The sequence below is a fragment of the Lynx canadensis genome, chromosome F1, assembly GCF_007474595.2.
Source record: "Lynx canadensis isolate LIC74 chromosome F1, mLynCan4.pri.v2, whole genome shotgun sequence".
NCBI lineage: Eukaryota > Metazoa > Chordata > Mammalia > Carnivora > Felidae > Lynx > Lynx canadensis.
In genome coordinates, this window is record NC_044319.2 from 49,322,191 (window position 1) to 49,466,369 (window position 144,179).

Sequence of the window (144,179 nt, forward strand, 5' to 3'; positions counted from 1 at the left end):
GTCCGTAAGTCTTTGCTCAAGTAAGCTGTCACTCCCTGTATTCGCCTGTCTAGCTAATCTTACAGGCTGCTATTTACCTTGGGTCCTTACTTGTTTTACAGCTGCAAGAAGAGTTTTTAATTTATCAGACTGCTCAGTTTTTTGTTTGTTTGTTTGTTTGTTTGTTTTTACTTATTGTTAGGAAGAGTGGTAACTTCCAAAGCTCCTTACATGTAAAACAAGAAACTGCCCTTCAAATATTTTCAAACTTTATTTTATGGTGTGTGTGTGTGTGTGTGTGTGTGTGTGTGTGTGTGTATTTGTCTTACTAAGCATAGATTTTGTTTTCTTTCTATGTCTGATGTCTGATTATTCCAGTTTGTGAATATTCATAGGTTTATTTCTATACTCTGTAGATGATGGCATGTACTATGTTGTTGCCTTGTAATTTTTTTTTCTCTGAGCTGTTTACTCTCTTGGGAAATTATTTCGGAGAATTTTTAAGTTCTAGTTTTAAGATGATTTCCTCTAAAGGATAACCCTTTGCAGTGTTAGGCACCAGGGAGCCTTACCTGTCAGGTATTTTATACTTAATTCTGGATTTTATTTTTAACACCTAGATAACATATATTTGGTCTGCAAATGCAGGTAAAGATGAGCTTTTTGCTTTAACTTCTCTGATATTAATTTTACCCTCCAGCTTTGCTTATTGCCATGGTAACTTTTATATCAGTTCTCTTGGGGTAGCAGCTCAAGAAAATATATTTCAGTTTCAGAATGCATGGAGGGTGTTTCCTTTTGATGTTTCTGCCTTATTTAGAAGGGTCATCCACATTGTAGTGGTACTGGAATTTGTCTATGTCTCCCATTTTAGACAAAGCCAGGGAAACTGAAGTTCAATTTTTATAAGACTTGGCAAATACCATCAAAACAAAATCTGCTTCTGAGTTCCCATTTCACCGAGATTTTAACTTGATATTTTCCTAATGTCTTTCAAGAACTTTGATATTTTTATGGATATTTTTGGCATCTCATTCTGTATTTTTTTTATTTATTTTTGGTTAGAGTGTCAGAGAGGATACCTGAACAACTATGTTGCTAGAAATAGACTCCTTTCCAAAGATTTTAATTCTTCTTTAGCTTGTACACTAAGAGTCACATGCATTCACTATGTCACTAATGTTTTCCAGATTCATAAATACTGTTTCTTAAAGTGTTTTAAGACATTTTTCCTCTAATTTTTCAGATTTACTATGCTGTAATATCCTGAAATTTCTTATTATGACATTCTGTGTATCTCAGTTTCTTAAATCCCATTTTTGTCTTTCATGCAGTCCTTTATGTGAAATCAAAGTGTTAGTTTCTTCACCAATATATTTTTTTTTCTTTAGAAAGGGCAGAAGTGACATACACATTTTGAGTTCTTAACTTTCTTAGATATATTTAGTATGTTCTCAAATTTGAGAATATTACTCCATATAAATTCTAGAATAATATTTTCTCATTTTGATGGATTAGCCCATCATAAATTTGTGAATATACTTTCCGATATTGCTGATAGGAATCTGATGCCAATTTGTTACTTAGACCTTTGCCAGTAGCTTTTATTCTTCAAGGAGGAGAATTCTGTTGTTTTCAGCATTAGGACTCATTTTCTATACATGATGCAGCTATATGTGAACATTTTTCATTTATTTTACCTATTAACCTGTAAAATCAGTTTTTACAGATCAGATAATAAAAATACTGTATTAAGTGCCCATATTCATTACCCTTCTCCTATCCTGTATTTTTCATTTTGTTTTCTAGAAACTTATCTCGCAATTGGCAAGGGGGACAAGCAGTTATTTGCCATTACTTTTCTAACTTCCAGAGTTAGAAGTTTGGATTAATGACTTTTACTTATCTTCTTTTTTAATATACTCATTAAAAGCTATTAAGCTCTATTTTAGCTGCATCACAAAATTTGATATAGTACATCTCCATTTTCATATCATTTATTTTCGTTTCAAAATGTTTTCTGAGTTATTTTCTCATCTATGGGTCATCTAGAGGTATTGTCACTTAATTTCCCTTTTTTTCTGGCAAATTTTCTGTCCTATTTACTATATTCTGTATCATTATTAAAACATGTTATGACTTATTTTATCATTCAGTTTATGATATCTTTTTGAAAAAATTCCGTGTGCATTCGAGCATAATATATTCAGTATCTGTTGCAAAATGTCAAATAGGTAAGTCATATTGTTCAGATCACATTTCCCTTGTGGAAGATGTACAGAATAACTGAATCGACTGAATTTTCTGAAAGGTTGTGTTGTGACTTTCCTTTATTTCAGTTTTGCCCTTCCACCTAGGGATAGTTCTTACTCCTGGTGTGTGTGCCCTGATGCCTGAAGGATGTGCTTCAATCTCATCTTTTATGGATTTCGAAATGAAATGGATAGATCAAAGTGATTGTAGCTTGGCTGGATTTTGAACTCAAATTTTATCGTCTTTACTCCCAAAGAGCTGCTCATATTTCTACTATTGCCACACAGCTACTGTTTTCTTTGGGGGTTCTGGAAATTTACACCATGAGCGTGTGCAATTTAGGATTAAGTCAATGATATGAAGATTTTTGTGATGATTTTTGTGTCCACTTTTTGTGGTTCTCTCATTTCCAGCCCTGGACTCTGACTTTTGTCATCATAGTCCTGTAAGCCTATAGCTTTCTGCCAATACTCTGTTTTCTATTTATTGGTATTAGAAATTTTCCCTTGGGCAAAAATTAAAATCAGGTTGAAAGTAATAATCATCTCATGATTTTCCTTATTCTAGAGGATAATGGAACCTCAAGTGCTGGCTGAGCTGATAGCACTTCAAGCCTTTCTAGTGAAAGGTTTAATCTTCTAGAAGTGACATCTATCATGGGTAGCATTAGGAGTCCCTGGCATCCTTTTAATATTTTATTTTTCTTTTATAGTTCTATTTTGAGTATCTTCCCCTTTCTATATAATAATACTAGCTGATACTTATGGAAAGTTTTTTTTTTTCTTACTATAGGTTAAGCCCTCTTATAAGCCCTTTAAGGATGAACTTATTTTACCTTTGTAAAGACCTTATAAATTTAATACTATGATTATACCTTATTGTAAGAATATGGAAACTGAAGTACAAACAGAGTAAGTAATCTGTTCAACATCCGAGAGCTAGAACTCAAGGGGTCTGAATTTGAACCTATAAGTATGTCTCCAGAGGGCTCATTTTTAACCACAGCATTTATATGTCTACCATATACCCTTGATAAGTATTAATAAATGAAGGTATGCATGGATAGATAAAGTGTCAAAAATAATCTCCCCTGCATTTAAAATAAGTAAAATGGAGACTCTGACAAACACACGGAAAATACCCTGTGATGATGAATACAGAGATTGGAGGTATGCAGTCGCGATTCAAGGAACGCCAAAAATTGCCATCAGATGCCCAGAATCTGCTAAGACGTACAAAGGATATCTTTGCAAGGTCTAATGGTTTGTCTACAGCTTTGTTTTGGAGTTTCAGCTTCTAAGACTGTGGGAAAATGAACTTCTGCTGTTTTAAGCTAGCCAATTTATGGTATTTTGGTAGGTCAGTCCCAAGAAGCTAATACACTAATAACGAATTTATTAAATCTTACTACAAAAATGCATACCTGAACACTTACAACTATACTTTGAATCTACTACTTCATGAATCATTGTAATATTTAGAAAGATATATTAGAAATAGGAAGAAGTCCTAAATAATTGCGGGAGTCTTTGTAATTGAAACTATGTATTTATGGGGCGCCTGGGTGGCTCAGTCGGTTAAGCGTCCGACTTTGGCTCAGGTCATGATCTCACCATTAGTGAGTTTTAGCCCCTCATCAGGCTCTGTGCTGACAGCTCAGAGACCGGAGCCTGCTTCAGATTCTGTGTCTCCCTCTGTCTCTCTGCTCCTCCCCTGTTCACATTCTGTCTCTCTCTCTTAAAAATAAATAAATATTAAAAAAGAAGAAACTATGTATTTAACCACAGCTACTACACTGAGATGCATCATTCCCAGAGTATATATATTTTAATGGATACTTTTATTTCTAAATATATATGTATATATACACATTGTTTTCTATAGAAAAAGAAACAGAATTTTTCTATTTCTAATAAGTAACATTATTTTCCTCAGAATTCGTAATTTGGATAAATCATGATTAGAAAACCAAAACAAGGTAATCTCATTTTTTTGTACAAAATAATGTGTTCATCACAGAATTTAACATCTTCTAAGAATTTGTAAGAGAAGGAAATACAAAATGAGAGATTTAGAGCTACCATACAGAGATCAGATACAGTATTTGACTTATATCTGGCTTGTGAAATTATTTTTGAGTAATAATTTACTAACCTTCACACACACACACACACACACACACACACACAATAGCATCATTGTCTTTCATGGGAAAAGTAAGCAGTGCTAAATTTATTTGAACATTGGCAGTACTAAATTTGTTTATTTGAACTTGGGGCACATTCAGACCTGGTAAGGATGCTTTTCTTATTTAAAAAAAATCATGTGGGGCGCCTGGGTGGCTTAATCGGTTAAGCATCCAAGTTTGGCTCAGGTGTGGTTCATAAGTTCATCCCCATGTCCGGCTCTGTTCTGACAGCTCAGAGCCTGGAGTCTGCTTCAGATTCTGTGTCTCCCTCTCTCTCTGCCTCTCTCTCTCTCTCTCTCTCTCTCTCTCTCTCTCTCTCTCTCTCTCTCACACACACACACACACACACACACAAATAAATAAACATTAAATTTTTTAAAAAAAGGAAAAAAATCTTGTTTCAACTTATGATACTGAAGAAGCCATTGTTCATCTGAAATCCAAATATAATATGCCAACCTGTATTTCTACTTGCTCAATCTGACAACTATAGGTTGAAGCAGAATGAAATCCATGCATTTGAGGTCAGCACGGTGAGATTGAGACTGAATGAGAAGGGTAAGAAAAGGGAATAGACAAAACTGGAGAAAGTTACAGTGATTGGAACAGAGTTCTGAGGGCAATTTTAAGGCATTTAACTCTAGTCTAAACATGAAGAAATCATTGAAAAATTGTGAGAGTGGCATAATCCCATTAATGTTTAAAAAATAATTATAGCTGCTAGATTAAATGAATAATTGTGATTATTTGAAATGATAAATTTAAGAGAAGTGTATTAGGAAAAAAATATCCTAAAGGAGTAGACAATTGAAGTGGAGTTTTGAGAAAAAGTTACATGCAAGTAAATGATGTGCTAAATATTAATTGTGTCCTAATAAGTTGTAAGGAAGACAACTTTGTAGTAGAGGTCAGAGAACGTTATTTATACCCAAATATTACAGAGATAAGGTAAACAAAAAAAGTTAAGAAATTAATCACAATAGTAAATTAAATTGGCAGAGGATGGATTAGAAAACTTTAGCAATTTGTAGAGATTTCAAATAAGACAACTCAACACTACAGAAGACCAGGAACTGGCAATAGACGTTGTTTTAGTTTGCTAAGGCTGTCATAACAAAGTACCACCAACTGGGTACGGAAATTTATTGTCTCTCAGCTCTGGAGGCAAGATTTCTAAGATCAACCAGTCATTTTGAGGTTAATTAGCAAGCTTAGTTCATTGTGAGGACTCTGAGAGAACCTCTTCTTCTTTGAGTTATTTTAACACACGGTAAATTTTAATCTACTTGTCTCTCTTTTTTTAAGTTTTTTATTTAAATTCCAGTTAGTTAACATACAGTGTAATTAGTTTCAAGTGTACAGGATTCAGCACTTCCATACATCACCCAGTGCTAATCAGGACAAGTGCCCTCCTTGATCCTCATCACCTATTTAATCCATCCCCCACCCTCTCCCCTCTGGTAGCCATCAGTTTGTTCTCTACAGTGAAGAGACAGTTTGCCTCCATCTCTCTTTTTTTTCCTTTTGTTCATTTGTTTTGTTTTTTTTTTTTAAATTCCACATAGGAGTGAGGTCATACGGTATTTGTCTTTTCTGATTGACCTAATTTGCTTAGCATTATATTCTCTAGCTCTATCCATGTCATTGTAAATGGCAAGATTTCATTCTTTAATGCCTTTTTCCTAGGTTCTGGTGGTTTGACAGCAATTGTTGACATTCCTTTTAAAACCTCACCCAGATCTTTGCCCTTCACCTTCACATAGTGTTCTCCCTGACTGTGTTTCTGTGCCCAATTTCATTATATAAGGACACCAGTCATATTGGAGTAGAATAGATGAAACCTCAACTAAATGTTGCTACAGCAACCCTATTCCCAAATGAGGTCACATTCTGAGGTACTGGGGGTAGAACTTAACATATGAATCTTGGGAGGACACACTTTAACCCATAAAAGGCACTTACACAAAATAACAGGCAAGACATTTTATAACTGGCTATTTTTAAAACAATCTTATATGAAAATTGTGTAGTACTAATTCTATCATATTCTTTTTTTTCTAACTCTATAATTTTAATATTTTAAACATTTTCGTGTAAAATACCATGTAATCTGCCCATCACTTCTATATGGGAAGTGTCATTTCCTAATTTTACACATAAAATTGAGGGGGTATCTGGGTGGCTCAGTTGGTTAAGTGTCTGACTCTTCTTTTCAGCTCAGGTCATGATCTCACGGTTCAAGAATTCGAGCCCCACATCAGGCTCTGTGCTGACAGCGTGGAGCCTGTTTGGGATTCTCCCTCTGTCTCTCTTTCTCCCACCTCTCTCTGCTCCTCATGCTTCTCATGCACGCTCTCTCTCTCTCTCTCTCAAAATAAATCAGTAAACTTAAAAAATACACGTAAAACTGAGACTTTGAACGGGGAAATAACTTCGTTAAGCTTTTTCAGCTAGTGAGTGACAGAATCCTCATTTCAACCCTAAATTGTTAGTGTCCAAAATCTGTTTGGATCATTAAGTGAACGTTTTATGGAGAGTGAAGGGAATTTCAGGAAGCTTAAGGCACATGACGGTTTTCATTGTGAAAATATAAAAACTACAACAATTTGTAACGTCAAAAATAGTCTTTAAAAATAATATTTCTATAATCTCAGTAATTCACTTTAATAGTATTATATTTATGTAAAACTTCACATGCCTGGCTCTTTTCCTTGTCTAGTTGTCATAACTTTTATTCAGAATATTTAAGTAGTATTTTCCTTTTACTTCAGTTTTCAGTTTTCACTAGTGATGGTTATCAATGAACTCATTTCTTCCCCATTTTAAGACCAATTACCAGTTTCCTTCAGTGCTGTCTTGAAATTGTGTACTTTATTTTCTATTCCAGCAGCTCTGAAATTTAAGGGGACTGAAGGAATCTGTCAGATACTCACACCTAGTGACAGACAATGAACTGGTTATCATCAATTCTTCCTGGTTTTTCAAGAAGACATAAAAAGGGGAGAAAAGAAGATTTATTTTCTGTTACCCTTTCCTGATGAGAATGGATCCTCTCCGTATTAATTCTATACTTAGAATCTAAGTTCAATTGGATGTCACTGAAAAATACCGTCAGTTTAATTGACTATAGAACATTTCCTTAAATCTGGCAAGTAATAGAGACTCAGATGTGACAGACAGGCTTCCTTTACAGAGCTGTTCCCAATGCAGCAAGAAAGCCTCAATGAGACAGGTTTTTGTTTGTTTATTTGTTTGTTTGATTTACTTTTTTTTTCACTGCATCAGAACTCAGGAAAATAAGAAACATTACATTATTGACTGGGAGAAAGGTGGTGAATGTTTAGGACATTTAATTAAAGAGATAAAATGGATTTTAAGAAAAATGATTAATCTAGACTGGACTGTTATGTATCTTTTAAGGTAATGATTTAATGTAATTTTCTGTGTGGATTTAAAAATTATCTTAACACTGTTTAATCTGTTTTATATGCAGATATAGGTATTCTTCATAAAATACTGTTTGATAATTACTGTTTTCAAACTTTAAATATGATTCTAGAATATTTTTTTTTAATTTTTTTTTCAACGTTTATTTATTTTTGGGACAGAGAGAGACAGAGCATGAACGGGGGAGGGGCAGAGAGAGAGGGAGACACAGAATCGGAAACAGGCTCCAGGCTCTGAGCCATCAGCCCAGAGCCTGACACGGGGCTCGAACTCACGGACCGCGAGATAGTGACCTGGCTGAAATCGGAGGCTTAACCGACTGCGCCACCCAGGCGCCCCATTTCTAGAATATTTTTAAATGGAAAGAAACTCTAATGCACTTCAATAAAAATAAATATACTTACAAATAAAAACATACTTACAAATAAAAGGGATTCTACTACCATAGCATAGATGAAATATAATACTATTTTATTAAAATATAATAAAATTCTAGAAAAAAGAATTCAGGGATAAAAGTAAAATTCATAATAAAAGAAGACATATATATATATATATATATATATATATATATATATATATAGGATGGCAATACATTTGTTTTTCCAGAATTGTGATTTATTTTTTTTTAAATTTTTTTTTTCAACGTTTATTTATTTTTGGGACAGAGAGAGACAGAGCATGAACGGGGGAGGGGCAGAGAGAGAGGGAGACACAGAATCGGAAACAGGTTCCAGGCTCTGAGCCATCAGCCTGATGCGGGGCTCGAACTCACGGACCGCGAGATCGTGACCTGGCTGAAGTCGGACGCTTAACCGACTGCGCCACCCAGGCGCCCCTCCAGAATTGTGATTTATATCAGTTCTTCCATCATGCCTTCTGCTTTTATAATTGTCCGGGTTATTGTATTCTTAGTGCAGTATTATGTATATTATAATGAATTATTGTAGTAAAATAAACTGTGATAGTATGGAGAGACTGCCATTCTGTACATTTTCCTTCTGTTGTCTGCTCTAATTGCATACGAAACACATTTGCAGTGAGTAGTATATACTCAGAATAATAGTCGACTACCTCTTATAGAGAACTCCAGGCTCAATGTTACTACACCTACCTTTCAAGCATAATATGCAGGGCATTTGCAAAAATATCAAAGTGTTCTTGGGTTTGGAGTGGCCAGGGAGAGACAATTAATTTTGGTTTCAGAGGGTGGTGGAGATGTATTTGATACTGTCATATCTGCCAGCCTTGTGGTGAAACAGCCGGTTGTGCCAACTTGACTAGATATCTGGGAAATGACATTGTGTTGTAAATATAATATATATTTGAAATAAAGGATGAGCAATCTTGCTGCAGAGTTTGTTGAGCATAATATGAACTCCTTTACGGCAATAGTTATACCATTTATTGTAAGCTGTATATTTAAATGTATTTCCTTATGTTATTTGGTATTTTTTTTTTACCTTCCACAATTATCCACTTACGCGGCACAATTATAACAACAACAACAACAAAATAGAACTGTGTATTTAATAAACAAATCAGGTGCTGAAATTTTATTTTATAAGAATGTTGATGGGGTGCTTGGGTGGTTCATTCAGTTAAGCACCTGACCTCGACTCAGGTCGTGATCTCACAGTTCATGAACTCTGTGCATCCAGCTCTGTGCTGACAGCTCAGAGCCTGGAGCCTATTTCAGATTCTGTGTCTCCCTCTCTTTCTGCCCCTTCCCCACTCCGACTGTCTGTCTGTCTGTCTCTCTCTCTCTCTCAAAAGTAAACAAACATTAAAAACGTTAAAAAAAAAGAGTGTTTGTAAACTGGAAATTGTGGAAATTGTGGATATTTCTGCACCATTAAAATAGGGGGAGGATTGTAGTGATATCACTGATTACACTAAACTCAGATGATTCAAACCTACTAAGGCACCTAAATCTAATCTTAGTAATTTTAAGAAGGATTTCCAGAAGAGGGTGATTTAGTCATATATGGCTTTGAAGGAACAGCTACATGAATTATCTGGAATTCTGCACAGGAGATTTGTCTTTATTCATTTATTTAATAATTTATTTGCATCAGTGTGGAAACCTGGGTATGCATTTTATGATTTGGCTATAATCCAATACTACTTTATTTTGTTGCTCAGATTGCGCCAAGTTTGGTCACTGGGATCTCTTTTACTTGGCTTCTGTGTCCCTTTGACATACCCCATTATTACAGTTTCTTTTGTTATTTGTTTGTTTTGTTTGTTTATATTTTTAGACTCCCTAATTTCTATCACTACAAAATATTCCAGGCTCATCTTACTTGTTTCTTGCCTCAGTTCTAGAATCAGCTACTTCTCCAAGATGCACCCTGATTTGTTTTATTGGAGAATGCTTTAAAAACAAATATCTTGGGGCAGCCCATAAACTGTTGCTATCACAGTGTTGTTTCTTTTAGGACTCTAAACTGATAGGGCAAGGAAATGTATGAATGTATACTGACCTGTATATACACACATCTATAAATATTTCTTGATGTTAACATCTGGGTCTATATTGAGCTAAAAATAAGTTTACACTGATCTCTCCAACTCTAATCCATAATCATATTATTATTATTATTATCATAATATGATTATTATTATTAACTCATACCTCATGGGATACAACTTTATCTAGTAGAGTGCAATCTTTATGTGCATTTGATTTTGTTCTACTTCTGGAAGGCTCCTCTAATATCTAAAATTACTCAGGTGAACCCCTTTACTGAAGTTGTTTTATTTGTAATACTGGTGGATTCCTTTCTAACAGTCCACCTTTCTTCCTGGGATTCCGTGACCTCCTAATTAAAAATGTTTATAATTGTATACATTAAAGCTATCTGACACTGTAAAGTTCTATGAGTTTTAATATATTTATAGTACCATGTATCCACCATTACTGTATTGTACTGAGTAGTCTAACCACCTTAAAAATCTCCTGTACTTGGACAGCTTGGTGGTTCAGTTGGTTCAGTATCTGACTCTTGATTTTGGCTCAGGTCATGATCCCAGGGTCATGGGATAGAGCCTTGCATTGTGCTTCCTGCTGAGCATGGACCCTGCTTAAGATTTTCTCTCTCTCTTTCTCTCTGTCTGTCTCTCTGTCTCTCTCCCTTTATCTCTTCCTGTTCCCCTCTCCCACTCATGCTCTCTCTCTCTCTAAAATAAGATAAATAAAATAAAATAAAATAAAATAAAATAAAATAAAATAAAATAAATCCCCCATACTTCACCTATTCAGTCCTTGCACCTCACACCAAACCCACGGCAACCACAATTTTTTGCCAGCCTATTACCTTCTGCCCTCCAAAATTTCTGATGAGAAAGCTACTAATAATATTTGAGAGAGGATCTCTTTTATTTGTGAATTGTTTATCTGTTGTTGCTTTCAAGATTCTCTTTGTCTTTGGCTACTGGCAAATTTATCATAATGTCCCTCAGTGTACGTCTCTGAGACGTACACATACATGTGTATGTATTCACATACATCCTGCTGGGAGGTTCTTGAGTTTCTTTGATGTTCATGTTCTTGTCTTTCATCCAGTTTGGGAAGGTTTCAACTTTCATTTCTTCAAATAAACTCTTGGCCCCTTTCTCTCTCTTTTCTTCTCTCTTCTTGGGACTCCAAGAGTACATAAGTTGGTCCACTTGTTGCTGTTCTAAGGTTCCTTATGTTATGTTCATTCTTCTTTTATTGCTTTTTGTTTCTCACTACCATGTTTGTAATTGTTTCCTATTTGTTGCACTCATTCTTTTTTTTTCTTGTTTTTTCTGCTTTCTCTAGTATTAGTTGACTTCATATGATTCCATACTGTCCTGTTCTAGCTTATCAATCACATTTTTTTATTTTTTAATTAGCACTTACTCTAGAGTTTGCTGTATACATTTACAGCTAATCTACATGCACTTTCAAATAACATTGTATCACTTTACTGAGAGTAGAGGTACCTTAAAACTTAGTAGTCACAATTTCTTTCTTCATCAACCCTTACAAAATTTCTCTCATTTTATTTATCCATTTATTTCACTATAATCATCTAGTGTATTATTGCTATTAATGCTTTATATTTTTAATTTTTTAATTTTATTTTTTTATGAAATTTATTGTCAGATCGGTTTCCATACAACACCCAGTGCTCATCCCAAAAGGTGGCCTCATCAATCCCCATCAACCCTCAGTTTGTTCTCAGTTTTTAAGAGTCTCTCATGCTTTGGCTCTCTCCCACTCTAACCTCTTTTTTTTCTCCTTCCCCTCCCGCATGGGTTTCTGTTAAGTTTCTCAGGATCCACATAAGAGTGAAAGCATATGGTATCTGTCTTTCTCTGTATGGCTTATTTCACTTAGCATCACACTCTCCAGTTCCATCCATGTTGCTACAAAGGGCCATATTTCATTCTTTCTCATTGCCACGTAGTATTCCATTGTGTATATAAACCACAATTTCTTCATCCATTCATCAGTTGATGGACATTTAGGCTCTTTCCATAATTTGGCTATTGTTGAGAATGCTGCTATAAACATTGGGGTACAAGTGCCCCTATGCATCAGTACTCCTGTATCCCTTGGGTAAATTCCTAGCAGTGCTATTGCTGTGTCATAGGGTAGTTCTATTTTTAATTTTCTGAGGAACCTCCACACTGTTTTCCAGAGTGGCTGCACCAGTTGGCATTCCCACCAACAGTGCAATAGGGTTCCCGTTTCTCCACATCCTCGCCAGCATCTATAGTCTCCTGAATTGTTCATTTGGGCCACTCTGACTGGCGTGAGGTGATATCTGAGTGTGGTTTTGATTTGTATTTCCCTGATGAGGAGTGATGTTGAGCATCTTTTCATATGCCTGTTGGCCATCGGGATGTCTTCTTTAGAGAAGTGTCTATTCATGTTTTCTGCCCATTTCTTCACTGGGTTATTTGCTTTTTGGGTGTGGAGTTTGGTGAGCTCTTTATAGATTTTGGAACTAGCCCTTTATCCGATATGTCATTTGCAAATATCTTTTCCCATTCCTTTGATTGCTTTTTAGATTTGTTTCTTGTTTCCTTTGCTGTGCAGAAGCTTTTTATCTTCATGAGGTCCCAGTAGTTCATTTTTGCTTTTAATTCCCTTGCCTTTGGGGATGTGTCAAGTAAGAAATTGCTACGGCTGAGGTCAGAGAGGTCTTTTCCTGCTTTCTCCTCTAGGGTTTTGATGGTTTCCTGTCTCACATTCAGGTCCTTTATCCATTTTGAGTTTATTTTTGTGAATGGTGTGAGAAAGTGGTCTAGTTTCAATCTTCTGCATGTTGCTATCCAGTTCTCCCAGCACCATTTGTTAAAGAGACTTTTTTCCATCGGATGTTCTTTCCTGCTTTGTCAAAGATTAGTTGGCCATACATTTGTGGGTCTAGTTCTGGGGTTTCTATTCTATTCCATTGGTCTATGTGTATGTTTTTGTGCCAATACCATGCTGTCTTGATGATTACAGCTTTGTAGTAGAGGCTAAAGTCTGGGATTGTGATGCCTCCTGCTTTGGTCTGCTTCTTCAAAATTACTTTGGCTATTCGGGGCCTTTTGTGGTTCCATATGAATTTTAGGATTGCTTCTTTTAGCTTCGAGAAGAATGCTGGTGCAATTTTGATTGGGATTGCATTGAATGTGTAGATAGCTTTGGGTAGTATTGACATTTTGACAATATTTATTCTTCCAATCCATGAGCATGGAATGTTTTTCCATTTCTTTATATCTTCTTCAATTTCCTTCATAAGCTTTCTATAGTTTTCAGCATACAGATCTTTTACATCTTTGGTTAGATTTATTCCTAAGTATTTTATGCTTCTTGGTGCAATTGTGTATGGGATCAGTTTCTTGATTTGTCTTTCTGTTGCTTCATTATTAGTGTGTAAGAATGCAACTGATTTCTGTACATTGATTTTGTATCCTGCGACTTTGCTAAATTCATGTATCAGTTTTAGCAGACTTCTGGTGGAGTCTATCGGATTTTCCATGTATAATATCATGTCATCTGCAAAAAGCGAAAGCATGACTTCATCTTTGCCAATTTTTATGCCTTTGATTTCTTTTTGTTGTCTGATTGCCGATGCTAGCACTTCCAACACTATGTTAAACAACAGCGGTGAGAGTGGACATCCCTGTCGTGTTCCTGATCTCAGGGAAAAGCTCTCAGTTTTTCCCCATTGAGGATGATGTTAGCTGTGGGCGTTTCATAAATGGCTTTTATGATCTTTAAGTATGTTCCTTCTATCCCGACTTTCTCAAGGGTTTTTATTAAGAAATGATGCTGGATTTTGTCAAATGCCTTTTCTGCATCGATTGACAGGATCATATGGTTCTTATCTTTTCTTTTATTAATGTGATGTATCACGTTGACTTGCGAATGTTGAACCAGCCCTGCATCCCAGGAATGAATCCCAGTTGATCATGGTGAGTAATTCTTTTTATATGCTGTTGAATTCAATTTGCTAGTATTTTATTGAGAATTTTTGCACCCATATTCATCAGGGATATTGGCCTGTAGTTCTCTTTTTTTTAATGGGTCTCTGTCTGGTTTAGGAATCAAAGTAATACTGGCTTCATAGAATGAGTCTGGAAGTTTTCCTTCCCTTTCTATTTCTTGGAATAGCTTGAGAAGGATAGGTATTATCTCTGCTTTAAATGTCTGGTAGAACTCCCCTGGGAAGCCATCTGGTCCTGGACTCTTATTTGTTGGGAAATTTTTGATGACTGATTCAATTTCTTCACTGGTTATGGGTCTGTTCAAGCTTTCTATTTCCTCCTGATTGAGTTTTGGAAGCGTGTGGGTGTTTAGGATTTTGTCCATTTCTTCCAGGTTGTCCAGTTTGTTGGCATATAATTTTTCATAGTATTCCCTGATAATTGCTTGTATCTCTGAGGGTTTAGTTGTAACAATTCCATTTTCATTCATGATTTTATCTATTTGGGTCATCTCCCTTTTCTTTTTGAGAAGCCTGGCTAGAGGTTTATCAATTTTGTTTATTTTTTCAAAAAGCCAACTCTTGGTTTCGTTGATCTGCTCTACAGTTTTTTTTTAGATTCTATATTGTTTATTTCTGCTCTGATCTTTATTATGTCTCTTCTTCTGCTGGGTTTGGGGTGTCTTTGCTGCTCTGCTTCTATTTCCTTTAGGTGTGCTGTTAGAGTTTGTATTTGGGATTTTTCTTGTTTCTGGAGATAGGCCTGGATTGCAATGTATTTTCCTCTCAGGACTGCCTTCATTGCATCTCAAAGTGTTTGGATTGTTGTATTTTCATTTTCATGTGTTTCCATATATTTTTAAATTTCTTCTCTAATTGCCTGGTTGACCCACTCATTCTTTAGTAGGGTGTTTTTTAACCTCCATGCTTTTGGAGGTTTTCCAGACTTTTTCCAGTGGTTGATTTCAAGCTTCATAGCATTGTGGTCTGAAAGTATGCATGGTATGATTTCAATTCTTGTATATTATGAAGGGCTGTTTTGTGACCCGGTATGTGATCTATCTTGGAGAATGTTCCATGTGCACTCGAGAAGAAAGTATATTCTGTTGCTTTGGGATCCAGAGTTCTAAATATATCTGTCAAGTCCATCAGATCCAATGTATCATTCAGGGCCCTTGTTTCTTTATTGACCGTGTGTCTAGATGATCTATCCGTTTCTGTGAGTGGAGTGTTAAAGTCCCCTGCAATTACCACATTCTTATGAATAAGGTTGCTTATGTTTGTGAGTAATTGTTTTATATATTTGGGGGCTCCTGTATTCGGTGCATAGACATTTATAATTGTTAGCTTTTTCTGATGAATAGACCCTGTGATTACTATATAATGCCCTTTTTCATCTCTTGTTACAGCCTTTAATTTAAAGTCTAGTTTGTCTGATATAAGTATGGCTACTCCAGCTTTCATTTGACTTTCACTGGCATGATAAATAGTTCTCCATCCCTTCACTCTCAATCTGAAGGTGTCCTCAGGTCTAAAATAAGTCTCTTGTAGACAGCAAATAGATGGGTCTTGTTTTTTTATCCATTCTGATACCTATGTCTTTTGGTGGTGCATTTAGTCCATTTACATTCAGTGTTATTATAGAAAGATAGGGGTTTAGAGTCATTGTGATGTCTGTAGGTTTCATGCTTGTAGCGATGCCTCTGGTACTTTGTCTCACAGGGTCCCCCTTAGGATCTCTTGTAGGGCTGGTTTAGTGGTGACGAATTCCTTCAGTTTTTGTTTGTTTGGGAAGACCTTTATCTCTCCTTCTATTCTAAATGACAGACTTGCTGGATAAAGGATTCTCGGCTGTGTATTTTTTCTGTTCATCACATTGAAGATCTCCTGCCATTCCTTTCTGGCCTGCCAAGTTTCAGTAGAGAGATCGGTCATGAGTCTTATAGGTCTCCCTTTATATTTTAGAGCATGTTTATCTCTAGCTGCTTTCAGATTTTTCTCTTTATCCTTGTATTTTGCCAGTTTCACTTTGATATGTCTTGCAGAAGATTGATTCAAGTTATGTCTGAAGGAGTTCTCTGTGCCTCTTGGATTTCAATGCCTTTTTCCTTCCCCAGATCAGGGAAGTTCTCAGCCATTATTTCTTCAAGTACACCTTCAGCACCTTTCACTCTCTCTTCCTCCTCTGGAATACCAATTATGCGTAGATTATTTCTCTTTAGTGCATGACTTAGTTCTCTAATTTTCTCCTCATACTCCTGGATTTTTTTATCTCTCTTTTTCTCAGCTTCTTCTTTTTCCATAATTTTATCTTCTAGTTCACCTATTCTCTCCTCTGCCTCTTCAACCCGAGCCGTGGTCATCTCCATTTTATTTTGCAGCTCATTAATTGCATTTTTTAGCTCCTCCTGGCTGTTCCTGAGTCCCTTGATCTCTGTAGCAAGAGATTCTCTGCTGTCCTTTATACTGTTTTCAAGCCCAGTGATTAATAAATTCACTTTCCGTTATATTGCTTAAATAGTAGTTGATCAGTTTGTTAGCTATCGTTACTTCCTGGAGTTTCTTTTGAGGAGAATTCTTCTGTTTCGTCATTTTGGATAGTCCCTGGAGTGGTGCGAGACTGCAGGGCACTTCACCTGTGCTGTCTTGAATAACTTGCGTTGGTGGGCAGGGCCGCAGTCAGACCTGATCTGCCCCTAGCCCACCGCTGGGTCCACAGTCAGACTGGTGTGTGCCTTCTCTTCCCCTCTCCTAGGGGCGGGATTCACTTTGGGGTGGCGTGGCCCATCTGGGCTACTTGCACACTGCCAGGCTTGTGGTGCTGGGGATCTGGCATATTAGCTGGGGTGCATTGGCAGGGTGCACAGGGGCGGGAGGGGCAGGCTCAGTTCACTTTTCCTTCAGTGATCTGCTTCTGGAGGGGCCCTGCGGCACCGGGAGGGAGTCAGACCCACTGGAGTGATGGATCCGCAGAAGCACAGCGTTGGGTGTTTGTGTGGTGCAAGCAAGTTCCCTGGCAGGAACTGGTTCCCTTTGGGATTTTGGCTGGGGGATGGGCAAGGGAGATGGCGCTGGCGAGCGCCTTTGTTCCCCGCCAAGTTAAGCTCTGTAGTCTGGGGCTCAACAACTCTCCCTCCCATTCTCTGAGCAGAGCTGTTAGCTTATAACCTTCCAGATGTTAAGTCCCGCTCGCTGTCAGAACACACTCCATCTGGCCCCTCCGCTTTTGCGAGCCAGACTCGGGGGCTCTGCTTGGCTGGCGGGCCACCCCTCTGCCCTGGCTCCCTCCTGCCAGTCCATGTAGCGTGCACCGCCTCTGCCCTTCCTACCCTCTTCTGTGGGCCTCTTGTCTGCACTTGGCTCTGGAGACTCCATTCTGCTAGTCTTCTGGTGGTTTTCTGGGTTATAAAGGCAGGTGTAGGTGTACTCTAAGTGATCAGCAGGACAAGGTGAGCCCAGCGTCCTCCTATGCCGCCATCTTCCCCAGGTCTCCCACTATTAATGCTTTAAACAGTTGTCTATTAGATCGGTCAATAGTAAGAATAACAAAATATTTTATTTTACCTATTCTTATTCTTTTCACAATGATTTTCCTTTGTTAATGTATTTCTGCATTTCTGAAATATATGTTTTTTCTTTTACCTCTAGAACTTCTTTTAACAGCGATTCTTCCAAGGCAGGTTTGAAAGCAATGAATACTCTATTTTTTTGTTTGTCTGATACGTTTTTATCTCTCCTTTACTTTTGAAGGATCGTTTTGCTGAATATATAATTCTATGATGGTAGTTTTGTCATTTCAAAACTTTAAATAGTTCACTTTCTTATATCTTGTATGGTTTCTGGAAGTCTGCTGTAATTAATGACTTAAAGCTCTTTACTTATTGTAGCTAAAACTGGAGGCCTGTAGGGGTGCCTGGGTGGCTTAGTCGGTTAAGCAGCCAACTTCGGCTCAGGTCGTGATCTCACAGTTCGTGGGTTTGAGCCCTGCATCGGGCTCTGTGCTGACAGCTCAGAGCCTGGAGCCTGTTTCAGATTCTGTGTCTCTGTCTCTTTCCACTCGTCCCCGGCTCACACTCTGCCTGTCTCTCAAAAATAAATAAACATTAAAAATAAATAAATAAATAAATAAATAAATAAATAAATAAATAAAATGGAAGCCTCTTAAGAATTTTATTTTTACTTAAAATTTTAATTTATACAGTCTGATTCTAGATAAAAGATAGAAAATAATGATTTAAAAGCAGAGTACTTCTATACTAAAATCTTGTTAAAGTAACAACAGTTAATAACGGTTGGTTAGCAAAAGACAGAATCAAAAAAATGTGATTCAAATCAAATTAAGCAAGGGGAATAACATTTTTTACTAACTTTGAGGTAATACCCTACAGTGGACAAATTGCATATTAATGACCAAGTCAAACTAGAACCTGTAATTTGAAGCAGAAATGACTACTTAACATCTTTCATATGATTTGTTCTAGCAGTATGACATTGACCATATTTTAGTATATGTATCAGTATTTAGGTCTGACAGAGTGCTTGAGGCCTTCAAATAATAGGGGACAAAGTCTTCAAATATTCACGGTCACTGTAGATCAGATATGACCCCCTGAAGTTTAGAGAAGTGGGGTATATACAAATTCACACATAAAGTCATTGCTTAATTTTTTTCTAAATAAAAATGTATAATGTAAATTATTTTAGTAAAATTTTAGCTAAGTAACATGTATTTATTATCCCTATTAAAAATATAATGTTTTCATTTAATATCATACATTAACCTCATCTATAGGAAAATATATTGTCTATCCAAAAACAAAAAGTTACTTTATATCTAATTAACATGTGTAATATATAAAGAGAAGAGTTTTAGATAATTATTTATTGTAAAAAATAAATTAAAAAATAAATAAAAATTTAATGTAAATTTAATAGTATTCACATTTGACCTTTCTGCAAATATAAGAGCAATCTGCCTATTTAGACCTGTTGTAAGGCTTCTATGTAACTTGTAATTCATTTTGTAAAATCAATGGATTTTGAGATTTCATAGCATAAAATTATTTAAACAATTAAATTAAAACTACATATGTGTTTAATATATTTATAACATATATACATATAAAGCATATATATTACATGATAATTTCTCATTTTTTGCATCATTCTCTTTTTTTCCCAATTGAATCATTTCTTTACCTATTATGATTTAGCTAAAATATAAACTTTTCAGGAAACCTTCTGAGTCCTTAGGACTGATTAGCTCATTCTTCTATGTGTTTTCTTAGTTTTTTAAATATACTCATGGTGTTCTACCACTGATTACATTATATCATGATTAATGTTGTAATCTCTCTCCACTGCTCTGCAACTTTCTTAAGAAAAGTGATTACTGGGGCGCCTGGGTGGCGCAGTCGGTTAAGCGTCCGACTTCAGCCAGGTCACGATCTCGCGGTCCGTGAGTTCGAGCCCCGCGTCGGGCTCTGGGCTGATGGCTCAGAGCCTGGAGCCTGTTTCCGATTCTGTGTCTCCCTCTCTCTCTGCCCCTCCCCCGTTCATGCTCTGTCTCTCTCTGTCCCAAAAATAAATAAACGTTGAAAAAAAAAATTAAAAAAAAAAAAAAAAAAAGAAAAGTGATTACTATATGTCAGTATATTCTTGGATTCTGGCATATGTTAAGTAAAAACTGTTGGTTGCAGAAATGATTGAATGAATGAATGGAAATAAAACAGAATATATTCTTTTTTTTTTTGTACTTTTTTTTGGAATAGAATTCTTACATGGATAACCAAAACATGGATACTTCTGGCTAAAGGACCATAGAATCAAAGGTTCTGTTTAATGTAATTATCCCCCCTCACCTCTCAAGAAGAGGGAGAGATAACCTGATAGTGAGTGTAGTTCTAAATTTAAATGTACCACCCAATTGGGGAATTTTTCTATTCCAAATACTGAAAAAATAGGTACAATTATTATTACCTAAATATTAGTCTGTCTTTATTAGGCATATGATCAGGTATTATTCCATTATTCACTGTTAAATGCCATCATTGTAATATTACAAGTACTTTTAGGATTAAAATTAGAAGCACAGGCTATTTAAATTTGTTTAGATTGAATAGGTGGACTATGGAATGAGGATCAGGTTCATGACTACACACCTTCAGTCGTGGTTTTGCTTAAAAGCAAGAGTTTGAAAAGGCATCTATCTAGCTTCTCTACACCTCCCATAAAACAGAAGCCTTGAATACGTGTACAAATACTGGAAGCATCCCTTTTCCAAAGAAGGCATGTTGTTGACTAGACTACTGCCTGTGTTGAATTGGAACAAGAATACATTTTAGAATGAGGCAAATATGGGACTAGCCTCCATCATATACTGGCAGGTATTTGCTACAATGCCTAACTCAGAGGTTTATTTTGAGGATTAAATAAAATGACATTTGGAAGGACCCAGCACATGATCTAAAATCTAGTAGTTGCTCATTCTGTTCATCACTTGACAATTAAGTATTAAATAATCATCATGCCTAAAGTGACTTAATGGTGGGTTGGGTGTATCAAAGATGTGAACAATGTTTGATTTTTTTTTCTCAAAAATAACTTGACTCAGAATATCCTAAAGAGTGCTTAAACACATTTCTGAGGGAACCACTGTAAAATCACTGGAAATGTGACAATATATATATTGGAGTATATATACTCCTTGGGTAATTCCGATAAACTTTAAATAAAAAATTTTAAAAAATTAGCTTTAAGGCTGATTTCATCTGTTTTCTTTTTTTTTTTTTTAATTTTTTTTCAACGTTTATTTATTTTTGGGATAGAGAGAGACAGAGCATGAACGGGGGAGGGGCAGAGAGAGGGAGACACAGAATCGGAAACAGGCTCCAGGCTCTGAGCCATCAGCCCAGAGCCTGACGCGGGGCTCGAACTCACGGACCGCGAGATCGTGACCTGGCTGAAGTCGGACGCTTAACTGACTGCGCCACCCAGGCGCCCCAAGGCTGATTTCATCTGTTTTCTAAGGGAAACATACTTATGGCTTACTGCATAATAAACATTCAGAAAATAACAAATACATATTGATTGAGTCCTGTGTACTATGAACAATGCTAATATTTTCTACATTTTTCTTATTTAATCTCACAGTTGCATTTAATGCCTACCATTATATTATATTAGAACTTTATATTGATTTTTCAGCATAATGCATATATTTTCAGACTTACTTCTTGACATAAGAGCATATGAATCTGGTTGAATCTCATTTTTCCCATCTATATATCAAGGTTGTGGTAAAATTGAATAGTCATGTATGTGAAATTATTTTAAAACCACTAAAACCCTCTATAAATGTTGATATTCTGATATTACCATTAATAAAAATAAGAAAAGCATGTTCTTTCAAGAATTACTACTATAAATGGTATATATGAGTGCTAATTTTAATTAAAGATTTATTTTTTAATTTAAGGATAATGTTACTTGATATTGGTCTTCTTTGGGAAATAATTCCTTTATTCTCTAAAACAGGCTCTATAACAATTAGTATATTTTGTAGAATATCATATTTCAGACAGAATAATTTTCTCTCATAAAAAGAATAAGCTGAAGATAAGTCTTCATTCTACCACTTTCTAACATCTTCTTATACTATAAGTATTTCTTTCTTAAGCTGTTTACTGAAAAAAATACCTAGATTGAAATAGTTTATTCAAGCACAATATGTCCATCTGTATTACCCTGTTCATTGCTGGGAGCCTATCTAAGTAATCTTCTCATCTCAGTTAGCCAATATATTTGCCTCTTCCTGGTCTCTGCCTTCACATTCTTATGTCAGAACACGCTACACAAAGAACTCTAAGTGATATTTAAAAATATGTAATTCAGAATATTGCACTCCTTTGCTTAACAAAATTCTAATTTCTCTAGGATGAAATTCAATTGTTTTTTAATAGGCAGAGGCTCTCGATGGTTTGATCTTTGGTTACCATGTTAGTATCTCTTATGTTCCAATCACACTATTTAGTTATGTTTTGTAGAATTCTTCCTGCTTTGAATATCTCTCTCCAAATGGCAATTTTTTTTTTTTACTTAATTTCATAAAGACATAACTCATATATGGTTTGTTTCTTTGGTAAACTTGGACAGTGATGTGGTTGACAAGTAAGAGCTTCTCAATAAATATCCCATAAGTGAATAAATAAATTAGTGAATAAAAATCAATGTATTAAATAGGAAATTGCAGTGCATCTATATGAAGATATTTAAATGTATTAGTTGATCCTTGAGGAATTATATTTTATTCTTTATTTTAGCAACTTGAAATATCTACTTATCTATTTCAAAGACAAAAAGTAAAATTATACCATTTGAGTTAAGTTGACCAAAGAGTTATATTTGCAAGGCAAGTTTTCTACAGTGTTTTATTGGAAATAGTATGTAGTTGATAATCATCCTCATCTACACTTTCTTTTCAAAAGATTTTATATAAATCCAGTTATTTATAAAATGAATTAAGTGACTTGCATTGGTATTTTAATGGAGAAGCTATGGGGTATCTATTAATTGGAATTCCAGTAATGTGTTAACTTTTCCATTGGCCACTTAAAGTATTAGCTATGCACAATATTCCTTCCTCTTGATCTATAACGTATATCAGATTGCAAAATATGCATTACTGGAATAACCTCAAAATATAACTTTTCTTATCCCATTCGGTGTCACAGTGAGGTAGGATAAAAAAGTAATGATCCCTTTAGATCTATTATATATTTAAATGTCATATTTTAAAAATAAATTTCAGCAAATGTGACTGCAAGAATCCATTTATGTTTTATGTACTATTCGTTCTACTTAGAGTCAAATCTTTAGGAAAAGAAAGGCAGTAAAAACAAATGCAAAATGTTTCATTAGGGTAACCCTTTAAAGAAAATGCCCTAACATTATAACCAAATTAAGTTAATCAGCACTGCTGGTCGCCTCTTTTCAAAAATCATTTTTATAGTTAACTGGGAAATCTTGTAACCCCATGCCAACTATGCATTAGCTAGCTCTATTTGTGTGTGTGTGTGTGTGTGTGTGTGTGTGTGTGTGTGTGTCTGTGTGTGTGTCTGCATTTGCGCACACATGTGCCCAAGCTATCCAGAGTCTTATTTAGATTCTTTATTTTTAACTGCAAATTCCAGGACTCTAAACAGCACTCTACCAGTTCCAACCAGTTTATTTCTGGAGAATCTACCCTTAGCTCCTACATGCTATTAAAGTATCTCTCTTTTGTTTAAGAGAGATAGAATGATGTTCTAAGAGAGACAGAAAAGAAATGAAGTAGATATTTCAACTGGTAATTGCAAAAGAAAGACTGACGAATTTTATATATTTTGGGTACCAGGAATCCCCTGAAGAATTATAGAATGACAAAGAAAGTGCCTTTCCTCTAATCCTCCCTTTATTTTATAGCTATCCAAAACTTGGTACCAACACCGCATGCAGGAGACACCCTAGAATATATTTACAAACATTTTTTTTATTTATATCAGGAATGTAAGACAGATCCAGAATGAATATAGCATTTCAATCTCAACTCTCATTTAATCTGACCCCATGGGACCTAATCAATTTTAAAATTCTCTGTTTCTTTATCATAGACACATATAAATTGAAATGTATTTCCTAGGTATTGAGGATAGTGCTAACTGTATGCCTTCTTTGGGAAAATTGAGAAGAAAGCCACACATATTTTCTTCTTTAGGGTTTAATTCTCTTGAATAAATCTGGGTGAAAAATTTGTAACTGTGCTATACAACATGCATTTGGGTTGAATCAGCAGCATTTCCATCATCCAAGGATAAGAGATTAGAATCTTAGGTCCCAGCCTGGATCCACTAAATCAGAATCTGAATTTTAGCAAGATAACAGGGAATTTATATGTGTATACAATTTTGAGAAGAACTGATATTTCCATTAAAGCATTAAAAGTTTTCATTCAATTTTTTAAATTAAAATTTCACTCCATAATTTAGATGCTATGGGGCAGAAATTACAAAAAGGTATAGCAAGAATGCCCCCCTCCTTTTTTTCCCCATTTCCATGACATCTGAGAACTCCTCTGGGAAGACTTGATACTCAGGGTAAAATCTTAAATTGTCTTTAATTACATGTCTGGCAGTTGACAATAGGTATCAGTTGAGAAACTAAGAAAAATAAAACTGAGAAAGTTTTATTTTAAACTTACCGTGTTCTCATTCCTTTATATTTAACAGTTCATTCTTCAGCTTTCTCTTCTCAGATTTATCATCAGATTTTATCTCTTTTCAGATTCTTCTCATTGAGAAGAGACAAATGGTCTTTTTCATGTTCTCTGTTAAAATATTTTTAGCTAGATCATTGAGTTAGTTCCTTAAATACATTTCCTATTTTCCACATTACTACAGGTAATAGCTTTACCAAAGTCTCTTCTTTTACATAACAAGAAAGATCATAAGAGACTTACCGTGGCCCTCTTGGGTATGAAGGTTGTACACAACATGGTAGGTGGGTGCTTCTCACCTACAGTAGTAATTTAGCAAGAGGAAAAACTTGGCTTAAGTTATAGTATAGACAGTTTATATTGTATCTAATGTACACTTCACAAAGCATAGGAAAATTTAAACATTAGGAAGAATTGTTTGAGTAGATGTCATCATGGCTATGATGGTTAATTTTATGTGTCAACTTGACTGAGCCATGGAACGTCCAGGTATCTGGCTAACCATTATTTCTGGGTGTGCCTCAGAGGATATTTCTGGAAGAGATTAGCATTTGAATCAGTGGATTGGACTGGGTGAAGCAGATAGTTTTCCTCAGTGTGAGTAGTCATCATTCAATCTTTTGACCTGACTAGAACAAAAAGGAATAAGAAGGGAGAATTTGCCCTCCTGACTTGACTATAGAGTTAGGACATTAGTCTTCTCATGTTGTAGGACTGGGAATTGTACTGTCAACTCCCCCCCCCCCCCCCCCCGCCAACCGATTCTCAGGCCTTTGGATTTGGACTGAACTACACCACTTGTTTTCTGGAAGATAGGAGTCAATGTCCTCATCATGTGGCATTATTTAAGTAGCATCAGTGCCACAGCATAAATGTTGTGTTTTGACAATTTGGGTGATATCACACAAAAGTTGGAAGATTAGAGAATATCAGGAATTAATTTATCTTTCTACTTTAAGGTAGAACTGAACCTGACTTAAAATCCACAGAAGAATTTACAAAATTCTTTATAATGTCCTTTGCAACATTTAAGATCTACTATCTAACTATATCCTGAGTATAATTGAAATTTATGCCTTTGACTTACTTTCTCTAGAAACTTAGTAGCTGTTCTTTTGTACTGTGCTTTTGTAGCCACTAGTTAGATGAAAATAAAATTCTTTTTTAAGAGAGAGGTTTATTCAGAATGCAACTTTCATGTTTTTTCTTCCAATTATGTGTAAAAGAATTTAGATTTTAATAATTTCGTAGATAACTAATATATATTTGTAACCATCCTCTGACAAGCTATTTAAATACCATTGTAGTATAAAATCATAATTGGGGTATTGCTTAATTTTCCCTGAGTAATAACATATTTATACATATAGTACAGTCTTTTAAACACAACACACCTCAACATTTATTGGGATTGGGTGCTTCTGATATATAATTTCATTTAAATTAAGGTCTAAGCAAATGCTGAGAAAAAAAGGACTAGTTAATTTTTTTTTGTTTTTATCAACAAATTTCCTTCTTTGCCACCAAATCTACTGAACAACACAAGAGAAAAAAAGCAAAACAAAACAAAAACAAACAAACAAATAACAAAACTGTGGATTGTGCTATAATAAATTCATTGCTTCCATCATCAATTGATCAGTCTTCAAAATACCTGTAGTTGGCACACTTTCATTTCATTCTCCACAAACTATTCTAAATCTTTATCAGCCTTCTCAGGCACTTCCATTTCTTTCTTTCTGTGGATGTACTTGTTTCTGGGAAATAGAGATAGATTCAGCTATAATGGATACTCTCTGTGTTCGATGTCCTTCTAAAGGGGGTTCGATGGATTTGGGGGACAACATTTTTTAAAAAGAGATGACCAAGAACTTACAGTAGCACACACAAACTTAGTTTGTGAGACTCTGACATGTGAGGATGTAAGGAAGTGTCTCACAGCCAGAGACTTTCCAAAGGCTATAGAGGCATGGGAGACACCATCCAGAAGGGGGTCAAGGGATCACAGAGGGAGTTACATGTCTAGGTAATGTTGAGTGACAGAATGACAGAGAGTTTCTGGGTCAGAGAGCTCAGAAAGACTTGAGATCTTTATATTTTCAGATTTTATATTACCTATAACTAGCAGATGGTGGGTGTAGGTTTGTGGATTAGGCAAAGCAGGCAGTATGGACATAGCTAAAGATCTTATTTGGGCTATATTTAAAACAATACAATGTATAAAAATTTCGATTTAGTACCAGCACACTTTTGAGCTAAAGGGTCTCAGCAAATGATCAATGTAGGGGCCAATATATAAAGACTATCCTTGTTGACTCATCAGGAAATAAGGTTTATCAGTAGGGCCTTTCTTCATCTGGAACATCATTTGTGAAGTATCCCAGGAACAAAAGCATCTGTTGCTCTTAAGAAATTAACACTTCATCAGAACATGGGATAACTCAGTATTTACCTTGAGTCTTTATTAACTATATTGCATTAATAAGGGGAAAAACTACCAAGTATATTAGAAATCTTTTCATGCTTCCATCCCTAAAACATAAGATTGTGATTACATGCCTTTAGGTTACCCAAGTATATACCTTAATGTAATGATGGAATACAGGGAACTGAAAGAATATTTTTGATTATCTCTTTGTGCTCTGTGCCCCATAGCAAAAGATAATCATTAAATCCTTTATTTTGCCCAAGAGTGAGCGTTAAACCTATTATTTGTCTTTGACATCTGTTTCAAAAACCTCTTTATCATCTATCTATCTATCTATCTATCTATCTATCTATCTATCCATCTATCTATTTATCTATCATCTATTTATCATCTATCTATTGGTCTATCTACCTCTCATGTATCATCTACTTTATTTATTTTTTCTTTTTAAGTTTTTACTTAAATTCCAGTTAGTCAACATACAGTATAATATTAGTTTCAGGTGTACAATTTAGTGATTCATCACTTACATACAATACCCAGGGATCATTACTACTACTGCCCTCTCTAATACCCATCACCCATTTAACCCATTACCCCCACCCACCTCCCTTCCAGTGACCCCCAGTTTGTTCTCTATAGTTAAGAGTCTGTTTTCTGGTTTGAGGCTTTTCTCCCCCTTTTATTCCCCTATGTTATGTTCATCTGTTTTGTTTCTTAAGTTCCACATATAAGTGAAGTTGTATGGTTTTGTCTTTCTCAGACTGACCTATTTAGCTTAGCATAATCCTCTCTAGATCCATCCATGTCCTTGCAAAGGGCAAGATTTCATTCTTTTTGATGGCTGAGTAATATAATATTCCATTGTATATATATGCCACATATTTCTCTATTCATCAGTTGATGGACATTTGGAGTCTTTCCATAATTTGTCAATTTATTATAATGACACTATAAACATTGGGGTACATACATTACTGCACACAGTATTTTTGTATCCTTTGGGATCCACTTGGTAGCGCATTTGCTGGGTTGTAGGGTAGTTCTATTTTTAACATTTTGAGGAATCTCCACATTGTTTTCCAGAGTGGCTGCACCAGTTTGCATTCCCACCAAGAGTGCAAAAGTGTTCCCTTTTCTCCTCATCCTTGACTACACCTATTGTTTCCTGTGTGGTTAATTTTAGCCTTTCTGACAGCTGTGATGTGATATTTCATTATGATTTTGATTTGTATTTCCCTGATGATCAGTGATGTTGAGCATCTTTTCATGTGTCTGTTAGTCATTTGTATGTCTTCTTCAGAGAAATATCTCTTCATGTCCTCTGAGCATTTCTTAACTGGATTATTTGTTTTGGGATATTGCTTTTATAAGTCCTTTATATATATTTGATAATAATTATTTATCAAATATGTCATTTGCAAATATCTCCTCCCATTCTGAAGGTTGCCTTGTAGTTTTTTGTCATGGTACAGAAGATTTTTATCTTGAAAAATCCCAGTAGTTCATTTTTGCTTTGATTCCCTTGCCTCAGGAGACATATTTACTAAGAAGTTGCTATGGCTCATGTCAAAGAGGTTACTACCCATGTTCTTCTCCAGGATATTCAGGATTTTCTATCTCACATTTGGGTCTTTCACCCATTTTGAATTTATTGTGTACGGTGTAAGAAAGTGGTCCAGGTTCATTCTTCTGCATGTTCCTGTCCAGTTTTCCCAACACTGTTTGTTGAAAAGAGACTGACCCCAGCCCCGCCCCCCATTGGATATTTTTTCCTGTTTTGTTGAAGATTAGTTGACCATATAGCTATAGTTGTTGGTCTATTTCTGAGTTTTCTAATCTATTCCATTGATCCATGAGTCTGTTTGTGTGCCAGTACCATACTGTCTTGATCATGACAGCTTTGTAACATTAACTTGAAGCCCAGAATTGTGATGCCTCCAGCTTTGCTTTTCTTTTTCAAGATTGATTTGAGGGGCGCCTGGGTGGCTCAGTCGGTTGAGCGTCCGACCTCGGCTCAGGTCACGATCTCGCGGTCCGTGAGTTCGAGCCCCGCGTCCGGCTCTGGGTTAATGGCTCAGAGCCTGGAGCCTGCTTCCCATTCTGTGTCTCCCTCTCTCTCTGCCCCTCCCCCGTTCATGCTCTGTCTCTCTCTGTCTCAAAAATAAATAAATGTTAAAAAAAAATTTTAGAAAAAAAAGATTGATTTGAATTTTCAGGGTCTTTTGTGGTTCCATACAAATTTTAGGATTGTTTGTTCTAGCTCTATGAAAAATGCTGCTGATATGTTGATAGGGATTGTATTATATGTGTCAATTGCTTTGAGTAGTATAGACATTTTAACAATCTTTGTCCTTCCAATCCATGAGCATGAAATGTTTTTCCATTTCTTTGTGTCATCTTCAATTTCTTTCATCAGTGTTCTAGAGTTTTCAGAGTACAGATTTTTTTAGCTCTTTGGTTAGTTTTATTTCTAGGTATCTTATGGTTTTTGATACAATTGTAAATGTGATTGATTCTTTGATTTCTCTTTCTGCTGCTTCTTTATTGGTGGATAGAAATGCAACAGATTTCTGGACATTGAATTTGTATCTTACCACTTTACTGAATTCCTGTACCAGTTCTAGAAATTTCTTGGTAGAGCTTTTTGAGTTTTCTATATAGAGTATCATGTCATCCTTAAATTTTGAAAGTTTGGCTTCTCCCTTGCCAATTTGGTTGCCTTTTATTTCCTTTTGTTTTCTGATTGCTGAGGCTAGGACTTCCAGTACCATGATAAGTAACAGTGGTGAAAGTGGACATCCCTATCTTGTTCCTGACTGTAGAGGAAAGGTTCTCAGTTTTTCCCCATTGAGGATATTAGCTGTGGGTTTTCATATATGGCCTTTATTATGATGAAATATGTTCCCTCTATCCCTACTTTGTTAAGGGTTTTTATCATGAATCAATGTTGTACTTTGTTAGATGCTTTTTCTGCATCTATTGAGAGGATCATATGGTTCTTATCCTTTATTTTATTAATGTGGTGTATAACAGTGATTGATTTGCGAATACTGAACCACCCTTGCAATCCGGTAATAAATCCTACTTAATTGTGGTGAATGATTCTTTAAATGTAATATTGGATCTGATTTACTAGTATTTTGTTGAGAATTTTTACATTCATGTTCATGAGGGATATTAGCCTGTAATTCTCTTCTTTAGTTGGGTGTTTTGGTTTGAGAATCATGGTAATGCTGGTCTCATGGAATGAATTTGGAAGTTTTCCTTCCATTTCTATTTTTTGGAAGAGTTTGAGAAGAATAGATATTAGCTCTTCTTTAAATGTTTGGTAGAATACCCCCATGAAGCCATCTGACCCTAGACTTTTGTTGTTGAGAGATTTTTGATTAGGATTCAATTTCTTTGCTGGTTACTGGTCTGTTCAAGTTTTCTATTTCTTTATGTTTCAGTTTTGGTAGTTTATATATTTCTAGGAATTTATCCATTTCTTCTAGCTTGTCTGATTTGTTGGCATATAACTTTTCATAATATTATAATTGTTTGTATTTCTATGATGTTGGTTATGATCTCTCCTCTTTCATTTGTGATTTTATGTATTTGGGTCCTTTCTCCTTTTGTTTGATAAGTATGGGTAGGGGCTTATCAATTTTATTAATTCCTTCAAAGAACCATTTCTTGGTTTCATTGATCCATTTTACTGTTTTTTTTGTTTTGTTTGTTTGATTGTTTCTATATCATTTATTTCTGCTCTGATCTTTATTAATATTTTTCTTCTGCTGCTGATTTTAGCCTTAGTTTGTTATGCTTTTTCTAGCTCCTTTAGGTGTAAGGTTAGGTTGTTTGTTTGAGATTGTTCTTGCTTCTTGAGGTAGGCCTGTATCGCTGTATATTTGCCTCTTATGTGTGCTTTTGCTGTACCCCAAAAGTTTTGGACTGTCGTGTTTTCATTTTCATTTGTTACCATATTGAGGCCTGATTTTTTACCTAGTATGTGATCTGTTCTGGAGAATATCCTATGTGCATTCAAGAATGCTTATTCTGCTGCTTTAGAATGAAATGTTCTGAATATATGTGTCAAGTCCATCTGGTCCAGTGTGTCTCAAAGCCATTGTTTCCCTGTTGATTTTCTGCTTTGATGATCTGTCCATTGTTGTAAGTGGGGTGTTAAAGTCCCCTATTATTATTGCATTATTAGCAATGAGTTCCTTTATGCTTTTATTAATTCTTTTATATTTTTGGGTGTTTCAGGTTGGGGGCATAAATATTTACAATTGTTAGATCTTTTTGTTGTATAGACCCCTTTATTATGATATAGTGTCCTTCTTCATCTCTTCTTACAGTCTTAGGTTTAAAATAGAGTTTGTGTGATATAAGTATGGCTACTCTGGCTTTCTTTTGAAGTCCATTAGCATAATATATGGTTTTCTATCCCCTCACTTTCAATCTGCAGGTGTCTCTAGGTCTAAAATGAGTGTCTTGTAGGTGGCATATAGATAGGTCTTGTATTTATTTTCCATTCTGACACCCTTTGTATTTTGATTAGAACATTTAGTCCATTTATATTCAGAGTAATTATTGGTAGATATGTATTTAGTGCCTTTTTTTTTACTTGTTTTGTTGTTGGGCATTTTCTATTTCTTTCTAGTCTTTGTTGCTTTTGATATTTCCTTCTCACTCAGAGTCCCCTTTAATATTTCTTGCAGGATTCATTTAGTAGTCAGGGACTCCTTTAGTTTTTGTTTGTCTGGAAAGCTCTTTATCTCTCCTTCTATTCTGAATGGTAGCCTTGCTGGATAGAGTATTCTTGACCATAAACTTTTCCCATTCAGCACGTTGAATATATCATGCCATTCCCTTTGGCTTGCCAAGTTTCTACGGAGAGATATGCTCCTAACCTCATTTGTCTTGTTTTGTAAGTTAGGGACTTCTTTTGTCTTGCTACTCTTAGTATTTTTCCTTTATCACTATATTTTGCAAATTTAATTACAGTATGTCTTGGTGTTGACCTGCTTTTGTTGATTTTGGTGGGAATTCTCTGTGCCTCCTGGGTTTGGATGTCTGTGTCCTTCTCCAGATTAGGAGAAGTGTTCAGCTATTATTTCCTCAAATAAACCTACTTCCCCCTTTTCCCTTTCTTCTTCTGGGACTCCTATGATACATTTGATGGAGTCACTGAATTTCTTAAGTCTAATTTTGTGATCTAAGATTTTACTTCCCCTCATTTGTTAAGCTTCATTATTTTCCATAATTCTCTCTTGCATATAATTTATTAATTTCTCTGCTTCTTCTTGTGGTCATTACATTCTGTCAGTTTTGAATCTCAGTTATCACATATTTCATTTTGGGCCGATTGGTCTTAAGCTCTTTTATCTCTGTGGTATGGGTATCCCTGATATCTTCTATGTTTTTCTCAAGGCCGGCAAATATCCTTAGATTGTTGCCTTAAATTCTGGATCAGATCTATTACTTTTATCTTTTGATTAGATCCCTGGCTATCACCTCTTCTTGTTCTCTTGAGACAGCTTCCTCCATCTTGGCATTTTGTCTAGGTTTTTGTCTTCTTTTCTATGATAGGAAAGCCTGTTGCATTTCCTGTTCCTGAGAAGAATGGCTTCATGAAGAAGAGGTCATATATTGTCCAGGGCTTGGAGCTTCAGGAAGTGTCTCTGGTGTGTGCTGCATGCAGTCTGCTGCTGTGTTTTGACTGCTCCTTCCCTCAGGTCAGTCCTTTGCAGAGTTTATCCTTGCCTGCAGTGGGGACTGTTTGGACCTATATTCAGGGCTATAGTAACTATATATTGCTATCAGAGGTATATGAACTTTTTCTTTACATTTTTTTGTCAAATTTTACTCTTCAGTAAATCAAATAATATAATTGCACTCTTAAATTTCATAAACACACTTAATTTATTTTAATGCAATATCTCAGTTATCTCAGTTATTTGCAACACTTTTTAAATAATCTCTGCTAATAATTTATATTACATTGAAAACGTGCATTGCAGACTAAATGATACCTGTTACCACCTCCAGGAAAAGCATCTACTGTGTGGAAAGACAGCAAAGAGCATACAGTGCCTACCACCAGGAGCAGCAGTCCCAGGATGTATCTCCCACTGTTTGGTTTATAGGGGATGGAGTCACTAAGGAAGTCAAGAGTCACACATGCTCTGATGGAATGCTTTATTCACCTAGGGAAGGCAGAGAAATAGTCAATTCCCCATGGCCTAATGATCTTCCTAGGAGCCAGTACAAGGAGGTAGTCTTCTTGTGCTGCAGAAAAAGGACCCAATTTTCTTCCCACTAGGAACATATATAGTTGTGGAGTGTGCCAAATGATGTACACACATTAAGCAGAACAAAGAAGTACATATCAATTCCAGAAAGGGAAAGATGTTTCCAAAGAAGTTGATATGCTCAGTGTGGGGTGTGAGGGCTCTTTATCTCCTTGAAGGGAACTGTCCCAGGCCCAAAGCACATACTTATGCAACCGTACCAGGGTGACTGTCTTTCCCAACATGTATCTAAAATTTATGTTAAAAATGGTTGTTTTACTTGAATTTTGTTGTGTATTAAAAAATTATAAATTTTAAAGATGCTAAATATTTCTTTCTCTAATTTTCTAACTAATTCTTAACATAGATAAATATCAAAAGACTGCATTGATAGTTTGACCTCAGTATTACCATCTTTGTATACTAAGAAGTTGAGTTTTCATAGTCTGGGGAAAAACAGGTTTATCTTAAATTAATAATCTCAGCTTTAGCATGTCCAAACATATATATATATATATATATATATATATATATATATATATATATAAAATACTGTTAGATTTATATAATGTACTCTGCTTATGTGACTCTATCCTTTCCTGATCTGAGATCAGAAGGAATGTTCTTTGGGGCTCAGTTCAATTCAGTTCACTTGTGTTAAAACAAGTATAATCAATTCTTGATTTACCATACAAAAGGGAACCAAGATTAGGAGAGAAAATTATTTAATATATAATATGGAAAATGTAATATTTCTCTTAGTATTTAATCTTATCTGTATCTAATACATAAAAGCATTTTTATAATTTTCCAGACATCATGCAAAAGTGTAAGGGCAATAGAAGTATAATGGAGTGATTCATTTGAAATATAACAAGAAATCTCCTGAGATTAAAAAGCAAGAGTGTGTTATTTTCTCCCCTCCCAAGAAGATATCCAGGCCATTGTGTCTGAGACATTTTATATGTCAGGCTTTCCTAATAGCCATAAGAAGTAAATAGATCTCCTCTTTTTGATCAGAGGGCTGGCTTGGTGCGTTATGAAGTACTTCCAAAGTTCTAGTTCCAAGTGAGTGGGTTTGAAATGAGTAAGAAGACTAAATCTGGGGTGGAAGGGGGTGGTATAGAAACTCAAAAGGAAGAACTTAGGAAACAGGACAAAGACATGAACCCACTAGAATGAAACCTTCAAACTCGGTGGAATCACAGAGGAGATATAGCTGTGGGAATATTGGTTCTAGTTGGTCACACAGCTTAAAGACTCTGTAGGCTGTTACCATACTCAGGCTTGTTCAAAGGCCTGCCACACTTCCTGGAAGCAGAGCAGGACAGGAACTATCCTAAAGAAAACAGTGCAAAATCACCTACTGGTGTTTTTCTTAGAATCCCATTAAATCTATAGGCCAGTTTAGGGATAATGGAAATCTCTATAATATTGATTCTTCCAATCACTGACATCTTACATCTTTCTTTTTACAAAGTTTTTCCTCATTTCTCTCATATTTTTGGAGACTTTAGAGATCTTACAAATATTTTATTCACTTTCTAAGTTGTTTTTAAGTTTTCTTTACTTTTTTTCTATTTTGATAAAATATATATAACATAAAATGTACCTTTTTAACCATTTCAAGTGTACCATTCAGTGGCACTCAATACATTCAGACAGACACTATAATGGCCTCTGACAGTGGTCACCAATGGTAAGTGTGGATATGATACGCGTCTCCAGTAGAAGAACTATAAAAAGAGCTCTGTGCAAATTATTGTGTGTTGTGTATAGTGATAAAAACATGGAAGCCCATTTACCAGTCCTCAAAGGCAAGCTCAACACACATAAGGACACTAATTTCCACTCATAAAGTAAATGTTCAGGCCTTGGGATATACGTTTGTTGTTTGTTTTGGTTTAGTTTGGCGACATTAGGTTAGTTTGGTTTGGTTTTATTTTCTCAAATGGATTTTCAGCCCTGTAACGTGGTTGCTGTTTGTGGGGTTAATTTTGTGACTGTGACTCCCTCTTGTCCTGCCAGTGCCTGCACTCCATTCCTAACAATAGCAGTTAACTTGAGATGCCTCCCACACGAGCAGACTTCTGGCACTTCAAGCCCACACTTCGGTGACTCTCCAGTCATGCCCACCTCTTCCCAGACACATGCAGCTCCGGATAAGAACAGGGTTGGCCTTTTGGACCAATTTAGAAGACCAAAAGTTTACTGCCCACAAGCATTTCAATGCCAAGACTACCTTTGGGTATTTTAAATACAAAAGTTAAAATTGCATAATAGGGGGTGCCTTGGCTCAGTCAGTTAAGCATCAGACCGGTTCAGGTCATGATTTTGCGATTTGTGAGTTTGTGAGTTTGAGCCCTACAGTCAGGCTTTTTGCTGACAGCTCCCTCCCCCTGCTTGCACTCTGTCTCTTTCTCTCGCTCAAAAATAAATAAACATTAAAAAAATTGCATAGTGGTATTTGGCATATCAAGACACACATCGGTAGCGATTTTTCACGTAGATGGCAATAATCTTTCAATATTTTAGAAAAATGTGGACAGATTTGCAATTGGAAGTTGCTAACCTCTTTTTATTAGCAAAGTGAAACTTTGAGATATGATGCCATGATTTATCATAAAATCCGTAAATTAAATCTTTGTTTTCAATTCATGGTATCACAAGAATAAAGTAGGATGATTCAGATATGTAAGCAAAAGACTCAGTATGCTTAAATGGAGAGAGAAGCATTGTTTCACATAATAAGCCACCCTGAAGATATAAAAACTACTCGCAAGATATTTTGGCTCTGGATCTGCTTCTCTGCAAAGTAGAACTGTCCTTTACACATGTCTTTATTTTCAGGGAGGTAGCAATAACATTTCCAGGGAGGATAGCCAAATGCTGTTATGTCCAGAATCATAAATTCAAACTTCCTAGTATTTTTTTTTAAAGCAAGGAGGACACATTTCAGAAATGGCCTTCAGCTGACTAAACTTCACATTTTATTGAGATACAAATGTGTGCCATTTGCTATAGTACCCAGACTCTCAATACCACATTTCTGACACCTGGATAATTTGATTTGCTTCACTTTGTCTCACCTCAAGGATTTCTGAAGTGAAGAAATAGAAGGTTATTTACAATAATGCCTTTTATGGGGCTGCCTGGGTGGCTCAGTGAGTTAAGCTTCCAACTCTTAATTTCACCTCAGGTCATAACCCCAGGTCAGATCGAGCCCCACGTTGAACTCTGCACTGACAGCACAGAGACTGCTTGCTGTTCTCTCTCTCCTTCTCTCTCTCCCTTTCAGAATAAATAAATAAGTTTTTAAAAGATTGAAAATAATGCCTTTTACATTATTATTAAAAGCATGTACACATTGGTATGATTTTGTTAATTGTTGGAGAGGAAGAGGGTAAAGATCAGAAGAGAAAGGAGAGATTCTAGGTGACTGGGAAAGAGACAAAGGTAATTTTGACTGATGACTAATAATGACCCATTCTGTTGTACCACAAAGAAGTAAAAATTGCAGAGGACATAACTGTATGATATAAGTAAGAAAGGCCATAAGCACAAGAATTTTCTGCTTTGACAAAGCTAAGCATGGTACATATGTGGCTTAAGTGCAGAGAACCACCCAATTTCAGAAAATAATCTTGAATTAGGCAATGAGTATTTCAATTTTCACCTTTGAATTGAGTTATGGATCAGCTCTATCATTGTAAGGCATCTGACATCATCAAAATTTCTTAATCTTATATAGCAATAGGTCACTTGTAAGGGAAGTGATTTATTTGAAGCGATATAGGCACAAATCCCAACTCTGATGCAATGTTTGCCTTCTCTAATATTATTTCTTGTTATGAAAAAATCCACACTACCTTTTGCATATTCAAGATGGAGTCAGTAATAAGGTGTTCATTTATTTATTTACCAATTATTATTTTTTAAATGTTTATTTTTGAGTGAGAGAGAGACAGAGAGAGAGAGAGCAGGGGAATAACAGAGAGGGAGGGAGAATGGAAGATGAGGCAGGCTGTAGGGTCTGAGCTGTCAGCACAGAGCCCGATGCGAGGCTCGAACTCACGAACCGCGAGATCATGACCTGAGCCAAAGTCGGTCGCTTAACCTACTGAGCCACCCAGGCGCCCTTATTTACCAATTATTATTGAAATATATCCTGTCACAGTAATGTTCTAATGCTGGTGAACAAAACAAGCCTTTGTTCTTGTGACTTTCATTCTAGTGTGTGTGCTGGTGATGAGGTTTGAGGAAATAAATAAATAAAAATTAAATATATATCAAATGGTGAATAGGAGAAGAAGAAATACTATGAAGAAAAAGAAAAGGTGTAAGAAGGCAGAGTGACAGGAGTAAGTGTTCTTTAGTGAAGTGTGATCTGAAAGTTCATTTAAAAAAATTTTTTTTAATGTTTATTTACTTATTTTTGAGAGAGAGACAGAGAGAGAGAGACAGAGAGAGAGGGAGACACGGACTCCAAACCAGGCCCCAGGCTCTAAGCTGTCAGCACGGAGACCAACGCAAGGCCTGAACTCACAAACTGTGTGATCATGACCTGAGCTGAAGTTGGATTCTTACCCAACTGAGCCACCCAGGTGCCCCTGAAGGATCACTTTAATAAGGTGACATTTATTAGGAGTTTTATGGAAGTTCAAGACAGACTATTAAAGGCAGAGTGTTTAAAACGAAGCAGCAACAAGTTCAAAGTTTCTGAGGAGAAGAATTAATGGAATATAGATTTCAATATGCCATTGACAGATACTTCTCAATACAAAAAACAGTAAAACTTTTGTATTACTCCATGTTGAAGGATAAAAGCAAAGTTTTTAAAAATATGTAAGCATTTGATACCATTTTTGGTGACATTTTCTATCTTTTTAAACCCAACATAAACAAGTGTGTGTGTGTGTGTGTGTGTGTGTGTGTGTGTGTGTGTGTTTGTATGTGTGTAATATCATTAAGGTACTTTATGTGAAGAATGTATGTTTTATGCCTATGAACTAACAAAAATTTTCTGGACATTGGAATATTATAATAATTACATTACATAAAGGAACACTTTATGAGTTGTATCATTAATGGTTTTTGTAAGTAACCAACAGAAATCTACACTAGCTAATTTAAGTAAAATAAACATCTATTAGAAGTAGTCAGAAAGACCCAAACAAAAAGACATCTGCCAACCCACAGTGTTTGATTAGAATTATCATGGATCATGCCCAAGTGTCCTTGTTTGGGAGAAAAAAGAGCACTAAGGAAAACCACAATGAGAAAAAGAAAGTTTTGCAAAAAGAAATGAATGAAAACCCTTTTCATAAGAAGGGAAAAGAAAACGCTATCCCAACATGAAAATGTTCATTATTTCATAATAATCATGTATCATAATATAATTTGGTATGATATTTATATTTTGCATATAGACAACTTTTCAGTAGAGATGAAATATATTAATACAAAAATACTCCTTCACACTCATTACAGGAACACTTGAGGTAAAGGGCATTGGTGAATAGGAATACAAGCTGGGAATATAACAAGCATTGTGGTTGGAATAGTATGGAACTACAATTTAATTTCAGATCAGCCAATTACTATATTTGTGACCTTGAACAATTTACTTAATCCCTTTTTGCCTCATTTTTCTCATCTAGAAAAGTAGGAGTGATATTGGCAGTGCTATAATGGCATAAGAGGTAAATTAAAGATAAGTGTGCATTACATGCTCAAATACTTAATTTTATTTACACAATAAAATGATATTAAAATATTTTACCATGACAGATAAGATATATAATAAGTATAAATAATGTAATTGTTCCTTTTAAATTGTGGATAGCCTGCTTAATGGGGCTCTCTGTCTGACTTTCTTCATATCTTTATTAATAATAACATGGTACTTTCATGGAACACAGTTTCAAAGAAACACAGTTTCAAAACCACAGACTTCATCCTTGTTAATTTACAAATAAGTTTCTGGGTTCAAAAGACTATATACCTTAGTCCTATTCAAACAGCTAGTTAGTTAAAGATAAAACTAAAATTGGCTTCTTATTACACAGATTCTGTCCTTTTCCTCCTATTTTCCATATTTTATCTTTTGTCGTTATGAGATGGAAATTTGAAAGTAGTATTGCATAGCATCATATTGCAAAGTCCAAAGTCCAAGGCTTTCATAAATCTTTTCCCTTAGAGAGTTATTTGTTCTATACAAAACCTAGTTTCTTGTATAATTTACTCACTGTTCAAATTTGATGATGGGAACAAAGAACATTTGTGGGGTCCTACGTACTTGAAGGAAATTTCTTACGTAGATTGTGTTTCAGTGATCATTCTATTCTCTGGATTTTGATCAAAAGCAAAATTGCACTTTTGAGCTTTGGAAAAGAAATTTGTTGAAATTTAAAATCTTTTTCTAAAGCAGAGAGAGAAAAGTTTGAGGTCCAAAGGATTTTTCAAAACTCCACAGTATTCAAAGCATTTAAAACAACATTTATGGAAATAAAATTTATATTATTCAACAAATATATAATATAATAATAATATAATATAATATAATACATAATAATATATATAATTCAGAAAATTATTGATGATAAACTATAATAGTCTTTTAAACTGTTTTATAATTGCATCTTCAATTTGGGACACTGAAAGAAATTCTTTGTGTGTGTGTGTGTGTGTGTGTGTGTGTGTGTGTGTGTGTAGGTGTAATATCACAAGATTTCATTTCACAATTAATACCTCCTAAAACTTCTTATTCTGCTATATCCAGAGAGTGACAACTTGCATCAGATATAAAATGCATACATAATCTGAAATAGTGGCTACTCTTTCATTAAATTCACTATTTTGATCAGGAGTGAAGTGCTAAAGTAGCCATATGTGTTGCCATTGTGGGTAAAATCTATCAGCTACAGTTTTCTTAACTGTAAAGTAGTAAAGTAATAATATCTGTCTTTTCTATTTTAAGGAGTTACTGTGAGGATAAAAATAATTAAGCAAAGAATTAAAACAATCCAGGAGCTATTTACTTTATGTATTTGAGGTGTTGTCTATCATATTAGATTTAGGTCCCATATTACTTTATTTTTGTATATGTTCTTCTTTTTTCTTACATTCGGAGCATTTCTCTCACCAACACTTATATTAACTTCTCTCATTTTAATCCATTTTATATTTAAATAATATATATTCAGCTCTCTGTTACATCTCCTATTATTATATTTTCTATTCTACTTTATTTAATGGCATTTTTTATTTGTCTATCATGAATCACCATATTTGTTATGGATTTTCATTTAACAATATCTTTAATCAAATTGCTTTATAAGCCATTTAAATTCACATGTCCTATGTTATACCTACTGATATCCAGAAATACAAAATAATTAATCAGTAATATAATCTAATTGAGATTATATCTAAAGCATATAGTGTCAGAAGATGAACACCAGTACCCCTAACAGGAGGTCCTTTACCATCTGGTAAACTATGACTCTTGAAATTTTTATCTAGTTTCCAACAATGTAATTTCTTTAACTCTCATTTTTCTTATTACAAGTGTTTCAATAATTTTTGATGTACATATTTCAGTATGTCCCTTTAAGTCATATTGGAACAAAAAATACATACCTGCCTAGGTACATAAGTTAGTAATAGGATTTTTTCTGGCTTCTAGCTTTATATTATTAGTCACACAAACATGTCAAAATAAGAACAGAATTTCCCAACTAGTCAGAGAAAATAAAGTTAAAGACAAAAATCTAGGTTGTTGACAGAACAATAAATACATCTAATTCATGGTGTGTAGCCAAGGATAACTAAAATGTCTAGATGATGTAAGATATTTTCTGCGATATAGTCTCATATTGATAACTTGAAATTGGAACATATTATTAATTTTTATGTCATAGCTATTCTGTTCTTGATACTTTTCTGAGATTTATTAATCAGTGTTTTTGATACATGATATCACAATCATGACATATTTGGAAGAATGATTTACTCTTTATCTCATTAAGGAATTTTACCAAGAAAAGTAATTTATTTTTGTTTGTTTATGAAACATAATGTATAGTACATGAGGTATCTATATTCTATATGAATCAGTTAATCTAATTTATTGTCAAAATTTGAAGCTCTTATTTCTAATAAACATTATTAGACTATTTTCTCAAGAAAATGGTACAACTTCTGTAATGTTATATAAAAACACATTGTAGAAAGTAAAAGTTTCTACTCAAGTGTGTTTTGTCTTCTAGAGGAGAAATTCATTTCATGATTTTGTAACTTAAAGAAATATTTGATTAAAATTACCAAGGCATAAAACTTTCTTTACACAATGCTGAAAATATGTAGCACTTGGCAATGGTTAATAGAGTTTAAATATATATATATATATATATATATATATATATATATATATACACACACACACATACACTATATATATAATTTTTAGCATTTAAATTTATGTATATATATATATATATATATATATATATATATATATATATATATTTGTTATCTGCAGAAATAGACTACATTTTGGTTGGGTTGGATTCACATACTGATGGCCAGCTATTCCCTATATTCAATTTTAAATATAAAATGCTAGGGCATGTGTGGAAGATGTTCATAATAGCAACTGATGGTATTTAAATGTCTTTTAATTTTAGGACTGGAAAACATTTCTGATTGCTTATATATTTTGCTTATTTCACTTTTTACTGGAAAAAAGAACCCAGAATATTATTGTTTGAACCTGACATTGAGAAGTTCTTCCGGCAGCTGGAAGTATAATTTCTTCATGTGACACCACCAACTAGTTAGATTTGAACGGATAGTTTAGGACTTTTAAAGAGCAATTAAAATTATGTGGCAGGTGATTATGTCTCAATGCTCCAGTTGCTTATATAAATGCATCAGTATAGTACTTCACAAGCAGAAAAACAATAGAAAATTTCTGCATATGCCCAATTACACTTGTAAACTATGTGTAGAAAATCAATGCCGTTTCATTTAATTTTACACAAACAGCAATTTGTAACTAACTTTGGAGTCTGAAAAATAATTTATTTCCATATGAATCTGTCTTGAAATTGTAACAATTAGGTTCACTGTTTTTCTTCAGGATTTCTGGCCTGCCAGTATTTGTATATGGAAAGAAATTATGCTGACCAATACATTTTATACCTCTACAAATTTTGAGAAAGAATAATAGACTAAGGAAATAATGCATATCCATTCAGTATAATTTCATAGACTTAATTGTGAAATTAACATTTTTGCTTCATTTTACATTTGTTACATTTTACACCCAGAAATCTACAATATAATATCCTCTACAGACTTCAGATTAACAGGCAGAACTTTTCCTGATGAAGCTGTTTGATTCCCTAGTTACTTTTTATAAACTGTTCAACTTTACTATTTTTGGTTGCCTCTTCCAAGAAAAGAGTACCTCTTTGAACGTAACATCATTGTAAATGATTCGGTTCTATGGTTTCAGTGTTTGGGAAACATATATTAAAAATATTACACTATGTAAATATAGGAAAAAAATGTACTTCTTTAGCATTGCTAGCCAAATAAATGACAACCAATTGAGTGGATTTATTTGACTTATATTTATATGGTGATTCTATGAATTGTTGTTCTTTTCCTTTTGTTCCTGCAATGGAACTTTTGGATTACCAGAAAAGTCAGGCACTTGCATGTCTGATGATGACAGTTACAATTGTATCTTTGTACTGTTTTCTCTCTTGGAAGATCATTTCTTTCTCATATGTTATAGTGTATGTTTCATTATTCTCATTTTTTAAGGAGATAAAGCATTTTTTTTTCTTTTTACATCCACAGAAAGTATTGTATTATCAATGCAGAATGACAGGGACACTATTTAATTTCCTGAATCTCACTCTGTTGAGAAACAAAGAGAATTTATTGACTTATTTTATTAGGAAGAGGTTCAAATGTGAACTTACCAGTAGATTTTGGAAAGATAGGAGACTTGTTTTTTGTCTTTTTCTCAGTAGTTTGTGGAAACAACATCCCCAGCTTCCAAACACACAATGATTACTCCTCTGCTCATGTTGTATTTGTGGATAAAGCATCCTACACAAGTAGTAATAATCACAGTTCACAGTTCACTGAGTAATAATCACATCCACTGAGGTGGGATTTGCACAAGCAGAAGTATAAGTAAATTAAACTAAGAGTTTGTTTCTTATTCTTATATATTTTACTCTTTTATCAATTAACTCTTGCATACTTTTTCTAAACTTCAGATGCACAATAGGAATGGTAATTTATGCATTCTCTTTTAGTGTTGTAACAGGGAAAAAATCTCTTACATAGGAAAGACATTCCTATTATTACTATTAATAGGACACATTGATTATTAAGTGTGTGAATAACTTCATGTAGAATGAAAAGTAAAATAACTCTATAAATGGACAAAATTATTCAGAAGCAATTTTATTTTAGGCATGTCTAACTTAGAAAACATTATTCTTTTTTTAAATTTATTTAATGTTTATTTATTTTTGAAAGAGAGAGAGAGAGAGAGAGAGTGAGCAAGCGCCCAAGTGGGGGAGGGGCAGAGAGGGAGACACAGAATCCAAAGCAGGCTCCAGGTTGCAAGCTGTAAGCTCAGAGCCCAACATGGGGCTTGAACCCATGAACTGTGAGATCATGACCTGAGTCTAAGTCAGACGCTTAACTGACTGAGCCATCCAGGTGCCCCGGTAAGCATTATTCTAATTCTTCCAAGGTTTGGCGTTGATATCTCAAATAAGGAGACACAAATGACTTAGTTACATATATACTTACATAAAGTCACCTAGATTAAGAATTCCATGGAACCAAAATAGTCTATATAGAAATGTTACTCTCCAGGATGTGGAGAAATGGGAACCCTCTTGCACTGTTGGTGGGAATGCAAACTGGTGCAGCCACTCTGGAAAACAGTGTGGAGGTTCCTCAGAAAATTGAAAATAGACCTACCCTATCACCCAGAAATAGTACTGCTAGGAATTTACCCAAGGGATACAGGAGTACTGATGCATAGGGGCACTTGTACCCCAATGTTTATAGCAGCACTCTCAACAATAGCCAAATTATGGAAAGAGCCTAAATGTCCATCAACTGATGAATGGATAAAGAAATTGTGGTTTATATACACAATGGAATACTACGTGGCAATGAGAAAAAATGAAATATGGCCTTTTGTAGCAATGTGGATGGAACTGGAGAGTGTAATGCTAAGTGAAATAAGCCATACAGAGAAAGACAGATACCATATGTTTTCACTCTTATGTGGATCCTGATAAACTTAACAGGAACCCATGGGGGAGGGGAAGGGAAAAAAAAAAGAGGTTAGAGTGGGAGAGAGCCAAAGCATAAGAGACTCTTAAACACTGAGAACAAACTGAGGGTTGATGGGGGGTGGGAGGGAGGGGAGGGTGGGTGATGGGCAGTGAGGAGGGCACCTTTTGGGATGAGCACTGGGTGTTGTATGGAAACCAATTTGACAATAAATTTCATATATTGAAAAAAAAAACAATTGCATAAAATAATTATAAACCTAAAAAAAAAAAAAGAAATGTTACTCTCCAACTCCTAAATATCTGTTTCACTATTTGTTCTATTTATGCATTCAAAACTATTTCCATATCAATACCCTATTTACCTTTTTTTTCAAGTTTATTTATTTATTTTTGAGCAAGAGAGAGGCAGAGAGACACACAGAGAAAGAGAGGGAGGGACAGAGAAAGAGGGAGAGAAAGAATCCCAAGCAGGCTCTGCACTGTCAGTGCAGAGCCCGCACAGGGCTTGATCCCATGAAGCATAAGATCATGAACGGAGCCAAAATCAAGAGTTGGACGCTTAAATGACTGAGCCACCCAAGTGCACCTCCCCTATTTACCTTTTGTGACATGACACATAGTATATTTGCCTTACTATAGGCTCTTGGAACACATAAAATGTTTTCTAGAGCCTACGTTAATGATGGGGTCATAACAGACAATGAAATGTGTATTTGGATTGGATTGCATAACATATATAGAAGATAACAGATGCAAAGACATACATCTGTATTTTATCTTGTAATCAATTCGTGTACAGAATTTATGTCTTTATTCTCATGACTATGTAGTATTGCTATATAGATAAAGTAGCTTTGAATTTCATTAAATTATTGAAATCTGCATCAGTTTGCTTTACACTATATTAGTTTTCGTGTTAGCTCGTAGCTTCAGATTTTGTCAATTCCACTGAAGCATTTTAATAGAAGAGTATTCAGTTCCTAAAGATGTTTAATAAATGTGCATTTAATGTGTTTGAACTGTGGAGGGCTTCTTGGGTTATAGGATTTTGGCAATGGCATTTATGTTTCCTTTCTTCTTCCTTATTTTCTTTCTGACTGATTCCTTCCAGATTTCCTCTATGAAGCCTTCTCTGATCATCTGAATTAGAAATATTCACGCTCTGGAAATTATATAGCAATTACTGATTATTCTATTCATGTGACAGATGCCACAGAATCCTTACTTTACTAATATTATCATTTATGCAAGCATAAAAATATCCATTAGGTTTCAAAGTTTAATTTACATCATAAGAAGGAAAGACTAGGTCATTTTTATTTAGCTCCCTGAGTAAATAATGCAAATGTGAAATTATTGCTGAAAATAATTTGAGAATCAAGAAAAAGTCCCTAATTTTATAGGTGAAATTAAAGACTCAGGAGGTTGAGGTCACTTGCCCAGCTTCACATAGCTAATTAGTCTTGAGTAAGTTTCTCAGTGTCCCAGGTACCAAGTAGTGATATTGTCATTATACTTCCAATCATGTAAATATCGGCAAAATTTTCCAAATTATAAATTGCAATAGTCTTTCCTTGGCCCTCTTCTTATAAATGTTTTTGTATGTGTCTGTGATTCGAATAGTGATGTCATTGGTGTACATAGTAGATTGAATAATAGCCACCCTCATATTTCTGCCCCTTAATCCCAGAACCTGTGAATATCATTGTATATAGTTAAAAAATGAGTACTACCTTACATTGCAAAATATATGATTTAAAGATTTGGAGAGGAGGCACTTATTCTGCATTATCCACATGAACCTCAAATTCAATAGCAAGTATCCTTATAAGAATGAGACAAAGGAAGATTTGACAAAATAAGAGAAAGCCATGTGGCTGCAGAGGTGTATATAGGAGTGATGAGGTCACAAGTCAAACAGTGCCTACAGCCACGCACAGCTGGAAAAGGCAAAGACGGAATTCTCCCCTAGAGCCTCCGGAGGGAGTCCAGCCATGCCAACATTTTGGTTTGAAAATTTTCTCCTCTAGAACTGTGAGAGAATAAATTCATACTCTTTTAGGCCACCTAGTTTGCACTAATGTGTTACAGTAGCCACAGGAAACTAATAGAGCGTGCAATCCCAAACTGTACGTTACAATGCTGACTTGGATAAGTAGAGCACTTCATGGCAGAAGTTTGCCCAATGGAAAAATTAAATAGATTCAAATTTTTTAAATTAATTTATTTATTTTGAGGAAGAGAGAGAGTGTGTGTGTGTGTGCGCGCGCGCGTGCGCGCGCGCAAGAGAGACAGAGAGAGAGAGAGAGAGAGAGAGAGGGTGGGGGGAGGGGCAGAGAGAGAGAGAGAGAGAGAGAGAGAGAGAACCCCAAGCAGGCTCTGAGCTATTAGCAGGGAGCTGATCTGGGACTCAAACCCATAAACCCTAAGATTATGAACTGAGCCCAAATCAAGAGTTGGTCACTTAACTGACTGAGCCACCTGGGTGCCCTAAATAGATATTTTAAAAAGCACATATTTTGGGGGGCGCTTGGGTGTCTCAGTTGATTAAGTGTCTGACTCTTAATTTCAACTCAGGTCATGATTTCATGGTTCATGGGTTTGAACCCCACATTGGGCTCCCTGCTGATAGCTGAGTGTTCTTGGGATTCTCTTGCTGTCTCTGCACCCCTCCTCTCTGCCCCACTCCCCCATTCTCTATCTCTATCTCTCTCAAACAAAAAACAAAAAACAAACAGAAACCATGTTTTTATACAACAGGAAATATCGCTTCTCGGCCTTTTGGCTAAGATCAAGTGTAGTATCTGTTCTTATCCATTTAATATACAGCAGGAAATATATATTGGATAATTAAAATATGTTAGGTAATATGGCAAGCACTGCAATATGGCATTTCTTTCATTCATGGACAAAAAAACAAATCTTGAAGTGTATAATCCTCAGTGCAAATGAACGAGTTGAGTCAGAGAAGTTTACCAACATCGTGTAACCAGTAAAAGAATGGAGACCCACGGTGATTAATAAATTTGTCCAAGGTCAGTCAATAATTAAAGACTAAAACTTGAACCTATTAAAATTAACCGTAACAGAAATAAACATGAAGCCACGATTTGTATTTAAATAGAGATAAGAAAGAAAGGTGAAATTAAGACATAAACTGAGCAATTTTTAATTATACCTTGTGGAGTTGCTTATTTATGAGGAGGGAAGGTTTTTTGTTGTTTTTTTTACATTAAAGTTGCCATACCAAGAAGTGGACCAGTGCAAGTATGATGCTCAAAATATGGTCAATAGTAATTTTTTTCATATATAATGAGGCATCATTTCTATTTCTGGGAATGGAAAATCTCTAATGATAATCTTCACAAAATTAATAATAAACAAAGTAACGAACAATATATAAAAATATTCTCTGAAGAAAGGGCATTTAACTGAAATGAGAAGAGCTCTATCCTTGTTTATGTTCAAATATGTGGTAGTACCTCAAATGAAAGAGGAAATATATTGTCAGTGGCACAGAATCTGGACTAAGGGTAGAAACTGTAAGAAGATGGATATTAGTCATTAGAAAATTGCTAAGCCATGCACGAAAACCTCTCAGAAACTGTTAAGACAGAATAATACATTAGAAAAGAGATCAAAACAACTGAGGGCAAGATGAAACTCTATTTTGATGAACTTGGACAGATAATATTAAATGAAGAGAACAATAATTGGAAAGGAGAGAAATTCCGTATGACTAAATCAAATATAAATTCCAGATGTGAACAATCAAAACAAATATGAAAATCATATTTTAAGAAATCTTTTAAGACTTTAAGCTCTACAGTGCATTTAGGTAGAATTTCATGTTTTTTCCTACTTACTACAGTTCATACAAACTTTATTTTGTAAGCATAAGAATACCAGGGGCGCCTGGGTGGCTCAGTCGGTTGAGCGTCCGACTTCGGCTCAGGTCACGATCTCGAGGTCCGCGAGTTCGAGCCCCGCGTCAGGTTCTGGGCTGACGGCTCGGAGCCTGGAGCCTGCTTCCGATTCTGTGTCTCCCTCTCTCTCTGCCCCTCCCCCGTTCATGCTGTGTCTCTCTCTGTCTCAAAAATAAATAAACGTTAAAAAAAAAAAAAAGGATACTGTATCTTACAACTAAAGAAACATGTCAAGGGCACATTTACTGGCATGAATGTAACTCTAAACTCTTGGCAGAGAGTGAGAAAGCAAAACCCTAAATAGGGAGGGCAATTTTGCTAACCATTTAGGATGAAAATGAAATGGAGGTTAAGATTCTGTTGCTCCATGAAGAAATCCGTTTTCAAGTGCCCTTCATAGTATGAACACTTCTCATGGCTATCATAATTCAACATAGGGATTTTTCCATTAATGTCCTCAAAAAAAATTTCATATGAAACCTAATCAAAACAACAGTGAGGACAATATATGGAGTCAGGTTTATTGAGTTAAGTTAAATTAATTTCCAATAGTTAATATTAATAATTAAGTTAATTAATATTAACTAATGTAAGGGTGGTTGTAATTTCAATTTTGCATTATCAGATACTCCTTATAATCATTCATAAGTCATAGGACAGGCTGTGGAAAGGAATTTGCTTATGTCTTATGAAATCTGTATTTAGCTGTGAAGCACTAAGTGTTGTTTTATTTTAATCAGCTTAGGTAACTGGGCAGTACATATACTTAACTGGAGGGCTAGACATCACCTTGGAAAGGAATGACCTATGTAGAGCTCCAGGACTTTCCTTAGCAGAAACTAAAGTCAAGGATCTACTTGAGCAACAATGGTCTAGTCAGGACACTTCCGTTTCTATTCTGAATGCCACGATCATCCTTACTGCTGTGATGTCAAGTCCTCCAAATGTCCCTGCTTCTTGTATCACATGCTCAAGTAAAAATGTCCCAGCTGGAGCATCAGATTGAACTAATTGTAGGTAACTTGCCTGCACACTGGCTGCCAGGGTTTGAATGGAGAGGGATTTTTTTCCTTCCCATAGTAGGAGAGAGCAAAAGGCAGCACAAGATCATATACACAATGGGAAATTCTATCCAAATAGGAAAGATTAATGCTATAGGATCACAAATAAAACCAATAAGTGAACTAACCAGTCAAGTATTAAAATGATACATTAATCTTTTATTGTAAAACAATTAATATAGGAAAAATCACATGGTATCCTGAGTCCAGATGTTGAGAGCTCTTGATAAACAATACTCTGATAATGTAATGGGGTACTCTGGATGAATGAGTGAACCACATAGGTGGGAATTCTAAATTAGTCAATTACTAGATTTCTTCTAACATTTTTCTAATTTTTTTTTAGATTTTTCTCCTATAATTGCAAAGGCATATTAGTATTTAAATTTACTTTCCTTGATCTCAGTACCACTTAATAAAATTACTGATGATTTCCTCTTTACTTTTACTCAGTATACTTGTTGACTTTACTGGGAAATAGCATAACACATAGAAAGGGAAATTGATTCAGCAGTCCCCCAAAATCCACGAAATGTCAACTGAATTTACAAACAGGAAGAGGATGAATTCCATAACCTCTAGTCCTTGGAACAGTCCTTGTAGGAAAGTGTTCAGAGAAGGTCAGGTAGTACAATATTCCTAATTGTATTTATTTAAAACAGCATTTGTTGAGTGTAATAAAAGTTAAGTATGGTGAAACTCTTAATCAGCTGGCTCTAATAACAAATTTATCCAGAATCTAAGCCTCTACCTCCTTTGCCTCTTTATACTTTCTTGGCTTCTGCGTAGGTCTAACAATGTATCTACTGATGGAAACTTTAAAGTGTGTATTTCCATTTTCTTCTCTTTTCCGTGGCAGGGGGGATGATAGTAGGAAAGATTTGGTGTCTTACTATAGGGACCTTTAACATTTTTAGTCATATACTCTTAAAATAATTTTGTAATTTATGTGCCTTTATCACTTTCTTAGTTTGGCATGCACAGTTGTTAAGCTAAATTTAAATATTCCCAAAGGATGTGATCTCCAATATATTGTAAATATATTTCTCCTAGAAACAAAAGCCTTAAGGCATTCAGTGAAGGGCAGAAAAACTTGTTGCCTTGGGCACAGGTAAAGGTAGACTCCAGCTGGTAGGGTAGGAGTGGGGTGAAGAAGGAGTGGAGAGATCTTCCTACTTACAGGAGAGTGGCAAAACAAACAAACAAACAAAACATTTTTGACCCACTGGAGGAAGGCAGAATCCCTAAATCTTCATTGGACATATAATCAGGGACACCTTGCCTGACTAAGAGGGTAAATGGGAACAACAGAGAACAATCCAACCCCTTCCATACCTTAAACCAGAAACCTAGTAAGTCTCAAGTAACAGGTAACTAGGGCAGCAGTCTACAGCTAGAGAAAGGTCAAGATGAGAGGAAAGATTTGAAGCCGATGGAGAAGTCACTGAGAAAACGCCTAAGAAAAAGGGAATGAAAACCTCCAGAAAGTCCAAGCCAGGCTAACCACAGAAGAATGTAGACAGCAGCAGAGGTAAATGCTGAGCGTGCTTTAGTAGGTCTGCGTCACAGTTCAGGAATCCAGAGCCTAGGAAACTTTAGACCTTAAAAGAGGGCTAATGGTAAGTTTGGCAAACTTTACTTCAGAAGTTTTGTTTTTGTTTGGTTGAGTTTTGTGTCGTTGTTGTTGTTTGTTTTTATGATCAGAAAACAAATCTATCTTCCGTCCTGATGGGAGACTCTAAAGCTATCTTTCAAGACTATTTGGTCTGTAGACATCCTTAAAAAATAGTTCAAAACAGAAGATGTTTCCTACTCACAAGTGCAGGAACACAAGAAACCCATGAAGAATCATCTCCCAACATCCTATTGCATTAGGTTATTTCTACCAGCAATTTGTCTGTTAAATCAATCTATGTGGATGAAGGAATCAGTAGTTACTTTTATTGTGGAGTGGTATTTCGTTGTATCAATATGCCTCAATTTGTTTATTCATTCACCTTCTGGTTAACCCTTGTGTTGTTTTGCTTTTGGATATGATTTTTTTGTAATAGCTGCTATGATCATTCACGTACATATCTTCCTATAAGCATATGTTTTCATTATACCTCAATAAATACAGGGAGCGGAATTGCTCAGTCATATTATAAGTGTATGGTTAACATTATAAGAAACTTCCAACTTCTTTTCCAAAGAGGTGGCACCATTCTAGGCAGCAGTGCGTGAAATTTCAAGTTGACCCGTATCTTCATTATCACTTGGAAATGCCAATGATGTGAATTCTAGCTATGGTAGTGATTGTAAAATGATATTCCATCACGGTTTTAATTGGCTGTTCATATTGGGCAATTTTTCATGTGCTTATTTGCCATTCAGATAACTTCTTTTTTAATGTCTTTTGAAATCTCTTGCCTATTTAATATTGACTTGTCTTACTATTCTTTTGTAAGAGTTCTTTTTTTTTTTCAACTTTTTTTTTTTTTTTTTTTTTATTTTTGGGACAGAGAGAGACAGAGCATGAACGGGGGGAGGGGCAGAGAGAGAGGGAGACACAGAATCGGAAACAGGCTCCAGGCTCCGAGCCATCAGCCCAGAGCCTGACGCGGGGCTCGAACTCACGGACCGCGAGATCGTGACCTGGCTGAAGTCGGACGCTTAACCGACTGCGCCACCCAGGCGCCCCTAAGAGTTCTTTATAAAATTAAGAATACAAGTCATTTGTATGTTGTAAATATTTTCTCATAGAATGTATTTTGCCTTCTTCTTTTCTTGAGATCTCCTTTTGAATAGTGGTATCAGTTTTGAAGAAGTCCAGTTTATCATCATTTAATATTTATTGCTTTCTGAGTCCTGTCTACAAAATTTTCTCTTCTCTAATTGTTTACTTCTAGAAGTTTTTAGTTTCACCTTTTACACTTAAATCTATAATATATTTTAAACTAATTGTCATTATAATGGGAGAATGCGTTCTCTTTCTCTATGTATGTATATGTGTCTATTTTTTTTTTCCCATTCAGATATCTAGCTGTCTTGGAATCAATTGCTGAAAGACAATCATTTCCATTTTGAATTACTTTGGTGAATCTTTTCGAAATCAATTGACCATCTATATACAAGTCGATTTTTGTACTTTCCATTCTGTCATATTGTTTTATGTCTAACTTTATGGCCAAACCAAACTGTACTATTTACTGTAGTTTAATATTACATTATAAAATGAAGTAGCATATGTTCGTGAACATTGTTTTTATTTTTAAATAAATTGTTTTGGTTATTTTGGGTCCTCTGTATTTCCATGTAAATTCTAGAATTAGTTTCATGATTTTTAAAAAAGTTAAACAATGAAAAATCACTTGCTGGTATTTTTATTAGAATCTCATTAACTCTACAGATCAGTTTAGGTATAATGGACATTGCTACACTATTGATTTTTCTAATCAATGACATATCTCTTTCTATGACATTTTTCCTCATTTTTTCCAGCAGTTTTGGAGACATTAGAGGTCTTAAAAATATTTCATTCAATTTCTTTCTTAGTTGTTTTTAATTTTTCTTCATTTTTGACTTAGGTAAGATATATGTAAAACATAAAATTTACCATTTTAACTATCTTCAAGTGTACAATTCTGTGGCACTAAGTACATTCACACTGTTGTGCAACCATCATCACCATCCATTTCCAGAATATTTTAAACATCCCAAGCTGAGACTCCATGCCCATTAACAATAATTCCCCATTTCCTCCTTTCCTCAGTCCATGCTAACCACGATTCTCCTTTGTGTTTCTCTTCTTTTCTATACTAAGTAATCCACATAAGTGGAATCATCCTCTAATCCATATAAGTGGAATCATCCACAATTTCAATGTTTGTTCTAAGTCTGTATTATTTCACTTAGCATAATGCTTTCAGAGTCCATCCATATTGTAGCATGTATTGGAATTTCCTTTTATTTAAGGCTGAATAATATCCCATTGTACACATATGCCACCTTTTCTTTATCCATTCATCTGGGCATTTGTGTGGTTTACATCTTTTGGCTATTGTGAATAATGCTATGAACATTGGTGTAAAAATGTATAACTAGTTCTTATTTACTTTTTTTTTCTTTTCCTTTCTTTCCTTTTCTGTTTCTTTTTATTTATTTTTTAAAATAATTTATTGTCAAGTTAGATAACATACAGTGTAGTCTTGGCTTCAGCAGTAGATTACCATGAATCATCACTTACACATGACACCCAGTGCTCATCCCAATAAGTGCCCTCTTCAATGCGCATCATTAATTTTACTCCATCAACCCTCAGTTTGTTCTTTGTATTTAAGAGTCTCTTATAGTTTGTCTCTCTCTCTGTTTGTAACTTACTTTTCCTTCCCTTCTCCTATTGTCTCCTATGTAAGTTTCTCAAATTCCTCATATGAGTGAAAATATATGATATCTGTCTTTCTCTGACTGACTTACTTCACTTAGCATAATACCCTCCAGTTCTATCCATGTTGTGGCAAATGGCAAGATTTCATCCTTTTAATCCCTGAGTAGTATTCCATTGTGTGTGTTTCTGTGTGTGTGTGTGTGTGTGTGTGTGTGTGTGTGTGTGTGTGTGTATACCTCTTCTTTATCCAGTCATCAGTTGATGGACACCTGAGGACCTAAATGTGAGACAGAAAACCATCAAAATCCGAGAGGAGAAAACAGGCAACAACCTTTTTGACTTTATTCTCAGCAACTTCTTACTTGACATGTCTCTGAAGGCAAGGGAAATAAAAGCAATAATGAACTATTGGGACCTCATCAAGATAAAAACTTCTACACAGCAAAAGAAGCAATCAACAAAACTAAATGGCAACCAACAAAATGGGAGAAAATGTTTGCAAATGACCTAGTGGATAAAGGGTTAGTATCAAAAATCTATAAAGAACTTACCAAACTCAACACCCAAAAAACAATAATCCAGTGAAGAAATGGGCAGAAGACATGAATAGACACTTTTCCAAAGAAGACATCCAGATGGTAAACAGACACATGAAAAGATGCTCAACATCACTCATCATCAGGGAAATATAAATCAAAACCACATTAAGCTGTCACCTCACAATTGTCAGAGTGGCTAAAATTAACAACTCAGGAAACAACAGATGTTGATGAGGATATGGAGAAAGGGGAACCCTCTTGCACTGTTGGTGAGAATGCAATCTGGTGCAGCCACTCTGGAAAACAGTGTGGAGGTTCTTCAAAAAATTAAAAATAGAATTACCTTATGACCCAGCAATAGTACTACTAGGAATTTGTCCAAAGAATACAGGAGTGCTGATTCATAGGAGTACATGTACCCCAATTTTTATAGCAGTGCTATCAACAATACCAAATTATGGACAGTTCTTGTTTTCATTTCTTCTGTGGAATTGCAGTATCATTTGGTAATTCTATGTGTAATATTTTGTGGAAATGTTACATTATTTTCCACAGCAGTGGTTCCATTTTACCTTCTCACTATCAATGCATATGGGTTTCAATTTCTCCACATCTTTGCCAACACTATATATTTATGTGTTTGTTTATTCATTTAGAGCCATTCTAATGGGTGTGGTGTGAAGCATTATCTCATTGTGTATTCTTTTTAAGTGTTTATTTATTTATTTTTGAGAGAGATCAATAAAGAGAGAGGGAGAGCCCTTGTGCATGCAAGCAGCAGTGGAGCAGAGAGAGAGGGAGTCATAGAATCCCAAGCAACCTCTTCCATTCTGTCAGTGCAGAGCTAGATGCAGGGCTGGCTGGAACTCATGAGCCCGTCAGATCATGACCTGAGTCTAAATCAAAATTGGATGCTTAACCAACTAAGTCACGCAGGTGCCCCTCATCGTGGTTTTGATTTGAATTTCCCTAATTACTATAATATCGCACGGTTATTTTTGCCTATTATCCATTTGTATATCTTCCTAAGAGAAACATCTTCTCGCATTCTTGTTCATTTTATAATTTGATTGTCTTTTTTTGTTATTGAATAGTATGAGTTTTCTTTTAATGTGTTCTGGATAATAATCCCTTTCAGGTATATAATTTGCAAATATCGTGTCTCTTTCTATAGATTTCCCTTTCACCCTTTGATATCATCCTTAATGTTTAAAATTTTTTTTTTAACGTTTATTTGTTTTTGAGACACAGAGAGACAGAGCATGAACGGGGGAGTGGCAGAGAGAGAGGGAGACACAGAATTGGAAGCAGGCTCCAGGCTCTGAGCCATCAGCCCAGAGCCTGACGCGGGGCTCGAACTCACGGGCTGTGAGATCGTGACCTGAGCCGAAGTCGGACGCTTAGCCAACTGAGCCACCCAGGCGCCCCAGTGTTTTTAAAACCCTATCATAAGTGACAGTTTTAATTTTCACAATGTCTATAGTCACAATCTTGTGCTGCCTTTTGCCCACTGCCTACCTAATGTGTTATTCAGATTTCTAGTCGCGTGGTTTTTTGTTTGTTTGTTTATTTGTTTGTTTGTTGTTTTTAGAGTGAGAAGACTCACTCTTTATTCCTGATGACCAGAGGTGGAAGTTCAGAACTATGATATGGTTTTTAATTTTTTTGTCCTTCTTTATAATATATCTGAATTTAGAACATGGGCCAAATTATCTGTTTATGTCTATATACTTTAATCTTAGCATAAACTTTTAAGGCAAGGAAAGAGTCACAGCAGTCTCATGGGCTTATGTTGACTTCATTGAGTACGGAAAGCTTTACTGCCATTCACATTTCGAATTTTGTCTTTGGAGGCCTGGAAGCAGAACAAGACAGCCTTGAAAATAATGAACTTCAAATTTCAGACCCTCTCCCTTGGACAGATTCCTGTTGTTGTTTGGAGTTACTGTTAGTTGTAGACTGTTCTAGGAGATAAAATGAAGACATATTATAAGCAAGAAGCATTTCTGTGTGAGAAGTCTGGTAAATTGCCTAAAGCAGTTTCACAAGAAATGGACCTTGAACTCCAATGGTCCAGTAATTATGTATGATCTCTTTTCTTATTCTAAATAAATAGTTACTTTCATACCTAATTTGTATTTGCCATTTTGTATTTTCTCTTATAGAAGTCTCCTTATCTTTTATAAGCTTCAATCTCAAAATCATGATTTGCCTGCATATAGAACATTTTAAAACCTGGAACAGTACCTGACTGTGAAATCTTGTATGATGAGAAGATGCGTTTCTTTTTTGAATGTGAGAGAAGAATAATTCACATAAGGAAAGCAAGCTAGAAGACTTGACATAGTCCCTCAACAGAAAGTACTCTCCCAGGCACTACACATTTAGTATTTACATAAAAGATAGTTCCCTTTGACAGCCTTGCTTATTTATCCTTGCAAAATCTTTGGATGGCTCCAATGTGTGTGCATCCCAGTATGAGAACTGCTTTTCTGGGCAACCTTGTTTGGTGCTGAGCCATTCTTTTAATATGATTATCCTAATGGCTTAATCATTTAATGGTACTATAATATACCTGTATATAATCTAGATATCAGTTTTCATTTTGTCATATAGAGTCAAATATGTATTCTTCACTTATAAATAATTTTCACTGACCTAAACATTTTGTTTTTGTGGGGAGAAGAGTCCAGACACTTCCTGTTCTGTCTTTATATTTATTTATATCTCCTTTATTTCTTGACAAATCCCTAACAGGATCTAGATGGCAAGTCACTCAACATAAAGTGAAGCTAACACGGGTTTGTTATTTAAATCTATCCACTACTGCATGACATTAGAATGAATAAATTTCCTGAGCCTCTATTTTTCACTAGAAAGTTATCAATATTATTTTGAGAAAGCCACTATTCACTCATTTGTATATGCATTGTTGTGCATTTACTGTATGCTGAACATTCTGTGAAGGGTAACGATACTACTTTGAACTAAGAAGACAAGCTGTCTTTTCTCGTGTGTGTTTATTTGACTTTCTTATATATTTTATATGTACTACATAAATATCATTTTACAGTGTAAATAATACCTCAAAGTTTATGCAGTTGCCTGTGCTGCCCATTCCCAGCCTCAAATGGTATTCTAGAGACCCAATTATTTTCAAATCTTGTATTTGTGTAGACTACTAGCTCTTGAATATTGAACTTTATGTTTTTGGGAGAGGGGTGGGGGGCAACTTTCAACATTTTCTAACACATTACTCTGGCAATAATTAACTTGCTTCTTACATTTGCCAACCCCCCCCCACCATTGCACACACATTGGTTTTAGCCACTCTGCTTAATCAGCTGCAACAAATTTATCCGCATTTATTCTTCCAAAAGTTTTTACTAATACTCATTTGTAGTTGTCCACTCTCTAATTTTGAATTTGTAGTTTTGTATGTTTCTGCCATTCTTTTTACTACCATTTGATTTGAGTTTCAGTAGAGAATTGATGTTTATGTTTAACACATTATTTTTAATGGGGACTTTTCAATTACACAGGGTCACTCAGTTCATTCTATTGCACTTCAATATAAAAACATTAAGTGCAAAAGCTGACATTAAAAGACATTTGACAAATGCAGGTTTCCCTTTTTCCTTTCTTCCTTGTAGAGATGTGAGTACTATATTAGGTTTTATGAAGCATCTACTAATGGATATTACATTTGTGCATAGTCTCCTTTCCTGACATGAGCAATGTAATGAGTTAACATAAAGCACAAACCATTCTCTCTGGATTTTAGGTGATTACTGGAAAAATATACACAGCTGATTTGTGCTTTGTTTGGTTTAGATCACCTGTAATAAAGCCCTTGCATCAGTTCAGATACAAAGTTTCAAATATAGTATCTCATTTTTGGACTGAAATCATAATATCTTATAAATTTTCTGACAAAATTGTTTCTTTGCATGACATAAATGTGTAACGTTTCCCTACTAGAATGATAACATGTCAACAAGAGCCTAACATTGACATTTGAAAATTTCTGGAAAGCCTCGTAAATATTATGGTTCAAAAGTACTCTTAAAGGCTCATAAAGCTTTCATAATTCTAAATACCAGTATTGAATGTTAATTTTTTCCTAATAACAAGGAGTGCATTTTTAAAAATGTGTAATATATAAAGGATTAAGATTCTATCCCCAAATCTCCACAAAGACATGAATTGCTGTACATTTTGTTTCTCCTTTTGTTCAAAAGAGCAACCCAATTAAAATTATTTATTACAGTACTTCAGAAATAATAAAACTAATGTGAGCCATCAAATAGCATTGTTTGAGGTTATTAAATGCTACACAATACTCATAGCTGAAACTGTGAGCTTGAAATTTACTTTATAATCCAATTTCTATGAATGGAATATAGAAACTAGAAAAAAATAGGCCTAGATGTGAAAATCTTATGAGGTAAAAGGAATGATTTTTATACAATGATGACCTCTAAGAAAGGATATAGTAGAGGACTATTGCCAATTTTTAGTGGTTTGAAGTTATTTATTGTGTTATGCATTTTTTTTTTGACTCAAGAATCATTTCTAGGCCATAGGTTTTAACAGATGTCCATGATTCAAAGAATTTCAGGAGGTGAGTAAATCCATTGACCTTGTATATGAAAAATATTATGCATGATAGAGTTTCTATGTTTTTTTAAAATTCCCAAGAAACTCTATAAAGTAGAATATTTGAGAATTACTGCAAGGAATACACTTAAAGTGATCACTTGATGCTTCTATATCATTGACTTATAGCATTATTAATAGTAGTCAATGAGGATATTACCCTACTTTCTATTTTTTTTTAAAAAGGACTGTCTTCCAAATCAAAAGTTAAGTATTTTTGCCTTTTGCAAAACTCCTACCTAGTTGAACATTGCAAACAGGTTTATGTCTATAACATTTAGATTTTAAAAAGTTAAAACAAGTATGTAAATAAAAGCAGACAAGCAATGTAACAGAATTTGAGCTGACCCTTTCACATTGTCACAAAGTACAGCTAAAGCCCTAAAAGAGGAAAATAGATGAAAAGAATCACATTATGAAAACGAACCCCAATGAGCCATTATGATTTCCCCAGGCCTTACTTGGAAATGACACCAGTTAACCAATTACTACCCATCCTCCACCACCAACCTGTACCTCTAGTTTATAAAAGAAAAAGACTTGAGTGAAACAGAAGGCATATTTATTTGACTTCCAAACTACGGTGCTCATGGGGAAAAGTGATTCCCTTGCCTCATGTGAGAACAAGGCAAGTGCACAAAGTGGCAAGGGCTCTACACCAATGGTATCAGTAGAAATTGAGAATGTTAATAGAAAGAAGAGACAGACATCTCCCTCCCTGAATAGTTCCTGAGCAGTGGAATCCCCAAGATCATCATTGTGAAGCCAGAAACATGGAGCAGAACATGATAGAATTCTTGGAAGAATTTGACATGGGTCCCTTAGAATTTGAGGGTGAATGATACGGGAAGATTGGTTTTGTTTTGGATATGACGACTTCTGAGGAGTCATTGGAGTATTCTGAGCCAGAAAGGATTAAAGAGACAATGGTACAGATGCCTGTGAAGAATAATGAACATTGTGTCAGTCATTCCAGTTCTCTAAAAATCATAGAACATGAAGTAGAGAGACCCATCAGATTCTGTTTTGAAAAACAAAATGGAATGTAGAAAATGGAAAGGAGCCAAGGTGCTGCCTTAGACGCCATATGACCAAAGTGATGGGGCACTGAATACAGGGAAGGTTTTTGGTGTACAAACTTCTGCTGATATCAAAAGGACTTATGGTTGTATGTCTCTAAGAGGGTCCTCCATGACAGAGACTGAGGAGAAGCTCAGCAAGACTTCAAGGCTAAAAATAAATGATGTCACATTGTTGCATCATCAGAGGTTACCATCAACAGGCAAGATTAGACCCAAACTTAGTGAGGTCAAGAACATTTTTGTTCCCCTCAGTAAAACTAATTATTTATTTCTTTTCCCTGACCTAACTTTAATCTTAAAGAGCCTTGAAAATGAAGTGTAAATGGGAAGGAACTATTTTAGATCCATGTCTACCCATACACCTTTATAAGTCCAACAGCTTACTTTGAACTGTGTCTGGTGGGATGGAAGTTAAGAGATTTGTGATTAAACTATTAAACCTTACTGCATGAAATCATTTAGAAATAAACTTTCTGAAGTATATTGAAATACATTGAAACGCATCTATTCTAAGTTTACCTGTAGATGAGTTGTGATGAATGTACACATTCCTGTCACTGCGATTACAATGAGGACTGCTGTTACGTGTCACACGCAACACAGGACATGTCAAAAATGCAAAAAGTTTCTATTGTCAGTGTTGCAGTCAATATCGCCTCATACACATCTCCACGTAAAGTTTCAGGCAACTAATGTTCATTCTGGGACCAGAGATAATTTGTGCTTTTTGTAGAACTACACAAAAATGAAATCATATGGTAGGTATTCTTTTATATCAGGTTATTTTCACTTAACTTAATTTGTGTTTCCTTTATTTTGTTTCATGTATCAGTAGCTGCCCCTCCCCTTCCATGGCTAAGTAGTATTCCTTGAACAGTTATACTATAATTGTTTATGCAGTCACTTGTTGATGTTGTTTCAGATAGGTTGTTTCCAGATTTGGGGTGAGGTTAATAAAGCTCTTGTATATAAATTATCATGGGGATTTATCTTTTAATTTCCCTTAAATGAGATTGGTGGGTCATGGGATAAATCGATAAGAAACCTTTTCAAAATGTTTTTGTCGTTCGATACTCTGACAAGCAGGACAAATGTATTCCAGAAGCAACGTGTCCTCACTAAGCCTGATATTGTTAGTCTTTTTAATTACACCATTTTAGTGTGTGTGTCTTAATATTGCAGTGCTAGTTTCTGGTTTCCTGATGAGTAACAATAAAGAGAAATTTCTTACATACTTACTGAACACTCATATATTTTCTCTTATGTAATGTATGCTCAAATCTTTTGTCTGGGTGGCTTGTATTCTTACTGATTTTTAAGAGTTCATTGTAGTTTCTGTTAAGAAACCTTTTATGTGGCATAGGTATAGTGAAAAGTTCTCTCAGTTTTTGGAATGTCTTTTTATTTTCTAAATGGTGGCTTCCAAAGGACAAAAAAATTAAGTTTGATGTAGTCTATTTGCTCATTTGTTTTATTTCTCTTTTTAAAGTTTTTATTTAAATTCCAGTTAGTTAACATACAGTGTAGTATTAATTTCAGATGTAGAATTTAGTGATTCAACAATTCCACACAACGCCTGGTGCTCATTACAAGAAGCACCGGGTGTTGTATGGAAATGTTGAATCAATATATTGCACACCAGAATCTAATAGTACCCTGTTTGCTAACTAACTGGAATTAAATGAAACCATTAAATAAAAAAACTTGGTGGGGTGGAGGTGCCTGAGTGACTCAGTTGGTTGAGCATCTGACTCTTGATTTTGGCTGAGGTCAGGATCTCACTGTTCATGGGTTAAAGCCCCATGTCAGGCTGTGTAAACTGACAGCATGGAGCCTGCATGAGATTCTCTGTCTTCCTCTCTCTCTGTTCCTCCTTTGCTCATGCTCTCTCTTTCTCAAAATAAATTAAATAAACATTAAAAAAAAGTTTGATGTGGTTCATTTTGTTATTTATTCTCCTTTATAATTGTGTGTTTTGGGTACTTACTCTTAAATTTTCTTTTTGCCTAATTTGAGGTCACAAAGATTTCTTCTCTGTTTTCTTCTAGAAATGTTATATGTTAAGGACTGTAATACAACTCTGGTTATTTGTGTGTGTGTGTGTGTGTGTGTGTGTGTGTGTGTGTGTGTGAATAGTAAGTGGTTATAATTGAGAATCATGTGCTTTTCCCTTTGGATATATAACAGTTCATCACCATTTATTGAAAAGATTATCTTGCACCATTGAATTATATTAATAAAGCTGTTGAAAAACAGTTGGACATATATACATGGTTCTACTTTTCTATTCTCTACTCTCTTCTGTTGATCCAATAAACATAGGTTTATCATTATACCAATCCCACCAGACCTCTTTATTGTAGCTTTACAGTAAATCTAGAAACTAAGCTTTTAAGTCTTCCAAATTTGTTTTTCTTCTTCCATATTATCTTGAATATATTAAATAATTTGAGTGCCATATGAATTTTTGAATAACTTTGTATTTTTAAAAATTATGTAATTAATATTGGGATTACATTAAACTATATATCAATTTTCAGAAAATTGGTATCTTAACAATATTGAATGTTCCAATTCATGAAATATATCTAATAATCTTTATGTTTTCTCTAACATTTCTTACAATATTTTTAGTTTTCAGTGGATCTTTTGTTAAGTTATATATATTGATGCAAAATAAATTGAATTATTTATTTAATTTTTGTATTGTTTACTCCTACTATATAAAATACCCTTGACAGTGTGTGTTAACCTTCTCTTGAATGTCCTTGATAAATTTGCTTACTAGTTCTCATAGTTAATTTTTAGATGTCCTCAGATTTTCTCAGCAAGGAGTAGCCTGCAGTAAAGTAAACTTTTCTTATTATTCTCAACTTTTTTTTCTATTTTGTTGTTGTTGTTGTTGTTGTTGTTGTTGTTTGCCTACTGAAATGTATGAGAAATCAATGACATTGCAATCCTGAATAGAAACGAGGAGAGTGGACATATTGCCTTGTGCTTCAATTTAGTCATTTCTCTATTAGCTAAAATCTGAAACCAATTTAGAAGGAAACAGTTTTAAAGAAAAGTCACATTATGTAAAAATTTTCTTTGACACACTGGATATAATTGTTTTTCTTTTACTGTATTCCTCTTTAGATTCAAGTTCAAAATCTACTGTGTGTTTAATGATTATACTTGCTTTGTGTCTGTTTTTGTGACTGAGAAACTGTTTTCCACCATGCCTATATGAGACTCTCAGTTCCTCCAAGTCATTGCAAATATATGGTAATATCAAACTGTTAAGTTTGAACCATTCTAATAGATGTTTATGTCATTGTTTATTAATTTCAGCACATTTGCATTCTGTATATCTTATTGGTGAAGTGTTTCTACAAATATTTTGGTGATATTTACTGATTTTTTTTATTGTTGAGTTTTAAGAGTTCTGTACATATTCTGGGTAAAATTCTTTATCAGATGTATGGTTTGCAAATATTTTCTTCTAGTTTGTGGTTTGTCTTTTTTTAATAGTTTTTTTAAGAACAGTTTTAATTTTACAGCGAAATTGAGCAGAAGGTAGAGCAATTTCCCATTTAACTCCCTACCCCCACATATGCCTACCTCATTATCAACAATTCCCACCAGAATAGTACTCATATTGCAACAGATGAAACTATAGTGACTCATAATTATCACCCAAAGTCTATAATTTACATCAGTGTCTACGCTTGGTGTTGCAAAGATCCATGTTGGCATGTATATCTATTATAGTTTCATACTACTCTATAGTAGTATACAGTATAGTAGGATAGTATCCCTGCCCTAATAATCATCTGTGCTCCAGCTATTCATCCCTCTTTCTTCCCCAGCCTGGCAACCACTGATCTTTTCATTGTCTCCATAGTTTCATCTTTTCACTGAATATATTAAACATATAGTTGGATCATATAGCATGTAGCCTTTTTAAATTGGCTTCTTTTACTTAGTAATTATATACATTTAACTCTCCGTGTCTTTTTATGGCTTGCTAGCTCATTTCTTTTTAGCACTGAATAATATTCTATTGTTTGGATTCATCACAGTTGATTTACTATTCACCTACTGAAGAACACTTTGGCTGATTTAAAGCTTTGACAATGATCAATAGAGCTGCAAATATCCATATGCAAGTTTTTGTGTGAACATAGGTTTTCAGTTGCTTTGGGTAAATATTAGGCTATGTGACTGTTTATCAAATGATAAGAACATATTTGGTTTCATAAGAAACTACAAAGCTATCTTCCAAAATAGCTGTCCCATTTTGCATTCCCACAAGCAATAGATGAGAGTTCCTGTTGCCTACTTCTTGGCCAGCATTTTGTGTGTCAGTGTTGTGGCTTTTGGTGATTCTAATAAGTGTGTCATGGTGTCCCATTCGTTGACTTTGCATTTTCCTGATAAATTATGATGAGGAAGATGTTTTCATATGCTAATTTCCATCTACATATCTTCTTTGGTGAAGTTCCATTAGGGTGGCCCATTTTAATTGCCTTTTTCTCAAGTTTTAAGAGTGCTTTACATATTTGATAACAGTTCTTGGTAATGTATGTATTCTGCAAATATTTTCTCCCTGTGTAACTTGCCTTTTCCCTTTGTTGACAATGTCTTTCATGTAGTGGAAATTTTTAACATTAGTGAAGTTAAGCATATCAATTTTTCTTTTATGGATTTTGTCTTTGGTATTGTATCTAAAAAGTCATCATAAAACCAAAGACCATGTAGAATTTCCCTTAAGTTATCTTCCAGGAATTTTATACTTTTGAGTTGTGCATTTAGGTCTTTAATCCATTTTGAGTTAATTATTGTAAATGGTATAAGGTCTGTGTTGTTTTGTCTTTTTAGTCCCTTAACAGGGTCTTTCAAAGGGCAGACATTCTTATTTTGATGGAGTCAAATTTGTGGTCTTTTTTCATATATATATATATATATATATATATATATATATATATATATGAAACTTTGGGGGGTTATAAGATCAGATAGATTTTCTTATAAGTTTCATCTTGGAATTTCTGTAGTCTGACGTATTATATTTAAGGCTATAGTCAATTTTTAGTAATTTTTAGTACATGGTGCCAGGTGTGGATTGAATCTTAAAATAATTTAAATTACCTTCAAAACTCAATTCCTTTGTACTATAAATGTCAAGAAATAAAAGACAAATAATCTATCCTAAATAATAATTGTTCTAAGTTTCATAAATTTCTGAATTATGGAATTTTGGAATATCTGTGATTAATAATAGATTTGTTATACAGTTATGTGCTGTATAACAATGATATTATTTTTTCAATCATCATTTTCTATTAAGAAATTGGCAACTGGATGTAAAGTGCTGCGGATCAACCGCACCAATTCTCTTGCCAAGCCTGACCCTTAACCTGACCTCTGACTTTGAAATAAGACAAATTTTTATTAACTATGACTTACTTTTCTATTATCCCTTTGCACGTCTTAATTTGGGATTTGGAAAATTATTGTTGCTTGATAGAAAAAGCAGTTGGAATCTGGAGTCACAAAATCTAATCTTGATATTACCCATCCTTAACTTCATTTATAACTTCAAACATTATCACCAACCTCTGCTCGTTTCAGTGCTTTCATATCTAAAATTACACACCTAGATAAGATTTAAGATCTTTTCAGAATAAAAGTTCCATGATCTATGTAAATGGGGTTATTTTTTTTCTCAGCAATAATTTCCCTTATAATTCCTAAGCATGGTACAATTAAGAGTAATATCAAAATAAGCATTACGTAAAAATAGTTTCAGGTGTTGTTAGAGACCCAAATGAATGTCAAAAAGTTTATCCACCATTTGATTGGAAGGTTATAACCAGTTTTCTGCATTAAAAATAAAATCTTACTCAAAACTATGAATCATTTTTTATTTTATAAAGAAAGGCGGTACTTTTATTATGATTTCTGTTCTTGTAAAATGGCCCTTCATTCCAAATCCAATTACCCTAGATATTATACATACATTGCAAAGTCCATTAAGATTACCATTCATTCAGCTTCCCTGTTCATTAATAATGAGCTATTCTTTATTTATGTCCTGATATGACAGGACAGTCTACAACAGTTATTGCTTTACAATTGTCACTTCTCAAGAGGATTGTGATAATTGCTTTGCTATGAACCCAGCTTCCACTTTGCAAAGACAGTGTGGTTGTACTGATAACTGCAGTTGAAAAACAAACTGGGTGGCTCAGTCAGTTGCATGTCGGACTCTTGATTTCAGCTCAGGTCATGATGCCAGGGTCAGTGAGATAGAGCCCTGTGTCCAGCTCTGTGCTGACAGCTCAGAGCCTGTTTAGGATTCTTGTTCTCCCTCTCTGTCTGCCCCTCCCCTGTTTGCACACGTGCTCGCTCGCTCTCTCTCTCTCTCTCTCTCTCTCTCTCAAAATAAACATTAAAAAAAGAAAATTACAGGGAAATAGACACATGTGTTATAGAATATTATGTGAATTCTTTCAATTTAGTTTTCTGATAATATTCAGATTTTTTAAAGTATCTTTTTCCAACCAATATATTCATACAAGTTAAGTTTTTTCAAAGAAATATTTTATAATGGAAATTTTATGAACTGTATTAAAGTGCAAATTGAAAATATTAAAGCTGATTGAACTTTGTGGCATCCTGAGAATATACACTGTGTCATCATCTCTTTCACAGAGCAGCCTCTGCTGAGACTTAACTCACAGGAGATTTTAACAGTTTAAAATCAAGGATTCAGAGACCTAGCAAAGTGAATGTTTCAGTGTATACCAATAAAGAGAATTTTGTCTCATCTCAGTTACAAAAGAGACCTGAAAATTCTTAGGCTGTCACATAAGAAATTTTATCATTTGACAGTTTTAAAAGGTATAAAAGTATAAAGTTTCCTCTTCAAATTTTGTCTTATAAAAAATTTTAATTTTTTTTTTTTTTTTGCATGACAGGTCTCTGTTCTGTCATGGGAGTTCTGCCAATTTTAATGTAACTATGGTAAAAACAGTAAAATTATTTTAAAAAATTTATAGCAAACATAAAAGTGAGAATGTAAATATGTTAAAGGCCTGAATTTAATCATAAACAACAGTAAAATTGAACATGAGATAATGTAGCTGTCTGTAAGAATTATTACATTTTAATGGAGTGAATGTTTACATGAAATTATAAAAAGTTAACTAAAAATCTATAACTAAGATATCCAAGATATTTGCTTTATTATCTATAAAACAAAAGCAAAGAAACTTTCTTGCTAAACAATTAAAATGAAGCTTTGTGAAAGTACTAAAGCTTTCATGTATACTTCTCAATGTCATTTACTTATGTAATAGTTATAATAGAAGTCAAATTCAAACTGCAAATTGAATTATTTGAATTCCATAATGCATAAAATATCAGTAATTGATTTTGCAACAGTGTGTTGTAATATTTAACTTACACACAAATTTTCTAAATTACCCAAGATATTTAAGGATGTGAAATCATATATACTGAAAGAGTTACCAAGTACAAAAATCAAAACACTCTTTGAACCATCTAAATTTTCCTAAATCTCAAAAACAGATACTTTTATTTCCTTAAATCTTGCCCAAATAGTGTAAGTATCAAGAAAAAGTATTAGGTTCCTGGGGTTCTCTTTTTGTGAAATTAAGCTTTTCTTTCTTATCACTAATAAATGCTTCACAGAATCTTTCCTGTGTTTTTTAACATAAAAAAGTGTTTAAAGATAACTTGGAATAAATTACTGCTCATATAGAAGATGAGTATTTAAAACCTCTGGCTGTTTTTAAAGATTTTGACACTCTTCTAAAAGGGAAGAGATGGTTTTTTATAATTACTGAGGTTAATAAATAATAAATATAAAATATATTCTTCCTGTCAATATATACTCATTTAAGCCTATAGATATTCTTAACAACTTAGTAGTTTGAAAGTAAAAATTATTTTTGAGAGTATTATTTTTATTTTAAATTTATGCTAATATTTTTTTTATTAAAAGGACAAAAATTTCAAGATGGCTTATTTTCAGTGCAGATTCATAAGTCAAAGTGCTACATAATTCCACTAAAACAACCAATGTCAGAAAATATACTTTTATATATTTTTTTCATTTGAAATTTAGAGTCACTATACTTTTGAGTAGTAAGTATTTATGATCTGTCATAAATTATTGAAATTCCTGTAACAAAGATTAGTTAAAAATGCACAACATACTACATACTATATATGTCTTATGCATAACAAGGGGATTTTTTAAAGTAAAGTCTAAAAAATCAATAACTAAATTTTGAAATAATAAATACATTTATTAATGAGAATGATAGTAGACACTTTTCACTTTACCTTTGTATTAAATTCTTCTTTAAAAATCAGATTTATTTGTAAGTTATTAAATTACATGGTGGTTGTTTTCTAAAGCAATCTTTGAACAGTTTTAATTGTTCCTTTTTAAAATACTTACAAGAGTGATTCTAAATTAGAAAGTCCAGGAAAGGTAGCTGAGTTCCTGTTTCACTTGTGATTTCAAGGTTCACTAATCATTCAAGCTTGGGCAAGTCTCTGCTTTAATGGGATTTTGAGGTACTTTATTGGTAGAAAATACATGTTCAAGTGGCCACATTATTCTGTATTGAACACTAAAAGCGACATCCAGAACTTTTTCTTATTATGTACTCTGAACTAGTACTAGTACTCTGAACTAGTGGTGTACATGTATCAGAGTTTCTCTTTAGTTTATAGCTAGAAGAGAAATCTCTACACTGTATGGAAGGAGTATATTCAATATTGTAAGAAAATGCCAAAGTGTTTTCTAAGGTATGTTTAACAGTTTTTACTCCCATTAGTAATGTTTAATAGACACTGTGGATCCACTTTCTGAGTAAAAGTTGTTGTTGTCAGACTTTAAATTTTTCCCATTGAATGAATACAAAATGGTATCTATTTTTAGTCTCAATTGCATTTTCCAGGTCACCAGTAGGGTTGTGATTTCATGTGATTGTAGGCCATATTAATATTATCACAACTAAATATTCCTGCTTAATAAACCTACCATGCTATTTTCTAAGAAAATGTAAAACAAGGGAAGAAAAAGGTACTCTGTGTGTCACTATGAAGTTGACTGTGAATGTTAAGTTTGACTAAAATGTTTCCAAATACGAGACACTTCAGTGCTTTGGCTGATAACAAAGTTAGTGAATATCTCATGGATGAGTCTATTTTCCCTGAATGATTTAGATTCTTTGGCTTTATCTATTCAATTATTTCTTCAATCTATCTAGAATTCTTTTTTTTTAAGTTTATTTATTTATTTTTGAGACAGAGAGAGGGAAGGGCAGACTGAGAGACAGTGAAAGAATCCCAAGCAAGCTCTGTGCTGTCAGCACAAAGCTCCACGTAGGACTTGAACTCATGTACCACGAGATCATTACATTAAATTGTTAGAGTCAGATACTTAACCGACTGAGCCACCCAGACACCCCTATCTAGAATTGTTTTTATATTTATTATTTACACAGTGCACTTATCTTTATCTGATTTTTATTCTGTGGAAAACATAATGCATCTCCTCAACCATAATTTGTAATGCAGTTCATCAGTTCTTATTTGTAAATATTATTTCTGTTTTAACTTGTTTTATTATTGAAATTACTTTCTTCCTGGCCCAATGTGCCAATATTTATGGACTCCTTAGCATTTGTCAAATCATAATAAAAATGATTGTCTGGACTGAATATTTTTATTTTATCATTCATCTTCACAAACTTACTAACGACTTTTTTATTCTGCACCACATCAATCTAAATGTCCTACATTTATATTTTATATGATACTTCCATAGAAAAAGTAACCTAGTGTGTGTTTGTTTGTTTTTAATCCATCAACCTTTTGTGGAATTTGAGCACCGGTGTGGTATTGAGAGTGTATCCTTTAAATGGAAGGAGATGTTGTCAATTTTTTAATTAAAATCTTGCTCTTCTTGTGTCACATGCCAGGGCGGTAACAATAGCACCAATGTCATAGGTGAATTCTCAAATGCATACATTAGCAAAACAAAAACAAAAACAAAAAACAAAACTATAATTCCATACAATATTATAATAATTCCTTTTTTTAACGCTCCTATACATTTTAAAGAAAAAATTAGGACAGAATAGTCTGTTATATTTATCTACATATTTGCTCTTTCTTTTCCTTTTCTTTCATTTCTAAGTTCCAATCCCTCTCTTTATCAGTCTCCCTTTTCCTAAAGAATTTCCTTTAGCATTTCTTTTAGAGCAGGACCACTGACAAAGAATTCTCAGTTTACCTTCACCTGAGAATGTTTTCATTTTACTTTCATTCCAATGCATATTTTTGGTGGATGTGGAATTTTGGGTTAAAAGATTTGTTTAGGACATTAGCACTGCTGTGCCACTGCCTTCAGCTCTCTGTGTTTTCTGAGGAGAAATCTGCATTTCTTCATCCCTGTATAGATAGGGTAGGTTTTTTGGTGGATTTCAAGTTTACTCTGTCTTTGATTTTCAAAAGTTGATTCTCTTATGATTTTAGGTGTGGAATTCTTAAAGTTAACCTTTTTAGAGTTCACAGAGGCTCTCAGATATGTAAGTTTATGTATTTTGCCAAATTTGGCAATGAAATGATGCAGACATCATTATTTCTTCTTCTTCTTCTTCTTCTTCTTCTTCTTCTTCTTCTTCTACACATTTTTTCCCACTACTTCTACGACGTTGATTACAAAAATCATCTCTTATTGCCCCAAGGGTCCAGAGGCCCTATTTCTTTGAATAATTTTATGACTTTTCTTCAGATTGAATAATTGATATTGAGCTATCTTTAAGTTCACTGACTCTTTTCTTTATCATCTCCCTTCTGTTACTGTGCTCATGAAAGAATTTCTAATTTTGGTATTTTTCAGTTCTAAATTTCCAACTTTATAACTTCTATGTCTCTTCCAAGACTTTCTGGCTTTCCTTTCATTTCACCAGAGAGGCACAAAAGGTAATTTCTGCCTTACCTCTTCACATTTCTACCTATGGAGAGGTGATATTTTTTATCTTGTCTCCACGCATATCCAGATACATATATAAACACCTAGTCACTTTAACTTACATACAGATACAAATATAAGCTCATTGCTTTTTAACCCACACCCCCCAAGTAATTTTTTAAAGTATTCTCTACCGCCAGCATCAGGCTCGAACTCACAACCCCCTGAGTAATTTTTTTTTAGAACCTTTATTTTAATTCATTTTTTCCTCAGTTCTCTTTTCATTTAAGTTAATTTGATTTTACTTGAAAAACCACAACATATATTACACCCAAACATTTTTATATGCCATAATCTGCCTGCTAAATATTTGATATTTGTATACACAACTTGCAGTGGGTTGAAAATTAGTAGACTTAAGTTAATCAAAGTTATTATGGGAATAAATGTGAAAGCTATAGTATCAGATGAACATATAATTCACTGTTTTATTACACTTTGCTTTTTATATGGCAGATTCATATATAATCAAACTTAATCTAAGGTGACTATTCTTATATTGGTGAGAAATAAACAGAGCACTCAAACACACACACAAATTTAAAATGGAAAATGCTTAGACTAACTAAAATAAACTATTTTCTATTCTTGGAAAAGTGGACAGATAAGACACTGAATGGCAATGTACAAGGCATTATTTCAAGGATGGTAGCAAATAAATAATAAATTAAACATTCTAAATATTTAATAAAATAAGTAATAGAATAAATAAAAGCATAATTGAAAAATAATAATTAAAATAAATCATAGCATAAAATATCACAAGTCTATCATGTTATTTTCAAATATTGTAGTAATTTTTTCCCCCTTTTGGTTAGCCTATCTCTTCTTCATAGTTAAGGAAATGGAAACAGTTTGACCTCACTCAAATAAAACATAAGAATGTAAATTTATTTAGTTTCAGACACACTTGACTTTTATACTTACATATGAATACAAAAAAATATGTACAAATTCCACAAGAATTGTGTCACAAATGTGTTGTCTAAGAATATCAAGTGAGTAGCTTCCTATATCTGTGTCATAACAATCCTTAATAATACCAATAGACAACTTCTCATGTCCCAAAAGGCTAAGAGCATCATCTAAAAGAATTCCTCATTTATTTAAAATGCCTACTTATTTTGGAAACAAATATTTATCTGACAAATTTTTCATGATTTATAATCCTAACTTTTTTTATTTGAGGGGGTTGGTGGTTAGGCTCAACCTCTAGTTTTCACTTCAATGTTGACATAATCAGAAAAAAAATTTTTGCTGACAATATATGTTAAATGCCATTCAAAACCAAAAGGATTTTTGCGCCAATTATTTTTGTCTCTCCTCTACTTCTAACTCTAACTCATCTAATTTGAGACAAGCAACTGCCAGATTTGGGCTTCAGAAAACAAGTTCATCCCCAGTTTCCAAGAAAAAGTGAGAAAATACAATTTGCGGTGAATGTTTTAAGTTCTTTTTTTTTTTTTAATTTTAATGTTTATTTCTGAGACAGAGAGAGACAAAGCATGAGTGGGGGAGGGGCAGAGAGAGAGGAAGACACAGAATCAGAAGCAGGCTCCAGGCTCTGAGTTGTCAGCACAGAGCCCGATGTGGGGCTCAAACTCACAAATCATGAGATCATGACCTGAGCCGAAGTCGGTCGCTCAACTGACTGAGCCACCAGGCGCCCCTGAATGTTTTATGTTCTTAATGAAAAGGAAATTCCAGACACAGATTCATGCACCCTCGAAAAAGCTTGGTTCTAAAGAGACACAAAGATCACTTGAAGAAGAAAGTACATATTGGCTATGTGAGAAAAACCATTTCCCTGACATCCATGGAGAGGACAATTAGACAAAGAGGTATCAGAGGCTCCTCCACTCCTGAGGCTCAGAGAAGCTTAGAAAACATGGGACCAGAGAATTTTCCTCCTTGTGCTTCAAGAGGGAATAGCAATATCATCAGGAATAAATCCCAGTCTAGCAAAATAATGAACATCACATCTAAGGGGCCCCAACAATCAGAGGTGCAAATATCAGATAAAATTCTAAAGATAAAAAGGACTCTTATGAAACATATATGTGAATAGATACATATGTCCCTGTGTCTTTATGTAGTTTTTACATATGCATATATTGGTGTGTGAAACACTTATGGAATTTCAGATACAAGATGCAAACAATGTTAAAAATTAACGCTTTTTTTTTTTTTACAAAAGCTTTTATTAAATTAATTGAAGGAGAAAACTACTGCTGTGTCTTGGAAAACACCCTATAGAAGAGATGTTTCAAAACACAAAAGCAAAAAAAAATTGAAGGTACATACCTCATTAAGAAAACCTAAAGAGATCTGTGGATTGATGCAGGGAATCTGACATGAAAATCAGAGGTATCTCAAAAGGCAAAAATAGAACAGATGGAGACAGGACCACTGTATTGTACAACAGCAGGAGACACAATCTGTGAGGCTCTGTTGGAGGATTCTGAATGGAGAGAAGGCAACATTACAGATATAGCACAACTTTTTAAAGCTAACATCTGATTTTTAAGGGTTAATCTACTGCTCATTAAATTCTTGTTAGGATTGACTATAAAACACACAAATATAGTCATAACTTAGTAAGATGACTAAATACTCAGGGGAAAAAAATAAATGCTATCTCAGACAAAAAAGAAATGGAATTTACAAAGAAAAAAGAGCCAGACTGATGTAGGACTGCTCATCTGCTAGAAATTGGTGGTAGCAGAACAAGGCTATTAAAAGAAAAGACCAGGAACCCCATAGTCCGATATACCCAGGTACAGTGAAAGGAAGAGATGTGTAAAGAGGAAAAAACAAATCATGCAGTATGTCACCATATACCTATTGAGGAATGCACTTAAAAAAAACCATCAGATTAGAGGCCATGAGATGAATGACAGAGAAGGCAGTAGTGAGTGATAGGCAACCTTGCTAAATAAATACTTGTCCATGTATACTTTATCTGAAATAAAAATGATAGAAGAGGAATTTGTAATAAAATGCAAATAAGTACTCATAAATTATAAGACTATTTTTATAATTCAGAAAGTAAAATAGTCTTCTTGGGTACCTTTTTGTCTAATTACCCTAGAATATTTATACCTCTTTTCAAACAAACAGACCGAGAGATCTTCAGAATACTGAGTCTAAAATTCCTATCCCTCAGACAACCAATGTGTTTATAATTTTAGCTTCTACAAAATGCTTCACCTAATTTTTCTACTTCCTACAAAAGTTTACCGTATCATTAAGAACACTTCTAATCCCAGTCATCCTCAACACAAATGCTAGGTTATTTGTTATGAGATGTAGAGTCTACAGATATTTGGCAAATATTTTATACCTTCCATGAATCGATGGGCAATTTGTTTCTATCTCCAGACAATCAGATTTTTCTTTCTATTTCTATGTGTTGGTGGGGGTGAGGAGAGGAGTTGTTTTAAATTGAAAGTAACTTGACAAATGTTGACTATATCAAAATAGAAAATTTTCACGGGCAAATTTATTTAAAATAACTTTATGAGAGTCATATGTCTCTTCAGCAAATGATGCTGGGAAAACTGGACAATAACATGCAGAAGAATGAAACTGACCACTTTCTTACCCCATACACAAAAATAAATTCAAAATGGATGAAAGACCTGAATGTGAGACAGGAAATCATCAAAATCCTAGAGGAGAAAACAGGCAAAAACCTCTTTGACCTCATCTGGAGGAACTTCTTGTAGACATGTCTCTGGAGGCAAGGGAAATTAAAACAAAACTGAACTATGGGGACCTCATTGAGATAAAAAGCTTTTGCACAGCAAAAGAAGCAATCAACAAAACTAAAAGGCAACCAACAGAATGGGAGAAGATATTTGCTAATGACATATCAGATAAAGGGTTAGTATCCAAAAATCTATAAAGAACTTATCAAACTCAAAACCGAAAAAACAAAACAAATAATCCAGTGAAGAAATGGGCAAAAGACATGAATAGACACTTTTCCAAAGAAGGCATTCAGATGGCTAACAGACACATGAAAAGATGCTCAGCATCACTCATCATCTGGGAAATACAAATCAAAACCACAATGAGATACCAACTCATCCCTGTCAGAGTGGCTAAAATGAAGAACTCAGACAAATGTTGGCGAGGATGTGGAGACAGGGGAACGCTTTGCACTGCTGGTGGGAATGCAAACTGGTGCAGCCACTCTGGAAAACAGTGTGGAAGTTCCACAAAAAATGTAAAATAGAACTACCCTAAGATTCATCATGCACTACTAGGTTTTTACCCAAAGGATACAAAAATGCTAATTCATAAGGGCACATGCACCCCAATGTTTATAACAGTGCTTTCAACAATAGCCAAATTATGGAAAGAGCCCAAATGTCCATTAACTGATGAATGGATAAAGAAGCATATATCAAATGACATATACATACACACATACTACATATACACACACACACACCACACATACACACTTCTTTATCCATTCATCGGTTATCCATTCATCAGTATTCCATGATATATGTATATATATATATATATATATATATATATATATATATATATATATCATGGAATACTCCTCAGCAATGGAAAAGAATGAAATCTTGCCATTTGCAACAATGTGGGTGGAACTTGAGTGCATTATGTTAAGTGAAATAGAGAAACATACCTTATGATTTCATTCATATGTGGAGTCTAAGAAACCACATAGATGAACATAAGGGAAGGGAAGGAAAAATAAGATAAAAACAGAGAGGGAGGCAAACCATAAGAGACTCAAATACAGAGAACAAACTGGTGGGTGGAGGAATAGGAGGGGATGGGCACTAAGGAGGGGCAATGAGCACTGGGTGTTACATGTAAGTGATGATGCACTGGGTTCTACTCCTAAAACCAATACTACACCGTGTGTTAACTAACTTGATTTTAAATAATTTTTTAAAAAGTTACATGGTAGGATATTTTCCTCTTATTTTTTGTATGATAATTGTTTCAATTTCCCATCTTTTACATTATAATCATGCTGAAAATGCTTTTAAGTAAAAAAACATGATCAGAGTGTCTGGGGGGTCAGTCAGTTAAGCACCTGACTTCCGCTCAGGTCATGATCTTGCTGTTCCTGAGTTCAAACCCTGCGTCAGGCTCTGGGCTAACAGCTTAGAGCCTGGAGCCTGTTTAGAATTCTGTGTCTCTGTCTCTCTCTCTCTGCCCCTCCTCACTCACACTCTATCTCTCTCTCTCTCTCTAAAATAAATAAACATTTAAACAAACAAACAAAAACCATAATCAAAATTTGTCAGTCTATTACATTATCGATGAATTAAAGCTTGTGGTAAAGTTTCAGAATATGAATTAGAAGCAAAAGTAACATTAAATTGCTTTCAGCTGGAACATTCCAAAATCATGTAAATTTCTACTAACAAGTACACTTTCTACCCTTTTTCTCTAAAGGAAAAATTATTTATATAGACAACCACCTCACAGTGGGGATTTTGGGAGATGAAAATGAATGATTCCAGTAATGGTTTTATATGCAGAAAAAATGTGCTTCCTAAGATAACTTAAGCAAAACAAAACTCACATAACCTCATGCCATGAAAAATAAATTATAGCTCATACAGTATCAAAGTTAACAATACATACTAAATCCAAATCCTTGTTTTGTAGAGGATTGTTATTCAATATTTAAAATTTTGGTAATCCAGAGAACAGTGTTTTGATTGGCAGTTTTAAAAAATCTGGCTAAATAATTTAGATTTCACGACTTTACAACTTTGCCTACCAAAATTTCAGGTATAAACTCTCATTTTCCTAGTTTGGCATAGCCAACTCTGATTTGGTTATTTTCCTATATCTAATATAGAAGACCTATATAGGGGGACAGGACAAAGAAGCCATAAGAAGTATGTACAGGCTGGATGTGGAGACTTGAACTGACACTGAAATAATTTTCATAATTTGATACATATATTTGTTGTAACTTATATTGACAAAAAGTTATATCTTTGGATTTTTTTTAGTTATAATTGAGTAAAAAAACAGTTTAAACTATAAATCTGGGTTTTTAAATGACTTTGTTTTTTTTTGCAGAGTGTACCTTATACTATAAAATTAAACTTTGTTATCTCCTTTAGTCCAAATAATTGTATTATTTGTGGAAATAACATTTGAATAATTTGTGCTAGAAATTTTTTTAAAAATTTTTTCATAGGCCTGCTAAAAGATAGTAGCTTATTAACTTTTTTTTAATGTTTATTTTTGAGAGAGAGAGAGAGCACATGCGCACAATCATGGGAGGGAAAGAAAGAGAGAGAGAGAGAGAGAGAGAGAGAGAGAGAGAGAGAGAGAGAGAGAAAATCCCAAGTAGGCTCCATGCTGCCAGTACAGAGCCCATTGCAGGGCTTGAACCCATGAACTGTGAGATAATGAGCTGAGCCCAAACCAAGAGTCAGTCACTTAGTCAACTGAGCCATCCAGGCACCCTGCCTCATTAACTTCTGATATACACATTTTTTAAGTGTGGGGTCAAGCTTTTATTATACTAGTATACAACGATATTATATAATTTATCTGAGAAAGGGTTCAAACTATCAAGGAATATCCATCAGATATCCATCAGATTTTTCAGCAAGAGTTAAGATGTCACACATATTACCAGCTCAAGGAGTGAGCTGAGCAGTGGGATGGCTCCTGATAAGAAGAGGAAGATAAGTGTAAACATCTCAACAATAATGAATACTAGTGTGAAATAACTGGTGCCAGGCTTTAGACCTAGGCTCGTGGGCCAAATGAGATAAACAAGTATGTTTTATAAGATCTGAACAATGTGCAACCATGCTGTTCAATATTGAATATAAATAAGAGATTTCACATCAAAATCAGCTTTTGTGACTCCTTGGAGAAACAAAGTTGTCACAGTATCCTTGCACTTAATAGGGCATCAATCAGCCGAGACATAGCATAGATTTTTTTTTTTCCCTAACACTAATCTAAGCACTGTTTAGCCCTGGCACTACATTTATGGGGCTGCTGTTACACTTCAAGACAATCATTTCACTTTCTAAACCTGTTATTATTTATTACATTTATTTTTTTATTGTCTGTTTTCCCCTGTGGAATGTAAGAAGTATGGGGTAAGGACCTTTATTTTGTTTAATGCTATATAATAAGAACTTAGAAGTGGGTTTTGCACATAGGAACTACTTAATTAATGTGTGATAAATAGAAAATTAGTTGTCTGGGAATGAATGAATGAATGATCAAACACACTTGGTCTGTTTCACCCATTTATTGTCACTGCTTGACATTTAAGTTTAAGTTCTCTGTTTAAACCTTATTGACCCTTTTGTGAAACAGAACTTGGGGCATGTAAAGGGAGAGAAAATGACAAGCAACAAAAAGTTAAAATATGTAATAATGAAACAAAAGACAATTTATATAGTCATGAAAGATATGGAAGTATTTAATCACTAAAGTGCTTAACTCTGTAAGCAATAAGGAAAACAGTTAAAACTGTCTTATTTCTGCATTTTTAAGACAACAGCATTAAAGATATGATTTATCAATTGTTAAAGAACATTTATTCATGAACAGTGAGCATAACAACTATCAAATGCAGAGTACTCGATTTTTTATACATTAGAATTAGAAATGAAGCATTTTAATTTTTAAATATATAATCAGAATTTGAAAAATAATATATTTGCATTTGGGATTTAAAAAACAATTGGGTCACCTGGGTGACTCAGTCGTTGAGTGTCCAACTCTTGAGTTTGGTTCAGGTCATGATCCCAGGGCTGTGGGATGGAGGACAGCATCAGACTCTGCACTGAGCATGGGGCCTGGTTAAGATTTTCTCTCTTGGAGCACCTGGGTGGCTCAGTCGGTTAAGCATAGGCTCTTGACTTCAGCTTAGGTCATGATCCCATGGTTCATGAGTTCAAGGCCCTCGTGAGAACCCACACTGACAATGTGGGGTCTGTTGGGATTCTCTCTCTCCCTCTCTCTCTTCCCCTCCCTGCTTGTGCCCTTTTTTTTTGTCTCAAAATAAATAAATAAATAAACTTAAAGAAAACCTTTTTTTAAAAAAAAAGTTTCTCTCTCTCTCCCTCTGCCCCTCTCCTCTGCTCACTCTCTCTCTAAAAAATAAAATAAAATTTAAAAATGAAAATTTTATACTCAATTCATTTCCTATTCTTTAAAAAATGAGCAATGGAGCCAAGTCTACCTATATCCTATGGGCTGAATGTTTGTGTCCCCCCAAAATTCATATGTTGAAATTAGGGACATTAAACCTAATTTATGCTTGTTTTGTCAAATATTTCAAAACTTCACTTGATCTTAGCCAAAAGGCCAAGAAGCGATCAAATATTTCAAAATTTAATAAGCTCTAAATAATGTATTTGAAAAATAAGAACTTAACCTTCAAAATAAGAACTTGAAAAGTAAAACTTTATGTTCATTAATTTTCTCTGTCAGTTTATTTAACTCCATACTATTTAATTTTAATGAGCTATGCAATGGTTCACTTCATATATAAATTCATCATTAGCCTCTGCTAATGGCATTTTCATCAAAAGATTAGTTTTTAGAAAATCAAATTATGACTTAATTAATACACATTAACAACAACAACAAACTCAAAGCAAATGTGATTAGATATGATTTTTGAACTATTATTTACAAAGCGATACGGGAGATACTTTATGTTAAGAAGAACTTTTTTTCCTAGAATATTTACCATACTTATAAAAAAATAAATGCAACTTAAGAACTTTTTTCTTATGAGTTTAAAGTAATATACTTACTGAAAGACACCGTGAAAAAAGAAGCTGAGATATTCAGTCAGATTAGTGCTAATGACTATCTGACCTTGTCAATGCCACATTCAACCAGTCTGTATAACAGACAATATTCCTCACGATTCATAGTGTATTTTTCCTGTTCACCATTGCATTTATCAGGTTCCAAAAGAGTTCTCTTTCTACTATCTTTCAATATTCCTACAAATGCACCCTTCACTGTAACTGTGACATCATGACATATAATATCACATAGTAAGTGTGATCCCTGGGATGTATCATCGTATTTGTTGCTTTATGCTTTTGTCCATAGTCTCTCCACCTGGATTGCAGCCTCCCACCTTCTCAATGAGGATAAGTCATAGTTGTCTTTCAGAGATGTTCAAACATCTTTTTCTTTAAAATACACTGAAAATATTCATTCAAATTTTTATGAGGTCTATTTTCCATGAGGATCTTTGTGTTTTGTAGATTTTATAATCTTCTGGTTGTTGGGTTACTTTTCTCAACTTGCTACTTTCTCTCACCTGATTCTGACATGGTCACATGTACTTAAGGCCAAACTATAGTGGTGTATGTGTGTGTAAGGAGTTAAACAAACTGTCAGAGAAAATTAATGAACATAAAGTTTTAGTTTTCAACTTCTCATTTCCTATTCTTTAAAAAATGAGCAATGAGAGAAGGCATACCTATATGCTATGGGCTGAATGTTTGTATTCTCCCAAAATTCATATGTTGAAATTAGGGACATTAAACCTCATTTATGCTTGTTTTGTCAAATATTTCAAAACTTAATAAGTTCTAAATAATATGAGTATTTGAAAAATAAGAACTTACCCTTCAAAATATATACAGAATTCACTATGAAATTATACCTACAGCTCCATCAAGGTTCTTTAATCTTTTGTATATCTTTTACATATTTGCCCTATTTTGGGATCAGGCTCTTCAATTTATACCTGTTTAATTTCTCTGTGAGGCTATTCAAAAGGGACAACTCAGCAAAACTTTCTTAGACTCCAAAAAAGTTAAAGCTTTTATGCATAAAACTCCTGTGAAAAGCAATCCCATCCAAATTAAACAACTTGAAGTGGTTATCAGTGTGTTTCCTCTTCACATTATTTATTAAAAAAAAAAAAAAGAAGTAAGCCAAGCATGTTTAACATTGGAAAAAAGAGGAGTTTATTTGGGAATAGGAGAGGAATTGCAACTTGGAACATGCAAACTGTAGCACGTTATAGGCAAGTCTGTGGAGGGTTTGGAGTAGGCTTTAAAGAAGGGACAGTTAGAGTCTGTTAAAATAAAAATCAAATGAGACGCACTTTGAACACTGAGCAGCAAGCCCACTCCAGCCATACAAATAAATCTCAAACCACTTATTTTGTGAGATGAACCTGAACTGGGTTGTTTCTTGCTTATGTCTCTGGAAACCATAAACAAAAGTTTCCTAAAATTGATATGAAGTAGCCCCTGACCAACTCCCTATTATTTAAGAAAATTCCAATATTACTAGTTTTTTGTAAATCAGACAGTTTTCAAAAATCAGTCTTTCAATCCTTAAGTTTTGTTTTGAGAGCACATGTGTGAGATTTTCCACTTTATATTATCCAGTTCCATTTTGGATTGAAATTCTCTGACAACATTGACTGACACGGTAACTAGTAGATGAAGAAAAAAAAAAAAAAACAACTCAAATACTCTTAACCCTCCAACATTATAGAAAACTAAATGGTCTTAGATCTCATTTTGGATAACCTGGGAAGAATCTCTGCTATTGTTAACAATTCATGCTGTTTGGGGATTAAAACTACAGGTGAAATGCCCATCCACTGCAAGTAGACTCAGGAAGTCATTGTTCATGACTGGGGAAATTTGTATCATTGTTCCAAAGTGTTTTTGTCCATTTTATGATTTTATTGTAGATCCATTGTATAATTCTTGTCTATTTTTCTATTGTTTGATGCCTGTTGTCTAGAGTCATAAATACTACAACACTGTCATGGTTCCAACAGGTGATTGAAAAAATAAAACACCAAAGATGAAAACAGATAAAATCATGCTTATTAATATGCAAAACTGAACACCAGATCTCCACAGATGAAACTTTATTTTCAATAAAAATTAACTACAATAGTGAAGATTGGGGTTCAATGAGAGTTCAAACACACTGAAAAGATTCATTGGTCTGTAGTCATAGAAACAAGTAGTCACTAGAACCAGAACTCTTCAATTCTGTGAGCAATTAATGTCAGCCCCTCTCTTCTGAAAACCAGCCAATCAAGGACAGACTCACTCCAAAACACTCTGAGTGACACCTAATCAATGACAATCTCATTGGAGTAACCACCTTTCTATAAATGGTGTCAATCCACTCACACCTCTGAAAGTCCACCAATCCCTATTCAGTGCTTCCCAAATACCTTATATGAAATGAGCAGACATCTTCTCAGCCAGACTGTGCCTGACCACCATATGTCTCCCTTACTATGATCAGCAATGGTTTTGTTTTTCATTTCATTGTAGGTTTTGACTGATATTTTAATCATCCTTTGGTGATCTTTGTTTGATGATACTGGTGCCAGATTGTATTCTTTTTTGTTTGTTCGTTTTCAGAATGTATTCTTATACATAGTGAAGGAAATCTCCTCCCTAGATATTCTTTTTTTTTTAAATTTTCTATTCTTTGATATTGTGCATCAGAAAAGCACCAGTTGCAATTCTAAATGGAAATTAAATATATATATGTTATGTATGTATATATGTATATGTATGTATATATGTTATGTATGCATATGTATGTATATATATGTATATGTATGTATATATATGTGTATATATATATATATATATATATGTTATTCTTTCAGAAACATCAACATTTACCTGCTGTTTTGCTCTTTGATGTGAAAACATAGTATTTCTATTTCAGATCTAGTTTTATATTCTATCATATGATTTTATATATTTTTAGAGTCTTGTGTCTCTCATTAAACTTACATAATTATTTCATCTATTCAGTGGTAAATGCCTATTCCTTTTATTGTAAGTTTGTTTGTTTCTTTGTTTGTTTGTTTGTTGTTTGTTTGTTTCTTTATTTATTTGGAGCACATAACAGGGTAGGGGCAGAGAGAGAGGGCAAGAGAGAATCCCAAGCAGGCTCCATACTGACAGCACAGGGTTCAGTCCCATGAACAATGAGATCATCAGCCAACCTGAAATCGAGTTGGATGTTTTATCAACTGAGCCACCCTGGCACCCCTGTGCATATTCTTTTTCACTTTTGTTAATCTATATTTTGTTAGAAATTATCAATTTTTTTCTGGATTTCCAAATGTTCTATTGAAGAGTTATAGGTAAATTATCTTCTAAACATTTTAGTTAGTTTAAACTGTGGTTGTGACACATTTCTCAATCCTATTTTGTCATTTTTTTCTATAACTATTTCTAGGTATAACACATGTGAATAATTATTTATAATATCTATCAAGTAGTCAATCTTGGAAGTGTTTGTAGTTTATACTACATTGATTTCTACTTTGTTAGTGTGGGGCTTTAGGTTTATTATTCCTTTTCCTATTTGCTTTGGTTGTTCAATTGCTCTATTTTTCATTTTATTTTTTTTTTATATTTTTAAGTTTACTTATTTATTTTTGAGAGAGAAAAGGAGATAAAGAGGGAAAGGCAGAGAGAGAATCCCAAGCAGGCTTCGCACTGTCAGTGCTGAGCCTGATGTGGGGCTTGAACTCACAAACCATGAGATTATGACCTGACACAAAATCAAGGGTCAGACACTTAACCAACTGAGCCACTCAGGTACTGCTATTTTTCATTTAATATGTTCATTTATTTTTGGTTTTCCCTCTTTAATTTTAGATGCATTTTCTCTTAATATGATATTTCTCTTAAGTTTCTCTTAATATGATTTTGCTATTTTGTCTGAGGTTTTATATAGAAATATCATTTTCCATTGCTTTATTTCTTTTCCAGTTATTATGTTTTCCCTTTTGAGTTTCTCTTTTATCTAAAGTTTGTCTAGGAATACAGATTTCAAATTTCCATAATTAAAATATATTAGAAAACTTATTTTACTTTTTCTAGTATTTGTATAATATAAATATATATAAAATATAAATATGAATATAATAAAATGTGTCCTATAAAATCTCTGCTTTTATTGTTTTGTTATTTATTTTGTCTTATTTTATGTTTGAGTGTACTTGATACACAGTGTCACATTAGTTTCAGGCATACAACATATTGATTCAACAACTCTGTATGTTATGCTGTACTCACCACAGTATAGCTACCATCTGTCAATATCTAATGCTATTACAATACCACTGACTGTATTCCCTGTGCTACCTTTTATTGCTGTGACTTATTCATTCTATATCTGAAAGCCTGGATCTCCCACTCCCTTGCACCCATTTTGCCCATCCCCCCAGCCTCCTCTTCTCTGATAACCATCAGTTCTCTGTATTTATAGATTTGATTCTGTTTTTTGTTTATTCATTTTGTTTTGTTTTGTTTTTAGATTCCACATGAGTGAAATCATATGGTTTTTGTTTTTCTCTTTTGACTTATTTCACTTACCATCCATGTTGTCACAAATTACAAGATCTTGTCAACTTTTATGGCTAATATTCCAATGTGTGTGTTAGAGTGTGTGTGTGTGTGTGTGTGTGTGTGTGTGTGTGTGTATTTGTGCATGTGGCACATCTTCTTTATCCATTCATCTATCACTGGACACTTTCATATCTTAGCTATTGTAAATAATGTTGCAATAATTCTACCCAGTAGTGGAATTGTTGAATTGTATAATATTTCTTATTTTTAATTTTTTGAGGAATCTTCATACTGTCTTTTTTATTTTAGCCACTCTGACAGGTGTGAAGTAGAACCTTATTGTGGTTTTGATTTGCAGTTCCCAATGATTATTGATGTTGAGCACTTTGTTTTCTTGCATCTTGGCCATCTTTGTTTTCTTTGGAAAAATGTCTTTTCAGATCCTCTGCCCATATTCAATCAAATTATTTGTTTTTTGGTGTTGTCTTGTATGAGTTATTTATATATTTTAGACATCAACTTCTTATCAGATATATCTTTTGCAAATATTTTCTCCCACTTAGTAGGCTGACTTTTCATTTTGTTAATTTCCTTCACTGTGCAGAAGCTTATTAGTTTGATATAGTCACAATAGTTTATTTTTATAGTTATTTTCCTTGCTTTAGAAGGCATATATACAAAAATGTTGCTATGGCTGAAGGCAAAGTGGTTACTGCCTGTGTTCTTCTCTAAAATTTTAATGGTTTCAAATCTCACATTTAAGTGTTTAATTCATTTGAATTTATTTTTGTGTATGATGTAAGAAAATGCTCCAGTTTCACTCTTTTGCATGTAACTGTCCATTTCTCTAGCACTATATGTTGAAGAGACTGCCTTTCCCCCATTGTATATTCTTGCCTCCCTTTGCATAGATTAATTGATGATATAAGTGTGGGTTTATTTCTGCACTCTCTATTCTGCTTCATTGATCTGTGTCTATTTTTGTGCCCGTAACATACTGTTTTGATTACTACGGCTTTGTAGTATATCTTGAGATCTGGAATTGTGATTCTTTCAGCTATGTTCTTTCTGGAGATTGTTTTGACTGTTCAGGGTCTTTTGTATGTCTATACAAATTTTAGTATTATTAGTTTTAATTCTGTGAAAAATGTTGTTGGAATTTTAATAGGGATACATTGCACCTGTAGACTGCTTTGGTAGTATGGACATTTTAATTCTTCCAATCCAATGCTACATCTTTCCATTTGTTTGTATAATCTTCAATTTTGTTCATCAATGTCTTATAGTTTTCAGAGTACAGGGCTTTAACCTTCTTTGTCAAGTTTATTCCTAGGTTTTGGGGTTGGGTTTTTGTTTTGTTTTTTTAATGCAATTTTTGAGAGTTTTTATCAAGAATGGATTTTTAAATTTTGAACGTTGTCAAATGCTTTTCCTATATCTATTGAGATGATCATATAGTTGTCATCTTTTGTTTTATTAATGTGGTGCATCACGTTGATTGATTTGTGAATGTTGAAACATCCTTACAACCCTGGAATAAATCTCATTTGATCATGGTAAATGATCCTTTTAATGTGTTATTGAATGTGATTTGCTAATATTTTGTTGAGTTTTTTTGCATCTATTTTCATCAGGGATATTGGCCTGTAGGTTTTGTTTTTTTTGTCTGTTCTTCTTTTTAATCTCTACTTTTATTTTTTAATGTTTATTTATTTTGATAAATAAAAAGAGAGAGATGAAGAGAGAGAGTGAGTGGGGAAAAGGCAGAGAGAGAGGGAGTGACAGAATCCCAAGCAGTTTCTGCACTATCAGCACAGAGCCTGACACAGACAGGGCTCAATCTCATGAACTGTGAGATCATGACCTGAGCTTAAATCATGAGTTATTCCCTTAACCAATGAGCCATCCATGCACCCAGTCCTTACTTTTAAAATACTTAAATTTTCCATTTACCCAGAACATGATCATGGGCTAAAATACGGAAAATTCTATTCCCTATTTCAGGAAAATATACCTATATATCTCTTAAATGGAATTTGTCAATAATATTGGAAAATATTTCTATTATATACTCTTTTCTGCTCTACATATCTGACTGTTTTAAAGTAACTACATCAAACGTTTTCACTGATGATTATTTTTATCATGAGACCAGCATTGCTTTTGATGAGAGATATAATTCACTTTGCATTTAATATAAAAGTAGATAATAATGCCTTATTTTAAATCTTACCTATGTTTACTATTCATTTTACTTTCTGGTTTATCTTTTAAGATTTATCCAATATTTTGATGCTTTTATCAAGTTGCTTATTTATTCACATTTTCCCTTTATTAATATGAGAGTTAAACTTTATTTTCTACTGCTTTTAATGTTAGTTTCTGTTTTGCTGTGTTCATAATCAAACGTGTTTCTCTGTCAATGTGTGAAAACCAGATATATTACCTCCAACTCCTACATTTTACATGGTCTTCTACTTTCATTCCAAATAAAATATTTGGGAACTTATATTTCCTTTTTTCAATGTAATCCTTTCTCCTATAAATTTATTTTCTTAATTAAGAATAGAAATTTTCTACAATTAAACATTTTTTTCTTAAAGAATATTCTCATGGGGCGCCTGGGTGGCGCAGTCGGTTAAGCGTCCGACTTCAGCCAGGTCACGATCTCGCGGTCCGTGAGTTCGAGCCCCGCGTCAGGCTCCGGGCTGATGGCTCAGAGCCTGGAGCCTGTTTCCGATTCTGTGTCTCCCTCTCTCTCTGCCCCTCCCCCGTTCATGCTCTGTCTCTCTCTGTCCCAAAAATAAATAAACGTTGAAAAAAAAAAATATTCTTTTGCATAAAGAATCATACTTAGTGTTTACATTATGTGTTCCTAAGCAAGTGTCATTATCTATTCTGAGTGTTTTCCCTTCTTCATTTTCCTTTATTGAGATCTGTCTTTTGACTCATTTACTGTTGTTAGATGTTTTTTTTATTTTCTCTAAAATTCTTTGTGCTTATATATTTTCTCAATATATTTATCTTATTCTGGCAAATAATTGGTATTTTCCTTGAATGTAGTATATCTCTTACTATGCAGTATTAAGCATTAATGTAATTTCATTTGTAAAGACCTTGAAATAGGGCCTAGAACAAAAAAGTGTTTGTTAATTCTATTGTAGTTTTATTTATTTTAAGAAGTAATGTTTATATTCTTTATTATTTTTTAGGTTTCATTCCTTTATATAAACATACATGTCAATATAAAAACTTTTATTATAAAGTATTATTTAAATCCAATTTTAAGTGAGTGTATTTATGTATAAACTATACATACATATTATAAATATCAATACACATGAACAAACATATACATATAATACATAGATACATTTACATATATTATGCATACATATATATGTATAATGCTGAGTGATGGTATTAGAGACCAATATTTTAGTTTTTTGCTGTTGTACAGTTTTTAACTAATTAGTAATGAATATTTATGAATTTACAACCAAGAGAGTATTTATTTTGCCAGCATATTACTGTGTATAGTGTGGAAAAGTAATACTGTAAACTCAAGTTTATTTTTAAATTATATAGTTTGGGGTTATGGGTCTCAAGAGGAATAATAATAAAGTCCAATAAGACAAAAAGAACAAAAGTGCAATAAACCCTTACTTTTATAAATAAGGTTATAAATAGCAACTTAACTGTAACATACTTGGACACATTTGCTTACCTGAAGCAAAGAAAAAATTTTAGTTCCTTTGAGTGCACATTATCCTATAGATAATTTTAAAAGGGAGTCTAACTAAAACCATATTTCCTGCTCTCGACAGTAAATAGAAATTATCATAAAAATGTAATGCTGACAGTAATATTTTTTTCTTGAAAGATAGATTACATTTGTTTATGTATTATTGCTAATAGCAGGCATCTAGTATATTCAAGAACAATTTCCCAAATTTATTTTTATAATTTCACCTATAGAAGATAATGAAAATGATAAAGTAGTAATTAAGAATCTAAGTTCTGGAGTTCCTATGTGGACTACATTCAAATTCTTGTTCTAACACTTAGAAGCTTTATTGTCTTGTACAGTTTATGTCACCAATCTGCATCTTTATGATCATCGTTCTATCTGATGAAGATACCGTACAGAACTAGTAGCTGAAGTGTCCTTCGTGGGGCGCCTGGCTGGTTCAGTCAGAACATACAACTCTGGATCTTGGGTTATAAGTTTGAGCCCCATGTTGGGTGTAGGAATTACTTCAAAAAATAAAGTAAAGCCATTCTCATTTCAAGAGAAAAAAATTTCCTTACAGAAAAATTCTAGATAATATATGCAAACACTCCCTATTCAATAGGTAGAGCTTATTTCTTACCACTTCTCCTCATGTGGGTAAACTAGACTAAATGACTGTATTCCAAAGAGTGTATTGGGAAAGAGTAACAGTAACTTTTCCCTGAAGAAACCTGATAAACACTACCTTGATAAGTTATGAAGGTCAATATCATTAGTGATGGCATATGCCTATTATGCACCCCTGATATGATAGGATTAGAGGGAGTTTTACTTCTATAGATTGAAGATACTAAGAATTCAAAAGTTGGTTGCATGTGGGACTAAGAAAGAAAGGATTACTTACGTGTATATAAAGGAAAACTTGACACCTTAGATACTTTTGCTGACTTCATGCAGACCATATGACTTCCCTACTTATACCTTAATAAAACATTAAAGATATAACATTCTGGATTTGTGGACAGGAAGTAGGCCTCAGCCAGTAAGGACAAATACTGCATTTCCAGCACCAGGAAAGAAATAAATCCCCTGGCCAAATATTACCAGTCTCCCCTATGTACAAGGCCACTATTATGTTTGCCCTTTAAAAAGATAAAGTAGCAAGCGGCATCTTTCTTGTCTTGCAGCATAATCCACAGCATGTTTAGTTATGTCCTCATCAGTTCATGTCTCATTGTTGAATTAGTTGAGCTTTTGAAACAAGTTACTCATCACACTCATGCTGCACTTTTGAAAAGTTTCCCCAGTAAATCCTGCTTTATGCCCTAGACATGTGGCATTGTGATGTATACCTTCACCCACATGGTCCAAGTGCTATATCTATGTTTCTTTCTATTTTTAAACCTACTACTGTTTTCCAAGATTCTGAGTGCATTAAAAAATATACCCACACACACCAGTTCCTTTATTCTATTTTTTCCTCCCTTCCTCCCTTTCTTTCTTTAAAAAAAATAACTGAGGCATATTTTTATGACTTGTAGGCCTTTCTGACCTCTATTTTTATAAGCCTGCTACTCTATCCACATCCTACAGTTCGTGGCCCTCTATCATCTTAGAAATTTTTGTTATTTTATCATATTTCTGGTCTTCTGGATCCCATGCTTTAAACTTCAGGCTTTATTGCACTTTCCACCAATTTCCTGATAATTGGCACATTCGAAGTAATATTTCTCAGTCCTTGTATGTCTAAAAAGCATTATTTTTTTTAATTTTCCTCTTGCTTTTAATTGAGAGTATGGATGGGTTTCAATTCTAGTTTGAAAGTTAATATCCTTCACACTTTGAGGGAATTTTCTTCTTGGCTTCAAAGTTGTAGATGGAAGCTCAATGTGAAGTTTGTATCAGGTTTAAAAATTTTTTTTGGTCTCAATTTTTTTCCCGAGACTTAAATTATGGCCTATTTATCTTACTTTCCACTATTTTTGGTAAAACACAATATTGTACATGCACACATACATGATGCTGGAAATGTTCAATTTGGAAATGCATTCCCATTAATTCTGGTTTCCTTTTAGATAGTCAAATTCATAGATATAGAGAGTAGAAAGTTAGATGCCAGGCGGTGGAGACTGGAAGAAATGGATAGCTGCTGTTCGGCGGGTATAAAATTTCAGTCATGCAAAAGTAATGAGTTCTAGAGATCCACTGTAAAATATAGTGCCTATAGTTTACAGTATGCTATTGGGCACTTAGACCTTTAAGAGGATGAATCTCATGTTAAGTGTTCTTACCAAAATACGTTTTTAAAATGTGTCTATTTATGTATTGCTAGCCCATGAACACATTTAGAGAAAACAGGAAAGATGACTTTACTTTTTGTAAAATTTTAGAAATTGTATTTTTACTTTATGTTTTTATGGAAATTATTGTCTTCCTATTTGTCAAATTTGATTGTTCTGCTTCAAATAACTTCTAAAAAAATCAACAGTAATACAGAGAAGTAATAATAGGCATATCGTTTGAGTAATTGAAATAAATTCAAAGTACGTATATATAAAATCTTGATGAAGAAATCTATTGCATCAGGGGCACCTGGGTGGCTCAGTCAGTTAAGCATCTGACTCTTGATTTCAACTCAGGTAATGATCTCACAGTTTTGTGAGTTTGAGTCCCGCATCGGGCTCTGCACTGACACTGTGGAGCCTGTGCAGGATTCTCTCTCTGCCTCTCTCTCTCTCTCTCAAAAATTAATAAATAAAAAAATACATCTGTTGCATCTGATTTGTACTGATTGAAACAAAAAAAAAGTGTGTCATAGAAGTATTTTTGTTTAATATTCTTTGCTAATTTGTTTTGTCTAATCAGTAAAGATTTTATTTATGTTGTATATCTTAACTTCATAATAATTCCACATGTTCAGTTTTTTTTTCCTGAAAATTACACATTTCACTTGTCTTTTCATTTGGGTTAGTGTACATATTTCAGTTATTTTTCATGTAGCTATTAAAGTTCATGTGGGTATAGTAGAAATTGGCTTGACCCTTAGTTTATGAGTGTGGGAAGGATTCTGTGATAGAAAGGGGAGAAAGAAAATGGTTTCTGTAAAAGAAGTTTAACATTTAAAACGTCTAGAAGAAATAATCAGAAAACAAAAGATAGGTCAAAGAAATCTCTTCATTTTATTATAGTTGATTATGGAATTGTGATCAATTATTTTTCTTGAAAGGTTGAAGAAGCAATTTCTTACTTTTTCATTCTTTTACATATCATCTCTCCCTCTCCGTGTCTCTCTCTCTCTCTCTCTCTCTCTCTCTCTCTCTCTCCCAGATTGTTTAATGAATGGTCAACATAGTGCTCCTTGGTGTATCTGCCAAGCAACAGTTCATCCTGCTTTATTTTATATAAAGAAAATTAAGTAGAACCTTTATTTAAGACTTTTAATTAAATACCTATGAGATTCAAACAGTGTTAATATGCATGTATAAAATTCCCATGTACCTATTTTATGTATATTATAAACCTTTGTTTAACGTTTCTACAAAAGCTCAAAATGAGTTCTTCTAATAATGTTTGTACAAATTACCCCCAGCGGATAATCTTACTAAAAGGGAACAAATAGAAGAACATTTTCTGCAAATGAATTTACACTAAATATCAATTCAGGTTTAGCTCAAAAAAAAAAAAAAAAAGCAAGCAGATATATTTGTGAACATCTGTTAAGGGTTATAGACATTGATTGCAGTAACTATAATTTTGTATACATCAAAAATGTGGAGTAGGATCTGAAACACACACTGATGGGTCATGGGATACAATTGACAAGGGAGAATATTGTCATCTCTATATGGCTTAATATTCCACCTATATTTTCCATTTCCTTAACTGGTCATACTCCTGAGTGCCACCTCGCACAGAGGTAATCATAAGCTTCAATACAGGTTACTCATTTCTGTTCTTTGCTTCTGTAGATTTACTATATTTATATTTATGTAACCTTAAATAATATCTTCTCCTTTGTCCCGTTTTTTTAAATTTATAGATGGAAATAAATTACAAATTATTCTATGATATTTTTCTCTAACTCAATATTGTGATATTGAGATTCACCATGTTATATGCATATATGCAATATGCACATACGAATGCAGCTTTGCTTCGTGTACACTGTATAACAAGTCCATTTTTATTAAAGTGACATAATTTATCCATTCTATTTGTGAGGATTTGGGTTGTTGCATTTTTTTTTCTGCCATAAACAGCTGTGTAACAACATTCATGTGTACAGATTCTCGTGCACATGTGCCTATGCTTCCTGGGTGTAATTCAATTGTAGGAAACAGACTACACACATTTTACTAGAAAAAGTTAATTAATTGTGAAAAGTGTTTATAATCTCCTGTGGATGAAATTGCTCCACAATTTTACAAACTTTTGGTATTTTGGTATTTTATTTTTTGTTAGTGAAAAGATATCTACCTTTCATTTTAATCAGTATTTCCATAATCCTTACGGAGGCTTATGGATGTATGGTCATACCTAATTGTGTTTTTTCACATGCCTCTTCACGTTCATGTTTCTTGTTCATTTTTTGTATTGAGTTGTTAGTTGTTTTCTTAAGAACTCTTAATTTTTTATTATGTATTCTAAATATTACATAGTTTTTGGTTTATGTGTTATTAAAATGTGCATGTTATAAAAATATACTACTTGTATATTTTCACTCACTTTATGGTGTTTTGATGAACAAAACAATGATGAACTAAGAGCTTCTGTTCTTTGTATAAATGTAGCTTAATTCACTCATCTTTTACTCTACGATTTGTGCTTTTGTGCCTTATTTAAGAATTCTTTTCCTGGGGCGCCTGGGTGATTAAGTAGGTTAAGCGTCCAACCTCATCTCAGGTCATGATCTCGGGGTTTGTGAGTTCAAGCTTCGCGTCTGGCTCTGTGCTGACAGCTCAGAGCCTGGAGCCTGTTTCGGATTCTGGGTCTCCTTCTCTCTCTCTGCCCCCACCCCGTTCGTGCTCTGTCTTTCTGTTTCTCAAAAATGAATAAATGTTAAAAAAAAAAAGACTAAAAAGACCCTTTTCCTGCGCTAGTGATATAAAGATACTTATATATTATTTTCTAAAGATTTTATACTTGTTTATATTTAAGTCTATAAATCTTTGTGTAGCTTACAAAGTAAGAATCCAGTTTCATTGTAACCTAATATGGATAAATCGCTTTTCCAATAACTTTTATGGATCATTATATCATTTCCCCAACAGATTAACAATGATTTCCCATGATACATCAAATTACTATATATGAGGGTTTTTTGTTGCTATTATTACTTCTGGTTTTTCTATCCTCTTTCTTAGTTTATATTTCTATTCTAGCACTAATGCCACACTGTTATAATAACTTCAGTTTGGCAAGGGATACTATTTTTGTCCCTTGTAATGACAGTGTAGGATTTCTACTATCCAGTTTCACAACTGTGCAGCAGATCCATTCCCCAGCCTTTTACTGAGCATATAAATATGCCCTCCAGTCCTGCAAAGCCCTGTACAGTCCTCAAGACCCCGATCCAAGCTATTTGAACAAATTCTAATTTAACTATAAGGTTCTGAATTAATTCTAAATTCAAGCCACTGAATTTCAACTTTTTAAGGGGTGTGCTTAACTGCCTTTTTTCTCTGTTAGAAATTGTCTTCCATTTGTACCCTGGCAAGTTCTCCTCCTTATTTTCATGCATCGGCTGCCATTTTAGTGTACCTGAAGTAAACAGAAGGAGACGATTTCAACATATGCTCAATCCATCATCTTAAAATTAAAACTATTGTAAACCTTTCATGTCAGTATATATAAATCTGATTAAAATTTGTTTATATTTACAGAATAAACCCAAATAAATTTAAACATTATATGTGTTTTTGGTAGTAATCACATTGAGTTTGATACATAGTTATATTAATTACATCTGCAGTAATAAATCAATATTTTCTCGATATTATTTTCTCCAAATATGGCTGAGTCATGCAGAAATATTATTTTTGCTTTAAAGTCACATACTATTTTTATTAAAAATAATGCTATCCAGGGGCACCTGGGTGGCTCAGTTGGATAAGCATCTGACTTTGACTCAGGTCATGATCTCGCAGTTTGTGAGTATGAGCCCCACATCGGCCTCTGTGCTGACAGCTCAGAGCCTGGAGCCTGCTTCAGATTCTGAGTCTCCCTCTTTCTCTGTCCCTCCCCTGCTCTCACTCTCTTTCTCTCTCAAAAATAAATAAACATTGAAAAATATTTTTAAAAAGGTAAAAAAAAATAATGCTATCCAACCTCCTAATTCACTTTATTCACCCTTCTTTTTCAATTTCTTCCGTTAATATTTATTGAATGTGAACTCTAAATGTTTTTAGATTGTGTCAACATATTAGAGTATCCCACAAAACACATATTTCTAATTCCTGCATTGAATCATATACTATGGTAACAACAGTGAAAACATGTTCAAAATTTATTTTGAGCCAGGTGGCATCATGGGAAAATATTATACAGCATCTCTCATGAACTATTTCAAAGGGAATAATATGTATTCAGATATATACTTTCAATAGTGGGTTTTTTTTAAGTCTTCTTACTTTATAATCAACATTCCCAAAATAATTGGAAAGAGTATTAATGTTTTGTTCAATCTTACAGAAGGGATGTTATTTACTTAAGATGGTTATTTTCTCAGAAGGAGCAGGATAGTTTCAATCATTTAATCCAATTATGTGTATTTTACATCAAATTCATCTTCAAAATAAAATCAGTAAATTAGAGGTATTACTGTAACTAGATAGAGATTTCTCCGCTCATAAGGAAAGCCAATTCCATCACCTAAGGTAAGAAATATCAAGCACCACTTTCAAATAATAGATCCGGTAACCCTCAGATTGATTTGGCACCAACTTGACCTTGCATTTATACCCTAGCCATTTAAAATGAATATCTCATTTCTTCTAGAAAGAGATGTGGAATTCTATGCATGCATAATGTTTAAATTGAATGTCATAAAGAGTAAAAAAATACTGCTTTTATGAAATAGTGTGATAGTGCATGATATATGTCTTTCTTAATTTCTCATCAAAATAATGGGACAGTTTTACTGACATCTTGTTTATATGTATCACTTAAATTTAAAATGATTGGTTTATTAAAACTTAATAGTAGAAATCACTGTCATTATGGCCACAAAATGTTCCTAATTTTGTTCCTAAGAATAACTCATGATCCCTTATTTATTTATTTATTTATTTGGTCACTTCTGTTTGGAGCTGTAATGATACTCTACTAAATAAAATTTGAGCATTGTTTCACTCATGTAGGAATATATTAATCTGAGTGTTAATTATGCAAGAATCTTCATTGTCAAGGATGGAACAAAACCACTACAAAGAAAATTGGAAAAAAAGCCATTAGTTATCTACATAGCAGTCCTGAGGCCTTCTTAAATTAGGAGTCTCTCCTCCTCACTATTGTAGGCACTGCTAAATAAGAGAGTATTGTTTTCATTAGCAGGCAATTTTATCCCAGGAAGAAATAGAGAGATATTTTAGAGTCAAGAAACAGCCACAAAAGGGATAATATTCCAGGTAATAATATATCTGAAAGATTTATGTTTTATCTACTAAGCCAATAAAACCTCTCAAGTCTCTGTCTGTAATTCAAGGAGCGACAGAGAATGTAGGTTGTTTATGAAAGTTAGATCACCTAAAGTCCATATGTCACGTTGATTCTGTTATAGTAAGGGATTATCCCTATTATTATTTTCATTAAAAGTCACAAATCTCTGAACGCTTGATTATCATCCCAGAATTGTGCTAAATGCATCATCTCACACGACACTGTCATATTAATCTCACAACACTATGTAATGGATAGCATTATTGCTTTCCTTTCATAGGCGAGTAAAATGAAGCTCTGAAATAGTCGTTTGTCCAAGTCACAGGGCTCATAAGTATTACATAAAGACCACCCAGTCTAACTCTAGCACTTGACCTCTTTACAATGCAGAAAGCAGAATTACAGGAGCAATTGAAATGGAGTAGCTGACCTTAGACATACAGTCTCAACTTTGTTATTCATGTCAGTGATGGAAGGACAGTTACGAAAGAGGTCTGTAGCAGTCTGATGCACACCTACATACAGCAAGGGAATGAGCAGAATATCCACCATTGATGCTTAGTGTTTACAGTCAGAATGACTAGATGATGGAATTCTCATACTTTTCTTTCTCCCCCCACCACAAGGAACTTTTTGTTCTTCTGAGAAGTTGTATCATCTTTGGCCACAAGACATTGTTAACATGTGATCCTCCTGCCTGGAAGGCTTCTTTCCTTTCTTTCCAACATTTTTCCAATTATTCCTTTATGCCCTAGCTCGATAGTGACCATATGGGGGGAACCTTCCAGAAAAAGATATAATTAAGTCAGCCCCCCAATTGGCACCTTTCATGTTTTATCTCCATTTCTTCCTTTTCTTCTCATTGCTTATCACCACATATTTTATGTATTTTCGTTGTTTTGAGACATCACAACTAAGTATAAATTTAATGGCAACAGGTAAATTTGGTTTGTGTTTGGTCACTTCTACATCTACAACATTTTGAATGTGCCTGATAAATAGTGAATATTCAGTGTGTGTTGAAGGAATCAACAGAATTAATTGTGTTATATTTGACACACATGTCTATTTATACTGGCAGACCACAGTCTCCATGAAAAGCAAAAAAGACCACATCAGTTTTTGCCACATAGACAGGTACATACTAGACCCTCATTAAGTATTTAATGACAGAAGGAGTTCTCTTTTTCAGGCTCACAACCCTCCTCTTTTGACTGAGAACACCAAAATCTGAGCATATTGCCCTTTTAGCTTTAAGTGGATGTGAGTTATAATCTCAAATAGCATAAAAATAATAAAGAACATATTTACCACAAGTAGATGTTGACATGTAAAAAAAGCAGGATGAAAAGGAAAGCTAATGTATGAAAGAGAGGATGAATTGTATATTTAGGTCATAGAAATAGGTGCAATTTTTTGGTAGTGTTATAAATTCAAAACAAACAGCCAGAATGTTTGAAGAGAAGAATATGCTTTGTGGAGAGAGAGAAGGTGGAACTAAAGTGCATTATATTCTTTCAAACAGAACCATGAGAGTCCAGGAAACTGAACAAATAGATTTCAAATTTTCACTCAAGGTTGCACTGTGTATTTATCATTCCAGTCAACTCAACAATGGAAGTCTCTTATTATGCCTTTACATTAGAATTAACACACATGAAAATGAACAGAAGAATTATAGAAGGATTATATCTATTTGTTACCACCACAGAGGGGGAAGTTCTGGGACATAGCTGGAATGGGGATTGTGTGTAGGTGCAAGATCATGAAAATTTTAGTTTTGTACAATAGTTTCTCAGAACACAGATGAACAAATCTGTATGTACATAAGAGCTATGTGAAAGGAGTGCTTCAATTCCTAAGATGACACCCACTTCCTCCACTTAAACAAGTGTGTGTGTGTGTGTGTGTGTGTGTGTGTGTGCATAGATAGATATATAGATATAGATATAGATATAGATTCTAAGTATTAATAACATTCTGTGGTAACACAGATAAATTATTAATGACATATAAGTTCTTGCATAAATGGTTAGGCAAAATATTGATAGTTTTTATAAAGCGTTTTTGTTTTTCACAACTAATCCTATTTGTAAAATTTTAAGTTGTAGGGGCACCTGAGTGGCTCTGTTGGTTAAATTTCTGACTTCGGCTCAGGTCATGATCTCACAGCTCATGAGTTTGAGGCTCATGTCAGGCTCTGTGCTGACAGCTCAGAGCCTGGAACCTGCTTCAGATTCTATGTCTCCATCTCTCTCTGACCCTCCCCCACTCATGCTCTGTCAATCTATCTCTCAAAAATAAACATTAAAAAATTTTAAGTTTTAAAACCACTTTTTTCATTAGATCTTTCATCTACAAGACAAATGGCCTGGGTAATTTTTAAAAAAAATATTTATTTAGGGGCGCCTGGGTGGCGCAGTCGGTTAAGCGTCCGACTTCAGCCAGGTCACGATCTCGCGGTCCGGGAGTTCGAGCCCCACGTGGGGCTCTGGGCTGATGGCTCAGAGCCTGGAGCCTGTTTCCGATTCTGTGTCTCCCTCTCTCTCTGCCCCTCCCCCGTTCATGCTCTGTCTCTCTCTGTCCCAAAAATAAATAAACGTTGAAAAAAAAATTAAAAAAAATATTTATTTATTTTGAGAAAGAGAGATTGAGAGAAATAGAGTGCAAGGGAGGGGCAGAGAGAGGAGAGAGGGAATCTCAAGCAGGCTCCGCACTCTCAGTGCAGAGTCAGACGTGGGGCTCAATCTCACAAAGTAATATTATGACCTGAGCCAAAATCAAAAGTTAGACACTCAACCAACTGAGACATCCAGGTACCATGGGCTGGGTAATTTTTATTTTTAAGATAATGGTTTATAAAGAGCACATTGTTTTGATCAACTGAGCAAAGGATATTATTTTTATAATAGTGATAATGAAACGTATTTTTGAAACTGAATGACACATATTGTGCTTAGTGTTTACATGCATAGCTTTTTCTCTGAACTTTACAACCTGGAAAATTATATATTATCACACCTATTTTTCACATATTGAAACTGTGTCAGAGAACTTAACTAAACTGTAACTCTGACAGGGCATGGATTCACCAGTGGTTGATTCAGCCTGTGAATGACTAAGTCAAAAGGTTGAGCTGAAGTCACAAAAAAGGTTATGTGAAGGGTGACAAGTGGAAGACATATTCACTTCTCGGTAGCAAGTCAAATTGTGGGAGACAGAGTAAATTGGGGGACTTCCTACTTCAGTCCTGTTTCTGTTGTTAGACAGATGCTCCTTTGTCCATCATCCTCTGTGGCCCCTGGTTCCATCCTCTGGGAGATTTTTCCCCATTTTCCATTATTGCTATACTATCTCATAGCATGTATGTGCAACAGCAAGTATTAGCTGACCCGTGTCCCAGCCAAGTCATGAGAGGAGATGACCAGAGAATTGGAGGCAAAGACATTTTGACAGTAAAAGTGCTGTGTACCTGATGTGTCTTTAGTGTTTAGCAAGTTCTGCTGTAGCCTAGTGAAGGTGATGATGGCTTTGGATTAAGAATTCTGACCATATTCATCATCCTGAATACCCAGTATGACAAAGCTCAACATACAACTTTATTTAATTGCAAATACTCTATTTCTTAGCACTTTGAGTGCACCTGACTTTTAGAAAAGGAAGGAGATTCATAAATTATAGTCATTAATCCAAAATACAACTAATGATCTCATCATAAATACATTCTTGATAATACAGAGGACAACTAAAATTAATTCAGAAATACAGATTTTCAGGAGATGAATTAAGTATTATTTATTTGCTTTATGGATTGTTGTAAAATTTTAGTATTTTTGATTTATAAATAGTATAGAAAATCTCTATTGGATTCCTAGTTGGCACATTACATCTTGAAAATTCACCATGGCTAGTGTTTTAATGTTTGAAGTATTTCATGTCAAACATACATTCATTGAGAAAAACAATGTGAGTTGAGTGAAATATTAGCCATTTTTTAAAAAGTGTTCAAAGATTATTCATTTCAAACACACTTCTATGTTTTCCTGATCAGACACATTTTTTACAATATAAAATTTAAAAATGTCTAGAAAGGCACAGATAAGAGCAAAAAAGCATATTGTGCAAATACAACAGCTGACATTCATGTAATGCCAAGTGACATAATGTATCAATCCCAGATGGGAAACAGAAAGAATGAACACTAATTTATCTGTATTGCCTAAATATGCAGTTTAATTTCTATATGATTCTCATGGAAATTATACTGGTGATATCTAAACATTGGTTTTAATTTTGATATGAATTTAAAGACAATATACTCAGTTTTCTGATATGACGTAATATATATGCCTTGAGATGAATAAAATTGCTGACCTCATAACGGATGGTTAAATATTACACCTGAATGACCAAAAGATTATCATTTTAAATGGTATCTCTCAAAGAGCCCATAAAAGTAGCGTTTTCTTTGTTGTTGTTGTTGTTGTTGTTGTTGTTCTGTCTTATTAAATTCAAATTAATTTTTCATCAATAGCCTTGATCTTCTGTGGAAACTAGTGATGTCCCAAGTTATTCATGAAGACATTGATTTTGTGAACAAGACCTTGAAATTTCATGGATAAATTGTTCTTACAGGAGAGATGAAGATGTAGTCTTTTTTTTTTCTTTTGCCTTTCAAAGTTAGTATATGATTTAGTCAATGCACAAGTAAAGATACACAATAAGATAAAAGACATTACTTAGCTTCAAAAGATGTCAGTTGTACTACCTTACCAAAAAATGATCTTATACAGGCAAAAAAAGAGGTTAGAAAACTTATATAAGGTTTTGATTTAGTGAGGTGTAGAAAATATAATTCTTTTCTATCTTGTACCTGCCAACATATCCCGTACTAGGCAGTATTAGATCAAGGTGAAACTGAGCTCATGGAGGTGACGATTTTGACAACCATTTGTATAGAAATTTTCATGATCGTGTATAGCTTACTGTTAAAACTATTGATTTATTTGAGAATAAACTAAATTTTTGATATTAGCTATAAACAAAATAGTGATATGAAGCATTCAAACATTCATTTAAATAATTAGTAACTCCCTTTATCATGTTTGTTCTTTATGTGCCGAATTACAATCTGGTGTCCAGAAATACAGAGATCAGTAAGACACAATTTTTGTTTTAACAAATATTCTTGTATTTTTCTAAGTCATCATCTATAAGCTTTATTTTACTTTGCATTTGAGAATTACTAAACCTACTTTTGAAAACTTGTTTTGAATACTTGTTTGATTACAGAAGAGATAAAAAGACATCACAGAGAGTTCCTGTATATCCTACAACCACCTCCCCCTAGTGTTACTAGCTTACATAATCAGGGTACATTTATGTACATTTATTCATACTGATACAATATACATGCAATATATAATATGCATACTGCTAACTAAATTTTAAAAGTTTTTAAATTTTACCAATTGTTACAATAATATATTTACAATAATTTTTTTTTTCTGTTTCAGGAATCAAACAAGATTCCATATTGTGTTTTGTCATCATATCTCTTTAGTTAACTTTGTTTTCTGACAGTTTATTCAGTCTTTTCTTCTTTTTATGACCTTGGCCTTGTGAAGAATACTGCCCAGTTAATTTGTAAAATGTTCCCACATGTTTGTTTGCCTCATACATTCTCATTATCAACTGGTAGTACATTTTTCGAATAAATATTACGTGGCATAATACCTTTCTCATTACATCATATCAGCAGGTACATGATATCCTTCACTTTTGTTAGTGATGTTTACTTTGAGCACTCAATTCAGATGGTGTCTGCAGATCTTGACATTGTAGTTACTGCTTTTTCATTTCCATTCTCTACTCACTAGAAGTGAGTCACCAAGTCTACTTAGTTCATAATTAAGGGGAGACAAATTTAGCTCCACTTGCTTTAAGGCCAAGTATCGAAGTATTTGTCAAAATACGTTAAAACAACCACGGAAATTAAATATTTTGAGGTACAGTCTTTGGAACTATGTAAATATCCTGTTTCTTCTTAAATTTTGCATATTTCTATTAGCATTCATTAGTGGTTCTTGCCTGCAACAATTATTACTGTGGTGTTCTAATGGTGATTTTTTATTTCTTCCCTTCATTACACATATATGTATAAATATTTGGGCTATATGTTGGGATTCTTCTGTAAAGAAAATTCAGTCTTTTCCCCTAGCTTATTTATTTCTCCTGTATCTCATTTGAGTCAGTATACTCATAGATATTTGTTTTATTCTTTGTGTCATAATTCAATATATTATTTATTTTCTTGATCAATTTTTTTCACCTTTGGCAATTAGGAGCTTTTTATCTCTGTGTCCTTTTTCTTTCTTTCTTGTTTTCTATTTAACAACATTTCCTTCTCCTCCTCCTCCTCCTCCTCTTCTTCTTCTTCTTATTATTACTTTTTTTATTTTGCTGCAAGACCCTCCAGGAGTATTTTGTAGTTTCCCTGCCCAGGTCTGTGATCACCCATTTCTCCAAGGAGCCATTGGAGCCCAAAAAGCCAACAAGAAGTTGTATTTACAAAACAAGATCTGAGCATTGGAATGCTTGTTGTTACTTTGATTTTACTATTTTCTAGGGTCTCTCGGTGGACAGAACTAAGAAATGTATGTAGGTATTCTGACCAATGTGATGTATATACACTTACCTATGTTTTTTTTTCTTTCCCTGTCTCCATTATCTATCTTATAGCGAAGTACAGTTACATAGATATGAGTCCATTGTGATATGTCCAATTTTAATCCAGCATCACAGAGTTTGTTGCCTATTTGTAATGTGTTTTTTTTGACATTGGTGTCCAGTGTGTACAATTTATTTATGTATTTGCTTATATCTAGAATATATGTGAAGTAGTTTCATAATCGCTAAATTATACTTATGTCAAAACAAATTTAATAATTGTATCACTTTGTTTTTATACATTTTTGTCTTTAGCCTTGCAGTTCCTAAATTTGTAATGACCTTTTTTATTGACACTATCCTGAAAGGATATATGAGGTATCTGGATCAGGGACAGATTATAACTTTTGGTAATAGGATATCAGTGTTCCATACTCCATCTCCCCTTTCAGGATGATGTGCAAATTGCATCACAGTAGAGAAACTCCCCCAAGTGAGAATTCTCTAGTTTAGTTTTTAGCTTCCCTGGGGTATAACTGACAAATAAGATAATAATATATTATACATGATTCATTCATATATGTATCCATTGTAAAAGGAATCCCACAATCAACCAAGTTAGGTAACATATTCATCACCTCACATAGTTACCTTTTATTGTGTGTGTGACATTTAAGTTACACTCTTTTAGCAATTATGTAATACAATATTATCAACTATAGTCACCGTGTTGTATGTTAGATCCTCAGAACTTACTCATCTTATAACTCAGAGTTTGTACCCTTGGACTGACCACTCCTCATTTCCCCCCACCACCCAGCCCTGGTAACCAACATTCTACTGTTTCTATGAGTTCAATTATTTTGTTTTCTTTCTATTCTTTACATTTTCCCCCCATGTGTTATTCCACATATAAGCGATACCATGAAGTATTTGTCTTTCTATAACTGATTTATTTCACTTAGCACAATGCCCTCTAGATTCATCCATGTTGCCACAAATGGTAGGATTTCCTTATAAAGCTGGATAATATTCCATTGTATTTGCGTACCATAATTTCTTTATCCATTTATCCAATATTTAGGTTATTTCCATACCATGGCTATTGTAAATAATGCTTCAATGAACATGGAATTTCTTTGATATAATAATTTCATTTCCTTTGGATCTATACCCAGAAGTGTGATTGCTGGGTTATATGGTAGATCTGTTTTTACTGTTTTTACTGTTTTGAGACACCTCCATACTGCTTTCCATAGTGACCATACCAATTTACATTCCCACCAACAGTGTATGAGATTCCCTTTTCCCCACATCCTTGTCAGCATTTGTTATCTCTTATCTTTTTGAGAATGGACATTCTAACAGATGTGAGGTAACATTTTATTATGGTTTTGATTTGCGTTTCCTTGATGATTAGTGATTTTGAGCACCTTTTCATGTATCCGTTGGCCATTTGTATGTCTTTTTTTTTGGTGAAAAATAATTAAGATATTTTGCCCACTTTTTGCTTGGGTAAATTGTTTGTTTTTGCTGTTAAGTTGTATGAGTTCTTTGTCTATTTTGACTATTAATTCCTTATTGAATACGTGGTTTCCAAATATTTTCATTCCCAATGTTGCTTTTTATTTTGTTGATGGTTTCCTTTGCTATGCAGAAACTTTTTAGGTTAATGTAGTCTTATGTTTCTTTTTGATTTTGTTGCTTGTGCTTTTGGTGTCAAACACAAAAAAAATCATTGGCACCAATGTCAAGGGACTTAGTCCCTACAATTTCTTCTAGGAGTTTTATCATTTCAGGTCTTATATTCAAGTCTTTAATTTGAGTTGATTTTCGTGTATGGATTAAGAGAGGAGTCCAATTTCAATAACATGCATATGGATATCAAACTTATCCAATACCATTTATTGATGAGACTATCCTTTCCCCACTCTCTATTCTTGGCACCTTTGTCAAAATTTAACTGACCATAATGCATGTGTTTATTATGACATTCCTTTTTCTCCTTTGATTTATATGTCTTGTTATTGCAATACTATACTCTTTATTACTATGTTTTTTTTAGATACATTTGAAATCAGAAAATGTAATGCTGTCAGCTTTGTTCTTCTTCCTCAAGATTGCTTTGGCTATTCAGAACCTTCTGTGGTTCCATACACATTTTAAGATTTTTTTTCTACTTTTGTGAAAACATTAGAATTTTGACAGGGATTGCATTGAATTATAGAATGTTTTGGGTTGTGTAAATAAATGACATGACTTCTTCCAATCCATGAACACTGGATATCCTTCCATTTACTTGGGTTCTCCAACTTCTTTTTTCTTTTTTTTCTCTTTTTTAGAGAGAGAGAGAGAGAGAGAGAGAGAGAGAGCATGAGTTGGGGAGAGGGGAAGAGGGAGAGAAAGAATTTTAAGCAGTCTCCATGCTTAACATGGAGCCCAATGTTGGACTCCATCCCACATCCCTAGGATCATGACCTGAGCCAAAATCAAAAGTTGGATGCTCAATTGATTGAGCCACCTAGGCATCCCACAATTTAATTATAAAGGTCTCCTTGTGAGTTCCTTTAGATTCATCTTATTTGGAATTTTTTGGGTTTCCAAGATCTGTACATCTCTTTCTTTCCCCAGGTTAGAACAGTTTTCAGTCATTATGTCTTTGAACAAGCTTTCTGCCTCTTTCTCTTCTCTAATTGGAATATATGTAATGTAATATGTAATGTGTTAACTTGATGATGTCCTGTTTAAAAATATCTTTACTCTTTATTATTATTTCTTTTCTTTTTATTCTTCTGATTGGATGAATTCTGCTACCCTGTCTTCAAGTTTATTATCCCCTCTTCCACTTGATCTAGTTTACTATTGAAACTCTCCATCAAATATTTCAGTTCTATTATTATTCAGCTCTATGATTCTTGTTTCATGCCTTTTATATTTTCTCTTTGTTGGAATTTTCACTTTGTTCAAGAATTGCTTTTCCCAACTCCGTGAGTATCTTTATGTCCATTACTTTGAACTATCAAGTGAAACAATTATTTCTGATTTATTAAGGTTGATATCTGGAGTTTTATCTTGTTTTTCTTGGAAATATTCCCCTGTTTGTTTTTCTTAAATTTGACTCTGTGTATTCATCTCTATGGATTTGATAAGACAGTCACTCTACCAGTCTTAGCATATTATTTCAAGTAGGAGATGAATCTCATCAGTCAACCTGGCCTGAGATATCAGTTACCTGTAAAACCTTTGTGATTATCCAAGTCACCATGTTTGTTCTTAGCGACTCTCAGTATTTGAGGGTGTGCTAAGATCCATCAGTGTCCTAAAGTTATGGGGAATGTCCACATGTCTGTCGAGGCTCTCAGATAACTGTTAATTGTCTGCTCCTTCAGCTCAATGATGAACGCTAATGGAAGTACAACCTCCAAACGTAGCTGGGAAAGTCAGGATGTTACATGTGCAATCAAGTCCCTACCAGAAAGAAAATAGGAACTGGCTGTTTTTTGTGCACTCACTCTTTGCTGAGCTAGAAGGAATAGTCACTGAGAGTGCTTTGCACACAAATAAAACCACTTTTTGATTTTGTGTTTCCCTGAGGAACTTGTGAATACTGAGCCTCGTCAGGTCTCATAAATAGGTGATTGAGGGCTTAGCCCTTGGGTGGCAGCCACACATTGGGACACTGAATGTGTGGACAAGCTCTTTCCAGAGAGAGAGACAAGAGGCTTGGTTTTATTGTTAGAGCTAGTGGGAGAAAAATGTCATAGGGTGTCATCACTAGCCTTTTCACTCACTCCTGTGAGGGGTGTTTGTTTCCTGTAGTTTTGTAGTACTCCCATACCTCAAGTGGAAGCCTGAACATCTGGGGTGCTGTATGTGTGATCCAAACATTCCACTCCTCAGAGAATAGCTGGGAGTTGGGGGTTTCCTCCCCACTGTATGGTGCTGTACCACAGATATGATTAATGGAGGAGTGTGTATTAACTACCTGTAGGAGTCCTTAACTGGCTCAACCCATATTATATTCATTTTCCCTGAAGAACTTCTGTTAAGTTTTTTGGGGAGTATAGTCTTTGTCAGTGAATCCTCTAACTTTATGTGTGTCAGTCTTTTTCATTCACATTTGATTTTTAGAATGACAGATTTTTTTTCCTTTTTTGTCACTTTAAAGGTGTAAGTCTTTTGTTTTCTTGCTTGCAAGATGTTTAAGGAGACAACTGCTATATTTCTTATCTCCTGTGTTTTACATACAGTAGTTTCAACCACATGAAATATATGTCACATCCAAATATTCCAGGAAAGGGCAGTCCCATTTTGAATGAGCTGACCACCTGTAAATTCATCATGTTAAGGAAGGGAGGGACAATTTTACATAAAACATGGTTTTGTTTTTTTCTGGAGAAAAATTCAAATGTGAAAAGCAAGAGGTGGAAGCATGTGGGTTAGACAACTTTTATTTATGTTTTCTAGTATATTCTTCATCATTTGAAATCCCAATGAAATTTAATATTAACCTTTTGGGTTTAATATCCTATGTCTATTTGTGTTTTATAGGTTTGATACCCACTAATAGGCTTCGTGGTTAGGAATTGAGCTCAGGATTCATGGAAGGTCTAGTTTTTTGACTGTTTGTTTTCACGTAAATTGCTTATTATAGAAGATACATACTGGTAATCAGTAGTTTATAATTGAATAAAGCAAAATCAATGAATTAATTCATATTAATTAACATTAAATAACAAAATAAGTTGACTTTGATAATGTATCATTCCTTTATTTGCCAGAGAAATAACTTTATTTCTTTTTAATTTTTTTTTCAACATTTATTTATTTTTCGGACAGAGAGAGACAGACCATGAACGGGGGAGGGGCAGAGAGAGAGGGAGACACAGAATCGGAAACAGGCTCCAGGCTCTGAGCCATCAGCCCAGAGCCCGACGCGGGGCTCGAACTCCCGGACCGCGAGATCGTGACCTGGCTGAAGTCCGACGCTTAACCGACTGCGCCACCCAGGCGCCCCGAAATAACTTTATTTCTAAACAAAACTTTGTTTCTAAAGGGTTTGTTTCCATTTGACACAGACATTATACTTATTCTGCAAAGTCAAACAGTTCATAATTCTTTTAGGCACATTTAATATCTCATTACTGTGTATTTGGACTCTTTTCTATGACATTTTTTTTTCCTTTTAAAACCACCTAGGAGTTGAACAGCTATTAAAGCTTTTATTGTGTTACTTTTTTTCTTCCTGAAATCTGAAACATCATATAGGCCTATAAAAAACAGTCCCTGGAGTTCAATGAACAATATTTCTGTTACTTAGCACCTGAGAGTATTTAATAATACAATCCATAAATTTTTGGCAAGTGGCTACAATTCCTCTTTAATATGTATAATCATCTATAATATTCTTCCTTTGTCTAATGAAAGAACACTGTTAGAGACAACAAAATGGAATGTTCAAAGTAAGACCATGTCCTCATAACTTTCAAACTTTCCTTGCTTCTAAAACCAATTATAGATTATGCTTTAATATTTACAATTTATTTAAGAACAAAACTTATATTAATTGCTTTATTGTTTTCAGCATTGAAAACTTTCAGAATAGGGGCCACTGGGTGTCTCAGTCAGTTAAGCATTGGACTTCAGCTCAGGTCATGATCTCATGCTCACGAGTTCAAGCCCCATATCAGGCTCTGTGCTGACAGTTCAGATTCTATCTCTCTCTTTCTCTCTGCCCCTCCCCAACTCATGCACTCTCTCTCTCTCTCAAGTAAATAAACATTAAAAAAATAAAGCTTTCAGAATATACAGTTTATGCACTTTTAACTATTTCTTATAGGACAAAGACACTTATATGGAAGTTTCCAGAGTTTACTTGATTGCATTAATTTGTGTTCTTCCATCCTGCCTTTTCAGTTTAACACATATTACATTAATTGTTGTATTCTAACTACTCTATTCACTTATAATATTAATTAATTGCCCTTACTCCATTGTACTGTTTTCTCACTTAAATATAAGCAGCTGTAGTGAACAGGGGCTACTACACATACCCTTTAATCCAGTTGTTATTAGGTATCAATTCTACATTTCAGCTCTAAATGCTTTCCTCAATGAATGGAAACAAATATTTGTATTTATCATGTTGTATACTTGTATACTTGCTGTTGGAACAACTTACCCTTTGTATCTTGATCTCTAATTTAAAAACAACAAAAATAAAATAAATACAACAGAGAAAAAACTGTTTAGAAGCCAACTGGATAGTGAAATGAAAGTAAAGAAGTCCCAAAGAAAATGATAATGCCTGACCATCAGAAAGTTCATAGATTATATCCCTCAGTGATTCCACTAAATTTTACCTTTGTATCTGCTGAGTAGCAGGTAGGATGGAGGGATGGGGACAAATGTGACACATTGTACTTTTTCCCCACTTGAAACCATGTGAAAGAAACCTGATTTTTGATTTGTATTTCCCTGATAACGAGTGATGTTGAGCATCTTTTCAGTTGTCTGTTAGCCATATGTTTGTGTATTTTGGATAAATTTCTATTCATGTATTCTTCCCACTTCTTAACTGGATTATTTTGTTTTTGGTGTTGAGTTTGATAAGGGTTTGGGTTTTTTTGTTTGTTTTTGTTTTGTTGTTGTGTTTTTTTCTTTTTCTTTTTTTTTGTTTTTTTGCAGACACTGCAAAGCTTTACTTTGGGAGTGACTTAACAAACACACAGAAAGACAAGAAAGATGAAAGAAACCCCAAGATATCAGTTTTTTCTCTCTCTCTCTCGTTTTGATTTCAGGAATAGAATTTAGTAATTCATCACTTATATGTAACATCCAGTGCTCATCCCAACAAGTGCCCTCCTTAATGCCCTTCACCCATTTAGCCCATCCCCAATCCCCACCCCTCCAGGAAACCTCAAGTTGTTCTCTGTATTTACGAGTCTTTTATGGCTTGCCTCCCTCTATTTTTATCTTGTTTTTCCTTCCCTTATGTTCATCTGTTTTGTTTCCTAAATTCCACATATGAGTGAAATCATATGATATTTGTATTTTTCTGGCTGACTTATTTTGCTTAGCATAATACACTCTAGTTCCATCCACGTTATTTAAATGGCAAGATTTCATTCTTTTTGATTGTCTAGTAATATTCCATTCTGTGTGTGTGTGTGTGTGTGTGTGTGTGTGTGTGTGTAAACACACACACACACACACACACACACACACACACCACATCTTCTTTATCCATTCATTAGTTGATGGACATTTGGGCTCTTTCCATACTTTGGCTATTGTCAATAGCCCTGCTATAAACATTGAGGTGCTTGTGCCCCTTTGAATCAGCACTCCTGTATCCTTTGGATAAATACTTATTAGTGCAATTGCTAGGTCATAGGGTAGTCCTGCTTTTAATTTTTTGAGGAGCCTCCACACTGTTTCCCAAAGTGGCTGCACCAATGTGCATTCCCACCAGCGGTTCAAAAGAATTCCTCTTTCTCCACATCCTCACCAACATTTGTTGTTGCCTGAGTTGTTAATTTTAGCCATTCCGAAATGTGTGAGGTGGTATTCATTGTGGTTTCGATTTGTATTTCCCTGATGGTGAGTTATTTTGAGCATTGTCTCATGTGTCTATTAGCCATCTGAATGTCTTCTTTGGAAAAGTGTCTATTCATGTCTTTTGTCTATTTCTTCATTGGATTATTTGTTTTCGGGTATTGAGTTTGATAAGTTCTTTATAGTGGATACTAACCCTTTATCTGATATGTCTGCAGAGATCTTCTCCCATCTGTTTGTTGCCTTTTGGTTTTGCTGATTGTTTCCTTTGCTGTGTACAGAATATTTTTATCTTGGTGATGTCCCAATAGTTCAGTTTTTAATTTTTTGACGTTTATTTATTTTTGAGAGAGAGACAGACAGACAGAACATGAGTGGGGAAAAGGCAAAGATAGAAACACATAATCTGAAGTAGGCTCCAGGCTCTGAGCTGTCAGCACAGAGCTCAACACGGGGCTCAAACCCACAAACTGTGAGATCATGGTCTGAGCTGAAGTCAACCACTTAACTGACTGAGCTACTCAGGCACCCCAATGAAGTCTCAGTTCATTTTTGCTTTTGTTTCCCTTTACTCTGGATACATGTCAAATAAGAAGTTGCTGCAGCCAAGGTCAACAAGGTTGTTGATTGATTTCTCCTGTATGATTTTGATGGCTTCCTGTCTTACGTTTAGGTCTTTCATTCATTTTGAGTTTATTTTTGTCTGTGGTGTAAAATGTGGTCCAGGTTCATTCTTCTGCATGTCACTGTCCAGTTTTCTCAACACCATTTGCTAAAGAGACTGTCTTTTATCCATTGGATAGTCTTTCCTGCTTTGTCAAAGATCAATTGGCATACATTTGTGGGTCCATTTCTGGGTCCTTTATTCTGTTCCATTGATCTGTGTCTGTTCTTGTGCCAGCACCATAATGTCTTGATGATTACAGCTTTGTAACACAGTTTGATGTCCACAATTGTGATGCCTTAAGCTTTGGTTTTCTTTTTCAGCATTACTTGGGTAATTAGTGGACTATTGTGGTTCCACAGAAATTTTAGTATAGCTCTGTGAAAAATGCTGGTGCTATTTTCACTGGGATTTTATTGAATGTGTATATTGCTTTGAATAGTATAACCATTTAAATTATGTTTGTTCTTCTAATCCATGAGCATGGAATATTTTTCCATTTCTTTGTGTCTTCAATTTCTTTAATAAGCTTCCTATGTTTTTCAACATGCAGATTTTTGTCTCTTTGGTTAGGTTTATTCCTGGGTATTTTATTGTTATTGGAGCAATTGTAGATGGGATTGATTCCTTGATATCTCTTTCTGTTTCTTCATTATTGGTTAATAGAAATGTAACCAATTTCTGTACATTGATATTATGTCCTGTGACTTTGCTGAATTCATCTGTCAGGACTAGAAGTTTTTTTGTGAGTCTTTTGTGTTTTCCATATAGAGTATCATGCCATCTGTGAAGAGTGAAATTCGACTTCCTCCTTGCTGATTTGGATGCCTTTTATTCCTTTGTGTTGTCTGATTGCTGAGACTAGGACTTCTAATACTATGTTGAATAACTGGTGAGAGTAGACATCCCTGGTATGTTCCTGACTTTAGCTGAGAAAGCTGAGAGCTTTCCCCTTTGAGGATGAAATTAAAGGTGGGTCTTTCATATATGATTTTTATGATCTTGAGGTATGATCCTTCTATCCCTACTTTCTTGAGGGAATTTATCAAGAAAAGATGCTGTATTTTGCCAATGCTTTCTCTGTATCTATTGAAAAGATCATGTTGTTCTTGTCCTTTCTTTTATTTATGTGATGTATCACATTGATTGTTTTGTGGATATTGAACCAACCCTGCATCCCAGGTATAAATCCCACTTGGTCATGGTGAATAATTCTTTTAATGTATCTTGGCTAGTATCTTGTTGGCTAGTATCTTGACGATTTTTGCATCCATGTTCATCAGGGAAATTGGTCTGTAGTTCTTCTATTTAGTGGGTCTTTGTCTGGTTTTGGAATCAAGGTAATGCTGGCTTCATAGAATGAGTTTGGAAGTTTTCCTTCCATTTCTATTTTTTGGAACAGCTTTAAAAGAATAAGTGTCAGCTCTTCTTTAAATGTTTGTTAGAATTCCCCTAGAAAAAGCCATCCAGCCCTCAACTCTTGTTTGTTGGGAGATTTTTAATTATTGATTCAATTTCTTTACTGGTTCTGGATCTGTTCAAATTTTCTATTTTTTCCTGTTTCGGTTTTGGTAGTTTATATGTTTCTAGGAATTTGTCCATTTCTTCCAGATTGCTCAATGTGTTGACATATAATTGCTCATAACATTCTCTTATTATTATTTGTATTTCTGTAGTGCTGGTTGTGATCTCTCCTCTTTCACCCATTATTGTATTTATTTGGGTCCTTTCCTTTTTCTTTTTGATAAATATGGCTAAGTGTTTATCAATTTTGTTAATTCTTTCAAAGAACCAGCTCCTGGTTTCATTGATTTGTGCAACTGTTTTGTTTTGTTTTGCTTTTTAATTTACTCAACTTACTATTGAGTTCTGCTCTAATCTTTTCCCTTCTTTTGCTGGTTTGGGCTTTATTTACTGTTCTTTTTCCAGCTCCTTTAGGTTTAAATTTAGGTTGTGTATTTGAGACTTTTATTCCTTCTTTAGGAAGGCCTGGGTTGCTATATACTTCCTTCTTTTGGCCGTTTTGCTGTATCCCAGAGATTTTCGACTGTCATGTAATCATTTGCATTGGCTACCACTTTTTAATTTCCTCTTTAATTTCTTGGCTAACCCATTTATTCTTTAGTAGGATGTTCTTTTTTTTTTTTTAATTTTTTTTCAACGTTTTTATTTATTTTTGGGACAGAGAGAGACAGAGCATGAACGGGGGAGGGGCAGAGAGAGAGGGAGACAAGGAATCAGAAACAGGCTCCAGGCTCCGAGCCATCAGCCCAGAGCCTGACGCGGGGCCCAAACTCACGGACCGTGAGATCGTGACCTGCCTGAAGTCGGACGCTTAACCAACTGTGCCACCCAGGCGCCCCATAGTAGGATGTTCTTTAATCTCCAAGTATTCATGGTTCCCAAATTTTTTCTTGTGGTTGATTTTGAGTTTCATAGTATGGTGGTCTGAAAATATGCAAGACAAGATCTCTATCTTTTTGTACTTGTTGAGTGATGACTTGTAACCCAATATGTAATCTATTCTAGAGAATGTTCCTTGTGGACTTGAGAAGAATGTGTATTCTGCTACTTTAGGGTAAAATATTCTGAATATATCTATTTAGTCCATCTAGTCCAGTATGTCATTCAAAGCCATTGTTTCCATATTGATTTTCTGTTTACATGATCTGTCCATTGGTGTAAGTGGGGTGTTGAACTCCCCTACTATTATGGTATTATTATCAATGAGTTCTTTTTTTGTGATTAATTGATGTACATATTTGGATTCTTTCACATTGGGGGCATACATATTTATAATTGTTAGATCTTCTTGTTGGATAGACCCCTTAATTATGATATAATGCCCTTCTTTATTTCCTGTTACAGTCTTTTAGAATCCAGCTTGTCTGATATAAGAATGGCTACTCCAGCTTTCTTTTGATGACCATTAGCATGATAGATGGTTCTCTATCCCCTAACTTTCAGTCTACTTGTGTCTTTAGGTCTAAAATGAGTCTCTTGTAAGCAGCATATAGGTGGGTCTTATTTTCTTATCCATTCAGATACATACCCTATGTCTTTTGATTGGAACGTTTAGTCCATTGACATTTAGAGTGAGTACCAAAAATTATAAATTTAGTGCCATTGTGTTGCCTGTTGAGTTGATGTTTCTGATGACGTTCTCTGGTCCTTTCTAGTCTTTGTTGATTTTGGTCTTTTTTGTTTTGTTTTTTTTTTGTCTTTTCTCCACTCAAGAGTCCCCCCTTAAAATGTCTTGCAGGGCTTGTTTAGTGGTCACAAACATTTTTAGATTTTGTTTGTCTGGGGGAATTCTTTATCTCTCTTTCTATTTTGGATGACAGCCTTGCTGTATAAAAAATTCTTAGCATAATACCCTCCAGTTCCATCCACATGGTTGTAAATGGCAAGATTTCATGCTTTTTGATTGCTGGGTAATACTCCATTGTATATATGCTAAGTGAAATTAGTCAGAGAAAGACAAAAATCATATGACTTCACTCATATGAGGACTTTAAGAGACAGAACAGATGAACATAAGGGAAGGGAAACAAAAATAATATAAAAACAGGGAGGGGAACAAAACAGAAGAGACTCATAAATATGGAGAACAAACAGAGAGTAACTGGAGGGGTTGTGAGAGGGGGGATGGACTAAATGGGTAAGGGGCACTAAGGAATCTACTCCTGAAATCATTGTTGCACTATATGCTAATTTGGATGTAAATTAAAAAAATATAAAAAACAAAATTAAAAATAATAATAATAATAATAATAATAATAATAAAATCTTGGCTGCATATTTTTTCAATTCTGCCCAGTGAATATATCCTGCCAGTTTTTTCCAGCGAGCCAAGTTTCTGTGGGTAGATCTGCTGTGAACCTGATCTGCCTTCTCTTATGGTTTAAGAACTTTCATTCCTTTGCTGCTTTCATAATTCTTTCCTTGTCTTTGTATTTTGTGAAGGTGACTATGATATGCCTTGGTGATGGTTGGTTTTTGTTAAATCTAATGGGAGTTCTCTGTCATTCTTGGATTTTTATGTCTGTGTCCTTTACAGATTAGAAAAGTTTTCCACTATAATTTGCTCACATTAACCTTCTGCCCCCTTTTCTCTCTTTTCACCTTCTGGAACTCCTATGATTCATGTATTATTCCTTTTCAATAAGTCACTGAGTTCCCTAAGTCTTGTATCATGATCTTTTGCTTTTGTTTTCTTCCTTTATCTGCTTCATTATTCTCCATAATTTTATCGTCTATATCGCTGATTCTGTGCTCTGCTTCATCCATCCTTGCTGTCGTGGCATCCATTTGAGATTGCATCTTGGTTATAACATAACCAAGGATTTAATTTCATCCTGACTAGATTTTTTTAAATCTCTGCAGAAAGGGATTATATGCTTTTTTCAACCCCAGCTAGTATTCTTATTGTTGTAGTTCTAAATTCTATTTCAGACATCTTGCTTACATCTGTGTTGATTAAGCCCCTGATTGTCATTTCTTCCTGTTCTTTCTTTTGGGATGAATTAATATAAATGAACTGATATATCTATCTCTATCTCTATCTCTATCTCTATCTCTATCTCTTTCTCTATCTCTAATCTATAGATATAAATACATATGTAGATATATATACACATACACATATATTTTAAATTTCTTAGTTTTAATTCCAAATATGGTAAATACTGACAGATATCTATATAAACAAAGGGTCTTTGTATTAGGGCCATTAATCATTTTTAAGAATATGAAAGGGTAACAGGACCAAAACTTTGAAAAATAAATTCTTTAATATATGAGACAATCACCACAATGGAATCCTAATTTATTATATTCTACCTTTAAGTAATAAGAATTCAACATATAGTGACAAAAATACGATATTTTTAGTTCATAAACCTACAAGCAAGTGAGAACTTTAGTGTATTTTATTTTTCCACACTTAAAATAATTCAGGTTATTATCTCATAATATTTATTTGAAGAGGAAAATACAGTTCCTGCAGATATAGCTATATACATAAATATGATAATTGCTAAAATGATGAGGTTTTATTTAGCACTGTCATTTGAACTCAGAATCAATTTTAGTTTTTCATTTATCACATATTTAAAATAGATGTACAACTAATGTCTTTTTATGCTAATTTAAAGATTTAATTTATAGATATCAAGGTCTATATCATTTGAAATAAAAAAGTTCACAAATATAAAATAATTTCTACTAGGTAAAAGTCTTATTTATTTAAACTTAGATTTGCTTGCTTAGAATTGTCATGGTACACCTAATTGTTTAATAATACAATACTTAGAAGATTACTTTGACTTGTATGTATTCATGATTCTATGAGATTTTGAGAGTTACCTAACATTTTCATTTATAAGAAATGAAATTTCAGTTTCTCTGAGTAAATCACATATTAGTAGCTACCATTTATAATGTGTTTCCTTTTGGCCAATATGGGGAGCAGAATTCTCAAGATTCCCTCCAAAATTCTTGTCTCTTTTTTATTTAGTCAATACTAAGCTATCTAGGTACTTCTTCAAATGAACTTTGTAGATGTAACTAGGATACCTTAAAATAGAGATGATCCTGCATTTTCCAGATTGGCCTAATATAATCACATGAACACTTAAAAGCTACAGTTGAAGGGAGAAGCCTTAGAGAGACAGGAACAGCAGCAGAAGAAAATAGAGAAGAGACATAAGGCAAAAGAGATTAGGCATTGACTTAGTTATGACTTGGCCTTGAAGCTAGAAGAATGGGATGCAGAGCCTAAAAATGCAGTCAGCTTCTACAAGTTGGGAAATATTCCCAGTTACAGTCAGCAAGGATGGGAATCTATGACATACCATTACATGGAACTGAATTCTAGCAACCTGAATGAGCTTGGAAGTGGATTCATACCCAAAGCTGCCAGAAAAAAATTATAGAGCTGTCAACAACTTGATTTCTGCCTGGTGCAACCTGGAACAGAGAACCAATTGGACTTCAAACCTACACAACCATGCGAAAATGAATCCATTCTTTTTTAAGCTGCTAAATTTGTGATTTTTAAAGGCAGAAATAGCAAACTAATGCAGTCCATAATTAACCTTTTAATTCCTTGCAACTATTCTCTGATCTAGAAACTTTTTTTTTCAGCTGAAAGAAGCTGATATTAAGTAGCATCCCAATGTCATATAACTAGTAAGTGGTAGACACAGGCTTAAATCTGTCATCTGATTCTAGTAAACATTCTCCAGCACCCTTCACAGCCTCCAAATCATTTGTGAAAAAACTGACCCCCCCTAAAAAATTACAGTTCATTAAATGTTTCATCAAATATTTATTTATCCCTATTTTTCCCCCAACTGGCAACTTTCATGTTTGCTACATGCTTTCTCTCCTTTTGTAGATAATGGTTTCTCTGTGCTGGCAAGTCATTGTGCTCAAACTGAACTTTGATTATTTTCTTTGTTCTCAATTTCTCACCTCCTCACCAAATTCTGTCCTTCTTTCAAGTTACCACTCTGAAATGACTCCTACAGAAAACACTTCCTGGATGTGCCATTTTCACTCTAACATCTATCCTCCAAATGTCCATAGATTTTGTTTTTAGCTATAAAGTACCATTTTTCTTTTACTTGTAAACTGCCTTATATAGTTTACTTATAGTATTTTTTTTTCTGAGATGCAAAATATGTGATAAATACCTTGACAGAAGTTACTTTTTCATCATTTGTAGTGACTACCATCTGTTGTACACATAAATGATACTCAGTAAACAATCAGTGATTAGTTTATTCACTAAACAATTGCCTATGATTTCTTCCATTCATTAATTTCTTGGAGAATTTATAAGATTTCCTGGAAAATATGTAAATTGTGTACTACATAAGCATATTTAGTTATATATTTAACTATAAATAAAAACCAGTATTTATTTGATTACCATGAAACAAATATAAACATGAAGCAAATAGCTAATAAATATTTTAAATCAGCTGATCTACAGTTACATAGATTTATTATTCTTACACAGTACAAATTTATTCAAAATCAAAAAACTTTCCTTTTTCAATAACTTATTTAAATCATATATTAAGGATCCAAACATTCTAAGAAAATGCCTCAGTCCAACCTGAAGTACGGTGAATTATTTGATAGGAAAACTCTTTAATAAACTCTGTTCTGACCCAGTGGTCAGGAGTTAATTGGTATTCAAATCTCTCTTACTTGCTCATCTACCAAGAAAAATAATCATCATTTTGCTCCTCCTTTTAAGTAGGTAACATGATGTTTAATGCTTATTCCAATTAATTATTCTCCACATCTTTAGTCTTTGTTCATATCCAGAGAAAATAAAATTGTTCTTTTTCTGCAAGTGCAAAAGGACGAGAATTGTCACTGATTTTATGCAAATTAATTAAAAATCTGCTCAATCTTCAATTTTAACTTTTATTTTTCTCTTCAAGCATAGTTAATATCCATTATTTTGTTTGCATAATAAAGATAAAACCAGAAGTATCCTAACAGCACACATTAGAAATCATTTATTAAAATAAAAAAATGGATGGCATGAAGATAACTTCATAATATTGGCTAAAAATAATTCAGCTTTCTTATCCCCCACATTGACAAATTCCCTCAAGGAAAGAACCTTGAATCCCATTTTCCTTTCCAAGGTTCTTTTTCTGGACTCTGAGGACCTCTAGTACTTGTTGCTTCAGGGTCCCTCCACTTCCTCTAAACAATTGCATATTTTATCTAACATTTCTAGTGGTTTGGGGCAAGAGTATTGCCCTGCCACTAGAAGAAAAGCTGGGAAGAATTTTGACTTTTACAGTTAATCCAGTGGAAAGATATTCAAAGTTCATAAGGGAAGAATAAGATTCATATTTAAAAGATTGATCTCTCTGCTGTGTCGGTATGGGAAATCTCAGGCAAGAAATGATGGTGATTTAAACAATGGTGGTATAAGTAGAAATGAGGAAGAAATGGACACTAGTAGGCTTTATGTTAGAGGTATACAGAATTATCATTAAGAATTAAATATTTCTTGGGTGCCAGGGTGGCTCAGTCTGTTAAGTATCTGACTCAAGATTTTGGCTCAGGTCATGAACTCATAGTTTGTGGGTTTGAGCTCCGCATCTGGCTCTGCACTGACAGCGTGAAGCCTGCTTGGGATTCTCTCTCCCTCTCTCACTGCCCATCCCTCAGTAAATAAATAAACTAAAAAAAAAAAAAAAGAATTCAACATTGTTTTGTACAAAGATTAATTCACAAATTTCCTGCAAATTAAACCAAATAACACAGAATGGAAAATAGATCAATTATATTGTTATATTTTCATATAATGAGACACTAGGTAGTCAGTAAAATTGTGTTTTAGAAAATGCTTTAATAACATGGACTTAATTGTGATGATAAATTTAAAAACAGTAACAAAATGTTTATAATATATATACTAGAACAATCTTTTATGCCATCATGACTACCCTATGAAGCAGATTCTATATTTATTGCCATTTTACAGATGAAGAAAATCTTTATAACTTCTCCAATAGCTTGTACATAGTGAAGCTGACATTTAAAACCAGAACTACATGTAATAATACACTATATTATGTATATATATATATATACATATATATATACACACACACACATACACATTTATACATCTATATATACCATACTGTAATCTTTAATATTGAGTATATTTAAGCAGTATGATAGATATATTTATTTATATATTTTTTAAATTTTTTTAACGTTTATTTTTGAGAGACAGAGAAACACAAAGTGCAAGTGGGGGAGGGGCAGAGTGGGAGACACAGAATCAGAAGCAGTTTCCAGGCTCTGAGCTGTCAGCACAGAGTCTGACACGGCTTGAATCCACGAACCATGAGATCACAACCTGAACTGAACTCAGACACTCAACTGACTGAGCTGCCTAGGCACCCCTATATTTATTTATATTTTATATGTATGTTTTTAAAAACTTTGTGGATATTATTGCCATTCAGAATATTGCCCATAAGTAAAATGTAAAATCTGATGTTTTACCAATGTTTATTTTATCATCAACACAATTAAGATAATGTACACGTAAATGAATTCCCCTTTACAAACCCTCTCTCCTCCATTTTTATTCCTTGTCTGTCACCAGGTAATCTTTCTATAAATATAGATTTATTTGTATTGTCTAAAATTTTATATAAATGGAATTCTATAGTATATACTCTTTTTACAGCATCTTTCACTCATCTTAATCATTTTGAGATTAATCCATGAAGTTGTCTGTTTCAAGATTATGTTCTTTCTTACTGCTGTATAGTATTCCATTGTATAGACATATCACAAATTGTTATACTTTCCCTGTTGTTGGACTTTTAGGCTCTTTTTAGTTCTTGGCTATTATAACTAAAGCTTCTGTGACCATTTGTGCACAAGTCTTTTTATGAACATATATTTTAATGTCTCTTGGAGAACCAGGGGTGAAGTATTAGGGTCAAGTTCTAGATGTATTTTTAAATTAGAAAAATTACACTGCTGAACTAGTTTTTTCAAATTGTTGTATCCTTTAACATTTCCACCATCCATTTATGAGAGATACAGGTTTGCTACATTCTTGCTAACACTTGCCTGTGGCCAGTCTCTTTAGTTGTTGTTGTTTTTGTTGTTTTTGTTGTTGTTGTTGTTGTTTATGAGCTTTATTCTCTTATACTTTTCAGCTTAAAATCTTTTTTTTAAGTTTTTTTTTTAATTCCAATTAGTTAGTATACACTGTATATTAGCTTCAGGTGTACAATATAGTGATTCATCATTTATATACAACCCCAGTGCTCATCACAACAAGTGCCCTCATTAATCCCCATCACCTGTTTTACCCATCTCCCCACCCCTTGGTAACCATCAGTTTGTTTTCTATAGTTAAAAGTCTGTTTCTTGGTTTGCCTGTCTTTTCTCCCACTTTGCTCATTTGTTTTGTTTCTTAAATTCCACATATGCATGAAAATATATGATATTTGTCTTTCTCTGACTGACATACTTCACTTAATATTATACTCCATCCATATCATTGCAAGTGGCAAGATTTCATTCTTTTTATGGCTGAATACACACACACACACACACACACACACACACACACACACATACACACACCCTCCTCTTTATCCATTCTTTAGTCAATGGACACGGGCTATTCCCATAATATGGGTATTGTAGATAATGCTGCTATAAACATTAGGGTGCATGTATCCTTTTGAATTAGTATTTTTGTACTCTTTGGGTGAATACCTAGTAATTAAATTGCTAGATCATAGGGTAGTTCTATTTTTAACTTTTTGAGGAACCTCCATACTGTTTTCCAAACTGATTGTACCATTTGCATTCCTACTAAAAATGCAAGAGGGTTCCTTTTTCCACATCCTCACCCACACCTGTTGTTTCTTGTGTTGTTGATTTTAGCCATTTTGACAGGTGTGAGGTGATACCTTATTGTAGATTTGATTTGTATTTCCCTGATGATCAGTGATCTTGAGCATCTCTTTATGTGTCTGTTGACCATCTGTTTCCTTTCTTTAGAAAAATGTTTATTCATGTCCTCTGCCCATTTTTTCCATTGGATTATTTGTTTTTTTGCATATTGATTTTGATAAGTTATTTATAGGTTTTGAATACTAACTTTTTTCAGATATATCATTTGCAAATATGTTCTCCCATTCTGAATTGCCTTTTAGTTTTGTTGATTATTTCCTTCACTGGGTAGAAGCTTTTTATTTTTATGAAGTCCTGGTAGTTTATTTTTGCTTTTGTTTCCTTTGCCTCCAGAGACATATCTAAAAGGAAGTTCATACAGCTGATGTCAAAGAGGTTACTGCCTCTGTTGTCTTCCAAGATTTTAATGGTTTCAGATCTCACATTTAAGTCTTTCACACTTTTGAACTTATTTTTGTATATGGTGTTAAGAAAGTGATCCAGTTTCATCTTTCTGCATGTTGCTGTCTAGTTTTCCCAACACCATTTGTTGAAAAAACTGTCTTTTTCCTATTGAGTATTCTTCCCTGCTTTGTTAAAGATTAATTGACCATATAGTTATGGGTTCATTTCTGGATTTCCTATTCTGTTCTGTTAATCTATGTGCCTATTTTTGTGTCAGTCTTTTTAATTTTAGCTATTCTAGTGGGTATGTAGAGGGATTTCATTGTGTTATTTTATTTGTATTTCTCTAATGGCTAATGGTGTTCAGCAAATTTTCATGTATTTATTTTATAGCATAATTTTTGTTAAGTGGCTATCCAAAAAATGTGTTTAATTATGTTAAAAATGAGCTATAAGAGTTCTTTATATATTCGAGATACAACTACTTTATGAAGCATGAGTTTTACAAGTACTTTCTATTAGTCTGGGGCTTACATTATCATTTTAATAATATTTACATATAAGATTTAATATATCTTCTTGATTAAGTTGTAGTACATTGTGTCAGCTAAGCAATTTTTGGATTTTAATCTAAATTTTAAAAATGAGCGGCATAAAATTATTCATAATATATCTTATATATTTTTTAAAGTTTATTTTTGAGAGAGAGAGAAAATGAGTAGGGGAGGAGCAGAGAAAGGGAGAGAGAGTATCCCAAGCAGGCTGTGTGGCATCAGTGTAGAGCCCAACGTGAGGCTAGAACCCATGAACCATGAAATCATGACCTGAGCTGAAATCAAAAGCCCTTCCCCAAACAACCAATGTAAAATTGTATTGTCCCTCCACACCCTATCCATCCAGCACGGTAGTGATTAATTCCTAACATGCTGTAGGTCACTGATTTATTGTGTTGATTATATATTCTATCTTACATTAGAATGTGAGTCGTTTGTGGTATGTGATTTGTTTGGTTGTTTGTTTCACTGTATATCCTCAAACCCAAGGAAAATACTTGCAGGTGTGAATTAATTTAAAATTTAATTGAATGAGTATACAAAAAAAATGAACGTATCACATTTACTAATAACCTGGTGGGTGAAAGTGAAAAAACATTTCACTGAATCAGACTAGCAAATATTGACAAATATTAAGGATGTACAACATCCAAATTTTGATTGAAATAGGAACTCATTTAGATTGCTAGTGGGAATGAAAATTTGTGCAACTACTTGGTAGATCAAATTGGCAGTATTAATATAATTGAAAATACAAATATCCTAAGATTGAGCAATTCTATGACAGGTATTTTCTTTAAAGAAACTCTTGCTGTGTGAAATGACATAGGAAAAGGAATTTACCAGTGAAAACTGCCCAAGAATCAATAAGAAAATTGATGAATAAAATGTAATATTTTCCACAATGACATAATAATGTAATCAGAGTATGCTAGATCAATTTGAAATATCACAAAGAATTCTATGAAGATATGAAGACACTTATGAATAGAGAAAAAATAAGTTGTGGCATGGTATGTAAATATACTATTAGTATGAAAAAATAGAAACTTATAAAACAATTATGTTTTTGGATATATACATATAATATTATATAAGCAAGAATATAAAAATATGCACTAACATCATAGGAAATAAAGAGGACTACAAATGTATCAGTAATGTCTCCCTTCTTTTATTTAAAATCATGAAATTATTACAGTGTGCTGAGTATTATTCACTGGACTTTCAAAACTATTCTCTATCCTTATCCATATTACCCCACATACTTGGAGGCTGATATTTTTACTAGTAATATCAATGAATGTATTTGCCATCCCTTGCCTACTCTTTGTGTTTGGCCAACACAAAGCAATGTCAAGAAATTGGGTTGCCTGTCCTGCCCTTAATGCATCTGCTGGGAACACCTTTTCAGAACTCACTGAAGGAAGTATTTATAGCCAAAGCATTCCACAAAATTTGTCTAACCAGACAACAAATTTTTCAACAACTTAAATTAGACTGTGAGCTGACAATAGATTCCATTGTGCTTACCTATACCTTATCATACTGAAGCAGTTAAACTTTTGTACCAATGGAATTTTCTATTTAATGTTCAATTATTATATTGCTGGAAACAACACCTTGTGACATTAAATTGCCACATTATAGGATAGTTCATATAATCTGAATCAATTTATTTATGCCGATTTTTCCATATTTTTCCATATTTCCCCCTTTTATAACCTAACCAATTTGCATTTTTCTATAACTTTCAAATAATTCACTTACAAAGTTGTGTTTCATCTCCCTCTTACTGACTTTTGTCTCTGTTGACTTAGACTTTATATTACAAAGGTGTACAACAATTGTTTAATTAAACTGGAAATTGAAATCATCCCTATTCCACAAGACTAACAAGTCAAAAGTGGGACTAGCTGAATGGACTCTGTCTTTGATTATAAATTTCGAGAGAGAACAAAGAACAGAATGTCTGATACATGATCTGAGCATGGAGAAGTACTCTCACCTTAAGCAGTCAGATATTTCCCTCACAAGTCCCAGCACTGGTAATGTGCTGGCCTCCAACCCCCAACTGTGTAAACCCCTCTACTCCAAGCACCTGTGTCTCCTGTGAATTCCCCTCCCACATTCTCTTTTCTCCGACTTAGACATGGTGTCTGCTCCTCCAGTTATTCATAACTGGCTCATCTCAGCATCTCTTTTTTGTTCCTTCAACCATCTAATAATTATTTCATCAATTACCTATAGTATGATTATCTCTCTTGGAAATACCTAGCATTGTTCTTCCTTTCTGATTGGACCTTAATAAATACACTTGTAAATCCATTGCTAAAGTGTTAATTATTTCCATAGTATGAGTCATGGAATTATTCAACTAATATTTCTTGAAATTGTGCATCGATTACAATTCTTTTTAATGGACTAATAAGCCTTCTCTTACAAGTGTGCTTATAATGGCATAAGTGTCTAAGTGTCTGGAGGAAACATTAAATATAGATGCCTTGAATCAGCTACTATTGCAGATACCAGATTTTATGATGCAATCTCCACTGGAATTAAAAGTATGTTAAAAAGATTCCTCTAAAGTGGTTTTTTTTCTGGATGTAAACAGTTTTATTAAATTTATATGTCAGAATCTAAAACTGCCTTGAAATGCCATGATTTTCATATGTCAACACCTTGATTTATATGTCTATAAAATATATATTTCATGGGAAATTTACATGGTTACTCCAGAAGTTACTCATTATATTAATGCATCCATACCATATGTAGCACAATCAGAAACCACTTTGTATGAAATCATTGACTTGAAAATCACATCTGCTGGCTTAAAATTGAATATAATGTAAAATATACATCTGTTTATTCCTAGGATATGACCAGAAGTTCCTAATTAAGAATCTACACTGAATATATAAACTCATGGCAACAAAACCATCTAGAATATAGTAAATTACCCAAATTGGTAGGCAATATGCTTATTTTTGATCACAAAAGTCAACTATATTAACAGTGGACTGAAACTATATGCTGAAATATATGGATGTTACCTAACATCTATGTTCCTTAATTACATTCTACACCCTATTGTAAAATAAGGAAATAAAAGCACTCAGATAATTGGTTTAATGTTAAGATTGATTAAGTGAATGTATGTGAAGTATTAAGACTGGTGTCTTGTATTTAATAAGGATTAACTTTTAAATGTTATTATTACTAAGGTTAATGTTTTTTTCATTACCTTTACTGCTATTACTAAATAAAATAACATTCATTTACTTGGGCATTATACCATACAATTTCACTTCTGTGTGGAATTTAAGAAACCAAACAAACCAGCAAAGGGAAAAAGAGAGAGAAAGAGAGATAAACCAAGAAACAGACTCTTAACTAGTTAAGAGAACAAACTGATGGTTACCAGAGGGAAGTAGGTGGGGGGATGGGTTAAATAGGTGATGGTTGTGCTGAGCATTGGCTCATGTAGGGAAGTGTAGAATCACTGTATGGTACACCTGAAACTAATATTACACTGTATGTTAACTGGAATTTAAGTTAAAACTTAAAAAACAACATTTTCTAAATTTTCATCACCTAATTTCCTTAAAGAAAACATTAGAGCTTGGGGCGCCTGGGTAGCTCAGTCGGTTAAGCGTCCAACTTCAGCCTAGGTCGTGATCTCATGGTTCCTGAGTTCGAGCCCCACATCCAGCTCTTTGCTGACAGCTTGGAGCCTGGAGCCTGCTTCGGATTCTGTGTCTACCTCTCTCTCTCTGTCCCTCCCTCACTTGTACCTAGACCCTCTCTCTCAAAAATAAATAATCATTTAAAAAAATTAAAAAAACAGAAAACATGAGAGCTTAATAATGATATGGTATATTACAGATGCCTTGACAGAAGAAGTCAAAATAAATTTGTTATTTAAAAAAAAAGTTTTCTATTAATATGCAACTCCAAGTTCAACAATAATTCTGAGTCCTACTGAATTATTAAAGAGGTGCTATGCTTGTTTGAGACTAAATAAAATATATGTCCCCTGAAACATATACATAAATACTTGGAAGTATGGAGAATACATATTATGAGAAATGGAAACACTGGTATATGTAGATATATCTAGTTGCCCATACACTATACAAAAGCCTTTCTACATTAATAACCAAATCCCAGATGGAACAGTGTAAGGGGTGGACAACAATTTATTAGATTAAAAATTCTTTGACTTCTAACATTTTTACATTCATGCTTAATCATTTGTCATCAATCTAATGAAATGTAAGCACAGTCATCCAATGAAGTCTGTTTAAAAAATCCACTCTAGTTATCATGTACTTTCTCAGCATTCACATTCTCATTGTTCTCAGTCAAGATGTGCATTTACAAGCAATGAAAAAGAAAAAACAAATAAGCAAAAACAATACCGGTATATTTCTGCAAGTATATTAGTGAATGGGGTAGGCAGAATTTGAAAGTGACACCCCCCAAGATTCCCTGTCGTAATTTCTGGAACTATGAATACTATAAGATGTTATTTCCATGAGCACATTATATTACTGACAAGAAGGAATTCATAGTAGATGTAATTAAAGTCACTAATCTGTTTGATAATTTGATATTATCAAAAGGAATATTCTTCTGGTAGGCACAATCTAATCACATCAGCCCATTAAAATCTAAATTCTCTTCTGCCCACCCAAAGCTAAATATTTGTCTGCTTCTATTTTGTATTTATCTGCTTCTATTTTTCTTCTTAAATATGTGGAGTTATCAGTGAAACTATTGGAATTAGTACTTTGTTTTAAAAGTTTATTTATTTTGAGAGCAAAAGAGTGAGACAGAGCATGAGTAGAAGAGGGGCAGAGAGAGAGGGGGAGAGAGAATCTCAAACGGGGTCCACGTTGTGAGCACAGAACCCGGGAGGCCCAGTCCCACAAACTGTGAGTTCATGACCTGAGCTGAAATCGAGTCAGACACAACCAGCTGGGCCACCCAGGTGCCCCAGAACTTTATTTTAATATTTTATGATGTGCAATTTATCTTTTTTTGTGTGTAACTTGTGTTTGTATTTTTTGTTTGTTTGGCTTTTTTGAGTCAATGATTCCCTAATATAAGTCCACAAATATTTAATCCTATACTTTCTACAAGGGTTTTATGGTTTTAACTTAAAGTTAAGTCTGTTATCCATTTTGAGTTAAAAAAATCCCAAGGTCATCCTTTTGTGTGTAGATACCCAATTTTCCCAGCACCATTTGTGGAAAAGATTATTTTTTCAATAGTGTTTTTTTTTGCTTGCAGCACAATTATTAAAAATCAATGACTATAAATATAAGCATTTATTTTAATGGACTCTGAATTCTATCCCTTTATTCTATACATCTATACTTATGTCAGTACCACACTGTTTTAAGTAATAAAGCTTTGTAGTTAAGTTGAAATGAGAAGTTTAAGTTCAACATTTTTCTTGTCTTTCAAGATTATTTGGGCTCTTCTGAGTAACTTGTATTTCCATATTAATTCTAGGGATCAGATTCTCAATTTATATGAAAAAAAAAGATATCTGGGATTTCTATAGGGATTGCATTGAATTGGTAGATCAATTTGGAGAATATTTTCATCTTAGGTCTTCTGATCTATAGACATCATATGTATTTCCATTTATTCCTATCACCTCTAATTAAAACAAAAATTTTAATGTTTATTTATTTTTGAGAGAGAGAAAGAGACAGAACATGAGTAGGGGAGGGGCAGAGAGAGAGGGAGACACAGAATCTGAAGCAGGTTCCAGAGTCAGAGCTGTCAGCACAGAGCCTGACACGGGACTTGAACTCATGGACCAATAGATCATGACCTGAGCTGAAGTCAGATGCTTAACTGACTGAGCCTCCCAGGCACCCCTATCACCTCTAATTTTTTTTAATATTTCATAGATTTTAGAATGTAAGTCTTGCATTTCTTTTGTTAAATTTAAGTATTTTATTTTTTCTGATGTTATCATAAATTCAATAATTTTCCTTATCTCATTTTCAAACGTTTGTTATGTATAGAAATACAACTAATGTCTTATATAGGTATGTCTTGGAAATATTGCAGGTTTGGTTCCAGACCACTGCAACAAAGCAAACATCACAATTAAAGCAAGTCATATATATATGTCAAATATATATATTTGTTTCCCAATACATATAAAAGTTATGTTAACACCATATTGGAGTCATTTAGTGTGAAATAGTATATGTCTAAAACACCAATGTACATATCTTAATTTAAAAGTACTTTATTATTTAAAAAATGATAACCATCATCTATACTTTCAGCAAGTTGTAATCACTGATCCTAGATCATCATATCAAATATAATAACAAAGAAAAAGTTTGAAATATTGTGAGAATTGCCAAAATGTGACACAGAGACACAAAGTGAGCAGATGCCATTTGAAAAATGGCGCCAACGGATTTGCTTAGTGCCAGGCTGCCACGGTCCTTCAATTTGTAAAAGCTAGTTTCCAACATTTTCTATTGTAAAATCAGCTGTACATCTTTGTTTTATCCTCTGAAGGTAATCCTTTAATTCTCCAGCTACTTTTAGTATTTTCTCTCTCTATTTTTTGATTTACTATTCAGAATTTTTACTATAATGTACCCAGATTTGTTCATGTGCATATGTGTGTGTGTGTGTGTGTGTGTGTGTGTATGTGTGTATCCACTAAAACCTGGAATACTGTTTCTGCCCCATTACATTTGTCTGCTCCATTGAGATTCAAATGACATGATATGTTAGTCTTTTTACCTCAGTCCCCTATACCTATGATACACCTTTCTCTAGTGTCTTCTTTTTTTGTTTCAGTTGTATATAAGTTGTAAACATCTGTGTTCCAATTCATAAGTACTCTTTTTTGCTATGTCTAATAAACTTTTAAACTTTTATTTTTCTTAATTTTATTAATAATTTTTTTATTGATTCAGATTTTCTTCTGAGATTCTTCTTTAATGTGTTCTTTCTTTTCTCTGTTTATTTGAAACTATAATCATAGTAAATTAAAAATCCTTATAATTTCTCCAGTAACTAGATGCCTTTTAGGTGCTTTTTATTATTATTGTTATTATTCAAGTACAATGAACATACAGTGTTATATTTGTTTCAGGTGTACAATATAGTGGTTTAAAAATTCTATACATTACTCAGTGTTCATCACAATAAAAGTATTCTTAATCTCCTTCACCTATTTCAACCATCCCCCTACCTACCTTCCTTCAGGCAACCACCAATTTGTTCTCTATATTTAAAAGTCTGTATTTTTGTTGTCTCTTTTTTCTTTGTTCATTTGTTTTGTTGTTTTAATTTTTGCATGTGAGTGAAATCATATATTAGTATCTTTCTGTGTGACTTATTTCACTGAGTATTATACCCTCTAGATTCATCCATGTTGTTACCAATGACAAGATTTCATTCTTTTTATGAGGCTGAGGATTGTTCCATTGTCTATATGTACCACATCTTCTTTTTTTTAAAAAAATTTTTTTTTTCAACGTTTATTTTTATTTTTGGGACAGAGAGAGACAGAGCATGAACGGGGGAGGGGCAGAGAGAGAGGGAGACACAGAATCGGAAACAGGCTCCAGGCTCTGAGCCATCAGCCCAGAGCCCGACGCGGGGCTCGAACTCCCGGACCGCGAGATCGTGACCTGGCTGAAGTCGGACACTTAACCGACTGCGCCACCCAGGCGCCCCTGTACCACATCTTCTTTATCTGTTCATTTCTTGATGGACACTTGGGTTGCTTCCATATCTTGGCTATTGTAAATAGCTGTAAACATAGGGGTGCACATTTTTTTTTTTTGAGTTAGTGTTTTCTCTTTCTTTGGGTAAATACTTGGTCATGGAATTACTGGATCATATTGTAATTCTACTTTTGTTTGAGGAGACTCGATAATGTTTTCCACTGTGGCTGCACTAGTTTGCATTCCTACCAACAGTGCATGAGGGTTCCATTTCCTCTACATTATTGCCAACACTTGTTATTTCCTGTGTTTTTGAATTTAGTCATTCTGACAGGTTTGAGGTGATAGCTCATTTTTGTTTCAATTTGCATTTCCTTGATGATTAGGGATGTTGAGTACTTTCTTCAGGTGTCTATTTCATACCAACTCCATGTCTTCTTTGGAAAAGTGTCTGTTCAGGTCCTCTCCCCATTTTAAGTGGGTTATTTGTTTTTTAGTGTTGAGCTGTATAAAGTCTTTATATATTTTGTATATTAACCCCTTATTGGAAATATCATTTGGAAATATCTTCTCCCATTCGGTGGGTGGCCTTCTTTTGTTTCATTGATGGTGTTTTTCACTGTGCAAAGCTTTTATTTAAGTGTAGCCCCAATAATTTGATTTTGCTTTTGTTTCCCTTTCCAGAAGAGGCATACCTAGAAAAATGTTTCTATGACCAACGTCAGGGAAGTTGCTTTCCGTGTTTTCTTTTAGGAATTTTGTGGTTTCACATCTCACATATTGGTCTTTAATATATTTTGGTTTTATTTTGTGTATAGTGTAAGAAAGTCGTCCAGTTTCATTCTTTTGCATGAAGCTGTCCAATTTTCCCAGCACCATTTCTTGAAAAAGCTTTTTCCCATTGTATATTCATGCCTCTTTCATTGTAGATTAATTGTCCATAAGAGCATGAGTTTATTTATAGAGTCTTTTCTATTCTACTGATCTATGTGTTAATTTTTGGCCAATATCATACTGTTTTGGTTGCCGCAGCTTTGTAGTATATCTTGACATGTGGGATCATGATACCTCCAGTTTTGTTCTACTTTTTGAAAATTGCTTCAGCTATTCACGGTTTTTGTGGTTCCATACAAATTTTAGGAATATTTGTTCTAGTTCTGTGAAAAACGCTGGTGGTATTTTGATAGGGATTGTACTGAATGTGTATATTGCTTTGGGTAGTATAGACATTTAACAATATTCATTCTCCAAATCCATGAGCATGGAATATCTTTTCATTTGTTTGTGTTATCTTAGATTTTTTTCATCAATGTTTTATAGTTTCAAAATACAGGTCTTTCACTTCCTAGGTTAAGGTTATTCTTAGGCATTTTATATTTTTGGTACAATTATAAATGGAATTATTTTCTTAATTTCTCTTTCTGATTCTTCAAATTATATTATAGAAATGTAACATATTTCTGTATATTAATTTTGTATCTGTGAGTTTACTGAATTCATTTATTATTTCTAGCAGTTTGGTAGAGTCTTTAGGATTTTCTATGTACAGTATTATGGTATTTGTAAATAATGAAAGTTTTACTTCTGCCTTACCAATTTGGATGTCTTTTATTTCTTTTTATTGTCTAATTCCTGTTACTGGGACTTCCAGTACTATGTTGAGTAAAAGTGGCAACAGTAGACATTATCTTGTTCCTGATCTCACGGGAAAAGCACTCAGTTTTTGACCATTGAGTATGATGTTAACTATGCATTTGTTATAAATGGCCTTAATTATGTTGAGGTATGTTTCTTCTAAATGTATTTTGTTGAGAGTTTTTATCGTAAATGAATGTTCATTGTCAAAAGTTTTATTCTGCATCTATTGAAATCATCATATGGTTTTTATCCTTTTCCTTGTTAATGTGATGTATCATATTGATTGATGTTCAAATATTGAGCCACCACCTTTGCATCTCTAGATAAAATCCCACTTGAGTTTGGTAAATGATTTTTTAATCTATTGTTGGATTTGGTTTGCTAATATTTTGTTGAGGATTTTTGCACCTATGTTCATCAGAAATATTGCCCTGTATTTTTCTTTTTTCTTTTCTTTTCTTTTCTTCTTTCTTTCTTTCTTTCTTTCTTTCTTTCTTTCTTTCTTTCTTCTTGCCTCCTCCTCCTCCTCCTCCTCCTCCTTCTTCTTCTTCTTCTTTAATCTATTTTTGGCGTCAGAGTCTTGTTGGCTTCATTAGAATGATATTTGGAATCTTTCCTCTTCCTTCTATTTTTTGGAATATTTTTCTTTTACATTTTTTTTTTTTTTACTTTTGAGAAAAGAGAGACAGAGCATGAGCTTGGGAGAGTCAAAGAGAGAGGGAGACACAGAATTTACATCAGGCTCCAGTCTTTAAGCTGTCAGCACAGAGTCTGACATGGGGCTTGAACCCACGAACTGTGAGACCATGACGTGAGCCGAAGTTGGACATTCAACCAACTGAGCTACCCAGGGGCCCCTGGAATATTTTGACAAAAGCAAATATTAACTCTTCTTTAAATGTTTAGTGTAATTCATCTATGACACCATTTGGTCCTGGACTTTTGCTTGTTGAAAGCTTTTGACTATTGATTCAATTTCATTGATGGTAATTGGTTTGTTAAAATTTTCTATTTCTTATTGATTTGGTTTGGGAAGGTTATATTTTCCTAAGAATTTATTCATTTCTTCTACATTGTTCAGTTTGTTGCCATTATATTTTTTTATAATATTCTCTTATAATCTTTTGTATTTCTGTGGTGTCAGTTGTTATTTCCCCTCCTTCATTTCTGATTTTTATTTTTTTGCATCCTTTCTCTTTTATTAGTTGACTAAAGGTATCAATTTGCTGATCTTTTCAAAGAAACAGATCCTGATTTGATTGATTTGTTCATTTTGTTGTAGCTGTTTTTTTTTGTTTGCCTCTCTTTCATTTACTTCTGTTCTAATCTATATTATTTTCTTCCTTCTACTAGCTTTGGATGGGGATGTATATATTCTTTTTCTAGACCCTTTAGGTATGAGGTTTAGGTTATTTAATTGAGATTTTTCTTGCTTCTTGAGGGAATTTCTTGGCTGATCCATTTATTCTTTAGTAGCATGCTATTTAGCCTCCATGTATTTGTAAGGTTTTTTTCCAAAATTTTTTTTTCTTATGATTGATTTCTAGTTTCATACTGTTGTGGTCAGAAAAGATACATGATATGATTTCAATCTTTCTGAATGCTTTGAGACTTGTTCTGTGGTCTTACATGCGATTTGTTCTGGAAATGTGCACTTGAAAATAATGTGTATTCCACTGGTTTGATGGAATTTTCTGAATATATCTGTTAGAAACATCTGGTCCAGTGTGTCATTCAAAGCCATGTTTCCTTATTGATTTTCTTTCTGGATATTTTATCCATTGATGCAACTGGAGTATTAAAGTCCTCTACTGTCATCATATTACTTTTGATTTTATGCTTTTTGCCTGTTTATAGTTACTTTACGTATTTGGGTACTCTCATGTTGGGTGTATAAATATTTATAATTTTTGTATCTTCTTGTTGGATTGTTCTCTTTAACATTATGTGGTGTTTTCCTTTTGTTTTGTTCCAGTCTTTCTTTTCAATTATTTTGTCTGATATAAGTATTGCTACCCTAGCTTTCTTTTAGATTCCATTTGCATGATAAATGTTTTTCCATCCTTTTACTTTCAACCTGCATGTCTTTAGGTCTGAAGTGAGTCTCTTGTAGGCAGCATATAAATGGCTCTTGCTTTTTATCCTTTCAGTCACCCTACGTGTTTTTATTGGAGCATTTAGTCCATTTACATTCAAAGTACTTATTGCTGGATTATGTACTTAATTGCCACTTTGCTTCTTATTTTACAATTGTTTTTGTAGTTATTCTCTGTTCCTTTCCTCTTGCTTTCTTCTATTGAGGTTTGATGACTTTCTTTAATGATATGCTTGGATTCCTTTCTATTTATTTTTTGCATATATATTACAAGTTTTTGATTTGTGGTTACCATGAGGTTGATATATAACATCCTATGATATAGCAGTCCATATTAAGCTGATAGTCACTGAATTTTGAATGCATTCTAAACAGTAAATTTTTATTCCCCCCTCCATGTTTTATGTATATTATGTTATGCTTTACATCCTTTTTATTTTGTGAATCTCTTGTTTGAGTTTATAGGTATAATTGATTTTACTGCTTTTGTGCTTTAACCTCTATACTGGTTTTATAAATGATTAATCTTACTAATTTATTATGTTTGTATTTACCTGTGACTTTTTTTTGTCTCCTAATTTTCTTCCTCCTGATTTATGGCCTTTTCTTTCCATTCAAAGAATACCCTTTAATATTTCTTGTAAGGCTAGTTTTGTGGTGATGAACTCCTTTAACTTGTGTTATTATAGTGAAATTCTTTTATCTCTCCTTCTAATTTGAATTATTGCCTTTCTGGATAGAGTATTCTTGGCTGCAGTTTTGTTTTTGTTTCTTTTTCCAACCCTTCCCCCGCCCTTTCAGCACTTTGACTATATCATTCCTCTCCCTTCTGACCTGCAAAGTTTCTTCTGAACAATCAGCTGATAGCCTTATGGAGTTTCCCTTGTATGTAACTTTTTTTTCCATTTGTTGCTCTTATTTTTTTTAATGGTTATTCATGTATTTTTTTGAGAGAGAAAGAGAGAGAGCATGAATGAACGGGGTAGGCACACAGAAACAGGGAGAGAGAAATCCCAAGCAGGCTCTGCACCATCAGCTCAGAGTCCAATGCAAAGCTTGAACCCATGAACTGTGAGATCATGACCTGAGCCAAAACCAAGAGTCGGATGCTTAACCAACTGAGCCACCCAGGTGCCTCTCTCTTGTTGCTTTTGAAATTCTCTCTTTATCATTCCTTTTTATCATTTTCATTATTGCGTGTCTTGAGGCGAACGTCCTTGGGTTGATTTTTGGGGGGACTCTCTGTGACTCCTGAATATGGATTTCTGTTTAATTACCCATATTAGGGAAGTATTCAGCTATTATTTCTTTAACTAAATTTTATGTCCCCTTTTCTGTCTCTTTTCCTTCTGGGAGTCCTATAAAGCAAATGTTATTTTGTTTGATGATGTTGCTGAGTTCCCTTAACCTACTCTCACTTTATTCTTCTTTCCTTTTTTTTTTTCCTTTTTTCTGTTCAGCTTGCTTGCTTTCCATTACTCTGTCTTCCAGCTCACTGATTCATTCTTGTGCTTCCTCTAATCTATGATTGTTTCTCTCTAACATATTTTTTAGCTTCAGTTATTGAGTTCTTCATCTCTGATTTGTTTTTTTTTTATTTTCTATCTCTTTGTTGAAGGTCTCACTGAGATCCTCCAATCTTTTCTCAAGTCCAGTATCTGTATGATCATTATTTGGTGAATTCTATATCAGGCATATTATTCATCTACATATAATGAAGCTCTTTCACTGTGATTTTGTCCCATTCTTTTATTTGGAACATATTTTTCTATCTCTTCATTTTGTTTATCTCTCTGTGCTTATTTCTATGTATTAGGAATGTCAGCTATGTCTCCTAATCTTGAAAGGGGTGGACTTATGAAGAAGAGGTCTGTAGTGCTATGTGCCCCGTTCACTAGAACCAGGTGCTTTAAGGCCATCTCCTATGTGTGTTGAGTGAACTCTACTACTGTGGCTGAGTCACATTTACCTTACAATGGTAAGTTGGCTGCAATGGCCCTCTTTGCTGGTTGTGGTCAGGGTTTAGTCTCTGTGCTGTTAAGGAGCCAGTCTGGAGCTACCTTGGTCTAGTCATTGAATCAAGCCAAATTCTTGCCCTTAGCTCATTTACCAGGGCTGTGATCACACATAACTGCAAGGCACTCTCCTTACATTGTCTTCTGAGAAGCCTTAATTTGTGAGTGGGGCCTGAAGTCAGACCAGATGCCTGCCTCCAGTCTGTCTGTTAGGGTTGCAATGACCCTAAACTACAAGGCTATCTCTTTATACTGCGTCTATCAGGTTTATGTTGATGAGCAGGGCTGGCAGTCAGATCAGATGTCTGTCCCCACTCACTGCTGGGGCTGCAGTCAAATTTGTGTGTGTGGTTATCTTCCCCTTCCCCAGAGCAGCAGTCACTATGGAGTAGGACCAGTTGCCGTCAGGGCTGCTTGCAGAAAAGTCACATAGAGAGCCACGTTAGAGGAACTCCTACCCACTGCTGTGGGTTGGATGAGGCGAGTCTGCAGTAGAGCACACAGGCAGTGCACACAGTGTTTGCAAGCTAGGTGGAGAGTGCTAGTGCTTTTCCATGCAGTTTGTCAAAGTCTAGGCTGGTGGTTGCTAGAAGGAAAAATGGACCCACCAGCTCTTTTGTTCTTGAAGTATTCTAAAGATACCTGCCCCTCCAGCACACATTCTAAAATTAGTAAATGCATCTTCCTGTATACCCCAGGCACTTTCAAACTGCTGTTTCTATGCAGCATTTCAGTGGGGTTGTTTATTCTGTCTTTTTAGAGGTGGGGGCTCAGTTTCCTATTGCCCTGTGTCTCTCACAGAGCTAAGCACCCTGATTTTTTTTTTTAATTACTGGAGTTAAGCCTCACTGATCATAAAAAACTCACAAAGTCTGGGGCATCTGGTTGGCTAGTCAGTTAAGCATCTGACTCTTGATTTCAGCTCAGATCATCATCTCACATTTGTGAGATTGAGCCCACCTCAGGCTCTGTGCTGACAGTGTGGAAACTGCTTGGGATTCTCTCACTTTTGCTCTGCCCCTCTCTCACTTGCCTTCTCTCTCTCTCTCTCTCTCTCTCTGTCAACAGTAACTAAATAAACATTCAACACAAAACAAAACAAAACAAAACAAAACAAAACAAACTCACAGTGTCGAGACCCATTGGTTTCCAAAACCAAATGTTATGAGGACCTGTCTTCCCAGTGGAGGTCCCCAGTGCCTGAAGTATCTGGTGTGAGATCTTCTCCTCTCCTTTCTCCATGCTTTGTAGTGTCTCTCCCATTTGTGGTTAGTCTTTCTGGGTGTTTGGTCCCCAACCACAACTCATGTATCTGCCCCTCCTACACTTTTCTGTGTGGCCTCCTCTTTGTAATTAACTGAGAAGAGTCTGTTTTTCCAGTCTTTGTATTGTTTTCTGGGTTACTGCACTGATAAAAGCTGTCATCTAGCTGTATCTGTGGGATGAGTTGAGTTTTGGATTCTCTTAATCTGCCATCTTCCCAGGCTCCTGGACATCTACAACTGGGCTGGGGTAGGGACTGACTGAATATAGGAGGAGAGTGTAGATGTTTTTCTTTTGAATATCTTCTTCCTCCTTTGTTTTTAGTCATGAAGTTATATTTTCTGCCTCTTTGTTTTTAATCATGAGGTCCAATTTTCTTCAATCTCTTCTCATTTTACCTATGTCAAATGTTTTGTTTAAATAATTGTAAAGACTCCAGATTATGTTATCTTCCTTCTTAGAAGACTCAACCTCCTATATGCTAAACAAATAGAGGGATAATCTTAATCTCATGATGGACTCTGTTGATCCAAAACTGGATTACAGCCCTCAAAATCCTGAAGCTTAGGTTCCTGATCCTCCAGAGTTTTAAACGGATAACCTGGTATTTTCTGTAGTGTCCCTCACTTGAGTAGATTCAGAAATCTAATATCTGTTTCTACTACCTGTCCCCAATCTCAGTTCTAATTTTCAGTGGCTTTCTTTTATGTTCTGCTTCTCTCCCCCATAGTTGCAGGGCTGGGCAAACAAACCTATGGAGAAAAGTACCTGTGTGCTTGAGGTTTCCTGAGTCTTTGCCAAAGATTTTGCTGGTTGTTTTATTTTTCCCCACGAGAGCTATTTGTGGGTGCAGAACCCAAATTGTCAGCCGCCTGAGTGGATCTAAGATAAAAGCTGCTATAGAAGCTCAGTCCTCCACCTGAAGATTTATCCCTTTCTGGAGTCTTATTAGTTCCTATAATGCTTTTTGTTTCAGCTTCTCTGTTACCCTCAAATAATGTTGTTTAGTTATTGTCTTCCAGATGACTTGTTTACTGCCAGCAACTTTATTAAGAGAAAAGGATTTAATACAATGAATCTGATACTTATAAATATATCAGAGCTACTGAAAGAGTGGTCTCTATGCTTGTATCTAGAGAAAATACCAGTCAACGGTACAACTCAGACTCTCCCCAGGGCAGCTGTTACCTCTTTCATAATCAGATAGATGGAAAATCAAACTGAAGCCACTGACAATAACTGACGTAAAGAACACCACACCATTGACACATTCAGGGCACCAGGAACCTGAGGATAACACCAATGCTCTGGACCCACCTGTAGCTACTAACTGAACACTAGTTTGCTGCTGCAGGCAAACAGATAACCCAAATCACCTCATGACTGCCAGAAGCATTAGTCATAGTTGCAGAAAGTTAGCCTATGTCCCATTTTGGATTTCTTAATCTTAAGGGAATGTTTTGGAAATTTATTGAGAAGGAAATCTGAACAAGAGTGTAGCCTATTGTTTCTCCATTTAATATGAATAATGTTACTTCATAATTAAACTAAAAAATACTATTTCTCCAATTTATAAACATTGAGTTGATAGTCTATCAAAATGTTCCTATTTTAAATATATAATCATTTAACATTCTATAGCCAATTTTAAGGTAATCACTTTTATCACTTAAATTTATTAAGCGACCTCTCTTATACATCCCTTGAGGTTTCTAGAAGTAACAAAAGTAGAGATATCTGGTGATAACTTTTTTTTTTCTGCTTTACTGCAATAATTTTTCTATTTTTACAAGTATGGCTATATATTAAAAATAGTTCATTTAAGAATAAATAGTGTTAAGTGGCTTAATATTAAAAATAGTTCATTTAAGAATAAATAGTGTTAAGTGGCTTACTTAAATTAAAATAATGATAAAATAGCAGCCAAATATTTTTGAATAAACTAAGTTCTATGGTATCAACCTATATAATTTTTTATATATTTCTATCATTCTGCATGCATTGTCTTTTTTTAAAATAAAATAACTAAAATGACTCCTTATTGATATATTTTTTCTTATTATAAAAATGGTATATATATTTAATTATTGAAAAAATGCTTAAATGAATCACCCATATTTTAATCTGGCAATTGAAGTACTATAAAAAAGTATTTTATTTCTCTTGTTTCTTTGGACTAGGCAAGAGGTTGGCAAATGCAAAATCTTGGCTATATTAGGGAATTTTGATGGAGCCCAATCATGTCCTTTTGTGTAGTTAGTGCCTATGACTGTGTTAAATAATTGCAACAGATACATCTGGCTGACATAGACTGAAATATCTACTATGTGGATCTGTACAGAACAAAAAAAAAAAAGTGACCCCTGAGCTATAGTTCTTTTCTTTTGTTATTTAAAACTTTGTATTTATTTCTGTGAATTATCTGCATCTATTGTTTGCTATTTTAAAATTTGGATCATTGTCCTTTTCTCATTGATTTGTAGAAACCAGTTATTTATTGTATATGTTACTAGTATTTTCCTTCATCAATTTCTTTTTCTTTAACATTTGCTTTTGATAACTTTTTTTGTAGGTTAGTGTAAAATTTTGACATACTGAAAGAAAATAATGTTTTGTTTTGTTTTTTAATTGCTTCTAGGGTATATCTGTTTCTTAGGAGATCATTTCACACTCATAAATGTTATTTGACTATACTATTTTTTTTTACTTTGTAATTTGCAAGTTATATTCTACTCTATTTTGTGCATGGCATGGGGTAGAAATACAAATTTATTTATTTTAAAGGTAAAAGTCAGTTACCCAACACTATATATTAAATAGTTATCTTTTCCCACTAATAATGGCAAGTGTTATATATTAAATGCTCATGCTATTAATACATTAAGAATGCATTTTTCATTTATACTTCTAGATAAATAGTAGAATAACTTTGCTAAGTCAGACAAAATATTCTGTTCCTAATTTATTGTCAACTGCATTGAGTTTATATCTAACAATTTTGCCATATCAAATCTTCCTATATAGGAATACAATATTATTATTTCATACCATTTAAGACTTTCAAGAAAGTTTTAGTGTTCTAGATTTTAGATTTGGGCAATTATTCCTAAATTTATTTTTAGTGGCAATGCCTATTTTAAGTTGCCTATTTTATTATTGGTATATATGGAAGTAATTAGCGTATTTATCTTACATAGAGACAGTTTTAGATCTCTTTTTAGTTTCTCTGTCATTGGGTGATTGTATTAAATGATATAAGCTCATACTTTCTTGATTATATAATAAATTCCTGTGTTTATCTTTTTTTTTTACACTTACCTTCCCCTTTATTGCATTTTACTACATTAGTATAGCATCCTAACCTAACCATCTCTCTGATACTTCATTCTAGCTAATGGAAATGAAACTTGTTTCTATTGAACATTCTTTCTTCATGCTTTACAAACATATTCAGATTACTCTAAGCAAATCACACTGTTCTCTCTCCCATTGCAGTAAATTTAGATGTGGGCAATTAATGGCGCTTAAAGTATGTAAAGTATGGTAGGTTCTGCAACAAAAACTGTTGATGACGCCCGGAACTGTTGCATGTCTTTTATAACCATGTAGTGAGCCACCCTGAGAGCAAAGATAGTACTTTGAGGAAAGTAGAAGAAAAACAAGGATGGAAACTATAAATTAAAAAAAAAAAGCATAGTTTTAAGAAACTGTGTCTACTTTTCAAAGAGCTCCATTTTGAAGTAATGACATTCCATAGAGTTTAAGGTGTGTGAACTGCAATTTTCTATTACTTGCAGCCAAAATTTCTTACTGATAATTGATGGGATAAATCCTTTAGAAGAATATTAATTATTGGTAGTAACAGCAGCCATGCTTGTATCATTTTAACCCAATCTTACTAAGAATGGTTCATCAGAAGTTGATGTGAAAATTTATTAATTTGAATTTTTATTTCTATTATAATGATCAAATAGTTCCTTATTTATTAATCCATTGTATTATTTTAAGTAATAAAAATTAAATTTTATTCCTTGAATAAACCTACTTCTTCATGGTGTAGTAAGATTATTTTAATATACTGCTTGGATCAATTTATTAACGTAATAGTTAACAGTTCTCATATGCATGAGTAAGATTGGATGATAGTTACTTTTGATACCATCTACATTTCCTGCAAAAATGCATCAAGAAGTTTTTGTTTTATTTAAAAAAAATTCTTTGTTTTAAATAACCAGATACCAAATAAATATGTATTTTTCAACATGATGATTTGTAGGTAAAGTTAATATAGAAAATACATGTTTACATAAGTATCAAAATTCAGTATATTATTCTAGTTCAGTGACGTATGGATAAAACCTCCAGTTCCTTAAAATTAATTAATATCATAGTTAACTTCAGACATTTTTTAATTAAGCATAGTTTGCCTACAGTAAAATGTATACCTTCTAAATGTCCAGTTTGGTGATTTTGACAAATTGACCCAATCATATAACCACCAGCCAAATCAATATACAGAATATTTTCATCACCCCATAAGGCTCCCTTATTTCACTCTGCTGCCAATTTACTCACCGCTTGCCTTCGGCTACAAATTGACTTTTCTCTATATATAGATTATTTTTCCTCTTCAAGATTTTCATATAAATTTAAAAATACATTATGTGCTCTTTTCCTTGTGACTTCATTCCTTCAGAATAATGCTTTTAAATTTTATACATATCATTTCATGTATCAATGATTTGTTTCATTTTATTGCTAAAAACTGTTTACTTGTATGGAAGTACCTCAATCTGTTGCCATGAAGTTGCAATGAACATTCATAAAGTTTTTTTTTTTTTTTCTTTTGGTTTTTGTTTTTGGTTTTTTTTTTTTTTTTGATTTATATTTTCATTCTTTTAGTAAATGCCTAGGAATGGAATAGCTGGTCAAATTGTATTCTAGTTATCAATTTATTGGTCTCTTAGCTCCAAATTCACCTTCCATTGCTTACTCCATAAAAATAAATCTGGGATATTTAAAAAAGTTCCTCTGCTATCTGGCATGAAGTTAAGATTTATGAACAGAAGATGATGGTAGAAACATTGCAGGAGTGGGAAAGGGATAGTTTTCCTTCTTCCTGGTTCAGATGTTTTTGAACATCTCTTGATGTTCATATCAGAATATATCATGGGCATAACAGATATGTTTGACATATCAGAAACCCTCTTGAAAGGTTTCTACAGCACAGATAGCTTCCCCAGCACCAGTATCTTTCTGTCTACAGGGGTAAATTCTACAGTGCCAGAATTCTCCAGTACAGATGGTTTCTTCTTCATGAATTCACACAGAGTGGGCAGCTATCCCATATCCTGTGTCCAAAGGCCCTGTGGTCACCATGGCCTAGGGACCGGCAGCTTCCACTTACACACCCTTTCATAGTGCCTCCAGTGCACAGCTTCTCCTGTGCCTAGAGGAAGTATTTTCAAGCAAAGAACCAAAGCATCTTCTCTGCCATCCAGGGAGTCACCTTCATGCGTGTGACTTTACCAGGGCCTACCTTGCTGCCTACGGATATTTGAAGAAAGCTTCCTAGTGTATTCTATCTCAAGTCTTTTGGTCGTGTCTGCTCTTTATATGAATGATTCCTTCATTCTTTGGAAATATCTTCTTAATAATCAACCCCACATTACTATAATTCTTTATTATAACACATTTTTAAAATATTGAAGTATAATTGATGCACAATGTTACATTAGTTTCAGGTGTGCAACATAAGGCTCAAAGTCTATATATTATGCTATGCTTACCACACGTATAGCTACCATCAGTCACCATACAACGCTATTAGATTACCACTGACTGTATTCCTTTTGCTGTATCTTTTATGCCCATGATATATTAATTCCATAACTAGAAGCCCGTATCTCTCCTTCACCCATTTGCCCATCCACTCACCCCCGCCCCTCTGACAACCGTCAGCTTGTTCTCTGTATTTATGGGACTATTTCTGCTTTTTGCCTATTTACTCATTTGTTTTGTTTTTTAAATTTCACATATAAGTGAAATCATATGGTGTTTGCCTTTTGTAACAGCAAATACTTATTACATCAGTTTTTCCCTCATTTAAATTACTTTATGGTTTATTTCTCACTGTTGTACCATGTCAAACATGATTCATTTGTCCCTTCTCCACTTTTTCCACTACAGGGTTGGAAATTATACAGTGTAATTTTTGTTTTGATCACCTTATTCCTGAGTTGTATTCTACTATTATCTCATATTTAGTTTTTTCTTATCTCCTTGTTTTAATTTTCTTTTAATTAGAATGATCATGGTCTGTAATTTGCCTTTCTTTCAGGGATTATAGTCTTATATGCTGAAAGAAAACTATTACTTCATACATTTTGTCTGGTTTTATAGTTGTTTACAGTGGAAGGGTTTATTCATTAAGAGTTACTCTATCATGGCCAGAAGCAGAAGTTTTGACAGTATAATTTTGAGTCTTCTAAAAGAGATGTATACACTAAAGAAAAAAAAAAAAAACTCCAAGCCCCACCAAAGAGTATGTGTGCCTTGGAAATTACAAGAGAGCTATAATAGCCATATTAATATTTGGTGTTCAGAAGGTGATATTTTAATTTTTTTAACGTTTATTTATTTTTGAGACAGAGAGAGACAGAGCATGAACAGGGGAGGGTCAGAGAGAAAGAGGGAGACACAGAATCTGAAACAGGCTCCAGGCTCCGAGCTGTCAGCACAGAGCCCGACATGGGGCTCAAACCCACAAACTGCGAGATCGTGACCTGAGCTGAAGTCGGACGCTTAGCCGACTGAGCCAACCAGGCGCCCCGAGAAAGTGATATTTTACTCATTTATCCTTAGTATAATGACTATTTTTTCTATAATTAAAATCTTTTTTTTCTATAATTAAACTTGGAAATCTTGGGAGACGTTGTAGTGTAGCTACGTAATATTTTCTGCTTTTTCCATTAAAACATAAAAAATGTTTCTTACTTAAACATTTTCATATATAGCTTGTCATTTTAAGCCAGAAATCTCTACACATCCCCCCTTACTGA

At 34.1% G+C, this 144,179-nt stretch overlaps 1 pseudogene; it reads left to right on the top strand.

The window, feature by feature from the left end:
- Positions 1-47,381: 47,381 nt before the first annotated feature.
- Positions 47,382-47,514, top strand: LOC115505764 (annotated as a pseudogene).
- Positions 47,515-144,179: the final 96,665 nt, after the last annotated feature.